Genomic DNA, 144,179 nt, shown 5'->3' with positions numbered 1-144,179 from the left:
TTTATTGTTTTGTGTTAATATAAGTGATCTTTGTTGATAATTAAAATGTTATTATGCATGTGATTAATGTGCAAAAGATATTTGTGTCCCATGGACTATATTGTACTACACTGAACTATTATTGGCTTAATGCACTTAACATACATAAACCTACACCCACAAAGGGTAAAATTTCCCAAACATATATTTTCCTAACAATTTTACAATTTTAAATTCAGGCCCTTTTTTTCTTAGTTTGATTTTGTTCATATGAATATTGTAACAAAACCTTGCAAACGATGAGTTTGAGAGCAATTTCATTTTAGCTGTAGTGCCTCTTGGTGAAATTGGGGTGAAGTTTGATGACATAGGTGCTCTTGAAGATGTGAAAAAGTCACTTAATGAACTCATTATTCTTCCAATGAGAAGGCCAGAGCTTTTCTCTCGTGCAAATTTGTTACGCGTAATGTTTTTTGTTTCTCGTATGCATTCTCACTATATCCAAATAGGTTTTGTTTTTTTTCCTTGTTTGTAACCAATTTGAAGAAACTTTTTCGAGCCCTATAAAGGAATATTAATTTTTGGTCCTCCTGACACTGGGAAAATCCTTCTAGCCAAGGCACTTGCAATTGAAGTCAGTGTAAATTTTATCAGCATAGCTGGTTCTCTTCTTGTATACATTGTTTCAGTCATTTAAAGGTATATTGGTTTTTTCTTTTGCATGTGATATCTTATATATATTTGTTTTTTTTTTCTTGATACAGTGGTTTGAAGATTTTGAAAAACTAACCAAAGCACTTTTCTCATTTGCCAACAAGCTTTCTCCTGTCATTGTATTTGTTGATGAAGTGAGCGTTTGAATGCATAAACTTGTTGACATTAATTTTGCTTTTCAAAACATTCATGGTATACTTAAAAAATAATGTATTTTTATTTCTGGTACATTGGAATTTGCAATCTTTTTTATTATATATTTTGAATTTTTAGTATTGTATGTTAAAATGTTAAGTTGTTAGTGTAACAAAAAATTTCAAAATAGGAAGTTCAATAACTACTTCTAGTGGACCTTTAAGGACTAACCTTGTCTCTTCTCTGTGACAAGTGTGACACCCTCTACCCTCACAAATAACGAATAAAAGGAAATAAAATCATGCAGATTTTTTTTAACACATTGACTTTAAATTAATTTCAAAAGATAAAGGGTTCACATTCACTTAATGAAAACATAGTAGAAATTGTTCGAATAAAAACAAAGTTATCCTGGCTCAAAACAAGGTCGTCCATGCTGAATAAATAAAAAAAACTAAAACAAAAAATATAACACAATTATATCATTTACGGAAATTATAACATGCGAAGTAAAATCCTATGCCCCAATGTCACACTTATCAGAGCATGTCTCTATCACAGACTAAGTCTCTCAGTCTCTATCATGGAACTCACCATATGATGGCTCACCTAAAACAAAATGGCAATCTGTCCAAACACAAACACACACCGAGAGTGAGTTATCACATTCATATATAATAAAATATTAGAGCATGTGAAACATATAATACTTAAAGCTGAATTTATATAAATAACATCACTTCACAAAATCACACACATTATTCACACTCATTCGAGTTCACACACTCCGGACAATAACATCAAACCACAATTGTTAACTCAATGAAAGTCAAACACAAGTGTTATGCGACAAATACACTAGACTAGCCTACATGCAATGTGGTACCATTTTTCAGTGAAAAACCTCGTCGGGCGCCTAGGAGCACATGATAGGACATGCCTCACAATGGATAAGTCAGGTCACCCTCACTAAGTGAAATCATAGGGAGACCAGTCAGCGTCACGCTATTTTGTGAGAATGCTCCAACCATGTGGGATCGGCATAGGCTTAAAGGAACACTCAAACCGGATGACCCCCAAGGCCTATACTCCGAAGAGTCCGTCAGGGTCTCTCCCTCCTAATTTAGTCCAACCCAAAAAACATTTGAACACACAGACTCTACCTATGAATTATGCAATGCACACAACTACTCAATTGTTTTCAAAATCTCAACTATATATATATTTTTTAAAAAATATATTAAAACTCACCGCACCTCAAGTAATTAAACTCATCGGGTTCCCACAGTGGATCCCATCACAACTCATCATGCATTAACTCGTCGCCCTTAAAGGGTCTTACAGTTGTGTGATTACATAATTCGTGACTCACAACTCAAAACATACAACATCTCAACAATCATGTAATTCACAATCCATTACGTACCAAATGATTATCACTTACACACAATCTCAATCATAATTTCATAATAAAATAATTTATTGTATCCCATGCATCCTACACATATCATTCAATAGTAACAATTACTTGACAAAACAAAAAAAATATAAATTAAACCGAAATATATTAATTCAACAAAATAAATTAAAAAAAACTTCTACAACAATTAATTTATGAAGTAACAAAAATAATCACTATGAAACAATAATTTCTATAACCTTATTTTGTTTATTCCTATTATTATTATTATTATTATTATTATTATTATTATTATTATTATTATTATTATTATTATTATTATTATTATTATTATTATTATTATTATTATTACACATCACAGTGAAGATGCATACTTGAAATACACTAAGACAAAATAAACACCGTACCAAATCCCTTTTTTATGTTTCTTAATGCTCCAATATATATGTTAAACTATAAGAAATCTCAAACAGCAAAGCAAAAGAGTGCCGCAAGAAATCACGTACAGGGCACTTTCACCAAAAAGCTTAATATCTACTTTATATATATATATATATATATATATATTAGAAAAATTTATGAAGATTTAAAATTTACACAAAATTAAAATTAGTTTTTATATTAAATAATGATAACCTTAATTATTATTATAATAACAACAAACATACAATTAGTTCTATACTGGATATCACTTAAATTATTGTAATAAAACAATAAACATAATTAATTTTACACAATTTTATACTAATTAATATTAATCATTATTGTAAACCAACAAATAAAATTAATTTTATATAATTTTATACTAAATAACTTTATATATATATATATATATATATATATATATATATATATATATATATATATATATATATATATATATATATATATATATATATGAAAATACCAAAAAAATAAAGGCTCAAGCCCCTGTTGCCCCTGCATCCCTCCCTTATTAGGAAAGACATTCTATTTTAATCTTTTATCAATCATTCAAAGTTCTAACAAAAACCTTTACAAAAGTTGGAGAATTTTGAAGAGTATTATAGTCTCCTAGCTCCTCGGCTTTCTTCCCAAATATGGAATGCATAAAAGCTATTCTCCAAAATGGGATAAATCTAGGTATTGCCTGCCATGTTGCTGACATATAATGTTGCATGCACCATACCAATTATTCCCAAAGCCAAAGGCATGTATGCCCTCAGAGAATTCCAGCTGTATATTATTTAATTTCCCCATTTTCCACAAGAATAAGACAACTTGAGTCCATTACTTTTTGGTCCCATCTTTTTTCCCAGGGTTCTCTTGAATTCTAAATTAATCGCCGGTGCTGCTAGAACATTGCATAAAAAGGGCAGGAATGTTACAACTGGACACTATAAGATATAAGATTTTATCTTAAGTTTATTGATTTTTTTAAAAAACAAAATAGAATGTAAAATTGGAAATAATAAATCTTAATTTCATAAAAAACTTAAAAGTTAGAAGAAAAAAGATTTTCCTATTTTATTTGGTTTTAATTATTTCAATCGGACAAAGAAAATTAAAAGAACACAATTTGTTGGATCTATATTATGACTATCATCCTTACCAGCACTTCTGACGAGTCCACCTACTATGAGCTCAATAATTGAGAGAGATGGAGAGGAAGATTATGATTGAGGTAATGTATACGGTAAACCCATTAAATAAGTGATTTATTGGTAAGTCATAATTTTATCACCATTAGATATAATATAAAATAATGAACAACTTAGATTGTTTACCTATAATTTGAATATCTAGCTTTGGAAAAAGAAACAAAAATAACAAGTTGAAATATTTAATATATTATTAATGATTAATATTAATATTGATTATTCTTCTCAGATATTAAAAAAAATATCATTTTTCTCATATCCTCTACCTCTTTCAAATTGACATCTCACATCCCAATTATTTTTTATATGTTATTTTTCTTTTTTTCACTTTTATTCGATGTAAAACTAAGCTTGTACTCCAATACAATGCACTTCACTTGAAGGTTTAGAAGAGGGTTAAATAATATTGTGGCAGATCCCTTTTCGTTTTTGTTATATTCAGGCTTTCCCTTTGTGGTCGATAATGTGATTGGGAAGCCGAAAATTGGAAAATTGTAGCGTATGTTATTGAGGGATGACAGAAAAATTCCAAATCACACTCTTTTAAAGATACTTACATTTTGTAATTCATCATGCCTAACGGGAGTCTAGAATTAGACCCTGGCAGATAATGGGCATAAACGATGTTTACATTCAAGTTAAATTGTCGAGGGTGTGGCAAGGGAACGAAGAAATGTAATTTGTTTTGGATGTTAGTTGACGAGTTGTTCAATTTTTAAACCAATTTAACATTTTCGAAATTCTTGAACATCTTTTTAAGTGAGATTATGAGAGGTGTTCTTGTCAAAGAAAAGTTCAAAGTAACTGTGTTTATTTGTTCTGTTAAATGAACATGCTAATGATGAAAGGGAGTTGCTACGTTCACCCAATATTATTGTTGGAGCACCTAGCAAACAGTGAAGTGGCGAAACTGCCCTTCAGCAATTCTTCTTTCGGAAGAAGATTTTTTCCAGAAAATTTCCGGAAAGCCTCTTTCCGGAAATTTTCCGGAAGAACCTTCTTCCGGAAGAAGTATTTGTGATTTCCGGAATTACTCAGAAACTACTTCTGGAAGAACGTCATCCGGAATGTTTCCGGAAGAAGCTTCTTCCGGAAGATTTCCATTTTCTTCTGGAAATTTGTTCTTCTTGAAGTAAGTTTTTTTTAAAAAAAATATTTTATTTTGTAATAATTTACTTTTAATGGATAAACTAAATTATAAAATAATTAATATTATTATACATAAATAATTAAATAATTAGTGAACGTAATTATGACTAATATTTATAATTTTTTTTACGCGCATGTAAAATATTAATTTGTGTGACAATTTAGTATAATTTAAACCATAAAAATTAATTAATTCGTAAATTTTATTAAAAATATAAATTATTTATTATGATAACATTTAATTTCTATTACAAAAGTTAATATATAATAAAAAAATGATTATTATTTTATAAAAAAATGAAGAAAAAAGAATTTTCATTTTATAATAATAAGTAAAAATAAAATAATATTTAATGCATATATAATGACGATTTTGCTCTTGTGTAATTTTCTTTAAATTAACGCGTTCACGCTTCTTTTTACTGCGCTTTCTTCTCTGCTTTGTTTCTTCCGTTTTGGTTGCTTGCTGTTGTTTCGGTGGTGGTCCCTTTTGCAGTTTCCATTGGTGGTCCCGTGAAGTACTTGAAGATTTGGTGGTCCCGTGTTCCGTATTTGAAGTTTTGTTAGTGGTTGTTCTTCCTATTTCGTCAGAGGTACGCATTTATGAGTATTTTTTTCGTTTTCCGACTAGTTTTTAGAGAAGAAAAACAGTAGAAACTGTATCCGGAAGAAATTTTAGGCACAGCAGGAGGAAGGTCCGGAATGAGCACTTCCGGAAGACCTTCTTCCGGAAGTTACTAAGGCCTATTCCGGAAGAAGTGCTTCCAGAAGACCTTCTTCCGGAATAGTCCTTAGTAACTTTCGGAAGAACTTTTTCCGGAGGTTACTAAGACCCATTCCGGAAGAAGGTCTTTCGGAAGTGTTTTCCAGAAGCACTTCTTCAAGAATAGGTCTTAGTCACTTCCGGAAGAAGGTCTTTCGGAATGTTAAATTAGCAATTTTTTTTATTTCTGTTTTATAATTATATATATATATATATATATATATATATATATATATATATATATATATATATATGTTGTGGATTATTGGTTTAATTAGGTATAATGGTATAATATTAAATGATTTAGGTAACTTAATTGTATAATGGTACAAAAATGTTTTATTAGTTGTTTATTATAGTGATAAGTTTAGTTTAAGTAAATAATGTAGTTATAAATTTAGAATATATTTGTATTAGTTGTGAGTTAATAAGTAGTCAATATATGGATGTGGTTATATGATAATTTGAATATAGTTGTGTATGATGCATATGTGCTGTTAATATGTTTGTTATTTAAGGTGTAGTAAATTTTTGGATGTGGTTATATGATAATTTGAATGTACATGTGTATGATGCATATGTCCTTAAGATGGACGAAGATCAATGGAGGTATGACTTTGCGATGTCACAAGAAGTTCATATGGATTATGATTATGATAATCAAGAAGAATGTGAGGTGAATGAACCACATGTGGATTGTTCAAATGCTTTTAATACGTCTCAGGTAATCATAGATAATTTGAGTCATTTGGTTGAATTGATGGTTTGTATGAAAATTAATATGTTAGGGTTGCATTGTAGGTATTCGCTACTCGAGATGATGTTTTGCAATGGGCTCGAACAGTTGCCCATGAAAATGGATTTGTTGCAGTGATTATGAGGTCTGACACAGAGACCAATAGCAGAGGAAGAAGTTCATTTGTCTTAATTGGGTGTGAAAGGAGTAGTATGTACAAGTGTAGAAATAAAGAATTTGTTAGAAAAGACACCGGGAGTAGGAAATGTGGTTGTCCCTTCAGGCTTCGTGGGAAACCAGTGCATGGAGGGGAAGGTTGGATGGTGAAGTTGATCTGTGGGATTCACAATCATGAATTGGCGAAGTCCTTAGTTGGACATCCATACGTCGGGCGATTGACTAAGGAAGAAAAGAAAATTATTGCTGATATGACAAAGTCGATGGTGAAACCGAAAAACATCTTGCTAACGTTGAAGGAACACAATGCCGACAGTTGCACCACGATAAACCAAATTTACAATGCAAGAAGTGCATGTCGTTCTTAAATAAGAGGAGCTGATACCGAAATGCAGTATCTGATAAAGCTTCTCGAACGTGATCAATACATTCATTGGCATAGATTGAAGGATGAAGTTGTGGTGCGTGATCTGTTTTGGTGTCACCCAGATGCAGTAAAGTTATGCAATGCATGTCATCTGGTGTTTTTTATAGACAGTACCTACAAAACAAACAGGTACAGACTCTCACTACTTGACTTTGTTGGAGTGACACCAACGGCGATGACATTCTCTGCTGGGTTTGCATATCTGGAGCCTGAGCGTGTTAATAATATTGTATGGGCTTTGGAACGATTTTGAGGCCTATTTTTAAGACACGATCGTCTCCCTCTTGTTATTGTCACTGACAGAGACCTAGCACTGATGAATGCAATGAAAACTGTGTTTCCCGAGTCTACTAATTTGTTGTCCAGGTTTCATATCGATAAGAATGTGAAGACGAAGTGCAAATCTTTAATCGGGGAAAAAAATGCGTGGGACTATGTAATGGATAGCTGGGGTACTTTGGTTGATTGTTCGTCTGAACACGAGTTCCATGAGTCACATCAGAAGTTTCAAGTTGCTTGTTCGCCTTGGCCGATGTTCATTGACTATGTTAACGACACATGGATTATCCCCTACAAGGAAAAATTTATTACAGCATGGACGAATAAGCTCATGCACCTAGGCAACACAACAACAAACAGGTATTAAGAACTGATTTTATTTGTTAGTAACGATTAGTATTAAATGGTATTTAATTGTTGTATATTTTCATGTTTGTTGTGTATTTTAAATGTAGGGTTGAATCAGCTCATTGGGCTCTCAAAAGAGTACTACAAAATAGCGTTGGAGACCTACGTAGTGTTTGGGATGCCATGAACAACATAATCACGCTACAACACGTCGAAATTAAAGCATCCTTTGAAACCAGTACGCATGTGATTGGCCATGTATATAAAAAAACCTTATACAAGAGGTTTCTTGGGATGGTTTCAAGGGATGCTTTAAATCAGATTGCTTCTGCGGTTGACCGTCTACGTTATCTCGGCGACAATCTCTCTTCTTGTGGTTGTGTGATGAGAAGCACGCACGGTCTTTCTTGTGCATGTGAGCTTTCTAGGTATACTGCTGGAATCATCCCATTGGAGTCAGTCCATCTTTTTTGGAGGAGACTTTACTTTTCAGATCGAGGGTTATGTGAGACGAAAGTCACCATCAAGGAAGAGATAGAGATCATATCTAAAAGGTTTGATGAACTTGATGTGGCTGGCAAAGTCACTCTGAAGAGAAAACTTCGAGAAATTGCATACCCTGATCATAACTCTATGTGCCCTCCTCCGTCAAAGGTCAACACTAAAGGTGCACCGAAGAAACCAATGAAAAGAAGTCAAAGATCCACAAAGCGTGATCCGTCTTACTGGGAGTATGTTGATGCTTTTCATTCTGTTCAAAGCAGCAACTCTCCAGTGAAACGAAGTGCATCATGTTCTCAACCGCCTCAGCCAACAAGGATCATCCTGATGTTGGATCAATTTGCGTCATTCTTTCAAGGTTTCATTCGTGACGTTGTGGATGTGAAAGCGGACGGTAACTGTCGATATCGGTCCATTGCCGCTTTATTAGGTATGGGGGAAGATTCGTGGCCGTTAGTGCGTAATGAATTGATTAAAGAACTTGGCAGGTGGTCGCATGAGTACATGAACCTCTTTGGTGGCACAGAGAGATTTGAACAATTAAAGTTGTCTCTACTTGTTGATGGCTTTTCAAAGGTATGTTTTTAGGTTAATTTTTTTTAATAACAATGTTTAAATTACTTACATGTGTATGTTTGGTTCATTCAGGTTAGTGTGGACAAGTGGATGGATATAACGGACATGGGATATGTGATTGCTTCACGGTATAACGTAATCCTTGTATCGTTGTCCCAACAACAAAGCATGACATTTTTCCCTCTTAGAAGTCAACCACCACCTGACTCTTCTGGCCACCGCATCATATGTGTCGGTCACGTGTTTGAAAATCATTTTGTTCAGGTACATTGAATATAGTTAGTATAACAATTATGCAATGACTTCGCTGGTTCGTTTGGCACGGTCAGCGCATGATATAATATTTGTTCATGTACAACAGGTTTATTTGAAAGACCATTGTCCCTTGCCGCCTCCAGCACTGTTGTGGTCAAGCAATTGTTATTCTCAGGCAAAGCAGTGGGCAATTTCATATATTAGTAGAATGCAGCAATACACAAGCTTGATGTCATTCAAAACACACTATGTAGACCTAAATGAAGACTAAACATGCATTGTTTATGTAATTGTATTCATTATGCGATATAATTTGTTGTAACCCGTTACTAACCAATTAATATTATCAAGTACTCGTTTGGTTAAGCAAGGAAATTGTTGGTCCAACAAAAATCATTTACGCGTGCCGCAAACATCATTATGATAATTGACAACACATAATGACATGCATGCGTATTACAGTTTGAGCGCGACAACACATTGGCTGACTTAAGTACACATTGCCGACAACACATTGGCTGACTTGACTACACATTTACGCGTGTCTATTTTTTTGTAAACAAAGTTAAACAATGGCTCGGTCACAACCATCTATATATATGGTATACTAGGCTACTAAATCACACAATATCTTGCTTTCAAATAGTCTCCCAACTGATACACAAACTATGGCATTTTTAGGAGAAACTAGCAGTCAGACGATTGTCAACTCAAGGTTGGCTTTCATTTATCCAAATGGATCGATTATTCACAATGATACTGGGGTTTACTTCCAAACTTCAACTCCGGTGCCCATTCGAGTACCAAATAGGTGTGATTTTGCAAGCCTAATAACCAGAATACACAATACCCTTTAGCTACCCGACAAACAATTTTTGGATGAAATTCACTACCGGAAGCCATTCACCGATACAGGTAACCAAATTCGCTTTGAGTGTATCAAATTGATAAATGATGACGATGTCAACACAATGTTAATGTGTAATGATCAATTTTCTTGTGTTGGTCCGATTGAGTTATTATGCACCATTGGAAGAACACCAGATGGAATAATAAACTTACTTGAACGCACTATGCCTCGTACTCATGACGCGATCCTGTATTACAACGGGAAATGGAACATGCCACCACAGAACAAATTTGTTGGATGCGCGTTCACAGGAAAAAATCCTAAGAAATTTCAAATTCCTTCAACATGTATCATCGATGAACTGAAGAATTTAATCAAGCAAGTTGCACCTAAAGGGATTCCCCCTCTTGGAATTCATGAATCACAAACGGTAAGACGATTGTTTTTCCGCCAACCAGCTCGCTTTGAGTATTCAGATACGGTTATAAAATATGAAATAAATGAGATGATCACCAACGAAGAACTGCTAAAGATGTTAGTACAATCTAACTACTGGAAAAAATATGGACCAATAGAAATTTTAGCTGTCTTTACTAAATATGTTGTGAAAATCGAAGACGAGGTCACTGGGACGTCGCTAAACAAGTGAATGTGATGTTTAATTTTTTGTTTTTTCGTTGATGTAACCTTTATCTGTTTATGGCGTGTTTAATTCCCATAATAAAGTTGAATGTGTTGTTTCAGTGGTCCAAAAAATTAATTGTTAAAAGGGTTGATTTCCTATTTTTTTGGATTTTCAGGCTTTGTTTTGACGTGTTATTTGACGGAACCGGGGAATGGGACTATTTTTTTTGGGTTCTTTGATGTCCAAACATGAGAAATGGCTGCCCTCCATTGTCTCACGGCAATGACACACCCACGCAAAAAAATTCCGAACATGGGTACTTGAACATGAAAAAGGGTCGATTTCCTATTTTTTTGGATTTTCGGGCTTTTTTTTAGGTGTTATTTGACGCAACAGGGAAACGGGACTATTTTTTTTGGGTTTTTTGACGTCCAAACATAAGAAATGGCCGCTCTCCATTGTCTCACGGCAATGGCACACCCACGCAAAAAAATCCCGAACATGGGTACTTGAACATGAAAAAGGGTCGATTTCCTATTTTTTTGAATTTTCGGGCTTTTTTTTAGGTGTTATTTGACGCAACCGGGGAACGGGACTATTTTTTTTGGGTTTTTTGATGTCCAAACATGAGAAATGGCCACCCTCCATTGTCTCACGGCAATGGCACACCCACGCAAAAAAATCCCGAACATGGGTACTTGAACATGAAAAAGGGTCGATTTCCTATTTTTTTGGATTTTCAGGCTTTGTTTTTAGGTGTTATTTGACACAACCGGGGAACGAGACTATTTTTTTTGGGTTCTTTGACGTTCAAGCATAACAAATGGCCACCCTCCATTGTCTCACGGTAATGGCACACCCACGCAAAAAAATACCAAACATGGGTACTTGAACATGAATTTTTTTTAAAGTCATCTTTGTGGTATCTTATATGGCGATTTCATTGTCATGTAATTTTTTTTAATACATAATTATGAATTATGAATAATTTTAAAAACATTTATTTTTTATGTAATTCTTACAAACAAAACTCATGATTTTAGGTTTATTTTTTAAAAAAATAAATTTAAAACACTCGTAAACTTCGCTTAAGGACCACAATCGGAATAATAAACTATATCATAAAATAATAAACTGTGCAAAACACGTCAACTATATTAAACAAAAAACTGTAATAATTACAAATATTCATGTCAACTACAACACAAAAAATAAATACAATGATCAAAAGTCCGTGCGGTGTCTCTGACGAGCCCTGACAGTCACATCAGCACTGGGTCCCCCTCTCGCGATCGTCGGGTAGTCCTGCATAATGTCATATAATTCTGTGCCTGCAGTGACTATCCTAAGGTTGAGCACACGCTCCAACCTCTGTGCAATCGCCTCATATCCCTTGTAATCATCCTGTCAAAGTCATTAAAAGCATTTATTATAAAATTTAAAATAAATAATAACTCATAAAATATTAAACGCGCAAATAATCTTACCACATATGGAGGGGGGTCAAATGCCACTGGAACCTGGGGGCTGGGCGTCTGTATGTAGTCCTCAGGGTCTGCAGCTGGTGCATCCCTCTGCTGGTCAGCTGCTTGGGTCGGTGTCATGAATGGATGAGATATGCGGAAAAACCACTCCATGTAATCCGCAGATACCTGCCCAGGCACTAGACAAAGCTGACCCACAGGTAGTAAGTGATCCGCAAACTGCATCCACCTGTCATCTATCTGATCGTGTGACAATCGTGCACTAACAGGCGGCGGAGGGATGCTCTAGATGTAACCGAACTGGCGTACCACCCTCTCCGGTCAAACTGTGACGACCATAGGACCCCATCTGAGCTGACCCTAGAAATATGAAATCTCCTTAAACGCCCTAACCCCCTCAATGATCCGTGTACGGCAACTAGGACACATCTGTGACAGTCAAACCATCACAACGTGCCCTGTAGGGTGCTCCTGTGATTCCCTTCATGTGCGCCTTCGACGTCAACCACCGAGAAGCACGTGGGGACGTCTCCTGGTATGTATCGTCAGTCACGCACTGGTGCACACTAGGGAAGTGCTCATAGATCCAGCACTACACAATAATTGAGGTTAACATAACATAAAAACATGTTTAAATCATAATCGAACGTAACATATTAAAAAACACAAAATTTACCTGAAGTAGCGTCAAGTACCCCGCAAGCTGTCGGGTGGGGGTCCTACAAGCCTCATCTAACTGGTCATACATATGAACCAGTGCGGCAACTCCCCAAGCATAACCACCACTCTGAGCGAGGTCCCGAAAAGCGTCAAGGTGAACCACATGCACGTATGTTGCACTCTTATTAGCAAAAAGAGTGCAACCGACTAGGTGCAGCAGATAAGCGCGAGCTGCGACAATCCATTGCCGGGCCTGACATCTTGTCTCATAAATGTCTCGAACCCATTTTAGTCGTACATATGCCCCACGTGTGAGTGATGTCTCCGCTCTGGCCTCCTCGGCAGACACCTCCAACAACTCTATCAGCAAAAATCTGGCCTCCTCCATAGAAAGAGCATGGAAACTGTGCAAGGCGCCAGAGATGGGCAAATGAAGAAGTGACGACACATCATCCAATGTGATCGTCAGCTCTCCTACCGGAAGGTGGAAGGTGCTAGTCTCACCGTGCCACCTCTCCACGAATGCGGATATCAGTCCAGGATCGCCAATAGTAACTGAACAATCGATCAGTGGACTTAATCCTGTGGCACCCACCAGGCCTTCAATCTCAAGCACTGGCCTCCCAATCAGTGTCACCTTCCTCCCATGTGACACTAACTTCAAATCAGGACGTTCCTGATTTGAAGTACAAATTATACAATTATTAAAAAAAATTAATGACAAACAAATAAATCAACAATGATAAAAAAATTAACAAATTAAAATACCTGTCCACTCCAAACAGCATGTGCAACGTGGTCCGCAAATGATGTCAGCACTGACGGGTCACGTGGCCCACCAGGGAATCCCTCAGCAGCATCATCAGCATCTGACCCCTCAGCACGATCAGCACACTCTACGTCCGCACGCATCTCAGGTGCCTCCGCAGCCACATCAGGGACATCGTCAGTCATGTCACGTGCATCCGCAATCATCTGATGAACCCGTTGCCTACGGGCTGAGGCAGTAGGCCTACGCCTCTCGGGAACATCAGTTGCATCCTAGTCATCAGGTTTATCTCTGCCTATAAGTCTACCTATGGCACGACCTATACCTCGTGTTCTAGCCATGATCTGCAAATCATGTCGAACACGTATTTTTTTCGGTCAAAATATACACAACTTTCTTTATAAAAATAAAACAAGTTTATTTATAAACAAATAAAACTAATTTAAATCAAATTATTTAAAAACACACACAGCATAATTTAAAAAAAAAATTAAACAACTTCATTTATAAAAATAAACACAACTAATGTAAAAAAAATTAATTAGTAAACATCCACAACTTAATTTAAAAAAAAAATAAGAAACTTCATTTCTAAAAAAAACACAACTAAATTATTTAATAAACATCCACAAGTTAATTTTTAAAAAAAAAATAAAAAACTTCATTTATAAAAAATAAAAAAACACAACTAATATAAAAATAATTCATTACTAAACATCCACAACTTAATTTTAAAAAAAATTAAACAACTTCATTTATAAAAAAAAATACTTCATCTATAATCAAATAAACAACTTTATTTATAATAAAATAAAAAGATTTATTTATAGACAAAAAAAAAACAACTACTTTCAAAATATATAATTAGTAAACATACACAACTAAAATTATATATACAAATAAAACAATAATGGGAAAAAAATATTTCCAAACATACACAATTTTATTTATACAAATAAACTACTTCATTTATAAAATAATACATAAGTAATTTCAAATTAAATAATTAGTAAAATACTCAACTAAAATGATATAAAAAATAAACTTAAACAATTAACAAAAACAATATTTTTGTAAAAAAAAAAAACTTCCGGAAGAAGGGGTCTTCCGGAAAGTGCTTCTGGAACCACTGAAAGGTCATCCAGAAGAGGTGTTCCGAGAGCTTTCCGGAAGACCTGTTCTTCCGGAAGTCGTTTCATTACTTCCGAAAGAACCCTTCTTACGGAAATCTTCCGGAAGATCTTCTTCCGAAACTTCCGGAAGAACCCCTAACGGGTCTTCTGGAAGGCTCACCGTCACCAACCTTCCGCCATTTTTTCCGGTTTCCTCTACCCTAAGGTTCATCTACCCTAAGGTTCAACTAACCTACCCTAAATGCTACACATACAGTGCATAACAAAAGCAAAGCTAAGAAGAAGGCCACCTACCTCGAATGCAAATGGAAGAGAGAAGCCTCGCGGAGAAGATGAAGGCGGAGAAGCCTCGCGGAGAAGAAGACCACCAAGGAAGCTTGCTTTTGCGGAAGAGAGAAGAGGAAGGAAGCTTTTTCGCGGAAGAGAAGACAGAATGCTTCCAAAAGAGGGAAAAAGCTTTTTATGTTTTTAAATGAAGGGCAAAATTGACCTTTCAATAAATTGTTGGGTGCACCAGCAATATTGTTGAGTGCACCTAGCATATCCCATGATGAAATCACGGATCTCGGACTCAAGAAGAAAACAAAGATAGCAATTTTACCATAATTATTTATCATATATTTTCAGAGATTTATTTGCAATTTTATTTTATTTTAAAATAAATAAACTACCTTCGAAATATGCACTTGCCTCCTTTAGCATGTAAAATTATAGGTCCGTCGGTGGACCACTCAGTGCGCTTCTTCATCCTATGATTGAAATAACTATCATTAAATTTACGTGGGCTCAAATTTTATTTTTTTGAGGGGAGGGGGTTGTTAATTATACGTGTGCTTGATTAACAAATAATTTCTAGTCTCTCAATGACACTGTTATAGTAGTTCCTAAACTTAAATAATTGACAAATAAAATTTTCAAGTTTAAATTTTGCTAAGAAAGTTAGGCCCTACAGTTGGCTAGGAAGACCTTAACACATTTTTAGCGAAATAGTGATGTATTGCATTATTTGTTACTTTATTATTCGTGTGTCCTGTGACACGTGGATGCATAATAAATAGTAAATACCGACCAAAATGACAATGAAATGTCCAATATTATAATAATAATAATAATAATAAAAAAAAAAAAAAGGATAATCCAAAAATTATTATCATGTCAGTCTCTAAATCTTACCATTATCATTATAGTTCTCACAATTTGCAACTTACTCTCAAAGTTGCTCGGGGAATTTTTGCTTTATTTTCAAGGAATTGAATGAAGTTGTCTTTTTGTACAACATCCCACTATCCATGTAACAAGCTATGAAGAATATGATCAGTTGATCATCCTTTGTTTCTAATAATTAATAATAGTCTTCTTCATTAACAAGAGATCTGTTGATGGTTTATCCTTCCTTTTTCATAACGTCACAAAGATTGTTTAACCCTTGCATTGTTAGATGCTTAAGCCCCAAAGATTAAGCTTTAATACCAACTTAAATAAACATAAGAAGTAGGGTTGAATTATGTTTATAAATCAAGATAACATTCTTATATTTTGTTTTCTAACTTGGTTTATTCTTAAATCCAATAATGATGTTTAGTCCCTTCACCTAAAGAAGGATTGCTCCATTATATCAATAAAGTTACAAGTATTATTTTCTTATCTTTTGAGACAACAATGTTGATAACTTTTTACACACGGGTTAAATATCAAGTATTTTTGTAACATTAAGTCCCTTTAAGCTTTCTTGCACGAGCAAAAGTTGTTATGATAACTCATTTAGGTGAGAATATGAAAATGAAGTGTACTAACAATTTCTTTACAAAGAATTATATGAAAAGGAGAACTCGCTAAGAAAAATAAGAAAATTGTTTCGTATAGATCATACACACTTGTTCTAATTAATCTTCAACATTCAAGTTTTCTATAAGGATTAAAACATGGATGTGGTTGAAATGTAGGGTGAGACGATTTAATTACTCACTATCAATCAGAGTGGATCAGCTTCCCTGGATTGTGCCTCACAAATTTATCGGGCTAGCCTTAATGCAGGGACATGTTTACTGTATAATCTTTGTATGAACTTTTTGTGCAATGCTGAAGATCAAGGGTACTCATGATTTGAATATTTATATAACTATAATCATGCTTAATAAATAATTAGATTACATGTGGGTATTATAATTGCAATCATAACTAATTTTTAAAATATGAATATAATTGGATATAAATAGTTATTATTTTTGAAATATAAATATATAACTAGTTACGAATAAATTAGTTATATAATCTATTATATAACAAGTTAATATCTAAAAAAAAATTACATAACTAATTATGGACGAATAAAAATAAATTATTTAAAATTAACTATAAATTGGTTATAATAGTTCTATACCTACTTTTATTTAACTAGTTATATAAAATTAGTTTTGCATAAATATTTTTAAAAAATTGAGCATCTCTACTTACCATAATGTGTGTAAGGATATATATATATATATATATATATATATATATATATATATATATATATATATATATATATATATATATATATATATATATATATCTGTGTGTGTGTGTGCCCCACGCATGTCATTCATTGTTATATGTATATGTAAGTTCTCTGTTCCTTTTGAAATAGGACTAGGAAGTGTACGACGAAGCACACGTTGTACGTAAGCAAATACGGATCACGTGGGTTTGTAGTGATCCGCTTTCGAGTTGTCGAGTGAAGATTGCTCCATCTATGAAGAAATGACGTAGGGGGCCTCTCTTATTATGTTATAAAGGGGATACTCTCTTCTCTGATGTGCGCTATATTATTGTGTTCTATTTTTGAAAGAGTTTTTGGGATTAAGCCACGTGGCGATACCCGCGAAAAACGAAAGACTCTTTTTTTTTCGCTTAGAGCTTCCCACGTCTATAAATAGAAGTTGCTTTCTCTATTTGGCAAAGCAAGGGGAGATATGGATCCACCAGTTACCACTTTAACGCTCTTTCAAATTGAGCAAGCAATTATTAATGTAGAGAACGCAAAGCTCCAGCAGGAGCAAACCCTGGCTTACCTATGCTCCTTCTGCTCCTTCAGAGAGCCAAAGAGAAAGCATTGTTGAGCATGCATACTTAATTTTCTATTTGTTTTAATTTAAAATAACATTATGTCACAATTTAAATTATTATCATACTTATAAATATAATTTATGTCTTTTAAATATTTATTTATTATGCACATTAATAATAGTATAATTTTAAATTTTAAAAATATTTAATTATTATGAATTATAATTATAATTATAATTATAACATATAAAAAATATTTATGTTAGTGTAATACAATCTAAAATACCAGTTAAAGCTAAAACTCAGTATATTAATAAAGAACACAAATACATGTATGTTATGCCAATATTTTGCCAATAATAGACTATAGCATATAGGACTACACTTAATAAAAAATGTGATATATCTTTTTTAAATTTGTTAATACTATGTTGTCGCTCAATATAATAAAATATATAATTTTTAATAAAATTATGTGCTCTGCTTTTTTTATGTAATATAAGTTTATGTTTTATAATACTTATATGTAAGAGCCTTATTTTTTTAGTTTGGTTTCAAGTCCATAAAATCTAGGCATACCCATTTCTATGGATAACTAGAATTGAAAATGGGAAATTCCTCTGGACACATGTTGTTTGAAACCGGTTGTTGAACAGGATGGCAATTGAGTTTAAAACTCTTCCTTAAAGAAGGGTCACGCCACGCCTCTTGACTAAATAAAAAGAAGGCCACAAATACTACTTTTGGGCCTGGCTGTAGAACACTGCCAATCACCTTTAGAGGGCAACTACTTCCTGCACCTCCTTTATTGCTTCTTGCACCTGCAATAATAATTAAAGGACAAAACTACCATAGCTTTCTGCACCTCTATCCCTCACCTGCACAACCCTAGCAGTCCAACAAACACAACAGGAATACCAAAAACAAAAGCAATAAGAAAATTTTAAAAACCTTAAAATTTTACAACCCTAACCGTCGTCACACACACACACACAACAGAGATCTTGATTCTAACTCGGTGAGTTGCTTCGTCATTGATCTCTTTGAGAGTTGCTCGCCTCTATTCCTATGACAACATAAACTCCTTCTCCAACGCCGTTTATCAAATGCACGAAAAAAACAAATTAGGCTGCAGAAGTTATGTTTCATATTACAATTTTATCATGTGTTGTTATAACAATAAAAGAAACATGGAGAAGAAGGAAGTACTATCCATTAGCATAGAATAATGAGGATGGAATGAAAAATAAGGTACATGCATATTGCGTATTGCAAAAAGCAAAAGGAAAGGAAAGAATCATCAGAAATCATAGGAATGGGCGGAATTGGGAAGAAATTAAATGCATTGCACCAGCACACATTGCTTCCCAATCAGCCCATTCCCACAAATTCTGATTGCTCCAATCTCCCGTTCCCAGCTCTTCGTATTCACTCTGTGAATTGAATGAGTAGTGATCCACATTAACTCCTTTATATATATGCCTCAGCCACGCTCTTAAAAGTATTGCTTTACTTAAAGTTAAAGGCTCAAAGGCTTCATGTAAGATTCCCCAACACCTAGATAATTAGTGACCTCACACTCACCATCAATATATATTCTGCTTTTTTTTTCATATATATTGTTGTCTAGTGAAATTCTCTTTTATTTTATTTTTTCCATGTGTTGGAGTGATTATTTATTTGCAAATATCAACCCAACTCCTACGTTATACTCTCACATATGACGTAAAAAGTTGAGGAATTTGTTCAAATGCCACGCGAACGAGTGCCAATCAAAGAAAGTGAAGAACCACTTTACCAGGGAACCAATCGGGGATACTTGCGTTGCGTTTTAAAAACGTGGTTCCCAAATTTCTCCACTTTTTACCAATAAAGCGAGAGATGCTTTTGCTCTTTTCTTTTCCGTGAATTTCTTTTTACTTTTCAATTTTCTTTTCCAATTTATTTTGGGCGGTCGAATGTCCCTAATTTGTCCACTTTAGTGCTTTATAAAATTTATTTTGATAGAGTTACTTTTAAACAATTGAATTTGAAAGTGAATTAGCTGTATATTAAAATTAATTTGTGAAGGATATATATATATATATATATATATTCTATAAAAAATATCTGAACTACATATTTTTTATTAGATGTATGTTTTTAAATAAATAAAAACATGACAATTAATTCTGTAAATTTTAAACAAATAAGCTTTAATGTTAACTAGTATTTTAGTATTTGCAGGATAAATATTTATCATATTTTTTCGAGTGTTTAATTTTAATATATGGTTAGTATAATGGTTTCTACATTGCCAAATAATTAGAAATATGAATTTTAAAGTAATTTTTACAAAAATTAATAATTATATCATACATAAGAATATATGATTGGATAATAATTCAATAAAACTTGCATTCAAATTAAATTTATATTTTAAAAAATTAAAGAGGTCATAATTAAAAAAAATCTAATAATAAACAGTGAGGAAAAAGGAACAGAAGCATTAACAATTAACATAACATTAAAGATAATAAATAAACTAAGATTAGAACAACATATATTAAAAATAAATAAATTAATGAATTAAATATTAGCATTAAAATTTGTGATTGGATGTAATTTGTTCTGTCCCCAAAGTCAATTTGTTACCCCCGACTGGTTCGTTACAAATTTGTTCTTTTGTAAATATCAAAATCAATTATCTTGTCATTGTTATCAAATATCAACCATCAAAATTGCCCAAAAATAGTTCATGATCTGCCATGCTGCAAACAAATTAACATATGTAGCTCGAAATTTCTCGAGGCAAAAATAGGGACATGAATGATTGACGTCGATATATAATTCAAACAGGGACATACGAAGCAACGTAATTGAGGTAAAACACAGCTTTATCAAATAAAAAGTGCAGTCAAAGAAACCAAATTTGTAGACTTTTGTTGTTCATCCTCATTTGATATTTTACTGCCAAACTATAAGAACAATTGTAGCAAAAATATCAATTTACAATGGAAGTCGATCAAAATTAGAAACATCTCAAACAACTTCCGTATGAAATGCTTTCTAAGACTTCATGTGTCTTGGATAAATTTTCTCAGAACAATATGAAGTTTAATTTTAAGCGTAGTGGGTGAACTTAACAGAGCAGGGGCAGCTCGCAGCTAACACAAATGTGTATAAAATGGGAGCAAGCCATGTAAAGTTCATAAGCCAATAAACCAAGCTCACACAAAAGCAACATTAATTACTTTGAGGAGAACACTTTTCTATGACTAGTGTTTTGTCTAAATTGTACAGAATCCAATGCATACTTAATTTTAATTAGCTCCAGTTGAGTCTGAAAATTTCAAAGTAGTTTTCAATTTTTATCTAGTTATATAAATATAATCCATGCAATCTCCAAACCTCAAATATAAACCAGTTAAAATCCCCTACGGTCTAATTTCGTTCATGATAATTGCTAAACTGCGTTATGATGGAGTGAATTATGCAAAGGTTATCACTTATAACAAATCTTGAAAATTAAAATTTGATGCAACCTTTCCAAAAGGGTCTTTGGTAGGCACAGAATATATAGAATGTTAAACACAAAGGTGACCAATTATTTTATGGGCTAAAGTTTTCCAAAATTCCGAACTGAAAAAAGGAGGGGGGTGGGGGTATTATTTGATGGGAATTAATAATAGATGTAAACGGTTGCTCCAGATCCACAAGAGAAGACATAGTTTATTAATTTTGACCACACCATGGCTTCATTCATCCACCCCCGGCAACGGCAAATGCATCCCTACGTTCACTGCAATATGACAAAATATAGATCTTAACATTGTCATGGATATGTGAAACAAAGAAAATAAAGGTTATTTTGTAATTTGGTGTATAAGAAACACTAGGTCCATGATATAGTGTTAACAATGTCCCTCTTACATTGGGTTGAAAATTGTAAGGCAATTGATCTGAAGGCATAAAGGGTGGCTGCATCATGTTTGGTTGAGGAATCAGTTGGTTTCCTGCCTCCAAGTCCTTTGAAGTAAATAAAAGGAGAGTTCATTAATTTCAGTAAATTAGTCAACACATTCAGCGTGTAAGAATAACAATTTTCTCAGACTGGTTTAAATTTAATATATGACAAAAAGTTATGCCACATTTGGACAAAATATGAATTAAATTTTCTTTTCTTTTTATGTTGAATTATATTCAATTTACTTCATACTTACATAGCTCATATTCATCATATCTATATGATTTTCCATAAAACCATCAGTGTAAGGCAAGACGACTTGACTTTCTTCTGTAATGTTTCCAACATTCTCTTCCTACAATAATAAGTATTTTATATCTTAGTGGATGTATCGAGTCATCTGACTAGACCGATCCATTTTGTCACCTCTCTGGTTATGCCACATATGTATAAAATTAAATCCAATTTACTTCATACTTACACTAACCATATTCATCGCAGAATTTTTCATAAAACCAGGATAAGGCAGGGCAACTTGGCTTCCAGCATAGTCTTCCTGCAACAAAAAGTAAGCCTTATATTTTAGCAGGTGAGTTCGGGTGGACCCAACTAGAGTACTAGGCTGACCTATTTTGTCACCTCTAGTTATATGGCACATATGTATAAAATTAAATCCAATCTACTTCATTCTCACATTGTCCATTTGCATCATATTCATAAGATTTCCCATAAAACCAGTAGTGTAAGGCATGGAAGCTTGACTTCCTTCTGCAATGTTTCTAACATTCTCTTCCTGTAATAATAAGTAAGCCCTATATTTTAGTGGACATGTTCAAGTTGGCTCGACTAGACTAACTTATTTTGCCACCTCTAGTTATATGTCATATATGTATAAAATTAAATACAATTTACTTCATACTTACACTGCCCATATTCATCATTGGATTTCCCATAAAACCAGCAGTGCAAGGTAAGGCATCTTGGCTTCCATTTGCAAGGTTTCCAGCATTGTCTTCCTGCAACAATAAGCAAACACTATATTTTAGCGGGTAAGTTCAGGCTAGTCCAACTAGACCAACCAATTTTGTCACCTTTGTTTAGCCACATATGTATAAAATTAAATCCAATCTACTTCATTCTTACAGTGCCCATTTGCATCATATTCATAAGATTTCCCACAAAATCAGCATTGTAAGGCAGGGCAACTTGACTTCCTTCTGCAATGTTTATAGCATTCTCTTCCTGCAATGATAAGTAAAACCTATATTTTACTCGGAAGGTTTAAGCCGACTCAACCAGACCAACTTGTTTTGTCACCTCTAGTTGTGCTACATATGTATAAAATTAAGTCCAATTTATTTCATACGTACATTTCCCATATTCATCATTGGATTTCCCATAAAACCAGCAGTGTAAGGCAAGGCAACTTGGCTTCCATTTGCATTGTATTCCTGCAACAATAAGCAAGCTCCTATATTTTAGTAGGCAATTAAGTTCGCGCTGGCCCAACTAGACTAACCTATTTTGCCACCTTTGGTTATGCCACATATGTATAAAATTAAGTCCAATCTACTTCATTCTTACATTGTCCATATTCATCATATTCATAGGATTTCCCATAAAACCAGAGGTGTAAGGTAAGGTAGCTTGGTTTCCTTCCACAATGTTTCCAGCATTCTCTTCCTGCAATAATAAGTAAGTCCTATATTTTAGTGGGCGGGTTTAGGCCGGCCTGACTAGACCAGTCATTTTTTACACCTCTAATTGTGCCAAATATGTGTATAATTAAATCCAATTTACTTCTTACTTACACTGTCCATCTTCATCATAGGATTTCCCATAAAACCAGCAGTGAAAGACAGAGAAACTTCGTTTTCTTCTGCAATGTTTGCAATATTCTCTTCCTGCAATAATAAGTAAGCCTTATATTTTAACCAACAAGTTTCTTGTAACACACCCAAACACATTTCTTTTAACTATTGGTTAAAATTGTTTGAAAACTAAAATATCACGAGTAAGGCTATGAGACCTAAAAAAATTTATCATTTTAATAAATTTTAATTAATAATTAAAAGTATGTTAAAAATATATTACTAGCAATTATCAAACAGAGTGACAACTAGCACAAGGATAGTTTTATTTAGCTTAATATTGATACACTCTCATAGATGGTAAATTAAGGAAGTCATTGAATGAATGTGGAAGGTGTAACTGGAAACGAAAGAAGAAGAAAAGAATGAAGATACCTTGGCATCAAAAACACTGAAATCGCCGAGGTTGTTTGGAATAATCTCAGTGAGGAAATTCATGGTATCAGTTTGCATGATAACTTTGGCAACGTCACAAGGCTGCACAATACTCTTGTTGTTCTTTTCAGCATGCATCCAAGCACGAAAAGTGAGCTCCTGAATGAAAATCTCACATGCTTTTGACATCAGCATGGGGATTTCAGAACTGATCATCTGCTTAGTAAACATTTCATCATCATGAGTTGCCTACAATGTTTTCTCAGTCACATAATAATTACAACAGTGTTGTTTGAAAATAATAACAATTACACATGATTTTTAAGATGCAATATCAATTAATTTGAAGATCGAACTACACAAGTGGCCTCACCTAATTAATGAAATGTTGGTATAAAAATGTGAAATACTCACTTTGGTAGTGAATGAAACAAGTAAATAGTTTTTTAAATGGTCAAATTGTTGATTGTTTATCTACTGTTTTTATTTTAAAAAATTTGTAAAGAAAATTTGGTATCTAATTTCATGGAAAATGTGAATTAATATAAATCAATCAAAATTCCAATGACACTTAATAGAAGAAAAACTAACATAAAATTAGTAGCTATCCATTTGTTTAAGTAATTATCATTTTCAAAAATTTATTTGTTCTTTTTTATAAAACTATTTTTTAAATTTTTAGATGTATTAATCATTTTTTCTCTACATATTCATACTTAATTATTCTCTCTTCAAACATTAACGAAAAATAATTAAGTGGATAAAAAGATAAGAAAATAATAATTTTAAAATACTAATATAAATAATTGATAGATTTAATGTGATTAATTAAATAAATTAATTTTCTTAAAATAAATTAATTGAAATGATGTTGTAATTAAAAATAGAGGGAGTATAAACAAATAAATTAGAAGAGGGGAGGGAAATAAACCTGAACTCCGGGCTCTGATTTCATCATCCTTCTGATTCTAGCTAGCGGCAACTTTTGCTGGCTCTTAAATGCTGCAATTTACGTCATAGAAGAACCCATATATCATTAAAAATAAGAGGTAAAAGAAATGTTAATAAGAGTATGCATATGTGAGTTTATCTAGCAAATTAAATACACTCTTATAGATGGTAAATTAAGGAAGTCTGATTAAAATTTAAATACAAAGAGATAAAAGAAATGTTAATAAGAGTATGCATATGTGAGTTTATCTAGCAAATTAAAAAGCATTCTTTAAAATATATTCTTTGTAACATGATTTATAATATATTATAATTAGTAAATTTTTTAATTAAATAAATCAATTACTTCATAAATAATTTTTTTTATAGAATATGTTGACATTCTAGCTGGATATAGAACTAATATAAAGAAACCTTAAAAATTTTGTTTGGAAGAATATGTTATTGAAAGACAAATCTAATTAAGTTTATCAGGGTCATTTGTTGAAGATAGGAAACCTTCAGCAATTTGAATATTAAGTAACTGCTTCTCCCAGAATGATCGGAGTTTCTCCTCCTGCTATTACATGAAAAAAAATAAAAAATAAAAAAAAGATAAGATTAAGCTTCAACATGTGAAGGAGTAGTACACTCACCAGTGACCCTAATAGGCAACAGCATGAAAAAAAATAAAAAAGAATAAAAATAGCATCTACATATAGCTTCTCGTTGTTAGAAAAACAAAACTTATCCCTTTCAATAATAATAACAATCAGAAAAAAGTATGCACAATTTTGCACAAAAAAATACTATATATGCACATTTAAATTACGTTTAACATTTAAAATTAATACATCAAAATTTATTTTATTCAACTTTAAAGCAAATAAATGTGGATTATTGGAGTTTAAAAAAAACAACTTCACCTCTCTATCTTGATGATTTTGAGGCACCCGATTAGAGACCACCCGCATGGTATTCAGTACTAGATTTGGTGAAAGTGAATTATTATTGAAATAGATTGAAATTAGTTCCTTCTTTAATTTGTCAAGAGTAATTTTTTAAATAAGCGTGAAACTATTTTTCTTATTCCTTTACTAAATTTTTTGTAGGTTTTATATTAATTAATTTGAGAAAACAATGTTAATAACATTTAATGAATTAAGAGATAATTAGTTCAAGTAATACATGATTTATTTTTATTCAACAAAATTTTAGATTTAAATCTTCCATAAATAAAAAAATATAATAACAATTAATCCTTTGACACCTAAAAATACTTAGATGTCTTTGTAAACATATCAATATTAAGATATATATATATATATATATATATATATATATATATATATATATATATATATATATATATATAATAATCATATCACACTTTCCCAATATAGATGAATAGCATTAGACCTAGAACTTTGACTTAACAATGTTCACGGTTAAAATAATAATAATAATAATAATATATAACTATATGAAATACAAAAAAAAAAAGTTATATAAGAAAAGAAATAACTTATTAGATGAACAAAGTAATTTTTATATATAGTTTATCAGGGCACAATTTTTTATAGTAATTTAAATAAATTTAAAAAAATGGATTCTCTTCCACCCCTATACATTTAATACAAATAATATGAATATGTAATTGATTTTTAGGTATTAATGTACCTTAAATTTTTACATATCGGGAAATAAAAGTGAGAAAAATATAGAAAAAAAAATATTAGGATTTCATCCACCTCAACATACCTTAATCTTCTTTACTACTCCGGTTAGTTATTCATAATATTAGTGTGAGTGATTAAAATATGTAATCGGAGTTTAAAGGAAACCACTTTACCCTTTTATTTTCTTGTTGATACTATGTGTCGACAAGAAATTTGGTAAAATTGAATTATTATTGTAATCCAATGGTAGAGTGAGATTGTTTGCTTGCTTAATTTATCAAGAAAATAAAAAATTAGTTTTGAGAAAAAAAATGTCAGATGGTTAAAACATGTAATTGAAATTTAAATGAAATTACTTTACCTCTCCATCCTCTTGAAGATATTGAGGTTCGAAAAAGGGGTACCAACTTGGAAATTGGCACAAATTTTTGTGAAATTGAATTGATGTTGAAATTATTGAAATTGTTTGTCGGCTTAATTTGTCATTAAGATAAATGAAAAAATATTTTGAGAAAATAAGCATGGCGATTAAAACACATAATCCAAGTTTAAATGGAATTACTTCACCTCTCTTTCTTCTTGATGAAATTGGAGCATTGGATGAGAAGGCACCGGCATGGGATTTAGCAATGAATTTGACGAAAATAAATTGCAATTGAAATTGTATTCCTGCTTAATTTGTCATTAAAATAAATGAAAAATTATTTTTTGAGAAAATAAGCATGGGTGACTAAAACATGTAATAAGAGTTTAAATCATTTGACCTGTTTTTCTTCTTGATGATTCTGAGTCGTCGAATAAGAGGGTACCAACATGGAATTCTCCAATGAATTTAGTGAAACTGAATTGCTATTGAAATCCATTGATAGATTGTAATTGTTTCCTCCTTAATATGTTAGGAGGCAATTCTTTAAATAGGTGTGAACCTATTTTTCTTGATTCTTTACGAATTCTTTTTTGCATTTTTTATTAATTATATTTGAAAAAAATATTAACTACATTTAATGAATTAACATATAGTTGATTCAATTGGTATATAATTAATATTTTTGAAAAAAAATTTAGATTTGAGTCTTCACATAAAAAATTAATTTTATCATAAAGTTTATAATAATTTATACATATTACTTAATTAACTAAGTTAAACTATTTTAGTTTCATATATTATGGATGTTTCTAAAATTGTTTTTTATAAAAAAATGTCTGCAATTTTTTTTTAAAAGTTAGGTATCGTGAAGAAAAAAAAACAAAATTGCAATAAAATCTTGACATTTAAAAAAGAACATAGACATTAAATGCATGGTAAGTATCATTATCTTTTGATTTGTTGTTTGTTTATATGTCAAAACATTAATGGTATATTTTTTTTTTCTAAGAGTGGAAAAAATGCAAAAGCACCTTGTAATATTATTGTCAAGGCTACAATGACATGTTAAGGTAACCAACAAAAGGTCCATCCTTAAGAATTATTATAGGATAATTTTGAACCACTTGTATAAGGCTAAATTAAATGGAGTTTTACCAAGTTGCAAATACATAACTAGCTCTTTAAGAAATTATTGTACAATAATTTCCAACCACTTGTATAAATCTAAACTGCATGGAGTTATCCACATACATGATTGGCTAAATTTAATATTTTGAAAATTAAACTGTTCATTAATCTTTCTCCCCATGACTATTATATATTAAAAAAAAAAAGTTGGTCGAAGCCACATGTATCCCGAGGATTATGTACTCACCTTTTTTATTTTATAATAATCAATATTGTTTTCTTTCAAAAACCTAAAATAAACAAGTTTTGTACCATCATTTTTTTTTATTTTAACTAAATTTATAACATGTCTATAATGTGTTATTTTTTAGATTGCCCAGGGACCAGGTTATTTTTTCAGTTGAACTAATGAATCCAATCATTGGTAAAATTCCTAAAAAAAAATAGGATTAATCTAAGTTAAAGTGTTTTTAAAAAAATTAGGGAAAATGTAAATTATCTTATTCTAAGATTAGGACATGTTATAAGCATTATAATTTGCAATTTATACTTATTCCTTGTTATTAGATATATAAATATATTAGACTTCACCCAACAGTTTTAAGATTTTAGAAGTGTTGGTCATTGTATAATTGGTATCAAAGTCTCTTTAATTAAATGGCTAAATAAATTATTACCGTTGTTCTAATTCTTGTATTGAAAAAAAAAATGATTTTTTATATGTTAAAAAAATGAATTTTAACACAAGGCAAAAGAGACACACAAATAATTTAAAATGAAGAGGTGAATGGCTAACTGCAAGGAATCCAAAACTATATAGCATGATTTTCTTTTCTTTAATTTCTTCATAATTATTTCTCATTTTCTTTATCAAGTGGAATAAATCAGAGATAAAAAAACAGAAGGGTAAAAATTTAATCCATTAGTTTCATTTTATGCACTGGTCAAATTAAATAATTAAATTGCATCGGACAATAATTGTTCTGACTTCTGAAATTCATTTCAAACGGGATAGGGAGCACCTGGACACATGGAATCAAGCTCAGGAAAAGCATAAAGAAAATGATATTTATATAATAAAATTTTATAACAATTATTATATATTATTTTTTCTGTCTTATTGCTCACATTATACTATTTTTCTTTTTTCGTCTTATTTTCTATAAAATTGTTACAAAAATCTTTCCTAAAAATAAACGAATTATTTTAAATCAAACATGTGAGTCTAGGAATTAGCTCACTTTCACGAGTGGCTACACATGACCATGCACTCACTATCATGATTCATTTACAAGGGTGGCTGCTCAAGTAATTGCTTTGCCCGTGATATCACCATGGACAGCTTGCCTTTTAGAATATGACTTGAATAATTTTGTATACCACATATATAAAGTGAATATAGAAGCTAGTTTTGGTAATTAAAATTAAATTATTTTTAATCATTTATGTAAAATTAAATGATAAGATTAAATTAACTTTTGTGAAAAAATAATTTTGACAATTCACATAAAATTACTTTTAACTTTGACATTCCCTGAGTTAAAAATTATTGTTGATGCATGGCATATCAAGGTGACAAATAACATCAGAGTAGCTAATTTCAATTATTAAGTTTTACAAGAATAGAGAGAATCAAACAAGAACACTTCTTATTGTAAGATAAAATTAAAAGATCGAAAAAGAAAAAAAAACTTAGTATTATATTACAATATATTTATTATGTAAATTATATCTATAAGATGTTATATTAATTTCAAAATATTTACAATTTAATTAATATACATCAAGATTAACATGATACAAAAGAATAACAAGAAGTTAGATTCCTTGGGAAAAAAAACTAGAAGTTAGATATTTGAAGCAACAAATATAAACTATGACAGCAGAGACAAACAAGTGAAAACATATTTTGAAAGCGTATGCGTTTAACAAGAAATAAATTACAATTTCTGGGTGATTCTTCAACATTTTCTGCGGAATCACACGGGAAATTTCGAAAGGAAAATTCGAGAAATCCAAAAAAAAAAAAAAGAAGTAGAAACAATAATTAATGTACAGGATATAGTTCATGAGACGCAACCAAGGCCTTTGAAATCTCAAAAATGAGCCTGGCCTCAAACGCATCACCGGTATAATACTTAGACACTTGATGAGGATCAGCCTTTGGAATCCTTTTGGTACCAAATATGTTGTCCGTGCTCATGGAATTCAACATGAAGTTTGTGTAAGCATTTTTTAGCTTTGCCATCATCTTCAAGGGTGACCTAACCATCCATGTCAATTTTGGAATTGCCTTGATCCTCCATTGCCTACGTGGGCTTCTTCTTCTTGACCTAATCATCTTTGTTTTCTTTCCACCGGTGGTAGCGGTGGCACCGCCATCGCCGTCGAGGCGTTGGTAGCGCCTCCTTCTCAAGTACCTCTTTATGCCACCATAAGTTGGCTTAGGCAATAGTGACTCCGTTTCCATATTGCTTTTGTAAATTAAGCTTGAAGGAGGACGAGAAGGTGAGTTTATTATCTTCTATTATATAGAAGTGATTTGTGTGTTAGGCATTGCACGTTGTGTGAGGATTTAAAGGGATTTATTGGTTTTGAAAAAACAAAGTCAATAAACTACGGTTTGACCCGAAATGTGGTTGTGACCGTGGGAGTCAACATGAACATTGAACATCATAATTTCCTCCTAATATTCTACTAGTTTTTTTGTGAATAAACGATTCATCCGTCTACTGTAATGAACTGACCTTGACCTTGAGACATAATCAACACTACTACTAATCGTCGATTGGAATATTGTGTTAAAAAGTCATTGGTCACATAATTAGTTATCCATTTTATTGATAAAATAACAGTTGAATATAGTATAACCTAATATTAACCTTATTAATAGTAAAATTATGACAATAATGCGTGCAACACAAGGACACACACCGCACACGGGAACGGGATTGCCGATCGTAAGCACGTGGAAATGGAATCAAACTTGGGAAAAGTACTACACTAAGATTATCATATTAAAAAAAAGGCTGCATCTAGAAGTTTGGACTTTGATATATATATATATATATATATATATATATATATATATATATATATATATTATAGATGTATATCTGATCTGATTACTTATTAATCCACTGCACACGACGTCACCCCCACTTTATTTTTATTTTTATTTTTTTTTTTTTGCAAAGGGGCTTTTCATTAAATCCATACATATTGATGGTGTTTGCTTCTGCAAGTTGACAATTTCTGAAAGTAAGAAAGTTCTTTAGCTTACAAATTGTATACAGTAATAATAGAAATCTGATCGATTCATTGTGACGATTAGAGAAAATAAAACAAAAAATAGAAAGAAAGAAAAAATAAAAGGGGAAAAACTCTTATTTGACTGGGAAGAATATGAGAGAAAAATATAATTATGTACTTATATTTTTCATATTATTTAAAGAATTTTTTTCATAAAAGTAAAAAAGAAAAAGAAATCTCTAATTTATTTTCCTCCTATTTAGGTAAAGTTTTAGACCAAAACGCGACATGAAAATTCCCAATATAATGAAACTTTTTTTTAACCATTGAGTTCTTTGCTTTTTGAGTAGGACTCCAAAGGATCTTCACAAATTTTAGATTCTTGTGGTAGTTATAAGATTAATCCTAAATTTAAAATTTAAAATTTAATCACACTTAAAATTTATTATTGTTTTAAAAATATATTATGTGATAATCAAATCCAAATCTTATCTACAAAATCAACGTATATATTATCAATTAAGTTATTCTCATCAGGTATAAGCTTGGCTTCGTTAATTAATGAAGCTCATTTAAAAACATGATTGTCTCATTCAACGAAGTGGCAAAGGATTAAGGGACTAAGGGGGGTGTTTACTTGTTTTTTTTTTTTATCTGTTTTTATTTCTTATTTTCATTTTTTTTATTTATCTCATGAATCTCTGCATCAAATCAAATTAAATTAATTTTTTTCTTAATTTATTATTCAAAATAGTAATTTCTACTTTCTATTCAAATGTTTAGGTTTCTTCCATGGATATTAATTATCTTTAAATATTAATTTATAAATCAATTGATTTATAGTTACAAATTACACTTATTATATATATATATATATATATATATATATATATATATTAATTTCATTATTAATTTATATATATATATATATATATATATATATATATATATATCATAGTAATACATTGGCATTAATTTAAAATAATTTTATTTTCGTATTCTTTTAATTGTTTTATCCAGAATTTAGAACTTCTATTTGAAATCCAACTAATTCTCCCCCTACAAACCCATTGGATTATCCCATGTTAATATATATGTCATAATTATCACAATTAATTTTAATTAGAATATATACCACCTGTAGTTATCATGTGAGCTTGAAGAAGAAATCAATTTTATTCCATTTTAAATTTTATTTACAAGGAAAATTAACAAACAAATGGTCTATTTCCATTTAAATAAAGGCGCATTGTATACATAGTTCAAACTAATCATAGATTTTAAAATTATTGTACTTTTTTTATAAAATAGAAGTATTTTTTATTAGACAACATCAATTTTGAGTTAGATAGAATTATTATAGATGATAAAATTTTATCGTTAACTATTTAACGCCTAACTATATATCCAATATTCAAATTCGGAATCTTAATTTGGTTAAGAAAGAATAACTCTAGTTAATTCACGCGCTCAGTGATATTTTAAATTATCTGTTTTAATTTTGAAAAATAATTAAAATGGTATTAAATTATTTTGAATTGACAATGTGTAAAAACAAAATAAATAGTATGATAGTAAATGAATAATTTAATACGAAAATAATTTAAATAAACATTCCACATTAAAGTCAAAATTAATGATCCATTTTAAATTCATCTTCTATTAAATTATAGTTCATCAAAATGTCATAAAAAAGTCAGTAAATTATATTTTTAATTGATACCATTTGCATTAATTAAATAAGTAGATTGACAATAAATGAACACTTTTATATAAAACTAATTAAAAAGGATATTCCATATCAAATGGAAATTACATATTGATCAATAATGATCATTTTAATAACATTTTGATTATTTTCATAAATAAATAAACAAACATTCCATATTTTATTCTATATTTAATTACATTATGGGCCTTTTCATTTTAAAATGAATTATTTACAAAAATATTTTGCATACTAAATATTTCCATAAATAATGTTGTCATGTGTCTCTTACTCGTCTCATTATATATGTCATGATTTTTTGCATTAATTAATCATATGCATTCAACTTGATTTTTTTTTCTTAATTTTTTGTTGAAATAAAAGAGATGTCTACTTTTTATTTCATGAAACATATAACACGAGTGTCTTTCAACTTATTAGATCAGAGGTTAATTTTATTTGTGGTGTGTAATTATTGCTAAACCAAGAGTTTGAGAATGAAACACAAACATTCCCTCTAAATATAGATCATTTTTTGTATGAATGTAGTTGAGACTTACATCAACTCTATGGATGATAAATGCCTACTTTCTGATTAAATATCTAAAAACATCTTTAATGTGGATTTTTGAGCTCAAGAACTCATGTCTACCAAATCTACCACTATTCTTGCTCAAGAGATCTTTATGCTAGAGGTTGGATTCTAGGGGGAAAAAACTCCCACCAACTCCTCCTTTTTAAAAAATATCACTTTTAATGTCATTTGAGAGAAAATAGAGACTTTGTTGTTTTTTTATGTGCAAGAGTAAAATCCAGGAACTTAAATTAAATCCTATCACTTGAATAAAAAAGGACAAAAGTTTTTGCATCCTATTTGATATTATGACCCACAAAAAGTGGTCTAAGAATCCAAAATGGATTCTTCCATTAAAGATACGGTAAGTTTCTTCAATTGTTATTAAATATAATTGAATATTTATAAATTAACTAATTTATAATTACGGCCAATTATGTTAATTATTTCAATTTATATTTAAAATAATATATTTATCTTAATTTAAAATAATTTTACTGTTACTTTTTAAATAATATATATTTCATCCGAAATTCACATTTAAGTCACCACTTAAATTTTGGGTAGATTTAAAGGAAAAAGGGGACGGAAAGCCAATTTGTTTTGTTTTGACTTTTGATACCACAAATATTGTTTTGTTGTTGCCCATGTCGATCAATAATCATAATAACCAATGATTTTCAATTTAATTTAAACTTTGTGAAAAGTCTTATATAATATAAAACTAACCATTTTAAAAAAAGATATTAAAAATATAACTTTCATTCCATAAAATTTCTTCTTAATCATATGTTAATTTAAGTAAAAAATAATAATTTATTTAAACATTTAATACGAAATCCGAAAACTATTAATTTGTAACATAAAATATGATACTCCGGAAAAAAAAACTTTTTACTTGTTTTTCAGAGTAACGTAAGCACTGACATCTACCTCTTTTTCTTTTGTGCACCTCACAATCATGAATCACCTATTTTGTCTTCCGTTAATTTACATAAATACGTCGAGTGGTGTTTTAAATAATATTACTTTTTTTACAGGTTTAAATAATCTTACTACCACTCTAGTTTATTGCAAGTATTAGGAATGACAATTTTCATGCTCTCCGAACATATCGTTCGTACATACAAAATTACAAATATATATCTTCGCTTTCAAAGGCTCAAACTATCTCTAACTGTTTGTCTTTCTAAAAGAGTGGCGTAATCACTGATAGCTATTTCCTTTCTTTAGGATAGTTGAAATTCATCTTTGTGATGACGTATTCAGTATACAAATTAGATTTTTGTGAATAATTCTTTAAATGAACATCTACTAGTAGTTTCAGTATGTTAATAGTACCTTGTCTGGTAGTTTGAGTATGTTTTCCTACTTTAATTTATCACTTTTATTATCCAAAAAAAATTATTACCTGCTAATTAAGATCTGTTAATTATTTAGTAATAAGATAAAACATTATTGAACAAAAGGTTTAAATTCAAATCTACATGCACATTGCCAGTTATTTGCTGGAAAGTTATTTATAATCAAATACAAAATATATATTTATATATATTTTGTGTGTCTTGTTTATAGTTAGCTTTACAAATGTCATTGTATGATAGATGAACATTACATTTCAAGAAAAAAAGTCATCCTAATATAGAAACAAATATTTTTTTTAATAATAACTCTATTAAAAATTTATTTGATCCAATATTATTTAAATAATGATTTATTCTTCGGTTATTTTTTTATAATACTCAATATAACAAATTAAACTGTTTTTAATATCTAATAAGACATATGTAACTAACAAGGTTAAATAGTTTTACATCCAAGTGTAAATGAGCTAAAACTTGTTAATTTTTCATACTCCTGCTACATATTCATAAATGAATTGAAACAATAAATAAAAATTAAGTATTTTCCTTCAGTCGCAAGCCAATTGAATCTAATCAAGTGTACTTCACTTGACTCGGATCTCTATTAAAATCAAATTTAATTAACCACCCAATATTTTGAAATAAAACAGAAACTGAAGATGACCAGAATGAAAATGAAAATGCCTTTGCGTTTTTCTCCTTGGTTGAAAGTCTTAATAAATAATATTCCAACATAATATTTGAAGGAAGCTGGGAAGGAAAATACTGTGTTTGTCATGTTTGTTCACTCACATCACACGCACATCTTTGGTCAAAGCAACACTTTTTTGGCTTTTTTTTTATTATTTCTCTAAAGCAGCCGTTTATATAATATTGAAACAAAATCGTACGTGATCAATATTGATATATGGTCTATGATTTTATTATCTTAATTAATTCAACAACCAACATGTGTAGTTAAGTTTTCCACTACCAATGATTTTATTAAATTAAATGTAATATTTTTAGAGCAAGAACTTCTCACTTATAAATTTGCTCAATTGCTAAGCCAAGTTCAAGCACAATCTATTCACTCCCACTTCCAATTTCAAGGCATTCAAAACAAGGAAATGGAGTCACTATCTCCTATGTCAATCTACGATGGCATAAAGAGCTACCTGAGAAGGCGGCGCTACCGGCGTCTCCACGGAGGCACCACCGTCGTTAGAAGGAAGATGGCGATCATCCGGTTGAGAGGCCCACGTAGGAATTGGAGGGTCAGAGCAATTCCAAGGCTTAGATGGGTGATGAGATCACCATTGAAGATGTTGACAAAGCTCAAGAATGCTTATATGAACTTTATGTTGAGACTGTCAAGGAACGTAGGTGCTATCAACAGTGATAACATCTTTGAAGTGAAACGGATTCCAAAGGCTCGTCAAGTGTATAAGGGTTATTCCAGTGATGAATTTGAGGCTAGGCTCATTTTTGAGATTTCTAAGACATTGGTTGCTTCCTATGAACTTCATCCCATGTACTTGTAGTTGTGTTCTATCTTATTCATGTTATCCTACAACTTCTAATTTTATGTTTTCTTTCTTCTAGTTTGAGATTTTCTTTCATTCAATTGTATACATAGAAATAAGATTCAAACCAAAGTAACTGATCATAAGAAAAAAGAGCAAAATAAAAATAAATAAGAAAAAAATATTAACTGATCATAAGAAAAAAGAGCAAATTCAATTTTCGTCTCTGTTATTTCTTCTTTTCATGTAGATTTCCTTTTGTTTCGGAAGTGGTGGGGGTGGGGGATGGGGACCGTGGGGGATGTGTTCTCAATAAAAATAAAGTTTTATTCTCACTCCCATTATTGTTTAAGTTCACCTCCACAAATTTCAATTTTTTTAAAAAAAAAACATATTCAATAAAAACATTTTTTTGTTTTTCTATATTTTTTATCCGCACGAATTAAATATGATATTATTAATCTATAATAACTTTAGCATATTACTTAACTAGCACAATTATATAAATGGTAAATGTGCATAGTATGGAATCACAACGAATTTAATCTCAAACACATTCAAGATGAAAACAAAAAAAAAATATAACTTTTATGTTGAGTTAAACAAATTATTTTATAAAAGATTAATGATACACAAACTATTTTTTATTTTAAACACCTAATCAATTCTTTTTATTTTTTTTTTCTATCTGTTTCTTCCTATTACATCATAAACTCTACCATACATATCTTTCTCTCTTTCTAGATGTTGAATAACATATTAAATGTTTATCAAACATCTTCTTCTTTTTATTTATAAAATGACCTATATAAATATGAATTTTTTAAGGGTGTATAAATACAACTTAAATAGAGTTTTTCATATACAATAATAATAGTGTAGTACTACACAATACATATTTCTTTTCATCTTAAATATAAGAAAAATATTTTTATTAGTTTCAAATATACAAAAATTTCAACTAACTTTATTTTATTTAATAATACTATATTTAAAATATTCATCATTTAATTGAATTGCTAATTTTAATGATTTTTTCTTATTTTTATATCAAGTTTCAATGAAGAGTTAATTGACAAAAAAAAATATTTTTAAATGAGATTGATACAATTAAATATAATTAATTAACTTTTTTACTTAACATTACATTTCTTCTTCTTATATATTTGAGACCAGTATTTATTACTCATAAAAAGTACTACTAATAATTTTTTTTAAAATAAATAAAAATATCAGAAAAAAATTATACACATTATATGTTTTTTTTTATATAATTATCTAATCACGGCTCATTGTGTATGATAATTTTATTGACTCTTAAAATAATTCAAATAGTTATTTATCATAAAACTAAAGCATAAATATTAAACTAAAAAATATATAAAAGAAATTTGTTTAAAATTTAAGCACAGGAGCACCAAATACATTTATGGGCCCGTGCCATAAGAAGAAAAGTTGATACCCAAACCTGCAGAGTTGACAAATCTTATCCATCCATCAGCACTCAGCAGCCGCAGCAAGTGAGCAAAGCAAAAGTGATGGAAAGCAGAACTAATGCTGACTCTTTCTGGACCTGGAATGCCAACAACGACAACAACCAAAAACAATTCTCAGTTACCAAGTTCCTGGGAAACAACAAACCCCCCAAACCTCAAACATCAGTGTTGGGTCCTGGCTTCGGAGCTGGCATCGGATGCGGCGCCGGAATAGGTTTGGGTTTGGTTGGTGGCTTCGGCTACGGAGGCTGGCCCTTCAACCATATGCACCTCGTTTTTGGTCTCGGAATGGGTTGTGGAGTTGGTGTCGGCTTCGGCTTCGGCCAAGGCATTGGATACGATTTTAATTTCCGGACCCGTAAGTCTAGAAAATCCAAGAAAAATTTCTCAGATCCCCAAAACACAATTGTTATTCAGATATGATCAATTCATAATATTGTATTGTTGCATTTTTCATTTTTTTTCTTCTTCTTTTTACTCTATGCTTAGTTTCTTCATTGGTTGTTGAGTCGTGGAGAAAATTGTCACATTTGATTGTCTGACGGCGCACCATATTTATAATATAAGATGCTTTATTTGATTTGATTTAATCCATGAAATAGCAATCACATGAGCAAAGTCAGCATTTTCTTCTTGGAATCAACGTTTGGAAATTGGAATACCAAGCTGATATTTAACAGTCAAAGAGTAGCTTATGTTTACAACTATTTCTGACTGAAACCATAAATCTTGCTTATGAAAAGCACTTAAGCCGCCATTATTCCACACCTATAAATACTCACAATCATCTTCGCCAACTATGTTTGCTCTCCTTCCAAATTCCAAATATTTAATACATTTGCCTGTCTAAAACTCAAGCATTTCTAATCAAAATAGAACAATCTTACATAATTAATCCAAAAATGTGTTTGAATAAATGGCAATCTTCTAGAGATTTCGTATTTTCTTATGTCAACATATTAACAAAATATTGAAATAACAAAGGTTAATTGTCCCAAACCTCACTCTTACAAACAACTACGCTTCAAAGTTTCCAGAGACACTAGTGACTGAATGGAAACAATTATTCAACAAAATGTGTTAGTTTTATGTACTGGTTAAAATCCTAGGATATGAACTAACATCTGATTTACATTTTACAGTGAGCAAGATCATGAAATGTACAGACTTTATCCCCTCCCAGATTCAACGTCATCAAATGTTGCATTATGATCCCGTGATAAAGTTAACCCCATACACCCATGGAGACCTTGTTCCTCTTGGCTCTCAACCTGAGCCTCTGCTAACAGCTCTTGACCAGAATTTTGAACAGTAGGAACTTGGGTCATACCACGTGATTCTTCCAACATCCTAAAATATGCATAAGGACCCCAGCCTGCACAGAAAAATAATATATCTAGAACATCAAAAGGTTCACACCATACTTCATAACTGGGAAAAAAAACTTATGAACTCGGTTAATTTTTGACAGAAAATTATTTAGAATGAGTCATCTAATAGAATCTGCATTGAAGCAAACCTTCAGAATGATAAGGAGGAGGAAAAAACTGCAAATAGCAAAATGTAGCCACTGTAAGCCCTGGAAGACGAAATATTATGTAGTGAGTCAAGTGGCAACAACAGTGTTAAGTAGTTAACTTACAACTAATTGTGATAGTAAGGATACACCAACCTAAAAGACCTCCAGCAAACACATCCTGCCAGTGGTGCCAGTAGTCGTCAACTCGAGAAATGCCAATAAGTGATGCAAAAAGTAGTGGCATAAAAACAATGCAAAGTTTTGCAACATGACCTTTGCGATCAAATGCTTTTATTTTTCCAGATAAGTACAATGATAAAAAACCCAGACCAGCAAAAGACCCTGCACATAAATTGAAATTATTTAAAACAAACAACTAAAAAGAAATTTGAGTACACATGCTTTGAATGAGCTAAACTAATTCCACCATGCATTATGAGCATGACAAAGCCAGTCTTTTTTGTAGACCTCTGTACAAATAACACATGAACTAAATGCTACATACATGAAGTATGGCCGCTTGGGAAACTCTTATATCCTTCCTTTATGACCTTTTTGTCACCATGACAAATGACATCTCCCCATTTATCATAAACCTAACAACAAGCCATTAATCATTAAGTATGCCCACTGTCAAGAATCAACATAATTGATAAATATGAATTGAACACCTAAAATACATACATCCTTTCCATCTGGAAAACATCGCCAGAAGAAGTCCGGACGAGGTCGACCTACTGCATTTTTTATGGCTTCAGTAAATACTGAGGTTATTAAAATGGAGAACAATAGACCTGTGCCAGCAAACAATTTCCTGTTATTGTCTCCAACAGTGTCGTTTCAACAAATAGAATATGCTTGCTACCAATTAAATAAATGAGGGGTATTTAAAATTTAATACATAGCACAGCATGATGAAGATCATAGACATCTCTCCTTTGAATATAGACAACAACAAAGATCACTATAGGCAATAAACCTGCATAAATCTAACCATAACAAAATAGTAAATGACAAGAATCTTGTTAATGTAATTATCCAAGGAATAAAAAGATCACATACTATAACTGAACCAGTAAACTTACAGGAACCGCCCATACAGGAACTGTATTACTCTTCAGGGGATATTTGAGATCAGTCATCATATCCTTCCCAACAAAGCGATGGAAAGGATGGATAACGTACAGGCCAATAACAATCAACACGAGGAGCAAGAGAATGAGCCAATCATGTTTGTGTGTTCTCGCAACTGCATATCCATGAGAACTCACAGTATGTGAACCAAGTTGGACTTCCCTCGTCCTGAATTCCTACAGCACACAAAAACCACAATTTAGATTAGGAGTTGTCAGGAAAGATGTTCAATTCTTCTTTCACAAACACCTGCAGATGTCCAACTTGTCTACATAACAAAACAATCAAATTCAATAAGAGTCATCCTTTTGAAAATTTTCATTCTTGTTACCATGCTGTATATCTCATACTAATAATACGAGGGTCAAGGGTAATGCAATTAACAACAGACAACCTAGTAGATATGTTTCATCAAAATAATGTGAATAATAGCATTTAAAGAAAATACAGAAGTCCATCAGCTCATGAGCAAGAGAAAAGACAGTATAAATGTATGATGGTGTTAAATGGGGGAATTCCATCTCTATTAAAAATCAATATGCATTTTGCTTAATTCCTATCTCTGTGGCAAGGAGCTCAAATGACATTATGAACAGCCTGATTCAACTATAAACTGGTAATTTACAACAGTTAACTGCTGACAGAAAGCTGTGTAGAGAAGAGACTGTTAAATGCCAGTTATACAGACATATGTGATATGAGAACATGTATTCTTATTCTTAAATGATCATTAAATATTACTTCAATCCCTCCACCTCATTTTATTGTTTAAGAAAATACTTGAAACATATCATGTACTCATAATATCTTCAGAGCCAATATCGTAATGGCCAAGCCTGAAGAATCTCCTTCAGTTATTAAGAAAAATCTTATTAAATTGTATACCTCTTCATTCTTTGTGTCTATCAATGGAAAATTAATGGATGAATAGTGAGCACCAGTAACAGAAGAGATCCCCAGCCTCCTGCCTGATAAATTCTAGGTCACTCCAAAGAAAGCAATATCAGGGACAAATACCATGAAAATACCCTGATTTGCTTTGTCTCTTGAAACTTTTGGCCCCCTTTTTTTTTGTTCATAGACACAACAGATATATGTTAAAGTTAAACAAAGCTGCAAAATGTCCAAATCAGAAACCTGGAAAATCTTATATGTCTAACACATAAACATTTTAAATATTACCGAATTTTTAAATATATTTATTCAGCAGGAATGTCAGCATCTCTGGCTACATGTATGCAAGAGCACTTGTTCATCACAAGAATGTAAACATCAATCAAACACAAAGACCAATAATTTTAGGATTCTGGAAAATCACCACAAAACAAAATCTACAATAGTAATAAAAAACAAATTACACAGCCTGCTTTAGTACAAATGAACCAGAAGGCACAATGCAACTATCTAAAGAGAAAAAAAAGGGATTAAGTGAGGGTGAAGCATTGGTTAACATGAAAGAGATAAGTTCAAGAGTTACGAGCCAAAGACAAGAGAGTTCATTTGTCAAATCAGACGCAATAAATTAAATGAACTGATATGATCCAAAAAACAGCAAGCCAGCATTAGCCTAAATCATTCATGGCCTTCCTATGGTCCAATTCCTAGAAGTTGTAACTGTGACCTTTTTTCCCAGTCTACTACTATAGAATATCTGCCTATGTGTCCAAGGCACTAAGCAGGGCATAGAATTTCCAAAAAAAAAAAACATTAATACCAAATACAAATGATGGGTATGGGCATGGCTGTAATCACAAGTAGAACACACAAATAGTTGACTAAATTAGCATATCTAAATCTACATGTTCTGTTTTGGAAGACAAACATTATGCCACCAACTTAACTTAGAAGCAAAGAACAAGAACATTGTGCGCATTTAACTTGATTTCTGATCAAGAGAAGAAAGGATAAAAGCTCTACAAATATGAATAAAATCCATTACCTTTATCTTGGGAATCAATTAAATGGTTTAAAAACTTCAATTATCATACAGATCCATCCATCAATTCAAAACTTTATTACCATTAATACAGCTTCAAAAGTTTAATTTTTGAGCTTCAAAGCAGTATCCAGAGTTAAAGGAGTAGGTAGTAAAAAAGCGCAGACCTGAAATCGGGTCCTAACAGACTGAAAACGAAAGAAGGGTCTTAAATCCCACCAAGAAGCCATAGTGTGAAGCAAGGAAAACCATTCAAATAAATAGAGACAGAAAGATTGGGAATATCAAATGAGAGCTAGAAAAGAAGTGAAAAGGGAAGGGTTTGCAGAGAATAATAGCAATTTGTGTCTACACGACAAAATATGAAGTGACAGAGAAACTGGGTTAGATAAACTTATACGAATCACATTATACAAATTACTATTCTATGGATGATGTGAAAAAATAAGACAAACAAAGCGAAGGTGGTGGAAATTAAAGCGGCTCCTAAATTATTGCATTTTTTGGTGTTTAGATAAACTTATACGAATCACCCAGGTGTTAAGGACTCTATTTTTGGCATATGGAAACATGTATTTGTCTGTTTATTCGTCAAACTTTCTAACTTTCGAGTATTACTTTAACATAGTACATATACATTTTAAGGAGTTTCTTTTCAAGTCTTAACTGCCTAAAGTTACTTTTATTAATGAAAAAGTTACAATAGAGAGGGGAATGGTTTCCATACATTTACACAGTAACACAGCGATCGTTAGGGCTTCTTAGAGGGAAATTTAGGAAATAAGAACTTATTTTTATGAGTTTCTATTATTAGAGTTTATTCAAGTAACTGTTAAGAGTAGAATTGGATTTTATATAAAAACTGAATTATAAATGTTAAATATTATTTTATTTGTTATAATCAACAAAATAATACTATAGGCAAGGTGGCATCTTCTTATGGTGTCATATCTATGAGGAGGCCACCCAAGTGGCCGACTCATTGGCTAAGTACGGGTTCATCCTTCTTGGTAAATGGTAGTAATAACAGGGTTTTTTTTTATTTTACTCCTTCCTTTATTTTGTTGCAAGATTTAGTCTATGAAGCCTTGATATACTAAAATGACAAATTTTAAAGATGTCATATTTGTGTCGGACACCGATACGGTTTTAATACATGGCCGATACGAATATAAGAAGTATCAATTTTATTTTATGTAGTATTTTAAAAAAAAAAAATACAAGACATTACTTGGATCCAACAGCAATATGGTTTAAGGTGAAGGGAAAACTGAAGCTGTTTTGGGATAAGACTCCACTACAGCTTCAATCATTTTTTAATTTTAAACTTTTAAATTAAGAATTTTGAAATCAGAAAAGCTTAAAAGTAGAGAATACGCGGCATCCCTTCTCTCAAGCAAAACACACAAAAATTCGTGATCCAGCAAGCAGCACGACAAGTGATCATGTGTATAAACAGTAAAATCTAAAATGAGATTGAGTATGCTGTATTCCATAATATAAAAGAAAAGAACTAAAATTATTATAAAAAAAAACACAAGTAACTATCATGTTTGTTTATATGGCTTTTGACCAGGAGGATGCATTTAAGTACAGAACAATATCATTGTTTACTCAGTTCTCCTCCTTAATTTTGGTTAAAAAGTGGCTGAAACCAGTTGTTATGGCTGATGTTGAGGTCAGAGATGCTTGTAGTATGCTGATACCCTGCACCAACATGGTAAAACTAAAGCAATCTAAGGTAATACTACTGCAAATTTAAAGCAAACAAAATAAAAAAATAAAGAGTTGAGTAACAGGAATTTTCATACGGTTTAGTAAATATAAAACACAATCCGATGACATAGGCGTCACAACCAAATCATCAGTTGGCATGCGCATTGTTGGTCCTTTTACAAATCCTTTACTTTTTCCTAACTCAAATATGGGATCAACCAACTCCTCAGTTGTCCATGTTTCATCGCCTCTGTTTACTTTCCTAAATGTGCAAGTTAAATACCATGAAGTAAGTTCTATTTTATAATTGCTGTTGATTCTTTGCTTAGTTTCACAAAAATAATTCTGGAATGGGGGCATGGTAAATTGTGAGTGGCTGAATGCTTAATTTGAATTGTGGAGCAACCACAGGATTAACAAGTTTATTCTTTATTTCCTGTGTTGTCCAATAATCTTCGTCTAAATCAACAATACTCTTATACAACCCATCAACATCAGCTCTAACAACTGGTCTCAGACACTTGTTAACCAAAGTTGCAGGGGAGAACTGAGTAATCAATGATATTATTCTGTACTTAGGATACATCATGGACAAAAGCCATATAATCAACATGATAGTTACTTTTGGTTCTTATGCTTAGTTTTTTTTTTTGTTTTAAGGTGATGAGGTTAAGGCTTGACTTAAAACATTTTACATACACATTGCCTTTAGGATTGAACAAATGGAACAACAAAAGATATCTCACTTTTGATGTAAAAGAAAGAAAATCCTATACTTAGCATTCCAAGTTGAACAAATGGAACTGCTCTTTGCTTTCAAAACACATAATAAAACCCCTTTGTAACATTGAGATGATGGCTCATTGGTATTAAGTTCTTACAAATAGCTAGTTGGATATTTTGGATTCTATATTCTATCCTTCCCTTTTCCTCGAAGGACAAAAAAAAATATTTGCATTCTAAATAGCACCACACATGCACCAATAATCAATTATCAGTTATTTTTTACAATTCCAAAATAAAAATATAAAAATTGTTTTAGTAGTAAAATCCTTTATCGTTGTTATGGATGGGACAATGATGAAAAACACTCGAGCCAGGTGGGAATGATAATATTAAAAGGAAGGGAAGAAGGGACATAGTGAGAACATGGGTTCTGTGATGGGAATTACATGACACTCACTAATAGATATGTTGCCTCACACACACTCTTCCCTGCTTCTAAATTTTAGCAGTGATAAATATCAAGAGCCATAATTATCACTTTTTCTATTTAATTTCACTATGTATCCCTAGTGTTTTTCTTCCCCTAAAAAGCTTTGTCAAATTTGGTATTACCTTCTTTCTCTTCTTAATAGTAAAAGGACTGATATGCCGAGCTGCAGGTGAAGCAGTCTTCTGAAACTTTGCTCCCCTTGCAGGAGTTATAGTGCCATTAAGTTTGATGCTCTTTCTAGACATGGCTCTCTGGAAGTTCTTGGATGAACTCTTCTCGCGTTTTCTTGGCCAATTGTCAAACTCCTCACTACTACTAACTACTCTTCTTGAAAGCATCTTCTCTTTCGTGTAAACCTCCTGTTCTTGCTCCAGTTTTGTTTCTTTGAGTTCTCTTTGAGCTATTTTTGTTTCCATCAGTATTTCCTTCTCGCTGGCCTTGAGAGCTTCAATCCATGCCTCAGCCGCTGCTACTTTTTTATCAGCAATTTCTTGTGCTGAGGCTGCATGATTTGTTAGATACTCATACTCAAATTTTGAGATAGTGATCATGGAACTATGCTGTGTTGTTAAAGCTCTTTCTCTCATGGTGGTCTCAGTAAGAGTTTTCAGCTTCTCTAAGGCTAGAGCTTCTGATGCTTTGGCTACTTCCAGCTCTTGCATGATGCCTTGCAATCTTTCCTCTGTCATGTCTATCTCAAACTCAACTTTTTGAATCTCTTCCTTGCTGGCTGCAACCTCTTGGCTTACATCCTCATTTTCCTTTTTTGCATCTGCTGTTTCTGTCTTCAGCTTTTCAAGAGTATGAGACAGGCTCATGACTATAGATCTCACCTTTTCCTCTGCAGCAGACACAGCTTCTAATTTAGATTTTGCTCTCAAAATCTTGGAATTGAGATTTTGAACTGTTGAGTCCACTTTCCCTTCCTTCTTCTTCAACCGATCTGTCTCAGCAGTGACATGCTTCAACTCATTTCTTATGACATCCATAGAGGCCATAAACTGAAAACCTTCTTCTCTAACCAAAGCTAATTCTTTCCTAGCTGCCTCCAATTCTTCCGTTATAGTTTGTAACACTATAGAGTATTCTGATTCCTCCCCTTTCCTGAAAATTCCTTCCAATTGCTTTACACTCCCATCTCCTTGAACCCTTTTATTCATATCCTTAACTGACTTTAACTCGTTCTGCAAGAAATCAACATCTGATATTGTCACAGCCAATTTCATTTCAAGCTCCTTTGACTCATCAATCTCTTCAATGGCCTCCTTCAACTTTCTCCTCGCAATTTCCAAATTGAATGAAAATTGATTTGCTTCCTTTTCTCTCTGGGCCTCAATATCTGCAAGTTCTTTCGAAGCCTCGATCCTAGCTAGTTCAGCAAGTACTTGCTCCTCATTGGCCTCCTCAATCTCCCTTCTAAGCTCTTCTGCAGTTGTTAAACATGATAACATCTTAGAGTTCGATGCTTCAATTTCCTTCTCTGCCCTGGATTTCTGATCCATCACAGAAGCCACATCAAGCTTAAGCTTGAACAATTCCTTTTTGAGATATTCCAACTCTCTCATGACTTGTGCATACTCATAATTCTCATTTCTCTTTGCAACAACAATTGCCCCGTGTTGGCTCTTCCCCCTCTTCTCTAGGCTTTCTACATCTATCATTTGTGTTTTTGCCTTGTAACTTGACTCCTCAATCATAGAAGAAAGATGTTCTGCTGTCTTCTTCGCATTCGAAAGCTCAGGTTCTGCTTGAGCTGTTACAGATTCTGCAGTCCATTTGCTCTCTTTGTACCTTCCAATATCCCTTCTTGCTCTGTGGAGTTCCCTTGTTCTTGAAGAGGGCTTCTGAGGATATTGAGAGAAAAAAAATAAAGATTTACTAAAAGAATGCCTCAATAGTTCACAAATTTTAAATACACAAGAGAGGGTTGCTTCTGTTATCTGAAAGCTAAACATACCTTATCATCATAGAAGTTAACAGCAGCTTTAACTGATCCAACTCTTTTGCTACCAAGCTCTGCACCATCCATCTGATTTTTCTAAGGTATTAACAAATGTTGCCAATACTATCTATAAGCTTAATTCAGATAATCAGAATTGTTCTTTTTTAGTTTATCCTAAGACATCAGTTTCAATTAAACACCAACATGTAACAAATTCTGTTACCTGAACTAAAACATTATGTGACATGACTTCTAAACAGTGATATATATGAAAACATCACAAAGGAAGCAAGTGCATACCTGGGAGTGTGCTTGATGGCTGGTTAGCTGGTAAAATTAAAAAAAAAAAAGTAAGATTAAAATTGTGATTGAGAATTCTATGCTCAAATGGCCTAAACAAGAACTTATGTAACAAGAAGAGGGAGGGAGTATCGATGACTGGCTGGTATTGGAAGTGGACACATCGCTTCTTGTCCCTTTCTTATTTTTTATAATTTTTTTCCTTACATTCTCAGGTCCCAATTTTTTGATTTTTCAAATATTTCTTGGGACCACATACTTTTCATTTTCACTGGTTTGTCTGTTTCATAGTAGTTGTAAACTTCCTTGCTAGTAAAAAATTGAAAATTGTGCTATCATTAAGACTTGTCCTTCAACACTAGAGCAATTAATTCTATTCGAATATCTCTTCACTCCCTAAATTTCTTTTATAGATTATAAGTATTTCTCTTAATATAAAACTTTTATTTTAAGTATTTAATGCATCAATATACTTAGAACCAAAAACCCAGACTACTAGTTAATTTGAAATAATCTTACATTAATTAATCTATATTTCAATACTATTTAAACTTTTTTAATTATGTTCTTCTATTTTAGAAGTTTGTAATTAAGTTTATAAACTTGAAAATTGTTCTTGATTGTGTTGATTAGAACTAGACTCAAACATACTATTTAAGGAAAAATATATGATTGAAAGAAGAACTTCTATTAAAAATAATCACCCTAAAATTCTTTGATGAAGTACATACTTTATATACCTACCACACGATAAAAAAAAAAATCCAGTAAAAAGCTAGTAAGTATAAGTAATAAAGGGAATGTCAGAAAATGAACATCAGATTTAAATGAATGCTGTCAAAACCATTAACCGCATTGAAGATTAATGAAACGACAATAATCTGCAATAGAAGAGTTTCACTTTTTGTCATAGCTTTAGGCTCTCTCTTGTATCAATCTGTCACATGTTCTAAAGTCGTTTCTAGCTATAAAGGTAATAGCTTTGCCACAAGAAATCATTGGCCCAATTATCGGCCACATCTTCAGATGCAAGACCATCAAACTGGGTCTCTTAAGTGGCTAAAATTAATATTTAAAGATGACCTATCCCAACCAACACGATATGTTACTGGAAAATCTCTTCTTTATACTTGGTGTAAATCATATCATTGTTTTAGTTTTTCGATATACATTGATACTTAAATTCACGTATAATTTTGTATTATTTTACATAAAACTACAATATATCATTTTTTTAATAACTTAGACTATATAAATTATATAGACCAAGTTTATAAACAAAAGTCTCCTGCTAGAATGGAATAATAAAATAAAATAAAAATAATAAAGGACTTAACGTAGTTTAGATAATGACCATTTATTGTTAAGATCGACAAGTTTGTCTTTCTTTTAAGTTTTAACTACTCTATATTGACTTGAACAAAATATACACTACGAGAATACATAACTAATATTTAATATTTTTTATTTAACAAATAAGAGAATTAATGAAGAAATGTGATAAGCCATCACGAGATCCATTTTAATGTTAATTACCCCATTGTGGTCCTTTCTTTGTTTTCATATTGAGAAGAGATATTTCGCAATTGCTATGTTGTTTGAGCTATGTCTCTCCGGTACAAAATTGCTTTGATTTAAACTCATATGGGCCTTCAGATATCAGGCAATCATTCTCGTTAACACTATTATAGACCACATTATAGAGGTTTATGGATCAATATTGTTCAAATGTGTTGGGTTATCAACTTTAGGGATAAAGACTAAAGGATGTTATTTTGCACATTCACTTTTGTTTTCTGTTGCATTTCATTGTATTATGAAAAGTTTTAAATAAGGTCTTTTTTTATTATTGAAAGAGTTATCTAAAATACTATAAAATGAAAAAATAAAATAAATATGATTTGCAAGAACTAAAAATAAAATATAAATATAAATTTGTAAGGATAAAAAACAAAAAACACTAAATTGGTATTTAAACATCTCTTAAATTAAAAATATATTTTTACTTTTTTAAGTGATTTTATTAGACTAAAATAGCCTTTCCATTAATTTTTTGCACTAATGAGATGTGGTAAATGTTCATAGTCATATTATGTATCACCAAGTATGCCACGTGTTTATTTTAGTTTAATCGATAATTTCAAATTCAAGTCTTAAATATATAATTACATTAAATATTAAAAAAATTAATAATTTCTCCCTAATACAAAATACATGTGATATATGACAAGATGACCAACCAAATTAGTGTAACATATGGATGAAAAGATTAACTGAATTTAATAAAAACATTTGAAAATATCAAAGTAAAAACTTTTTAAAATTTAGTAAAATCGAAAGGACGATGAAATCTATTTTTACGCGGGTGTACTGCTTTGGACACAGGAGAGCATGGTATTCAGCAATTTAATCTTATAAAGAAAAAAAGTAAACATGTAAGATGGCACCTAACTAGCTAGCACAGTCTTGAAAGTTGAAACCACGATCTGACTGAGAGTGTTCTCTTCTCTTCTCTTCTCTTCTCTTGTCTTGTCTTGAATGAATGGCTTAAGATCAGAGACAGAGAGAGAAAATGGACGTGGAGAGATCTTCGCTGTGCAATTGCGTGGTGAACTTTCTGTTGGAAGAGAACTACCTTCTCACCGCATTCGAGCTTCTTCACGAACTTCTCGACGATGGCCGCGACGACCAGGCCATTCGCCTCAAACAGTTCTTCTCCGATCCCAATCTCTTCCCTCCCGATCTCATCTCTCGCCTCAACTCTCTCCGAGGTACTCTTCTTTCTCTTCACCGTTCCAATTTGTGTTTTCTATTTGGCGCCTCCTTGTACTTCTGCCAACTATATATAATAGGAATGGATATATGAATTGTTCGTATGCCAGTGAATTTTGCCATAACCTTTAGAATTTAAAACGAGGATATGCTTTGTTGATCACAAGATTAAGAAATTCTGAGGGAGATTACAATACGAAATTAAGCCTTTCTCTAGTACTTGGACTCCAATTTAATGCTTAGGGTTGTTTATGAGTTATGACATTTAGGTGTGGATTAATGTTATTTATATCGACTGTATTGGCTTCCTAGATATGGGCATTGTTTTTGTCGGTTATGTAATCTATGGGGACTTTAGCTCCATATAGGGAGTAAGAGTAGCTATATAAGAAATATCAAAGTGCAAGGTGGTTTGATTTAGAAGGCATGTATACTGTATCCTATCCTATGCTTGTGATATATTCTCTTCTTTATTTTCATTCTTGCAATGCAGTGGCTGATCCTCAAACTTTGCTGGAAGAGAAAGAAGCAGCAGAAGAAAAGTTAGCTATTAGTGATTATGAATTGCGTTTGGCTCAAGAAGATATCTCAAAACTCAAGAGTGAATTGCAGAAGAAAGCAGAAAATCATAATGAACTAAAGGGTATTTTTCTTGTTTTTTAAGACAATGTTTTTTTTCTCTTGTCAATTTGGCCTTCTATGTCATACATTTTTTACATTAATATGTATGGTTATGTTGAAGGCCTTTACTTATGGCAATTTTTCGGCTTTTTGCCATCTGCCATTAATTACATAATCCAGCATTGAAAGAGTATTCAACTGAGTTACTTAATGGATTGTTTTCATATAGTGTAAGAAACGGTAGTCTACATTCAAAAGATTGTAACATATGACTTGTGAAACAAATGACAGTGGGCTGGTGCAAGCTTTGGAAGAACAAATGAAATTTTCACAAGGCTTAGTGACTTGCAATTCCCCCAAATATTTTTTTCTGTTGCAAATGATACTGCCATACTTCTGAGTATCTGTTCTAGTTTAATCTTGTTTAATATATTCCCAAAATCTAAATATTGTGCAGAATCAAACCCATTTATAGTTTGTTGACACCCACTACCTTTTGGCTAATAATGCAATTTGGTTTTGTAGAAGGATATTTTACATGCTCTGCTCCTGCACTTCTTTCTTTTTCCTCTTTTGGAAATTCTTCTTCTTTTATACTACTTAAAAGTAGTACAGCACTACAGCTTGGAATACTTAAGATTTTCTCCAGTGGTTACTTCTTTATGCCCAATATTGTAATTCTTATGTGCTTCTATTTTTTGATGCAGCTGAAAAGATAAGTGGAGATGTTTCAGTGAATGATGGGCAGCAAATTCAGCAAAAGAAGAATTCTTCCTTCACCGATTTGGGTCCATTAAAAGAAACAGAACGTCGAGATCTTAATTGTGCTGTAAAGGAATATTTGCTTATAGCTGGCTATCGTCTTACTGCAATGACATTTTATGAAGAGGTTGGTACATCTGTATTGGCTTTCGTTCCCCTTTCCTGCCCCCTCTTTCTGTGACTATGCTTTTCCATCATTTGTTTTCTCTCCTTTTTTTTCATGTTATCTTGTTGGAGGTGGGGGGTAGACTCTTTTACTTTTTAAGAAGCCAATGGCTACATTCTTATTTGAAAACAGACTTTGCTGTCAACTCTTCCAGTTTTCGATTTTTTTGTCCTTTACCTTTTTTGGTTTGTGCTTGGGAAATAAAGTAGTTACACTCAGAAGCTGTAGTAGCTTCATGTATGCATCAAGAACCACTCTAATATGAAGAAGACATACATGGAATATATGAATTATATTATGCTATTTTACTTTTTTTATTTTGGGAATGGGATGATGGGACTTGGATAGTATTATCTAAGGTTGTTAAACTCAAGATTTTACTCCGACTTGGGAAGGGGTAATAGAATTGTAAATCATGGAGTTGTAACACGAAGCACAAGATTCTACAAGTTTCATAAAATTCTTACATATGCATATAAATTCATATATATGCCACATCTTATTGGCCTGGGCATTTCTTGTGCTTAATTTTAGCACTATTTTGATCTGCTACAATTGTTGCTATAGGTTACAGACCAGAACTTGGACAGTTGGCACAACACACCTGCATCTGTACCTGATGCCTTACGTCATTATTATTATCAATATCTTTCATCAACTTCAGAGGCTGCTGAGGTGATTTTTTTTTATTTTGATTGTATCAGCATGTTTCTCATTGCATACTACCTAAACTAGTGCTGAGATTGTACTCAAGAAACAAAGGTGCTGAGAAATTGTTTGACTATATGGTTTTGCTCCACATGACTCTGTAAGCTTACACCGTTTTGTGGATTTTACATATTGCACTATGCATTTGTAGGTTTTTATCTGCTTTTCCTTCTGCTATCATTATGTTAGTTTCTGCTGATGATTGATGTTTGAGTGATAGAATTGATATTAGTTTATGGGCTTATCTGTTTAGGTTATATGGGCTTCGTGTACTTATCTTGATGATCAGTCTGAGTTTGGAAACTATAATCCAACCTTCCAAACTTCTCTTTCACAGACATTTTTCTTTATCACATGGTTTCTATATGTTATTTGTCACAAACCAACTATCCCAAAAGCTGTTAGGTCTTCAATGGCACATCGATATCATGGCCATGGTTCTATATTATGTCTAACAATATTTGATTGACGTACGTAACTGCTCAGCTAACTAGTTCATTGGTTTTCAAGTTGAATTGGTCAGTCTATGTAGGTTTTAGAACTACTGAACAGGTTTGAAAATGTTGTATGGCATTATCTTCAAATCTTTCAGCGACGTGGATAGAAACTGAGTTTACTGTGGATTAATACTAACACAGAAAACCTCAGAGAACATTGCTCTGATTGCAAGGCTAATATGGCATTGGTTGTTTTGAATTGATTTTTAGTTGTTATTTTGAAGTTTTAGGTAAATACTTTTACCAAATTAATCCTATAATTTTCATTTCGTATACTGTTTCTGCTGAATCACACATGATGCTAATGCAGGAAAAATTTTCCCTACTTAGAGAAAATGAAACTTTGCTGAATGCAAATAAGAGGCTGAATCAAGAAAAGGAGAACTTGTTGAAGAACAAAGACATGGCGGATGCTCAAATAGTCACATTAACTAAGTCCTTGGATGCAATGCAGAAAGATCTTAAAGACAAAGAAAACCTGGTACTTCCTTCTTATGTTTAAAAGACGCTAACAAACAATATGCATATTTTCAAATTTATGATGTACTAGTTTAATTTTCAGGTGCAAGTTTTGAAGCAATCCTTGGAGCACCAAAGAAAGGAACTCAATGATTGCAGAGCTGAGATCACTTCCCTGAAAGTGCATATTGAAGGGTCTCACTTGGGAAATAATCTGGTTATCAGTGATGTTAATAATGTTCAATCTGAATCTCTTGAAAAATATAAGGAAGAAATGAAGAAATTGCAGATGGAAAATGAATGGTTGAAGGAAAAGAATATAAGATCTCCTGAACCTGGAAATTTTGTTGGTTCTGAAAAGGAAAATTTGCAGATAAATGATAAAGTGATTGAGATTCATGAAGACCAAGGTGCAATCTCTGACCCTATTGATGTGGCTTTGGGTGCTGTACACAATGAAGATGCTCAATCACCAGTTGTTCAAACTCTTGCTCAGTATGCTGATAAACATGAGGATACATTGCCTGAGTTATTTAATCCTGCAAATACAAATAATGCTTTTAAAAATATAAAAAATGTCTCTGAACAAAATGTTGGGCAACAAGCAGAGGATAGCAGCTTGCTTGTAAAATCAGACAGTGTGAATGATGGAGCAATATCTGAGAGGACGGCAAGTTCTTTGTACTCTTGGCTTGAGGAAATCCTTAAACATTATTACTTGTTGGTTTCATATTGGCGTATTGCTTACCTTTTTGAATCAATGAAACTGAAAAAATGATGCTAGTTTTAGTCCAGACATTCTTGTGTTAAAAACGGTGATCTATAAGTACTGTTGCTGATTTTCATTGCCAGTCATATAGCATGTCTGAAAATTATAAAGATAAAAAATTTCTCCCTTCTTTATCCAAAAGAAATGAGAAGAGTCAGAATGACTAAATTTTAACACAAGAGGTCTTTGTCTACATCGTTATGTAATTTTATTATTTTATTCTTATATACCTGTATATTTTAACAGGGGTTAGGAACCATTCAGATACTTGCAGATGCTTTGCCTAAAATTGTTCCCTATGTCTTGATCAACCATCGAGAGGTTTGCTTCTCAATAAATTTATTTATCCTGTTCACTTTCCTATATTGGCTGCATCAGTTTTGTTTGGTTGCAGGAGCTCCTTCCCTTAATAATGTGTGCAATCGAGCGCCACCCAGATAGCAGCACTCGAGATTCTTTGACCCACACATTGTTTAATTTAATAAAGCGACCTGATGAACAACAAAGACGAATAATAATGGATGTGAGTTATCATATTTTCTTAACTTTTTCTAATGAATGGTTTAGAGTGCAGCTTTGAATTTCCCTGTTGTCGTTTCAGGCATGTGTGAACCTTGCAAAGAATGTTGGAGAGATGAGAACAGAAACAGAATTGCTTCCTCAGTGTTGGGAACAAGTATATTCTAGCCTCAATTTTAAACCTTCTCTTTGCCATTCTAATTTTGGAGCAAGGTTTTCAATTTGTTAAATGTTATGATTTTTAGATCAGTCACATGTACGAGGAGCGTAGACTGCTTGTTGCTCAATCATGTGGAGAGCTTGCAGATTTTGTACGGCTGGAGATTCGCAATTCTCTTATTTTGTCTATTGTGCAGCAACTAATAGAAGATTCTGCCAGTGTTGTTCGAGAGGCTGCTGCCCGTAATCTGGCCATGCTTCTTCCACTTTTCCCGAACATGGATAAATATTTCAAGGTCAGCCTCACTATATTTGCTTCGAGGCGAGAAGGTTTCTGACTTGAGACTTGGCTACAATGTAAGCTCTAGAACAGGTTGACAAGACATGGTCTAGGGAATGGAGCCTTTTACCCTTACTATAATATGGCAGCATTTTTCTTAAAAGAATAATAATAAATATTAAGAGTTGCTCCAAGTCATTGTTTTTTCTGTTGACAGGTGGAGGATATGATGTTCCAATTGGTATGTGACCCATCAGGAGTGGTGGTGGAAACTACTCTCAAGGAATTGGTTCCAGCAGTTATTAAGTGGGGGAACAAATTAGATCATGTTTTGAGAGTTTTGCTTTCTCATATTGTAAACTCTGCCCTGGTATTTGTTGTCTTTGTACTGTCACTGCTCCATTGTGATTGAGAATTTCATTCTGACAAATATTTTTTTTTCTAAGTGGAAATTCTTGCCCCATTCTGCAGCGTTGTCCACCTCTTTCTGGGGTTGAAGGATCCATTGAGTCAAATCTCCGTGTCTTGGGTGAAAGAGAGCGCTGGAATATAGATATTCTGTTGAGAATGCTGGCAGAATTGCTTTCTTGGGTGCACCAGAAAGTAATTGAGACATGCCCCTTTTCATCCACCACAGAAACTACCCAAGCTGTGTTATCTACGGCTTTGCTTGAATTGTATGCTAGGTAAGCTTAGCAAGAATGGTTTATGGCAATGACCTTAGTCTTTATGTCACATGCTTCCCTCTGAAACTTGTTGATTCATGTTGCAATCTATATGCATTCCACTGGACATGCATAGCACATTTACATACACTGCTGAATGATAAACTGTTTGACTGCTCTGTCAAAGCTGTTAATGATCTTTAATGGTTTCCATTTTGATAGGGGGCAAGTTGAATGGGGTGCCTTTGAATGGATGCATGTTGAGTGCTTTCCTAATTTGATACAGCTGGCTTGTTTGTTACCTCAGAAAGAAGATAACTTACGAAGTCGAATTTCAAAGGTCACTTGTCTATCAGTTGAAGTTTTTTATTTAATTATTTTATGACTTCTTATCATAGTTTTTTCCTAGCTTTTGCTGACATAAGTCATTTAAATGCAGTTTTTGTTATCTGTTTCTGAAAGTTTTGGGGATTCCTACGTGACATGCATAATGCTTCCAGTATTTTTAATAGCAGTTGGGGATGATGCCGATCTGACATTTTTTCCTACTTCCATCCATTCAAGAATTAAAGGTAATCAATTCTTCAATATTTCTGTGATTTTTTCACATAATTACTTTGTATTTGACTTTTCACTTATAGGTTTGAGACCAAGGTCTGCTGTTGCTGATAGGCTCTCTACAATGTGTGTCCTTCCGCTTCTATTGGCTGGGGTTTTGAGTGCTCCTGGAAAACATGAACAATTAGCAGAATATTTGAGGAAGCTGCTACTAGAAGAAAATTCGATGCAGAATCAATCAACCAAGCACACTCCTGAGATTATTAATGCTATCCGCTTCATTTGGTATGATTAGCATTTAGCATCATAAACATTCTTAAAATATATTGTATTTTTCTCCAATATTCATAATGAGAATTCTTTGTAATGCAGCATATATGAAGAAAACCATGGTATGATATTTAATATACTATGGGAAATGGTTGTCAGCTCTAATGCGAGCATGAAAATAAATGCTGCTAAGTTGCTGAAAGTTATTGTAAGCTTATTGTTTCCTTTTTTTCCGTGTTGCATCTCTTAGATATGCCAAAACTAACACGGGTGTTCATTAATAGGTGCCACACATTGATGCAAAGGTTGCTTCAACTCATGTTTTGCCTGCCCTTGTTACTCTTGGATCTGACCAAAACCTGACTGTAAAGTATGGTAGCATAGATGCATTTGGTGCTGTGGCTCAACACTTCAAAAATGAGATGGTATCTATCTCTAATATTTCTCCCTGTTTTCTGATTAAATTTTGATGCTAATGCAGCTCCACATTTCAAATTGCTGATCAAATAAAATATCTTCCAGATTGTTGACAAGATACGTGTTCAAATGGATGCTTTTCTTGAAGATGGTTCCCATGAAGCTACTATTGCTGTTATTCGTGCATTGGTGGTTGCGGTACCACATACGACAGAAAGACTTAGAGAATATATCCTTAACCTTGTTTCTGAATAAAATATGTTTATAAAAGTTCTTAATGTCTTGACCATTTTGTCTGATTTACTTAGTTATTCGTATTTTCTTGGCTTTCAAGATCTCTAAAATTTTGCTGTTTGTTTCTTTAACTTGACATACATCTTTTGTCCAAGATTTCCCAACTTACAGCTATGCCAAATTCATCAAGTGATTTGATGCGTCGACGAGAACGAGCCAATGCATTTTGTGAGGCAATCCGTGCTCTGGATGCTACAGGTTTACTCATTTAAAACTTATATTAATCTTGTGTCCACAAATCCTATTGTGCTCTTTTTTTTGTTGTTGAAATTATAGTGTTTTAGGTATAGAGATAATAATCTTAAGAGATCATCTCTAAGATAGTCTAAATTATTTCAAGACTATGAGATACTTTTCATATACTACCTCGGTTATTTTGTTTGATGATTTAGCACTTTTTTTGCCTCCATTTTGATTTTCATTTTACAATATCAATGAAGCATGATTTTTTTCTTTCTATTATATCCTTTCCCATTTATTGTGGAATGAGAAAATAAAAAAGAAGTATAGATAGGAGAGAATATAATTAAATATGAAAGACAAGGGATACATTACAAAATTGCATAATAATTTTTACGAAATCTAAAATGCTAACTGTATTTCTTAATTCTTGTGCCAAAACCTTTAAATATGGCTTGTTTAAATGAGTCAAACTTAAGCAGCCTTGTTTTTCTACAAGCCAAGCCTAAACTTATAAGTTCAACTCAACTCATTTACACCCTTAAGCTAGAGTCTAAAATTGCAACATGAGATATAAAAGTCAGTATACGAGTTTTAATTTCCCATGGAGAATTTGTTTTGCTGATTTTTAACATTTCATTTCCGTTCTCTTGTAGATCTTCCTGCAAATAGCGTTCGGGACTTGTTCCTGCCTGCTATACAGAATCTCTTGAAAGACTTGGATGCATTGGATCCAGCACACAAAGAAGCCCTTGAAATTATTATGAAGGAAAGATCAGGAGGAACTTTTGAGTCTTTTAGTAAGGTGATGGGTGCTCATATTGGCCTTCCATCATCAGTGACCAGCTTCTTTGGTGAGAGTGGATTGCTTGGAAAGAAAGAAACCACAGAGCCACCATCAGAAGCAACAGTGTCTCCCAAAGCTGCTGCACCATCACCAGCAGAAGACACAAGATTCAAGCGCATCATGCTGGGAAATTTTAGCGAGATGCTTCGTGGCAAGGCAAAAGCCCCAGAGGAAGGTCAGAACCAATAAGATGCATTTCTGCATGGTAAGATTTTGCTCGTTCAGATACATCTGGTGAAGGTCATTGTTGTGTCGCATATTTACAACAACGAAGACTTGTCCAATAGGTGAGATTGGCCACTGTTGTTTCCCAAATATTATAGACATTTTTTTTTTAAATCATTAGTGATTTTTCATAGATAGAAGAGGAAAGTATAGATAAATATTTCATTGTAGTTTTGTCGTATTTTTGGCGTGTATGATCTATTATCAGGCCTTGTGTCGGGGACAGGAGAGATTTGAATGAGGAGCACGGTAGAATCTGTTAATTGTAAAATGATTTATCGTATGCCCTGCATTTGGTGCTGTATTGACTTTTATGGATCGGGATATTTTAGGACTTAAGAACACAATTGGGGAATCGAGCGATTTAGTGCAGACAAGTCTGTCACTACTTTCTTAAAAGATAATAAACCAACTGATTGAATCAAAAATATTTGGTAAAATTAGTGATTGAAGTGTTTGGTTAGGGGGAAAAGAAAAAAAAATTATAATACCGTAATGAGGATAAAAATAATAAAAAAGGTTTATAAGTTAAAATGGTAAATGTCACATGATTAGCCTTAGAGAAAATGTTAGAAACTGATTGAGGTGACCTGCCTTGAGGTGTCCATATGATCATCCTTTCTACCTCCATGTCCGTATTGATGTTCAGAATTGATAGTTGTTAGAAACTGAACCTTAGCTAAATCTGTCTATAGTCCATGTGCATATTATGGCAGAGCCATTAATTTTGTCTGAGCCAAATAACCCACAACATAACGAAAATATACATAACTGCGGTTGGATAGTTAGAGAGTTTTTACTTTCTCAGAAATTTTATATTGAAAAATTATGATTTTCATATTTGTTATGTAATAAATTAAAAAGATTATCAGAAAATTATAATTATAATTCTTTGGAAATTAATTTTAATTAATTTTCTCGAAAAACATTTTTAAGGGGATTCAAATTTTTTGAATGGAAAAAAGTTTTAATTACATAAAATGATTACATTATCCTTTTCACAATTACAAACAAGATTGTTCTTTATCCAAAAGCTTCTGGCTCTACTATTGTTGCATTGTATTTATGATACATTTTAATTTTTATATTTCTACACTTTCATGTGTTTCTCATTGTCTAAAGTTTTTTATATTTGATATTGTCATTGTTAAGCATTATGTGATATAGATCACTTGTCTTTATTTTTTTATTGGCATACCAATTTTGACAATAGCAGTCAATCATTGACTTCCATAATGTGATTCTATGAATACAAAGCCAAAAAAATAAAATGTCAAAGTTGTTGAGAAGATGATTCAATCATTAAGATGTATTTTCTTTTAATGAAGGGTATATTTATAAAAAAAATATTATATGCCCAAGAAAGTTATAATGTAACCAAATGTGAAAATCTTTATTTCCGAGAAAATATATTAAGACTACTCAAACATATTTTGCACATTTCTTTGAATTCATGATTTCCAATCATCATGTTTCTCACAAATCATGATTCCCATGTATATAAAAATTTTCGAACTACCAAATGCCCCCTAAAGGACACATCAATATGGAAGAACATATTCCCAATGAACTTAATAGTGAAAGTTGGAGAATAACCTCTCATATTCTCCTTTCCCAAAAAATAAAAAAACTTCTAATATTCTTATGGGAATATCACTTTCCATCTCTATTTATGAAAATAAAAATATAGAAAAATATGATAAAAAAGAGAGTTATAATATTTTCAAAAATAAATAATACTCTAAGTGATTTAATTTTTTAAAAAAATAGTATTTGTTTAGGATGGTTGTATTTTTGGGTTTCAAATGCAATTTTAAAAACAAATTTGTGACAAAAATGGAGGTGGAATCGTTTCTAAATCATTTTTGAAACACTTTTACACCCATTCTCAAAACTAAGAAAAAATATTTTGAAATTGGTTTAGTTAAAAAAAAAGCACACATTTCTCACATTTGACCATGACACTTTTTGTTATCATCACGGTTACCACAATTACTATCACCATCATTGTCATTATCGACACTACCATTGTCGTCACTACCAATATAACCTCCATCATTGTCATCACCTCAACCACTACCATCGTCGTTACCGATATTATCATCATCACCATCACCACCACTATTCGTGTCACTGTCACTATCATTATCATTATCACTACCACCACTATAAGTGCTACCAAATCCACCACCAATGTTGTTGCAACTACCACTTGGTGCCACTATCAACACCACTATCAACTACCATCATCACCGCCACCGGCATCATCATCACTATCGGCATTACTATCACCACCATCAATGTTACCACCATCGTCATTGTACCACCACAATCACTACCAACAATACCACTTTTGTCATCGCCACCACATTCACCACCACATCCTCACCACTTTTTGCCACCATTACCACCGACATTGCTACAACCACCACCACTAATACCACATTTGTCATTGCCACCACTAATACCACCGTCACCACCACCACCAACGTTGCCACCATCAACACCACCACCACATTGTCACTATCACCATCATTTACATTGTCACCACCATCAATGCCACCTCTACCACCATTGTCGCTATCACCGCCACCTCTACCACCATTGTCGCTATCACCGCAATTATCACTGATAAGTTGTCATTACTGCTAACATCACCATCATCGTTATTACCACACAAAAATATTCTTAAACTAATTGCGGGTCTAAAAATTTTTGAAACTAAAACTAAAAAGAGTTGCTAATTTTAAAAAAAAAAAAATCAATACTCAAAACTAAAAACCACCCCAACCAGCCCTTAAACGATGAAAGATGCAATTAAAGAAGTTTAACTCAGTGACGGACCTACAACCAGTCGAGGGTGTGTACTTGCATCCTTCATTTTTTAAAATTCATCAAATTTGTAAATAAAATCTTATATTTTTATATTTTATTTCATTTATATTTATATAATTGAACTCATTGATTTTATTTTTTGTAATTTGCACCTACTAATTTAAGGTCTTGGATCACTGGTTTAACTACTTAGTTGATTTTTAAATTATTTGAATTTTTAAAATAAATCCTTAAACTTAAAAAAGTTTTTAATTAAGTACTTGACGAAACTTATGAGTCTTGTATCAAAATGGTGTATTTTTTTTATAAATTATCAAAATGGGTAGATTTTTTAAAAATTACGAAAAAATGAGTAAATCGTGCTTCCAAAGAATAATATCAACGTTAAGAAATCATTCTTCCAAAGACGATTCACTTTTTAAATTTTTGTTATTTTTCTTTTAAAAATTTGTGGTGGTTAAAAACTAACACAAATTGTTTGTTCTGCTGCCCCACAAAATGTGCCGTATCTTTTTATTTAAATATGTAACAAAAACTAGAAAAGCGAAATCATCTCTGGAACCACGGTACGGTTTATTCGTTTCTGTATTTTTTTTAAATTTACCCATTTTGATAAGTTATGAAAAAATTGTATCATTTCGATACAAAAGCTAGACACTGACAACAGATCGATGATGAAACAAAAGTCATTCACTCAATTAAAAAATTTATATGATCAAGGACTTTTTTTTTTCTTTCAAAATTTGGAAGTTATTTGAATTAAACAATTTAGAAATCAATTAAATAATTTAATCTAAAAAACAATAAATATATAAGAAGAATAAAATACTTGAAATAGTAAATTTAAATCTATAAAAATAGAGAAAACAAAATACAAAACTCAAAATTTTTGTTTATAGTTTTATGATTAAATTATTTTTTCATTCTCTAATTTGATCTGGGCATCAAATTTTGTAGATTTAATTTGATTATCTAATTTTAAAAACATTGAAAAATATGTATTTTTGACAATTTAAAATTAGTTAGTAACGATTTTAAGTTATTATAAATTAAATGTCATTTTTTATTATCGTTAATCTAATTTAGATGGTATGATCAAATTAAATCATTTTAAAAAAATTAGAAAACCAAATTAAAATTTAAAAAATATTAAAAATCAAATTAAATTTAAAAATAAATTAGAGAATAAAAAACTAATTTAAATCAAAATTATCAGAAAATACATTTGCACACGAATGAAGTTCCACCACAGCACAGGCAGGGCCGTGTCTACCAATTCTAGGTTCTTGGGCAAATTTTATGTTGAGTCTATTATAATATAATTTATGAATCTATTTTTGTTTTATTTTGCCAAAATCTTAATTTTCTTTTCCTATTTTTTAAAAATTTACAATTTTAATTTTTATATTTTTTAATTGAGACATTGTTTTCATTTTTTAAAAAAATCATCATTTTAGTTCCTATATCTAAATTATTAGTCATGTGACATAATTTTTTTAAAATTATTTAATCACTAATAAGTTTAATTTATTAAAAAAAATAATTAAAAAATATATAGTCAAAGTTTGAAATTATTCACGGAAATTAAAATTATGATTTTTTTTTAAGTTGGGGGACAAAATTTCTCAAATAAAAATTAAAATTATGAATTTTTTAAAATTAAAAGACAAAAAAATTCAATTAAAAAATAAGAAATTAAAATTACTTATTTAAAAAAACAGGAATATGAAAATTATATTTATTATTTTTAATTAAGATTTAATAATGAAATAATTTTAATATCTCATTCTATGATGATTCATTCCATCATTGTCTTAATATTGTTGATATCAAATTGAAAATAAAAATAATTTTAAAAATTTTCTCTTGACAATTATAACAATATTTATGTATATAAATATTTTTAAATTATGTAACTTCACTAATAATGTAAGTACTTATAATATAGTAAAATTTATTATCAAATAAAGTAAAAAATAATAAACCTACACGCAAAAACTAAAACATCAACCACATAAATTTGTGGCTGCCTCATTGGCCTTGCGGCAACACCGCTGGTTAACACAAGTATCGGTATCACTCATGTAGATATATATATATATATATATATTCATGCATTTATTGTTATGACTTGTTATATACTTGAATTAGTTGAATACATGCATTTGTACCAACTATGCTGGTTTCCGATAAACCAATGGTTGAATAGTCATGACAAAAACATCTAACAGCTTCGGTGTCTACGCATAGTTCTCCCCTGACAGCGATCACATTAGGCACTACAATTTTTTATATTATTTTTATAATTTTCATAATAAATACTTATTTTTTTAATTAATATTTTTAAAATATTAGTTAACAAAACAGATTACAAACCATATGTTTTTGTTAATTAAAGAGATAAAAAATATATGTTAAATAATGTATTGTTAACCATACTTAGGTGAAGATTTACTTGTTACACTCAATTATATCATCGTATAGTCACACTCTATCTATATGTCTTTCTTTTTTTGTTTTACATTCGTGACACCTAAGTATATTTATTATTTTATGTGACACTAATGTTATAAATAGAGATCTTATATGTGTATTTTGCAATATTCATCATGTGGAAAATTAAACTGAAACAGATTTCATTCTTCATATTCTGTATCTTCTTCGTCAATTAATTTTTTCTTACCTTTAGGCTTTTATTTATGGTTTCTTATAATAATGAGCTTGTTTTTTACTTTTCTTTTTCTTGAAGTAGTATCTCTAATCACATTTAAGAAACAAAGAACCTCATTAATGAAGAAAATTCAAGACTTAGAAGTTATATTAATTATGTTAAACGTTCCACGAATGCTTTTATTTATATTTTTTTCTTTCTTCATATCACGTTATAAAAACAATTTTATTTTATGCATATTTTTTTTTCTCTCACTAATATTATGGATGTCTATGATACGTTTTTGGTTACTAGTACTACCACGTGGGTAGCTGGTAGGTAACACGACCCTGATTAAACATTTTGGGTGGTCCATTAATTAAGTCCAGATGATAGTAGCCACTAGAGTTAATGCCACAACTTCGCGGTGTTGTTAATTCAAAATAATAATTGCAGCCCAACGCTCGTTCGATAGTGGGGACATTGGCCATTTACTTCCCACCCATAGAAAGCATTATTATTAATTGAAACCAAACCACTAACCAGACCCACTTATTATATATATAAACGTGCCACAATTGCACATTTTCATCACTTATTAATTGTGTTAAGAAATTTAAGTGAGGAGCTAGAGAATGATGATGAAGTCTGCTATGTGTGCAGTGGTGGTTGTAGCACTTCTTCTTCTGGCGGAGGTGGGGCCCATGGCTGAGGCTGTGACATGCACCCCAACAGAGTTGAGTCCGTGTCTTCCAGCAATCACTTCCGGTGCTAAACCTTCCAATGCTTGTTGCACGAAGCTGAAGCAGCAAAAACCATGCTTATGTGGCTACCTCAAAAACGCTAGCTTGAAGCAGTATGTTAACTCTCCTAATGCCCGAAAAACCGTTGCTTCTTGTGGGATTCCCTTTCCAACTTGTTAATTAATTAAGCCTTCTTATAATTAAAGTGTGGGATATATATATATATATAGATAAACAGTTTAATTTATACACACTTTGATCCTACAAAGCATCTTGACACAAGCATTCAATAGGATTTCACCACTTTATCGCAACATTTTAACATGATGCGGTAATAAAGTAAATTCTTGTTGAATATTTGGATAACGATGTTATATACTCATAGTTTGTGTGTATAAATTAAACTTATATTTATTATTTACTCTATATATGTCACTCTACGTTTGTGTGATATATTATACAGTTAAGTATTTAGCTATCTTTGAATATGTTAAGGATGATCATATCAGATAAAGCTCTCTAGAGTTGAATATGACCAGTATACATGTTGTATCCAGGGAATTATATGTGTTAAGAGCTATAAATAAATAAATAAATAAATAAATAATGATGTTCTAGAGTGGCGTATATGTCCTCTCATGTGTCGGCGTTGTTAACAAATTTATAGTTCGTTTGACATGAGTACTCGTTTCACGATTTTACGAGGGTGAACGTACCTTAAAAATATGTTGGAGGAAGGATCATCTTTGTAACTTTTAAGTTAAAAGTAATTTTGAGAGGTTAAAACGGTAATCCAAACACAGGTTTAGTTATAAAAAAATTAATTACATGTTTAACTTTCTTAAAAAAATTAAAAAATTAAAAATTAAATTTATAACATGTCTAGATGAAGGTAATCATCTAGATGCACGTTATAACATACTGTATGTTGTACCAAACAGAGAATTAATATTAGACAGGATTATCAATTTGTTATATAGGAAATAGTAAAACAATAAAGAATATGGAGATAATTACCTTTTTTTACGGTAATGTTTTAACATGTACTAAAAAAATTGTCAAATACGGAGTAACTTTTGTAGCTACATTAAATGACTGTAAAATATTTTCAAAAGACAGCATATAAGCGGTTTAATCCATCAAGAGGGGAAAAAAATCAATTTCATCTAAATAAATAATATTATTTTTTTATATAATTAATCGCTTGGTTGAATAACAATATTGTTAAACTATTAATGTTAAGAAAGTATGAACAAAATATAAATTAAATTAATATGGTCAAAGAATTACCAAACTTATGGATCAAGGTGTAAAATTATTCTAAAAAGTCTTGAGTTCATCACGCCTTCAATTAATAAAAGATATTCATTATTTATATATGATCAAACACGTGGTAATTAATCATCTGATAATATTTAAAGCAAATAAAGTACATCTTAAAACACATGGGTGACAAATCATTTATTTCCAGCTTCACATTGCCTTTGTCATTCATCAAAGGTGTCACTTTGACCCTTTTAATTAAGCGGATGTGAGCTTTGATGATGCAATCTTACCTCACAAAGGCATTGGATAGAAGACTCCAAGTAGATTGGGTCAGAGACCCATGGGAAAACCCTAGGATTCTCATAAGTCTTAGGGTAGATTTCGAGCCCATTGGCTAAGTATGAACTCGTTTATCTTTGTAAATATTAGAATAGGTTTTTCCTTCATTTAGACCTTGTATTTTGACCATTCTAGTAGTATAGGGTTTTAGCCTTGTATTTCGAGGCATTTTGAGTAGTCTTTGTAGTATGAATTTTTTTTGTATTTTCATGTATTTTGTCATGGGGGTGAGCTTAACTATTATAGGGGGTGTGTAGCTAATTAAGCTCTATCTTCTCATCTCAAGGAGGTGAACTTAGCTATTACAGAGGTATGTATAGCTAAGCTCTAGCTTCTTTAGGAATCTTCTTAAGGAAGCTTCTCAAGGAGGTGAGCTTAGTTATGAGAGGGTGTGTATAGCTAAGCTCTAGCTTCTCAAGGAAGTTTTCTCAAAGAAGTTTTCTCAAGAAAGCTTCTCAAGGAAGCTACCTAGTCTATAAATAGAAGCATGTGTAACACTTGTTGTAACTTTGATGAATGAGAGTCTTGTGAGACATAACTCAAAGTTCAACTTCTCTCCCTTTTTCTTCCTTCAATTTCGTGCTCCCCCCTCTCTCTTTCTCTCCCTCTTTCTTTTCCTCCATTGAAGCATCCTCTCCAAGCTTCTTATCCAAGGCTCATCTTGGTGGTGAAGCTCTTTCTTTCATGGCTTATTCCCTAGTGGATGACACCTCCTCTCACATCTTCTCCTTTGTCTTCCACTGCATTTCCATGGTGGAAAATCACCATTAAAGGACCTCATTGAAACTCAAAGATCCAGCCTCCGTAGAAGCCCCACAAGCAAGCTTCCATCAAGTGGTATCAGAGCACAAGAGCTTCAAGTAGGTGCTCCTTAAACCTCTATTAATTTTTTTGCTTTACCTTCTCTTCCATTGTTGTTTCTTCATTTTTCTCCATGTATCTCCTCACATGTCTTGTGCTAAATGTTGTTAATATAATTCTTTAGAGTTTCCACCAATTAAACTTCCTATAGAAGCTAGATTTGATTTTCTATGGTTCAAATTTCTTGTTCTTGTTCTTGAACCATGAATTGTGTTGAGTTTAGGTTCCTTTGAGTTTTGTCTTGTTATTTTTTGTGGCTGAAACATAAACCATAAAATTCTTACAAAAATATTAAAGTAGAAGAAAACCTCAAAAATCTAGAGTGACTTGTTCACCTATTATAATTTTATCATAGAAGTCATGTCTAGTCATGAAACTTGTCATATAAGATTTCTTATGTTGTGCTGAATTTTATTTTCTTGTTTCTTTGTCTAACTCATTTGTTCATGAGTGTATGAAATTCTTTTAGCCTATTATTTGATTTGAGTCAAATCTTTCATGTTAATTAGTCCTTAACATGTTCATGCAAAATTCTTAGAGAGTCTTTGATTGTGAAACTTTTCTTGAACTTTTAGGTTTCCTTATGATTGTGTCTATTGTGAATTCGAGTTTTGGTGATTGAATTGTTGGCTGAAATGTTGATCCTAAGTGAATATTGAACTCCTAAAACTGTGGTAAACAATACTAGTGAGTTCAACACACATAGGAAGGTTGAAAGTAAGTCCAAGGCAATCAATATACCATGCTAAAAAAAATCGCTGGTGCTGGAAGCTTGGACATACAAACTTGTAAAAATTATTGAGAATTGGTTACTTTGAATTTTGAGATGAAATGTTTACTGAATTTTCTAGACATATGGGAAAAATTTATAAAAAAAGAACCAAGTGATTTGGATAAAAGGAAAAAATACTAAAAATCACACAAGTTGGCAGAAAAATCAGTATCCAGGAAAAAAAAGTGAAAGAGAAGTGTGCTTGTTGTTTTGCCTCAAAATTTATTCTATAATTGGTGCCTATGTTATACCAATCTTAGTTCCAAAATTTCAATTGAAAATTACTGTGAAAGCAAGTGCCAAAGCTAGAGGTTTGTTGAGTCTTTTTTTTTAATAGTTTTACTCTACTTTAGAACCATTCTAAGTTTCTCTTTGAGTCCTAGCTTGCTTCTATGTCCTTTTCATTGCTTTAACTGTTGAGTAATCCTTGAAAAATTGTCTTGTTAAAACTCCATCGGCTTAGCTTTCATTTCATTTTTTTTGGTCTTTGGTTATTGCTTGTCTCTTTGTTTCCTTGTTTGTGGGTTGCCATATAGGGAATTGGAAGGAGGATTGGTGCCATCCCTTGAAGAATTTGAGTCAAGAAGAAATGGGTCAACCACTTTAAGAGCTATTAGACTAAGAAACACTCCAAATTGAGTGAATTACCAAAGAGAGAACAAACACCAAAATTGAGGACCGTTTTGTAATTTTGTAATTTGCAATTTACTTACCTTCATTGCTTTCAAGTTTTGTAACAAAAAGGTCTTTCATTGGAAGTGTGTTGGGAGCCTCCAATAGGTTACCAAACTTTCATTTTTGTGTAATAATTTTAGGCAATTTTTCCTTAGGATAGTGAGTGTTTTTGTTGGAAACCTTGAATGTGGTCATCCAAACACTCTTAGGATTCGCCTAGTTTACAATTCTTGCTTGCTTTCATAGCTTATTTTCTTTACCTTCCATTGTCAAACCGCCTAGATAGTTTTCCTTTTACCAATTAGTTTTTTACCTTATCTTTCACACTTCTTTCAGTTTCAACCATAGTTTCTTTTACCTTTTGTTTTCAAACCTCCAACAAGAAATAACTACAACTTAGGAACCAACATGAGTCATCATTCATCTAGTGTTAATGGAGAGGGTACTAGTCATAAAGACCCTTTATTTAGAATCTTAGATGAGTTGAGTTCCCTCAAGTTATGGAAAGAAAAACAAGAGAGAAAAGAAAAAGGAAAAAAAGAGTGGAAGAAATAAGTCAAGATGAAAGAAAGAAAATAAGAGAGGAAGAAAGAAGAAAAATAATGAAAGAAATGAAAAGAGAAAAACATGCCTCCTATAGTAGTCATAACTCTTGCAAGAGCCTAAGTGAAGAACTTCATGACTATTACGAAGGAAGGCATAGGTCACATCTTAGACCTCACTCCCATAGAAGAGAAAAGGAAAGAAAGCCTAAAGAGGCTAACATTAACCTCTCATACTTCCATGGGAAGGACAATGTAGAGGCTAACTTAATTTGGAAAATAAAGGTAGAGCAACAACTTAAAAAGAAGTCTACATCAAAATCTTATGACTCTCACTCTTATCTAAAGAAAGATCAAGGTCAAGGCATCTTAGGGGTGACACCTTCTAAGCCCAAAGATGATAAGGGGAAGACAATAGAAAAGCAAGCCCCTAAGGCTAGTACGCAAGAGAAAACTAGCTCTATAAAGTGCTTTAAATGTCTTGGAAGAGGACACATTACTTCTCAATGCCCCACTACAAAAACCATGATTATGAGGGGCCAAGACATTTATAGTAGCCAAGATAAGGCTACTACTTCACCTTCCTCTAGTGAAAGTGAAAAAGTAAAAGGAGAAGAATCTAGTGAAGAAATCTACCCCCAAGAAGAAGGACAACCATTAGTGGTTAAAGAGAAGTGTAAGGAGGTAAGTGTCTCCTCCAAGAGGTTAGCTAAGAAGGAAACTCATTTTACAATAAAGACAAACATTAAAGAAACTTTTCCTCTTAGACAACCTCCACATTTTCTTTTTTGTAAAAAGGCACTTGCTAGCATTGTCACACCTCTTGGGCTTGAGTTTATTCCTCAAGTAAAGAAGTTGTTGGATGAATGTTTGGTTTGCAAGAGCTTAAATCCTTGTGCTTTGTTGGTGCCCAAAATAGGTATTATTAGGCACCAAGTCCCTAAAATAGGTGGTATGATGAATGTTTTGAGTGGTGCAACCCTCTTTTGTAAAATCACTCGTGCAACTAACATCTTCATGGTGTGTGTATATAGGGACCCATTAGGTAGGTTTGTTCTTATTTTTAGTTTCAATACAAACTTAGGTACTCATATGGGACACCTTAGATTTGTCATACTTTTTGGTAGGAATAATCAATATGAAAATACAGAAAAAGGTATGTTTTATTGCGTTACTTTTCTTAATTTTTCAAATAGTGATCAAGGGGTTCCCATGAACCCTAAGAGAATAAAGGTCATTCCTGAGTGGCCCACTCCACCAAGTATAAGAAAAATTTGGGGCTTCCATGACTTAACAAACTTTTACAAAAGGTTTGTCCCATATTTTTCTATACTTGTAGCATCACTCATTGAGTTGGTGAGAAACCATGTTCCTTCATAGGAAGATGCCCAGGAAATGGGTTTTCAGACCTTACCTTACTTCAACATACCAAACACCACTAATACATATGTTTTTGTTCTTTTTACAGGTGTTGAAGGAAGGAGCCCAGAGTATAAAGAACCTCAAGATTTGAGGTCAAATCCTCTCCAAGGTGGAGGGAATGATGCAATCTTACCCTGCAAAGGCATTGGATAGAAGACTCCAAGTAGATTGGACCAGAGATCCAAGGGAAGGCCCTAGGGTTCTCATGAGCCTTAAGGTAGATTTCGAGTCCATGGGCTAAGTATGAACCCGCTTATATTTGTAAATATTAGAATAGGTTTTTCCTTTGTTTGAGCCTTGTATTTTGACCATTCTAGTAGTATAGGGTTTTAGCCTTGTATTTCGAGGCATTTTGAGTAGTCTTTGTAGTAGAGATTTTTTTTTTGTATTTTCATGTATTTTGTCATGGGGGTGAGCTTAGCTATTATAGGGGGTGTGTAGCTAAACTCTAGCTTTTCATCTCATGGAGGTGAACTTAACTATTAGAGAGGTATGTATAGCTAAGCTCTAACTTCTTTAGGAATCTTCTTAAGGAAGCTTCTCAAGGAGGTGAGCTTAGTTATGAGAGGGGTGTGTGTAGCTAAGCTCTAGCTTCTCAAGGAAGTTTTCTCAAGAAAGCTTCTCAAGGAAGCTACCTAGTCTATAAATAGAAGCATGTGTAACACTTGTTGTAACTTTGATGAATGAGAGTCTTGTGAGACACAACTCAAAGTTCAACTTCTCTCCCTCTTTCTTCCTTCAATCTCGTGCTCCCCCCTCTCTCTTTCTCTCCCTCTTTCTTTTCCTCCATTGAAGCATCCTCTCCAAGCTTCTTATCCAAGGCTCATCTTGGTGGTGAAGCTCTTTCTTTCATGGCTTATTTCCTAGTGGATGACACCTCCTCTCACCTCTTCTCCTTTGTCTTCCACTGCATTTCCATGGTGGAAAATCACCATTAAAGGACCTCATTGAAGCTCAAAGATCCAGTCTCTGTAGAAGCCCCACAAGCAAGCTTCCATCATTTGAGGTGGCAAAACAGGTCACCATGTATTACTAATAATCCACAAAAATATTTTTTTATATAAAGTTATAATTAATATAAAATTATAATTACGTAAAATATATTGTTTATAAAAAAATTATATCAAAATTATATAATGGATTTCTAGTTATAAACTTTAAATTATAATTTGAGTAGAGACTTCTGACTTATAATTTTGGCTTAAATCATAATTTAAAAATTTCTATCTAAAATTCAAACTGAGTATAAGTAGTTATGTAGTTATGATAGGCAAGAACGAGATATCCAATCCAAGTATACCCTTCAATTGTTTTTTTGTATTGAATAGTAGATTAAAAAAATTACTATAACTAGAATATGATGTGATTGTAAATATTTTTTACATTAGTAGTCAGTTGATTATAAATTTTTGCACAATTAAAAATTATTATTCTTAAGAATTTATAATTTCTAGCTACTTCCAATAAGCAGCTTGAATTGATCCAAAAATATATCCAAAGTTTGTAACATTTTGTTAATATATTTGTAGCTACTTCTCTTGTATCATTTCCAATCTATCGTACAATAAAATATGAATAGTCTATTTTCAAAATATACAATTTTAGGATGATAGCAGTAAGAGAAAATTTTGAATTATTCCTCAGAAGTTATCTCAAAGGCTTTTAGACACCATAGTTGTTCGAGTTCACAATAGACTAGACTATTAGACAATACATCATATCTAGCTATTTATTTAATTAGTAGCAGATTAGCATATTCTAACCAAACACAATTACATGCCTGAAAATCCAATAACTAAAGTCTCACAATACAATCAACAATTTTCCCAATTGTGAAGCAGGAGGGGTCTCATGGAAGAGAAAATTTCAGGACCACAATATACGAAAATATGATTTGTATATTAATTGTTTTACGGCAACTGCATACAAGACTCCATCTGTCTGGGTGGTGTAGTTGGTTATCACGCTAGTCTCACACACTAGAGGTCCCCGGTTCGAACCCGGGCTCAGACATTTCTTTTAAAATGTATTTTGTATGACCTTGTTCCCATCATCTAATATCAAGATGAGGAGTATAATAATAAACCTTTTATTATTAGTTATTAGACATTATAAAATTTTATATTTTTTTATAAATTTCAATTAATAATAAAGATTTTGTTAAAAAAATATGCATTAGATAAGTATATTGCTAACATTTCTTTTTGAAGATTGATTGTTTGTCTTTGAAGTTTGGGTAAAAGAAGGTGAAGAATCTCAAGTTTGTATTGTAGCTTTTTTTTTAATACTTTTGAATTATTATTGGTTAAAGTATTTAAAATATCAAATAAAATTGAGTAAATTTAAAATAAATAGAAAAAATAATTTAACCTTTTATTTATTTTTTATCTCTTTCTTAAATACTATTTATTTTCTCTTTAACCCAAAAAAGAGGAGTTTATTAAGTGTTGAAGGATCCTTCATAAAACACAGTTTCTATTTGTTATAAGGTTCAATCATAGGAAGAAACTTCATCGTGCCCAACTCCGATCACCTTCATATTTATGTTAGTGCTAGACTTACTAATTTTCTTCTGGTGCAGCTTAACTGATTTTCTTTTATTTGAGAAAATATTTACAAAAAGACTTTAAAAATAAAATTCAATTTTTTATCTCTTATCTTATTCGATCTTGTCTTTATACTAACAAAAAAAAAATTATACTGATAGACAATTTTGTTTATATAGTATTGCTGTTATATATCAAATGTGTAAGTATGTGTATAATACATTATATTGCTGCCGTTTTTTTTTTTTTTAAAAAAACATCACATTGTTGTTATAAACTCAAAATACCTATACGCTTATGTTTAATTTCTACTAAGCAGAAATTGTGCTAATACAAAGAATCTTAATGTTTATATAATACCCTTTTGTCTATTAATTTTTTTTTAAAATGCATTATTAAAAATACTATTAATTTCATTCAATAATTTTTCATAAAGTATTAGAAATACGTGGCTCGCTAATAAGTGTTTCAAGAACACTAGTTAAGTAGTCATTGATATAATTTTTTTTTATCGAGTTTAATAATTATGCAATGAGTTAAAAATTTTGTACATTGTCAAATAATAAAAAAAATTCATTGATATAACTATTAAAATAATTATTAAAATCAGCAAATTTATCATACATAATAATTTATAATTTAATGATAGTATAAAATTATTTTATATTGGTGTATTTTATTTTATTATTAATTATTTATTGGAAATCCCATTTTGAATATATTAAAATTACTGTGGAGTACATAAATAAGATTTTTAAACAAAATTTCCACTTTTAATTTCTTAAGTAGTTTCAAAACATTTGCTTTTAAAAAATACTATTACTATAATGACACCGCACTCTCTAATCTTCTTGAATTATGTAAACAGTATTATTATTTTCATTATCATTATTATATCATCACTTACAAATCAGTCTTTAATTAATTAGAAACTTTTATATGAAATTAATTGCTAATTGGATGAAGTTATTGCGTAGGCAGTGACAAATCAAAAGGTATCCTATTCCGATTAATTTGCACTTGCCAACGTATCCTCGGTGTTTTCCCACTCTTAATTGCATATATATATATAGTGTTCAATGCTCAAATTGCAATAAATAAAGCAAATACTAAAAAAGGGAAATTTTATTTGAATCTAACAAAACTGGATAAGTTCAAACAAAACTTCATTTGTCTCCATAATAGTATTAAGGGATTTTCTTCTAATCCCGGAAGAAAATCTTCACCAACACGTTTTGAAATATTTCAGAATTATTTATCTACGTAAGAATTCTCAATCCGTATTAATCATATAAATTATAAATTTGTATAATCTAATTTTTTTTAAAATAAAAATATTTTAAATATTTTTAAATAAATTTAGTTATAATTTTTATAATATTTATATAAATATTATTATATTAAGTAGATTGTCAAATAATAAAAAAATTTCATTGATATAACTATTAAAATAATTATTAAAATCAGCAAATTTATCATACATAATAATTTATAATTTAATGATTGTATAAAATTATTTTATATTGGTGTATTTTATTATTAATTATTTATTGGAAATCCCATTTTGAATATATTAAAATTACTGTGGAGTACATAAATAAGATTTTTAAACAAAATCTTATTGATCTATTTTTGATCTTATTATATTAATTTTGATTTAATAATATTATATATATATATATATATAAATTTTAAATAAAAATTATAAGTTTAATAAAAATTTATATATATATAAAAAATTAATTATTAAATCAAAATTAATTATCACAATGTAAATTTATATATATTTAAAATTTTAGTATTATATATAATAATATTAATTATTTTATAATTTAATTAACTTATTAACGTTAGAATGTTAACACCAAAGTCACATGTTTCTAACCTACATGAAATATTATTAATTGCGCATATATGCCCATCCAACGTTTGCAATATTGTATGCCCCCCTCTCCCCTTTACTCTACTCAGTACTCATTCATTATTGTCACAGGATGATAAAAATCAAATTATTTTGTTTTTAAGGTTTATATTCAACTATTCTTCTTTTTATTTATTGATATCCAAGTTTTTTTCTTTAACCTTGACTGTTAGCATACAATATTTATTTTGTATCTTTCTATTGACATTTACAATGCCATCCATTATTAGGTTTGGAATAGACTAAACTCCTTTACCATTAAATTGTTCTTCATTATTTTTTTTAAAAATAATTTTTTAAATTATCAACTCACACAACATATGACCATGGACTATTAATAATATTTTATATAATATATGGGATGAATTATTAATCATGCAGAATAGTATGATATGTTTTTTACGATATAAATATATACACGCGCGAGGCCAATATTGTTTTGATTAGTATACATATATTAATACCGATAACAAATGTCATTAACAAATCAAATCCAATTAATTAATAGCCGGCACCACCCTGTGAAACAGGTTAATTATGAATTTAGATTCTCTAATTAATAAATAAAAAATATATACAAAAAATGAACGAAATCAATAGAATAGATGATATCTGGGAAAGGGCCGGAGTATCTTTTTTTCTCTTTTTTTTTTTTATAGAAATCTTTTTTTCTCTTTTACAAGGTGATAAAATGATTAAATTAATATGTTTGGATCATGATCTGTAAACTAATTAGGAGTGATTTGATATGTTTGCTCTTGTCTTAGTTTGAGTACTCCTTGTGCTGAAACTAAGTCTTTTAATATATTTTAATCTTTTTCCCTTTAAAAAATATTAGGAGTGATTTGAATTATTTTTAATTTTTTATTTTATAGAAAACATTTTTTATTAAAAATTATTTATTATGCATTCATATTTTCCATGTAATAAATTTTTTTCCTTAATGAATATTTTCTTTTAAATACTGAAAATCAATTTTTAAGAATGAGTTGACAAAGTCATGAAAATTAATTTCGTATGTAATTAATACCATACATATTTATGCTTATCTCTTATATTTTTATCAGTATCTGTTTATATATATATATGCACAGCTTAATTAAGAATACATCCCAAACAAAATAATTAAGAGTTAAATATATATATATGATTAATGTAAGTAAATAATTATTATAAAAATTAACAACCTAATCTTAAACTTATAAAAAAACTTATCATAAACAATTTTCTTGAAAATTAAACCGAGGATCCATTTTCGCATCATCAAATGCACAGCATCCGAAGTTAAATATTTTTGTGTATAACCTTTTCAAAAGCAATAAAACGAAAACGAAAACGAAACTGTAAGCTATGAAAACGTGGATCATACGCGGAGCCACGAAAATGTTTGCTAGTTTTTCTGTGTCTCTGCGACTCCAACGTTGTTTGGCTCAATATATATCCCTTTGCAGCTCTCGCTAGGTTGCTGTAATTCACAAAACCCAGGACGGGCTTCCATCATTGCTCACCAATCAATCCCGTATTAATTAATCCTTATCCATCATAATTTATAAATAGTGCCCAAAAAGCCTCATCTCATTCTCAACCTACACAAATACAATACACGCATAGTTTTTCTTCAAATCTCCCCACATACAACAATGTCCACCGATCTCTCTGTCATTCTCCCTCGTGTTCTCATTGTCTCTAGACGAAGCGTTCGCAAAAACAAGTTCGTTGATTTCGTTGGTATGTTATGTTTCCTCCTTTTCTTTCATCTCTTCATTCAAATTTACTTCTAGCGCAATAGTGCAAATATGCTATTGGAAGTGGTAAAAAAACTTTAGTCTTTTAACCGAGTCAAATGATGTCATATAAATAACATTGCCAAAACTTTAGTCTCTAACAAAATCGAATCATGTTATGTGATCTATTTATTCAATCTCACATGAGGGAATAAAACTTTGTTATTGTTGTTGTAGTGCAAATATGTAATTCCTTAATTATTTTCCAATCATGTGCGTGAAATTAACATGGCCCTTTTGATAGAACGTGTTATTATGTGATTTTTTTTTTCAGGTGAATATCACCTAGATCTTATAGTAGGGTATGGCGCGGTGCCCGTGATTGTTCCTCGTGTTTCCGGGGTGCACATGTTGTTGGATAGCTTTGAGCCAATCCACGGCGTGCTTCTGTGTGAAGGTGAAGACATTGATCCTTCTTGGTACGAACAAGATATCGCGGGTCTTTCACAAGAGGAATTGGAAGAGATTAAAAGGCTTCATGCAAGTGACACGGCCATTGACAAAGAGAAAGACTCAATTGAGTTGAGTCTCGCCAAGCTATGTCTCGAGAGGAACATTCCCTACTTGGGAATTTGCAGGGGCTCACAGATTCTTAATGTTGCATGTGGGGGTACCCTTTACCAGGACATAGGGAAAGAGCTTTCAATTAAGTGTCTCGATAGCCAAAGGGTTATGCACATAAACTATGACGATTATGATGGGCATAGGCACGATGTGGAAGTGGTTGAAAACACCCCTTTGCATCATTGGTTTAAGGATTCTTTGGAAGAAGGAAAAATGAATATTTGTGTTAATAGCTATCACCATCAAGGGGTCAAGAGATTGGCACAACGTTTTGTGCCAATGGTCTTTGCACCTGATGGCTTGATTGAAGGGTTTTATGACCCAGATGCTTATAATCCAGAGGAGGGTAAGTTCATTATGGGATTGCAGTTTCACCCTGAGCGTATGAGGAAGCCTGATTCGGATGAGTTTGATTACCCAGGATGCCCCTTTGCTTATAAGGTTAGAAAATATATATGGTTTCTTTAGAGATCTATTTTAATGTTATTTATACATTGGCAATTTGAGTTGACATTTGTAATTTTGTGGAAACTCTGCAGGAATTTGTAAAAGCAGTTGTTGCTCATCAGAAGAAGCTGAACAGCTTAACATCCGTACAAAAGCCTATTAAGCTTAATAAGGAAATGGAAATCAAAAGGAAGATTATTGTGCGTAGTTTCTCACTTGCCAAAAACCTATACATTGCTGGCCGTGGAACTAATTCCCCCAAAGAGACTGAACTCGAAGCTGGAGCAGAATTTCTTGAGGTACTAACTTGCACAACTAGGAAACTTAAACTAATTTGACAATTTTTCATATTTGTTTAGAATAGGGACAAAACTTAGATATAAAGCTAATTCTAATTGAAGAATATTATTAAAAGTACTTCAGTTTTGTTCTTTATTTAAGTTTTGTCATTAGAGTAATATTTTTTGACACTTCAACTAATAGGAGATAAGGATAAGCAAAAACATAACATCATGTTGTATTCTGTGCTATCAAATTTGAATAAGGCATACAGTTGTAACAGCTCAAATTATCCCTTAACTTTATCTTGTTTATTAGCATCCTTAATATAAACACTTTATTGGCAGCTTCTTTTTCTCTCTTAGCATGTGGTGTACATGCATCATTTTCCTTTGTTTAAGGAACACAACACGACGTTATCAATTTTTTTTTCTTTCTCTGTATTGATTTATGTATAAATTTGCAGTCCAACACAGCCTTGAGTGTGCAACAAGAGAATAGGTTAAAGCAAATGGGTGCAACGGTTAGGAATGCAGGCTCCTACATAGAGAGACTGAAGCTAAACGAGGAAAGAGAAAAAATGGCAAGAAATGTGATGGCGAAAATGACCGTGGAACAGTTGTCTGATCTCTTGTCTTTCTATCACACTATGGGACAAATTTGTTCAGAAGTATTGGATATTAAGATACATGGCCTTGTCAATGACTTAGGTTCATGATTTTGTTCCTTAATTTCTTGGCCTTTGGTTGACTATGCAACGTTTGTTTGTTGGTAGTTAGATGCATGTGCTCCTTTGTGGGACTCAGTGATTGTTAGGGGAAAGGGCTCTCTGTTTGTTCCTTTTGTTTGAGTCTGTTACTAAATTCCTTACGACTTGGGTATATCAATCACCTGTGTAAAGAACAGATAACCACTGGCTTTTGGAAAAAGTTTCAAAAGGCAAATGTTAATCCGTGCAGTGATTAAGGAAATAAAATTGATTTTTTTATAATGCTATTACTGTATATTATTGTAATTTTTAATATAATTTTAGTGTAATTTCTATAATTTTTTAATTAATTTTTTAACTAATATCCTAAAAATATTGGTTAGTAGAATTCTTAATGCTTCATTTATTGTATGATTTTTAATATTATTCAAATTATTTTGATTAATATATAACATTTTTTATTCAATTTAGTCTTACGCATCTAGAAATCTTATAAAAAGGTTGAAAATTTTCTTCTTCCTTTATAATTATTTAAATATCTAACTTTTTAATAAACAGTATTTTTAAAAATAATTATTATTTTTACAGATAAAATTAAAACTAATTTTTATATTAAATGATCATAATCTTAATTGTTATTATAATAATAAAAAACATATATTTAGTTTTATACAATTTTATACTGATTATCACTTTAGTCATTATAATAAAGTAACATTAACATTAATATATATATATATATATATATATATATATATATATATATATATATATATATATATATATATGAAAAGTTCTAAAAGAGAGGGGAAGAGGGTGTCTAGATCATGTTGTTATATTCAATTTGTTGGTATGAAGTATTTTTTTTAATTTTAATTAATTTTTATCGGAAAATTTTGTTAGCTAATCACCTTTGGTAGATCTTTTCTCTCAAGTCTCAATTCTCACCTATATTTTTTTCATTCAAATAACTCAAACTTAAAATATTACTTAAAGAAAAATCAAATTAAGTATCATTTAAATTAATAGAAACAAATACTTTAAGTTTATTATCTTAATTTTTTTATTTGTAAGAATCAGAGATGATATCAAAAATATATTCTATCCAATCAATTTAGTTATCCATATTTAGTATATCATCATAGAAAGTTACATATTAATATATTATAGTAAATTAAAAATCCGTTCAATGTGAACTTATAAATGTAACGTATAACTAAAAACTAACAATTAAAACAGTATTATTTTTTAATCACATATTACATGTTATTTTAAATAAAAAAGTATGAAATAAAATAACAATTTCAATGTTTATAAAAATAATATAGAAAAAATTTATTTCATAATTATATATATTTTAGAAAACTTTTGGAACCTTTGTACGTAATCATAGACCATGTGCCTAATTTAACCATACTTAATAAATAATTAGATTACAAGTAGAAATTATAATTATAACTGGTTATTATTTTTAAAATATGAGTATATAATTAGTTATATAATCAATTATATAATGAGTTATATCTAAAATTAATTACATAACTAATTATGGACGAACAAAAATAAGTTGTTTGGAATATTTATTTTTATAAAACAGTTATAATTTTATAACCAAAATGAATTTAGCACAGTATTGAATATGTATTTCTTACATGTACTTACACGAATTTGATTTACTTTGGCACCCTTTTCCTTTCAAAAATAAATTATATCTTTATAACTATTATTGTTTTTTAAATATAGAAATAAATTATTTGAAATACTCCTAACTATAAAATTAGTTATAATTTTTTTACCTACTTTTATATAATTAGTTATAATTATTTTTTTAAAACTATTTTTTAGTATTATACATGTAACGTGACACCTTTAGACAAGTCACAAGCATTCCTAAGCATGTACGTTAGCTAGGGTTTCCTACAAACACGTTGATGTTTCATGCATTGAGGGTGGACGGAGGCTAGGGTGCGAAAGTAAAACTTATTAGGCACCATAAACAAGTTTATTTTTACACTTTTCATCATTTATTTTCCATTATACCCTTTCTCTTCCTTCCTTTCTCTTGTTTCTCCCCCTTCCTCTTATCATCTCTGCAAAATCTTAAGGTTAAGAACAAAATCACGACGCTTAATTCAACAACTATGATCTCAATACTACAATTATACAAGGTTTCAATACAGCAAATGCTCATTTCCCATTCCATTGCAGCCACTCCCAAAACACTACAACAGCAACACAACTACCGTCTCCATGAATAGCAATAACAAACCCTCAACCACAAACCAAAATAGCAAACCATGCAAACAACAATGTGAATAGAAACATAATCTCATTGGGGACCTGCAACCGTGAGTAGAGTTTGTGTGTGTCGTAATCGAAGGTGACCCATTGCCGTCACACACAACGGTGCCCCTCTTCTAAACATGCATATTCTCATTTTTCTCCTTTTGGTCTGATCTCACCCCTCACTTGTGCACAAATTTATTTACTCATAGTTGTGCGGTCAAATTAAGAAACTCCTCTTCCCAGCGGCGGCAAGCATCAACCTCCTCAATGAATTGTTGTTGTGTATACAACCGACTCCTTTTACTTTTGAGTGTGTTGGTGGTAAAAATATTTATTAAGGTTTAGGCTTATAAGTCTTTTTTTGATTTATATGGTGTTCAACTTCTTTTCTTTTACTCGATGTGAGACTTCACCTCACATTGTAGTTGCATCACCGCTCCACCCACGGGATATGCTGCCAGATATCAATTGTTGGGTAATTGAGGGGAGAAAACACCGAAAAGATTTACACCAATGAGTCATGTGCAACCATATGAGGGAACCTGACACTACACTTTAGTTCAAAGCTTAAAACTTGTTTTCTCCTCACTTATATGGTGCTCAATTTTTTCATTTCTTCTCGATGTGAGATTTTACCTCACACATATACTCCAACATCTACTGCACTCCCTTAACTTCAACTTGTTTGTACGAGGCGCCTTGCAAGATTGTGGTGATTCCCTTTTGTCAAAACTACAAAACTTCACTTGAATCTCAAAATGGAATCAGCCAAGCGTTACAAGGCGGTTTTGAGATTGAATGGATGGGGAATTATGAGGAGTGCGAGAAATGTTCTGGTTCCGGTGGAGAGTGTGGAGTCGCTGATGGTAAATTCCAATGTTTCTGCAAGGATGGATGCAAAGGTATGCTTCCTAGCTAGCTTGTTCATTGCTCGGACTCTCTTGTGTCTATTAATTCAATTTCTAGTTTAGTTAGTAAACTTGGTTTCTTTTTTAGTATTCAAGAAGCCGTGTTATATTATAACAACAAAAGAAAGCGTTTTTCTAATTAACAATGACATGAGAAAAAGGTCGAATATTTTATATCTCTAAACCGCCTTTATGGATCACTTTAACCTTTGCAAGGGAAGGACGGATAGTGTGGCTTCAGTGGAGAATAATTCCCCAAAGCTAGATGGAGCTATGAGAGAATCCTTAAGAAAATAAAGTTGCACACATCAACTATAGTTTTTTATATAATAATAAATGTTTGATCCAATAAATGATATCAAAGTAAGATCACGAGTTCAATCTTCTTCTCGGTGACACTATATACTAACAAATATTGTACATCCTGACCATCAATTACAGTTTTTAGTTTAGTGGTAAAGCGTATCATCTAACATGGAACAAAATTGGTGTGTTAGATATTTTAGTGCAGATTATTTTGCTTGTCAATAGCGTGGTTTAACTGTTACATTGATTCTTCCCCAAAACACCTTAGTTAGCACTTGAAGAAGACCGGGTCAGCAATTGCTTGCTTGCAACAAAAAAAAAAAAAAAACAAAAGCTATGATAATATTTTGACTTATGGAATACGTACAACATATCAAACTCCTGACAAGTTCTCCTGTTGACCATTTTAAAAGTAGTTTTTCTCCAAACCATCAGGTTTATTCTCATGCTAAAGTCACGCTCACACCTCATACTATCATCCTCATGTTTTCACACATATGCAGCAGGTCCAAATTAAACATCATTAATTCTTTGATTTAGATTATGTGGCCTGAGTTTTGGAACCATTAGTAACATAGAAACTTCTTTTGCTTAAAATCCTAGGAACTGAGTCTCGTATATATATATTTTTTTACTTTCATTATTGGTTAAAACGTGCCACACCTTTTTTTGACTTTAATGTGTTCATGTTTCACGACTAAGATTCAGTTGTTTAGAGTAGTTAGACATTAGTAGCCTGAGCTGTTAGACACAGGGCACCAACCCATAAATTTTCTTTAAGAATAGATTAATAGGTGACCTAAATTTACATTTGCATCAAATCAATAGTACTGATGCACTTCAAAACTCATGTTAACCTCAATTGTAATCTCCCTCTTCCATTTATCTATTCCAGTGTCAAATCCTCTGTCTCTCTTCTCTACCAAGCTATTATTCTGAGGATGCAACTTCTTCTACAAGGCATCCTTTTCTCATTCTTGGTCATAACCATCATCCTAAACCAGATTCCAACATCTTGTGCTGATGATGATGTGCAATATCTGAAATGCGGTTCTCCTTTTCATTGTGCAAATCTCAAAAACCTGAGTTATCCTTTCTGGGGATTCAGTAGACCCCTATACTGTGGCCACCCTGCGTTTAAGCTACAATGCACAGATGAAGTAGCAACGGTTACCATTATGTCAGAGAGTTAGAGAGTTCTTGAAGTCAATGACTCTTATCATGGACCCAAACTTGTAAGAACTGACTACTGGAACAATACTTGTCCCACTAGCCTCAGGAACATCGCCATAGGTTGCACTTTCTTCGATTATGGTTCAGATTCTCAGAACCTGACTCTCTACTATGATTGTTCTTCCTCTCCATTTCCTCAACCAGATAGCTTTTCCTCTCAGTTTAATTGCAGTGTAAACGAAACTCAAATGATTAACTATTTTGTGACGGAGAGCATGCTTGAAAATGCTGGGTCAAGTGAAATACTGGGAACATACAAATCTAGAGTAGTTAGTTATGAAAGTTTGAATTTGGTCACAGCTTCCGTAATCAATTTCAAGAGTCTTGATATATTATGGTTCGCAATCAGATATTCAAGTCAAAAGTTCTGGAAGTTTGTTCAAATTTTGGAGTCAGAAGCTGAAGTTCTAGAAACAAATTCAACCGTGGAAAATCTTAAGGCCGCTCTTGAAAATGGTTTTGGCGTGGAGTGGGAAGCAAACAATAGTTTGTGTGGTGAATGCCAAAACTCTGGTGGGCATTGTGGTTATGACCCAATCTCAAGTGAATTCGCTTGCCATTGTAGCGATAGATCTTTTCCATCTACATGTAAATCAGGTGAGTAACAGTAACCTTATGTAAACATCTTGAGTTTTCTTGTCATTCAGAGAAGTGTATCTGATATAGAGTCACGGAAGCCTTTTAAAAACTTACCCTTCAGCTGTCCAGAATCACAAGAACTATATCTCCTTACGCAGTTACGTCCCTATCTGTATTTTCAGCTATTAAACATGATGGGGGGAAGGTGAGAAATAACTCCCTTGTTGCGAATAGGATCGGCAATAACAATACAACTAGAACAACAAGGTCTACACGGAAATCTCCCTTGATGATTTCCTTCAAAGTTTCTTTTGGTCTCCCTCTTCTCCTTTTCACCAAACTAAAAATCATGCAATTCTTTTTTATAATTGGCACTTCTTGTGACCTTCTTTGTACAAGCTCAAACCATCTTTCTGTCATCTAGGATTGGAAATAAGAATAATAATGACAAAGTTTTGTTAGGAACATGTAGATGTGAATGCTTCTTCTAGCTGTAAATTAAAATATCATTCTTTTGATTTTCCCCTTTTTTTGTTTACCTAGTCAATGACTTCCTAGCAGCATTACTGCGTCACCTTTCTTGGAAAATATCGCAGATGGATCGGTAGATATTAGGTAGGAATAAGTAGCATTCAGAAGTGTTCACACATTCATCTTTCTTAAAAATATTTGTTGCCTTCTTTGACTGCAATTAGACTTGACTTCTTTATGGGGTCCAGTTACTCTTATATCTTGTCTGTTCAATAATGCATATTCGTCTAGAAAACTGATCAATAGACAATAGACTGCTTAAAATTCTTGAGTTGCCATTTTAAGTTCAAATCTAGGGATGATTCTCCAGATTTGGAATTTTAGTTAGTTAGATTTAGACCCTATATAACCCTGGATTGAACAGAAACCAATTTCCAAGATTTTGGCAGTTCTTTATCAAATATCTATAAATAATTATTGCTTCCGGACTTTGGATCTCTATTTCTGTTTGCTAATGCAAAATATCTACAAATTCCCATTTGTGGGTTCAAACCCCAAATTACAAAATGTGACAAGATGTCACCTCCTAGTGTTGTAGAACTAGAAAACCTGGGTTTGTCTGATAGTTTTGGAGGATTTCAAAGCAGAACATTTTTTCACACAGCCAACAAAAAGGAGTTCGACATATCAAAACAATTTCAGGCAAAAACATGAGATTTGGGTATGGCGTTAAATATTGCCTTATCTTGTTACAAGTCTTATCTATCTACCATGAAATTATATAAGTCAATAAGTTTTAGTTACGAGTCTTATCTATACAAAATTTTGGGTATAGCATTAAATGTTGTTTCACGTGTTTGATTTAACTTATTTAATTTTTAAGAAATAATTACTTAAATTGACTAATCTTTTAAGAAACTTAAAAAAAAAGTCATTATTTCCCTTAAAATAAGTTGCGTCAGACATGTTTGGCTTCTATAAGAAAACTCATGCAAATTAGGGTAGTAAAGAAGGTTGAATTCGCTTACCAAAGCCTCTTGTTCATAGAAATTAATATTACTTAGCTACTTGCTCAGCAAGGCAAGACTCTTCATTATTTTTCCGAAACGTGTAATGGGTTAAGAAATAGGTGATTCATGGTTGGGAACTACAAGTAAAAGACATGCTTAAACAAATAAGACAGATGGAAATATCTTGACTGGTGACAAATCCGGAGAAGATCATCACCGTTGAAATGGTCTTGGCTGGGAAACTCAACCATTAATCATATTATGAAATAATTGCATGAAGCTCCCTCCTAAATCATTAAAGTAACTACACTCTTTCATCCATTTCCAGCGAATAAAAACATTAAGATCGATAATATATATATATATATATATATATATATATATATATATATATATATATTAAAAACTAACATGTTCACATTCTGCAACTACACTCACCTGCCATGGCATTTAAATATATGTTTTGAGACATCATGTTATTAGATTATGCCACCGCATTTGACTCTTTTAACTAATATATTCCAATGTATGAACCATACAAGCAGTTCATCCATCTGAACCAACCAGCCAAAACGTCCAAATTAAACCTTATGTATGTACCATTGATTAAGACCTTTCAGTCATAGTTCTAGATTTTGAACAGCCACCATTCAGCCAAACTATACGAGAGTATTTATATTTTGACCATAAAACAACATCCCTTCAATTTTATATACGCATCACTCACGATCATCCTCATTTCCCAACAAAATAATTTCCATTCCGCAACTATTTAATTGTATTTTAAAGGTACAAAAACAAGAAAAAGAAAATACGCATCAATTACTCGGCTGCTATTGCCAGAACTCTCAGGCTATAATTTTCTTTTTCACTCCTCGTCAAAGTCCAAGTCAAATAAACTCAACTTCATGTTCTATTTTCACACCTCGTCAAAGTCCAAGTCAAATAAACTCAACTTCATGCTCTATTTTCCTCTTCTTTTATTTTCTTTTTCTCCGTTCGTTCAAGCCATGCATAGAGCCATAGTTCACACTATAACCAACAACATTTTTATGGCCTAAACCTCAGGCAAACGAACAACCAAACTATGTTGTCCCTCTCCTCCACTACCACCATCATCACAGCCACCATCCTCGTCTTCTATCTCCACCATACGACGTCATTACCACCCCATGCACAACTCTCTACCTGCCACGTGACCTCCTTCAACTGCGGCACCATCACCAACCTTTCCTACCCTTTCACCGGCGGTGACCGCCCCTCCTTCTGTGGGCCACCACAGTTCCATTTGAACTGCCAAAACGGTATCGTTCCCGAGTTGATCATCTCATCAGTGAGTTACCGAGTCATTCATGTAAACTCGGAGGCTCACACTCTCAACTTAGCAAGACTAGACCTTTGGAACGAGACATGCACCAATGTGTACGTTAACTCAACTTTTGATGGCCCCACATTCAGCTACGGTTCGGGGAACCAGAACCTCACTTTGTTTTACGAGTGCGAAGCCTCTTCACGGATCACCGAAACGCCAGAAAATTTGTTTCACTGTTGGAGTAACGGGGATAAGAATAACTCTTATTCTTTGGTTGGTCCGTTTCCTTTGGACCCTATTCTTGAGGTTGTTGAATGCGATGAACATGTTAAAGTGCCAATTCTTATAGAGCTGGCAGATAGGCTCGTGAAAAACCGGTCTTTGCTTGGGGAGGTTTTGATGAAGGGGTTTAATGTGAACTATATGAATCCTTATGAGACTGAGTGTTTTGAGTGCCTTGCTTCTGGTGGCGTGTGTGGGTTTGACTCTGATAACGATGAACCCATTTGTATTTGTGGGGATCAGTTGTGTGCAACTCCAGGTATTGCAGCTTTTTCTTTTGGTTAATTATTATCTATTTAAGTCCTATGTTTTTTTTTAGAGTCTTCTTTCTCAGTTAGTATACACTTTTTACACTTTTCTCTATCTCTCTTGATACCCTTTTCACCAAACATGTCATTTGGGCTTTGATAGAGAACTAGTTAATTTACACTAGTATGAATCAGGTGACCTCAAAAGAGTGTGAAACACTCATTTCTCATTAGAAAATCCAATTATTAATTATCACTTAATTTGTAGTTATAATTGCAAGTTCAGTACTCATCGATCCAATCGGTTAAGGGAGAAAATAGCTTGATATTAGCTTCCTATTAATATCTGGAACTGAGACTTATTGACTACGTACCTTTTTCTTTTCATCCCTCTTGTGTCCTTATCTGATTCCTTGTTTTGACATCTTTTTTGTTTGGAACATTATTGCAGGTAGCAGCAAAGTAGCTGTTGCAATAGGTAACTTTCTTTTCGTTAATTTTTTGATACATACTTGAATACTTTCATTTCGTTAATAAATTTTACTAATGTCTATCATTGATATTGTTGTCAGGCGCTAGTGTAGGAGCAGTTGGAGCCCTTGTTGTCATTCTTGGATGTGTGTACTTTGTGTTGCAAAGAAGGAGAAAAATTGCTTATAATAAACAAAGAAGCAGCATGGACCTCTTCATGCCTCCTTCAAGCGGAGACACTTTTGCATCTACAACTAACACGTCTCAAAGTCTATCTTCTTACCAATCCTCCAACACTGACCCAATGCCGCCGAGGAGTAACTACTTTGGAGTCCAGGTCTTTACCTATGAGGAACTAGAGGAAGCTACCAAAAACTTTGACTCTTCTAAAGAACTTGGTGAGGGAGGTTTTGGCACTGTCTACAAAGGTAACAAGATATATAACTTCCTGTGTACTAAATTCTCACAATTTCCCTTTGGTTAATTTGATCTGTTTTTATTGATCAATCTTGTGTTTGTTAATCAGGTGAACTCAAAGATGGACGTGTAGTTGCAGTGAAACGCCACTATGAAAGCAACTCTAGACGTATTGAGCAGTTCATGAATGAAGTCCAGATTCTAGCCCGGTTAAGGCACAAGAGCCTGGTGACACTCTTTGGATGCACCCATAGACATAGCAGAGAGCTTCTCCTTGTTTATGAATTCATACCCAACGGAACAGTGGCTGATCATCTTCAAGGAAGAAGCACAAAATCAACTAATTTACTCCCTTGGCCTATAAGATTGAACATTGCAGTTGAAACAGCTGAGGCTCTAGCCTATCTACATGCAAAGGGTGTCATACACCGCGATGTTAAAACCAACAACATTCTCCTGGATGATAACTTCCGCGTCAAGGTTGCTGATTTTGGTCTCTCAAGGGATTTCCCAAACCATGTCACTCATGTGTCAACAGCTCCACAGGGAACACCTGGTTATGTTGACCCTGAGTATTATCAGAGCTACCAGCTCACTGATAAGAGTGATGTTTATAGCTTTGGAGTGGTCTTAGTTGAGCTGATATCATCATTGCAAGCTGTGGACATCAATAGGAATCGCAGTGATGTGAACTTGGCAAACATGGCTATCAATAAAATTCAGAACCAGGAACTGCTTGAGTTTGTTGATCCTTATCTTGGGTTTGAGAGGGATTATGCTATTAGGAGGATGACAACAGGAGTGGCAGAATTGGCCTTTAGGTGTTTGCAGCAGGAAAGAGAGATCAGACCCTCCATGAATGAGGTGGTGGAGATCTTGAGAGGAATCAATAGTAGTGATGGGCTTGGCGCACGGGAAGAGACAAAAGTATTGGAAGTTAGGACAGATGAAGCTATACTTCTGAAGGTTTCCCCGGTTTCACCAGATTCCGTTGTTGATAAATGGGTTAGCGGTTCCTCTGTATCTAATTCCTCATAGCTTCTAAGATTTCCTTTTCTTTTGGTGAAGAACAAGATTAGATAGTGAAACTACTGTACTAGTGTTAATGAGCTAGTTTAGAAGTCATAGCCTTCACATCTATTTCCACTAAAACCTTATGTTTAAACTTTTATTTGCGGCTTGTATGTTATGATGTGAAATATAGTACTATTTATCAGAAGGTGAATTCACTGTTGATTCAAAAATGCAATACCCACAGGGGAGAGAAAAATAATACATATATTTGTGGTGTAAATACTCTTCTATGTTAGTTGCTTTGATGATGTGCTTTTGAGAAGAGGTTTGTTATTCATCTCATACAATATTTTATACAACAATATTTTTCTGTATTTATCTTTCTCTATTGTATCATTTATTGTAAGAATTGTTATACATATAACATTTTTCTTTTGAAAATATACATATATATATATACATACATATATATATATATATATGTATGTATATATATATATGTATATATATATATGTATATTATGCGACTGCTTAATTAAACTTTCTGTTATAATTAAAGGGATTGAAGTTACTGATAGGAATAAAAATAGTTAAGTGAGTAGGTACATGATAACTGCTGAATTTCCCTTATCTTACTACAGCCAAGGGAGATGCTAAGAAGAGCAGTTTAACCTATGCACTGCCAGAGAGTTCTTAATCAAGATTGAGAAGAATCAGAACAACATTGACTGGTAGGTTCGGTTTCTGTATAATGCATATCCACATACATGTGTAGTGGAGAACGTGTAGGCCATTTTATTCAGTTGGTCTTGTTCTAATTACCAAACAAAGCAGGGGCTCTTGTTAAATATTTATTAGATTATTCGGTTAGAGTAGTCCATACATATGTGAGTATGGTCTGTTGGATTTGGATTACTCGCGTTATTCTTTCATGTTGTCTCATGTTGCCATAGACAAAGACACAATAATTAGTTCAATAGACTCTACACAAATAATAATAGCATGCATATGCATCTGTTACTGTAATTAGTTTTTGTATCTTTCTTATATCGAGAGAAAACATGAGGGACCTTTATGTTTCCTCCCACAACTCATGAGAAAAATATTAATAAGAACGGATATTAATAAACAAATAATAGTAAGTTCTATTGTAATTATTTGAGAAATATTTGTTATATATTCTTTTTAATATTTTTTTTTGTTATTTAGTAAAATTTCTGTTATTACATGTCCTTCGCTTAATAAGAATAAAAAATGTTAAAGTTTGCCAAAAAGTGTGTAGTTAATATTTCTTTTCTTTTTCTAGCTGTATATTTTTTCTCATAAAATGTCATAAACAGAATTAATAAAATAATACAATAAGACTGAATATTGTTATTTTAATGTAAATGAACTTTTCATTAGTTGTATCTATAATAAGCAATATGTTTATATACACCAGATGAATAATCTAATCATCTTTCCTCTTCACCATATATAATGTCTTGTTAATCTAATCTAGGTAACCAAATGTCTAAAGTCTTTTTTTCCAAAATACCTATCCATGATGGCATCATTAACACTTCTCTTAGCCATATATATAGTTAAATATTTGTAAAGAAAGAAAGGTCCAGGTAGTATACATCTTAATAAAAGAGTATTTAAATTCGGACATCAACCTGATAACTATGATGAAATATTATAAGTTTTTGCAGTGCTCAATGAATCATTGGACTGGACTGGACCACTCACTGAATAAATTTCACTTGGGTCCACCGGTCCACAGTCCAGTGCTTTTGAAGGCTTACTTTACCGTGTTTTTCCGGGCAATACCTTTGCTTCAGACTTCTGAGGCTAAATTAACCAGAAACAACATAAGATAACTGCACTTGACCTGCAGAATGTTTAATGTCATTGTGATAATATAAATTCCAGTGTAATACGTTAGTATCATAACAAAATGCACAAAACAGACAACTTCTTTTTTATATATTTGGTTTAGCCAATTTAAATAAATAATTGGAGCAATACTTTTACCAATCTCAACCTAGCTCATAACTTAATGTTCCTTATTCTAAAGTTTGATATAATAAATTTTGAACTGTGGACGTAACTAAGATATATGTTTAAAATAATTATAATCATGGATTTACATTAGACTATATGCTTTTGATTAGAAAGTGAGGAAATGAATTTTCTGACACCAAAGAAATACGAACTTATACTATCAACATGCACGCAGCCATCGTTTAATTATCTTAACTTTAGAAGAAATATTGCCTAAAAAATATGATGTAAAGATACTGTATGACAAGTTCTTCTGATTGTTTTAAACTGTGTTAAGAAAATCGAATCAAGCCAGCCGGTCGAACAAAAAAAATCGATAAACTAATTAGGTGATTGGTTCAAGTAAAATACAAAATTGACCTGAAGAAAAGTCTATCAAAAAAAGACAAAAAACGGGTTTATATCATGTCAATGAAAATGCTTAGTACAATAACATTATGTTAACTTTTTAAATTATTTTAAATATATATATTTGTTATTATTAACAAATACAGTATTAATGTTCATATAATTAAAACTTTGACTTAAGTATTATAACATGTTTAATTTGTGTGAATAATATATCAATGCGTATTATAATGCATACAAAGAAAGGTATAATTGCACCCTAAGTAGCCAATCTTCCATAGCTTGTTATATTGGAAATTGGTAACCCGACGTCAAACTTGTACTTTAATCTATTAGACTTTTGCTATTTGGAATGCATTAATTGATTCATGCGTATATTTCTTCGGAGGCTGCCTGCCAACGAAATTGAATCTTCTGGACCATGCTCGTTAGTTGTATTTAATATAGGTTTAGATCATCTAATTTTTTTAGTATTGTATTATTTTCATAAGATTTTTGAGTCATTTATTATTATAAATCTTAACTCATTTCTCATTTGATCACAGTTTTTCCATTTATTACAAAACTAGGATTAGGGCATGCATCTTCTTTTATCACTGGCCATCTATACAAATACTAACATTATTATCACTATTATCATCAAAGTTATTATCATTATGTTGTCATCTCAACAACCACTTTTCTTATCATTATTATCATCATCCTTATAAAAATTACAATTATCATTATTATCATCACTAATACAATTGTATCACCATAATTATCTTTATTATCACCATTGTGTTGTAACAACCATAAACATCATCTTTTTCTTCTTCTTTCTTTCTTCCAAAATGATGCACTTCATTTGAAATGTATCTCAAAATCTTTTATCTACAAATATAATTTTTAAATAAAAAGTAATTGTATTCATTTGATTTTAAAATGAATTTAATTTTTTTACATTTCAAATATAATAAATATGTTATTAATTAATTAATTAAAAATCATTATTGTTATAAATTTAAAAATAATCATCATAAAATTCAATAAATTTAACTTATACATCAATTTGCTTAAAAAACATATTTTTTTATATATTTTTAATACATACTACTTACTCTTTTTTAGTCATTGTGTGAAATATTTTTAATGCATATGTTATACTGTCAGAATAAATTTAAACGATTTTGAATTAAAACTTAAGAAAAAGCTATTAAATAAAAGTTGAAAAAAAGAGAAGGATAAAAAAAGGAGGCAATAGGGAAATAGCATAGTAGTGTTGTCAAGTAGTAGTAGAATTTAGGGGCGAAGAAAAAAGGCAGCTTTTATATTCCCCCGATAAAGTCCTCTTGCCTTCCTAATTCCTAAATCCAATCAATCATATTCTCTCTCTCTTCTCTCAGATCTCACTCTCTCTCCTCAATGCCCACTCTCCACAAATTCAAGTTCCTCGCCACCCAATGCGCCGTCGCCGGCAGCCCCACCCGCAGCCCTACCACCAGCCCCATCATCCACCTCCGCCGCCGCAAGACCCTACGCATGTTCCTCGCCCGCCGCCGCTTCCGTCCCCCGCCGCAAGATCCGCCTCCCCTCCCCGACTCCGAGGCCCGCGTCCGCCACAAGCTCAAGGACCTCTTCGTCTCATCGCCACCGCCTCCTCCCCTCAAGGACGAAAAAACAATCTTCCACCATCAGCAGCAGCAACAACAACAACAACAAGATCAGCACGAAGAATTCCTCCCTAACTCCGCCGTCAGCGTCCGGTTCCGCGCCGGATCTCCCTTCCGGCGCGGCGCCTCCGCTCTCCGGCCGGTATCGTCGGTCTTCCGCTACCGGTTACTGAGAAGAGCGTGGCGACCCGTGCTTGTCACCATCCCTGAGTAGTAGATTTTTCTCTCTACTGTTATAACTGTACGGATGACTTCAATTCCCAATTTTTATTTTTTATTTATTTCATTTTTCTCGGACATATAATAATGGTAATAATAGCTGCTAACTTGCGCGGTGTGCGTTTCCGGTAAAGCTGTGAAAGTAATCAATGCAACTAACGATTGCCGCGTTCTGCAACGAAACGGTTATGATGCGACGTCGTATTATCAAATTTCGTACTTTTCGTCTTCGGTGGATATTATTCTTTCGGAATCATGGAAATTATTAACGAATTATAATTAGTGTGTTTGAACACGATATATTTAACGTGGATTTTTCACGTTTATTTGTAATTTTTTTATAGCGAAAACACTTGCTTATGTAAAACAGTATGAAAATACGGAATGATATTATATTAAAATTTTCAGTCTGGAGTTAGAAATTACTATAACTTTCGCATCGCTCACCAATTCGACGTGATTTTCTTACGTTTTATTGTATTTTCAAACGCTCGAATAATAAGGAAATATTATGGTACTTGTGTGTTTGTTTATTATGATGGATCAAGAGGAAGAGGGATGAGAGATAAGTGGTTGTGAGAAAAAGATTATGATGCTTTCCTACAAGTCTGTCTCTATTTGCAGTTTCGCTTGTGTTACGTTGCTGCTCAGTGATGGATTCTTATTAATTATCGACCTTCTATTTTTGTCCTGTCCCAACCGGATCCAAAGACGTTTTGTTGTCACATTTAAGCAATGCTTTATTGGGGGTGTTGTTACTTACAGAATGTCAAAAAATAATACTAATATTTTCCTAATGTAGCAAAATGATAATGTTGGTTTTGGTTTTAGTTTAATGAAATATAAACCTGTTCAATATGTTCTTTATAGTCTACTTAAAAAGGTAATAATAATACATGCATTATATTAGTATCAAGTCATCACTGAACTAAATTTTGCAAGGATAATGAACATTCCTTTGTACTTGCGTATGGTTTATACTCTTGATAAGGTAGGCCCGTGTACGTGTTGAGTTGATTCAATGCGTAGCGTGTGTTCTGTAACAGGTGTACTTTTTAGAACTTTAGTTAATTAATTAATCGGGTTCTTAAATAATGATGTTGAGCACAATGCGGGCAAGTAATGATGCTAGTTAGATATTTGAGATCCAAGAAGTGTTAAGGGCTTAATTGGATGCGAATAAGTTAGTAAATAGATCTGCGTCTGCCTATTATCGTCGTTTTTATATACTTTAATTGGTAGTTTATCATTTGTCTTTGTTTCAAAGGGACTTGAGACCCATGGAAAATGACAATCTTATACACCCTTCAGAGTTTAGTATTTGTTCAAGCCTTGGAGGAATCTAGGTGTCTCTCTAAGACCAAATGTTCAGCAATTTTGTTTGCATTATATCTTGTTGAAGTCACCTCATTGCATACTAGTATCTCATTAAGTATCTAATCAGGCCCACCATGCGCATTATTGAGGGCATTCTATAGGCTTTTTTTAATACACTTTAAGGGGATGTCAAATAATTTTAAACATCACGACGAAGATCAAATACAAGAAGGGAACAAGATGCTTAATTAATTAGGGTATACTCATTTTTCGTCTTGTATTACAGAATAGAGACATAAAAATCTTTCGGCTTATTGTTGCCAACCCTATATGAATAGAGTATTAATGAGTTCGCTTCAAGTTGTTATTTGTTACTAATAATCTTTTCAAGCTGAAAATGAATATATAACTCACTAAAAAAATTCCTCATACGAATTTGACTTAATAAAACTAACTAAAGGTGGATAGAAATTAGAAAGTGACTAATTATTTCTAGATAACTATAATTTAATGTCTTGTTGGTTGTTGTTTTTCCTATTTGCAGAAAGTGATATGTGTAAATTGGTTTATTGCTTTGCCTTCAAGCCTACTGGTGGTGTGAAATTCTTTTTGACACGTTAGGAGGAATCTCTCTCCCTTCTCGACTAGCTAATGGCAACAAAATCTAATGCCAAAAAAAAAAAAAAACTTCTGGTGCTAAATACGTTTGACTCAAATGTTTCTTTCGCAACAAAATTGAGTTTTAAGATTTTTATAGTTTGTAATAAAAACACGTTGCAAAAGAAAGAACAACATATATTGTCATTACTAATCACCAACGTACGTCACATTCGAATTTGAATGAAAAAATTACATCGGACTATGGTATTTAGACGTAAATTTAATAGGTATTTAGAAAAATTATTCATTGAGTATTAGCATATTGAGTGACAATGTAATAGTTGAGTGTTCAAATTCTCAACCAACCACAACCATTTATAATTTTACTAAATAAGGTTAGGATTGCCTAATTATTATTTTCTTTCATTTATTTATTAAAAAAATGTCTTTATAAAATAACTTAAAAGGCAATACTTATTTTAAGAAAAAATATTTTAACCTATCGGTATTTGCCCTAATAGCATGTGTTATATTGTGCTTTGGGGTGTAGTCATGTAATGATGTACTTTATACCTTCAGTCAAATATATATAGCCGAAAGCAGCTGTTAACGGAAAGCAAATGGTCATCGCATGGAATGCTAATATGTATAGTGTATGGAGGAGGCTATTTTTAGATTTTTTTTTTTTGCTGAAGTGGGGCAATTTTTAGATGACACGAGGAGAAATATTTAATGAAATTCAAAGGAATTTTCAAATTAATTATCGTGTGGAAAAAAAATAAAACAGTGCATAATCAATGTAATTCAGTCTAACCGAAATTATTGCTCACAGCTAAACTAAAAAATGGCATACCATAATTGATTGATATCGAAAAGCTATGTTTCACTCTTCGTATTCCACTTGAGTTGATCAATTAATCTCTTACTTTCTTTCTAGTTGTTACAACTCATAATTACTTTTTACCTAATTCTTTGACGAAACTCATCACAGTGGAATACCAGGGTCTGTCTTATTAATTGATTGCTCACTCGTTACTAGTTTCCCCGCCACCTATGGTTGTTACGTACCATAAGGCAGCATTCGATTTACTATTCATCTCTTTTTTGCATTGCCTATATTATATAGGCAACGACAATAACATGTGGAGGGAAGAGCTGTTTCCATAAGAAAATCTGCATGCAAAAAATAGATAACGATATTGATGATAGGAAATTAATGAATTATTATTATTATTGCTAAATTAGTATTTTAGTTCTATAATTTCATTTAACTGCGTTTTGCTTTGATACTTTAATATCATCTTTATACTTTCCAACAACTTTATCCTTCTTATCATCTGTTAACTGAAAAGATAAAAAAAAAGATAGAAAGGAATAATTTTAAAATTAAATAAGATATAAATAATGATAATTAAGGAAAATTATGAAAGCTTAATTTGAACTGGTTTAATTATTTAAAAATAATTATACACATTTATATCTGGATAGAATCAGTAAAAAAATATCTGGATAGAATAACATCAATATGTATAAATAGAAAACAAATTTAGAGGTAATAACGATGTAAAATTAATATATAACATATGTCTCAATGATTGTTAATAAATTTTACCTTTGTCTTTAAAAAAAATATAGCATATGTCTCGGTGTCAATTCTTATATAACAGTATTTGATTATTTGGTCCTCTAGAAAAAATAGTATTTGGTAAAATTATCAAAGCGATGAAAAAGTTTGTTTCAAAGGTGTGACTCTCAAATAGATGACTCTCAATTAGTCAACAAATGTTTTTTATATTTGTGGGACTAAAATCAAATATCAGTTGTGAGTTTTTTTTTTTTTTTAAGTCAACAACGTTGTGTTTTCGATTTCAATGTACGAGACAAGTCAAAATTTCGGTCCTGTTGTGATCACTAATCAAGATTTTAATTAGTGTGTAAATTATTCAATTCAAATTGTGAAACCTAAATCGGAATATGAAGGTAGCTTTATAATTATAAAGACTTGCAAATAAATCATTGAAAACGATAATTGAATGCAAAATCCAACACTTCTAACCAGAGTCTGAATAAATGCATTGTGAAAGTTTTTTTATGAATAGCTTTTATCTTTAATAATTTTTTTAAAAATATTAAAAAGAAAATATATATCTATTATATTAAAATACATTTAACATATTTTAAGCAATTAAAATTATTATTTTTCATGAAATTAAAATTATTTAATAAAGTAGCTAAATGCCTAAATGCTAGTTAAAATACTTAATTATTAGTAGCCCATGAGTCATGACCTTAGGGGATATAAATCCTACATCTCTCAAGTTGTACCCTGTACTTCCAAACACGTTTAAAAAGACTATAATACCCTAACACCTATCTTAGATTAATCGCAATCCTAAAACTCGTCATAACACCTCCCTCACAAGCATACTCACGTCACGACGACACCTCCTTCACTTGCGACGATTGTGACCTCATCCTCCACATCGCACCACCTCCTTCACCCTCCCGCAACAACAATGACCATGTCCTCCATTGTGCAAACCAACGCACCCTTCTCACGACGCCACTCCACCACCTTCCCCCTCCTTCCTTTGTGCATCACCATCTATGGTTTTGCATGAGTTTCAAGTGTAGGGAGGGACATCTATTGTGGAACAGTAAATCCGAAATGACCATTTTGGAATTGAATTTTTGGCTTATGGAAAGACTATTTTGGAATAGTTTTCGATCACTTTATTTTAGAATGATTATTCCGGAAGGTCATTTTTATCTTCCAGAAAAATTTTGAAATAATTTTGGAATACTTATTTTTTTTATTCCTTAATAACTATTCTAGAAAGTAATTTTTATTTTCTGGAATAGTTTTGTATCATATTCCAAAATGGTCATTTTGAAAGATCTTTTTACTTTTCAGAATGACCATTTCACAATAGAAATAAATGCTCTAAAACTATTCTAAAAGGTAATTTACCTTTTAGAATGATCATTCCAAAAAAAGAGTTCCTTGTGAAAGGGCTATTTTTGTCCACACACATAAAAGGGGAGGTGCAAGATACAAGTTGAAAGGTGCAGAATTAAAATGTCCGACCTTAGATTGTGGCTCCATCTAGCAAGCCCAAGTACATAAGATGGAGTTAACCAAGAGTGCTACTAGGTGCACCCAGCATTATTGTTGGTGCACTCAGCACTAACCATGAAAAGACAGAAATACCCCTTACGGATCAAGTTTATTCGTAAGTTAATTTTTAAGACTTACAGATCAACTTGATCCGTAAGTTTTTTACAGATCAACTTGATCCGTAAGTCTTAAAAATCAACTTACGGATCAACTTGATCCGTAAAGGGAGAAATTAGCAGGAACAGTTTTGTCATTTTCAAAGAATGCTGGATGCACCAGCAATAATGCTAGGTGCACCTAGCAACACTCGTTAACCAAGCTTCTGCAAGGGCATTGTACATTTGTACTTTTTTTACTAGTCTAACTTGTCATGTTGAATAAGAGATTGCTAACAAGAATATAATTTTGATATACTATCATTATAACGATTTTTACACTTTCGTTAATTAGAAATTATTCTCAATTTCACTTTTAAAATTAGAAAAATATGAACAACATACTTTTTAATATACTACTCTTTTAAGCATACGGTTTATTATTAACTGAAATTTATTAAAATTTACAAAAAAAATTTAGTCTCACACTTTATTTAACGTTATAATTTTGAATAAATTTTAACTAATTATCAAAACTGTAAGAACAGGAGTGTCCTAAGATTTTATGTATAAAAAAATTGAAGCAACAATATCTTTAAAATTAACCCATGATCCAACACGCTAGAGCACTGCTACTAACAGAACCATTAAATATTAAATTTGCAACAGTGATGTTGCATGTCTTGGTTCACACGATTTGCCGTTTACAGACTTTGCATCACAACTCATACCAATCGATACAACTAATTCCGAAGCAGAAAACCATGGGTGTTAGTGGCCAGTTTCCCAAACATGAACATATCTAAAGGCTTCCATCGTTTCCTTTTGCATAATTTGTCCTCATTTCTTCAATCAAATCTTCAAAAGCTAGCTTTGATAGATGGTGATTTGTGAGTATTTAGAAAAGTACTAAGCTCATCAACAATAATCTCTCCCTTCATAACTAAAATCCTGCATATAACCAAGATATGGTAAGTAAGCATTTTTTTTTGTTATTATTGCAAGACATGTCAATCTTGTGAGTTGGTAATTGATCGTGATTCGTGATTCATGATTATGGACAGCCACAACAGTAGATAGTGATTTAACACTTCCATTCTTTGAACATTTCACACCGAATTCATACGTTCAAAAAATACATACTAATGAGATTAAAGAAACAATGTTTATTGTGCTACTTTAATGTTCATGAAACATTTTCCTTTAGGGAAAAAAAAGTCCAAGTTGATGAAAAGTAATAAACTATTAAGTGCTCCGAATGAGACAAGACAAGACCCATAACTCATCAAAATTCAAGGGTTTACTTTTCTGACAAACAAAGAAGTAGTGGCATTGACCATTTAGCCACAATATGAGCCTAAACTGTCATCTTATTTTATGGACCATGGTACTTTGCCCACATATTACATCTGCTTTTATTTAATAATAATGTAAAGTTTCAATCATGTTACATAATTCATGTACCCGTTGAGTTTGCAAGCAACATCTGACTCCACAAATTGCTGTGTACTTCGTAGACCTAAACACTTGCAAAGCCTGCACTGCTTCTGGAGAGAGAACTTCTGATGCTGATTCTCTGCCATGTAAAATTCAGATAGATACTAATGGTGTGATTTTTGTCACAATTCTCTTATTGCATTGGTACATATACCAAAGTAAGTAATGATGGTGTGGTTCATTTTACAATATAGTGAGAACTCAAGTATGAACACGTGCACATTTTCCGTGTTGCCGTCTTGAATAAAATATGCAATGTGAAAAGTTTTCATTCATACAGCAGAATGCATTTGTTTCTGATACAAATATGGCTTACAAAACAGAGGAAAAGTTACTTGTACCTAATAGCTTCGTCTGCCCAACTTAATTACAAAGCTTAACTCATTGTACTTTAGTCTGAAAACACATTAACTACCGCATAAATAATAATATAAAAATGAATACATCAGAAATTTCAATGGCTTTAACAAGTTATATACAATACATGTTCGTAATATTAGTAATGTGTCCTTCATCTTATGCAGCTTCTTAAGTGTATGCTAGAGGTAGTCAAGTTTCTCTGTTATAAATGTTATAGAACATTTCACGGAAGGAACAACCTTGTAGAAGTATTTTTGAACTTCTACATGCAAGTTATGCCTCTTCAAAGGATTCAGCTTCAACTTACAGAAAGATGATAGTGGCTGAACATGAGTGAAAAGCGCTTCACTCTCATGAAGCATAAACACTTGATTTCTGCAAAAGGAAAAAAATAAATTTGCACAATATACTCTGCTCAAACTTCCAGATTATTGCAATTTCCTACATGCAGAACTATTGTTTCAAAGTTTTCCAGATCCATACAACAGGTGCTGCTTTGATTCTCTGGAAAGGAAGTTCACATATAACCAATTAATTAAATAAGGGACAGTTTGGACTTTGGACAACTGACTCAAACAATTTTTTTCACAAAACTACAGTGGAAAGCTTACTTGCAAAACATGTTGTGCTTACTATAATGCTTGTCAAATTTCTCATGTCTTGTCTTTTGTCAACAAGCAGAAAACTAGAGAGAAGTTGTAGCATGATAAATGTCTTAGACATGTATGCATTAATTTTCAAATTCTCTCAGCGCAATTTCCTTTTCCTGCTGCAGGTCTTCCTAAAATTGCAAAAAGAATCTCAGTTATACAGTACAACAAATAAAGTGATCACATTGAAGTCTAAGTTTTCTAGTCAAATGAAAAAGACACCTTGACATATTTGTTATTTGTCAATATTGTTATACATGAATGCCAGTTTCAAGCACAGAATGTAGGGATTTACCTGTTTTACCTCTAACTTGGAGATTGCCTGCTCTCTCTGACGAGCAAAAAACTTCAGCGACTGAAACAATATTAAGCAAATCAGTCTTGAATGGAAAATGAAACTTGATCAGTGAAAAATAGAAATAAAGGAATTGGATATGAATTTCCCAAAAGAACTAGGAGAACAATGGATGCAAAAGAAAGCAGTCACTTACTCCAATTCTCTGCATTTCAAGAGATCTACGCAAAGCTTCTCTCTTGGTTAGAAGATTTTTTGCTAACTTTCTTGAAGGCCGTTTATAGTTTTTTCCACGGTAGACAATAACAGCATGGCCCTCTTTCAGTTTATCAACTGAAACTAAAATTCCACCACTTTCTGTCTCCAATAATTTTGCAGTGTTGATTACTTGACTGAATAGTTTCTGCATTGTAATGACTGTAACATTCTAATCTTTCGTAAATAAATTTAAAAAGTTTTTTAGTAAATAAATAAATAAATAAATAAATATAGAGCAAATAATAGGCTTAGTACCCTAGGTATAAATAGCTATGTTAAGTCTGGTGCCTCCTCTTCCCCTCATTTTCGTTTTTCTCTTTTCTCCACTCAAAACTCTTTCTTTTTCTCGCAGTCCACCAAACCTATCTTAGAAAAACAACGATCTCGGACTCATTTACCGTTGGATCATCGTGAAATTCTAGCAGCGCGTTCGCAATCCAATTCCAAACATTCTCACCGTTGGGAATTTTAGAATCATGTCTGAGCTTAGAGGAAAACCCTTCGCATTGTAGCCTTTTATTTTCCCGCAAAAACCCAAAACTGTCTTGGTAAAACTATGATCCCGGTTTCGTTAACCGTTGGATTTTCATGAAATTTGGGTATGTTGTTCGAAATTCAAATTTTCACACTTTTATCGTTGGGATTTAAGAAATAATATTCGTGGGGGGAGAAAAAGAAATCGCTTGAATACAATACAAGTGGAGGCTTCAATCTCTTCTCTGTCTCTCTGACGTTATAGAATTCTATCGGAGCAGTCGGAAGAAAAACTGGAGGAATCTTAGGGAACCGCTAGAGATGTCGCTATCGTTGTCAGAAGACACATGAGTCCGCTTAGAGGTAAGGGATGAGTTATTCACAATTGGGGGTTAGTGAGAACATGTGTAGGGATCCTTAGAGAACTAAATTTGGGTTTATTTTGGGATGTTTATTGAATTATAATTTTCTCTTTATGATTATAAATACAATATTATTGTGTTCTATGTACCAATTGATGTCCTGATGAGAATTGATTGATAAATTTTAGTGCTCTTGATGTCTTTGTGTTTGACCCATGATTTTGATACAATTGTGCGAAACTATTTCAGAGGTTTTACATTTCATGTTGTGATAAAATCTTTTGTATAAATTGTCATGTTAAGGTTATGAACTGATGATTCAAACTGTGAGTATGTGATAAATTGAACATGTGACGGATGATGAAATACATGTGTATTGAGATGAGATGTGTGTATTAAGTTGTGAACTATGAACTGTGCAATCACACAATTGTAAGACTCTTTAAGGGCGATGAGTATTGCGATGGGATCCACTGTGGGAATCTGACGAGTTAAAATGATTTTGAAAACAATTGAGTAAATGTGTGTATTGCATAGTTCATAGGTAAAGTGTATATGATTCATGAGGTGTGATAAAATGTTATATTGAGATTATACCATTGTGATTGGGATTAAGTGTATGTGATAAATTGAGTATGTATATGATTGAGATATATATGTGCATTGAGTTGTGAAATATGAATTGTACAATCACGCGATCATAAGTCCCTTCAAGGGCGACGAGTTGATGCTAAGTCCCTTTTTGGGCGACAAGTTAATGTTAAGTCTCTTTAAGGGCGACGAGTTAATGATAAGACCCTTAAAGGGCGACAAGTTAAAATTATTTTGAAAACAATTGAGGAGTCGTGTGTTTTGTACAGTTCATAGATAGAGTCTGTGTGCTAAAATATTTTCTGGGTTGGACCTGAATCTGGAGGGAGAGGCCCTGACGGACTCTTCGGAGTGTAGGCTCTGGGGTCACACGGTTTGAGTGCTCCTTTAAGCCTATGTTGATCCCATATGGTTGGAGCATTCTCGCAAAACACTGTGACCCTGACTGGTCTCCCTATGATATTACCTAGTGAGAGTGACTTGACTTGCTAGTGTGTGGTTTGTCTTGTCATGTACTCCTAGGCGCCTGACGAGGTTTTTCACTGACATGGTACCACATTGTATATAGGCTTGAGTCTTAGCATAACTGTTTCATGCGCTTGCTAATTGTTTATTATGAAATTGATGTGTTATTATGTCTTGATCAGAACGTGTGATTCTTGTGTAATGTGATTGATGATTGAAAAGTGTGATTGATGGATGAAAAGTGAACTTTGAATGACAAAGTGGTGGAATTACGTGAATTACATGTAAGTAAGTTTTATTTGGTTTATATGATATGTATATCTAGCTGTCTTGTTTCTCTATTAGTTAGGAATGTGATAACTCACTCTCTGTGTGTTGTTTGTGTTTGGATCCTGTGATGATCTTGAACTTTGTGTTCGGGGGAGCAGATGACTAGGTGAATTGCTTTAAGGAACATTATGCTGAAGGACATCGAGACACAATGCTCTGATAGAATGTGACAGTGGGACATAAGTTTTTATATTAATTGCATGATGTTAGTCTATTTTATTTTATTTCACTGATCTAATAAAATATCTATGTAAATTTTGACGGCCTTATTTTGAGCCGAATATGTTTTAATAAGTTTTAATGGATAATAGTGAAGTGAATGTGAACCTTTTACCCGTGTGAATTTGGTTACCGATATTTTTATATATTTCGTTTATTTATATATATATATGTCGGGGTAGAGGGTGTCACAATGACCTTCACTACTTCTCTGTGTTTCCAATGCTGATGTAGGCCTTCCAATACACCGGCAAAGATTCCACGCCTGCCTGCATTCATTTGTCAATGTAAATTCTTAGGATCAAGAAAAAGACAATGCAGCTTTTCCAACTAAAAGAGATATCAGTGAGTATTTGAAAACTGAAACTCACTTATACTGCAACCAACCATTGTTGGGTATTTGAAATATAATTTATTATCCAAGTGATTTATAAAATTATTGTTGATTTTGACTCAGTGGAGGATGGGGGGTTAATGACGAAGATAATATTTTACAGAGGAATTCTGAATGACAAGGCTTTCCTCTTCAGTTGAATGTTATGCGAAGCATCCTTATATATAGACTCTTAATAGACTATGTGGGGACTATTTCCTATGCTATGGGTGCAAATTCCTAGATCCATGAGTGGAACACTCACGTACATGAATATGCAATTCCCTAAGTTCATAAATCTACTATTTTCTAAGTACATAAAAGACAGTTATTTCCAACAATTATCATATACAAAGAAACTACCTAACAGAATTTCATCAATGTATAAGTTTTGTAACTGAACGCAACTCTCCTATAAGTTATAACCATGACATTGGTAATGGACTAGGCATAAGTCAACCTCGAAACCTAGCTTAAGAGGAGAGGATTGGCTCACCCAAGACTAAACATTTGCCATAGCCTCTAATACCATATTAGAAATGCACAAAGCCTAATTCAACCCAAAAACCTAGCATAGGGGGAGAGGGGAGGGGGGTTACCTAAGCCTTATTATAAGGAGTACTTTGACCACATTCCCCCTAATTGAGGTGGAACATCTTAACAATTGGATTACTCAGCAATAAATGATAGCTAAAACAACAACAAAAAAAGTCATACAGATTTTGATGGAGAGAGTATGTAAACCCAATTAAAACTGGAGAAGTGGAATTTCTTTACCAAGCAGTAAGGAACTTTTCATCTTCAATCCTATCTTTCGAAAACATTCTCTCTCTTCATCTGTCATTATTTCCAAGTCAATATCCTGCTCACTAGGTGTCCATGCAGCATTTAACTTTGATAATTCCCTCTCTGATCTCTCTATTTTCTTGTTAAGCTGCAAAATCCATACAATTAAAAGAGAGTATCAATATAAGATAATTGACAAATGCAAAAGGAAAACTTCAATTAGCCAAAGCTTACAATGAATGCTCTGCGCTGTTCCTCCTTCAATTCCCTCTCCACTCTACATATTTCTGCTTCCAGTTGAATGTTCAAATCTTTGTTTACATTTTTTGTCTCCTCAAGCTTTGTTTGGATTTTCCTAAATTTTGTTAAAGTTCCACTTGTACTAGTGTCTTGTGTCACTTCACCAATGGGAGAAAAGGCTTGAATTGCTTTCATCCGTGCAACTTCTTCGTGATGTTGGCAACTTTTAAGCTCCAATTCTCTCTTTTCCACCAAAGATGCAACTCTTCTTGGAAGGAAATCATTTCCCCTATAGAGTAATATGTAAAACTTGTTGCGCAACAACAAAACTCCTCCAGTGAGACACTGCATTAAATACACTAAAGTTATTTACACCTGTTTTTGGATACATAAACCAAAGCTGGTACAAGAACTAATATACAAGCTACAAAAGAGCAGCCCAAGTGGCCAAGTCCAGCAGTCTCCCATGACTATTAAACATAGAGCATATTTGCAAGATAATCTGGAAAAACATTGTTGGTGCAACATGTGATTTTTGCTTCCAATAGCCATTTTGAAATCTTTCCCAGTCATTCTAAATTTAATTATTATAGTAGGCCTTGCCGTTGTAGTAATTTACATGTCATTCCCGGAGTAGGCTACATTTCAAGTGAGGACAAACAAAGTGACAAGTTCTTCCCCAAAAAGTGACTCTGTACAATCATTTAACAGTCTCCAAGTCAACGCAGCATGAAAAAGTCAAGTTCAGATACATAATATTGTTGATGAAACCTACACCTAAGGTCTAGGATGTCTTGCATCTCACATATGTGGAACAATTAAATTTATATCAAACTTGCCTTCAGTTCAGTGGCCATCATTTCATTGTCAATATTTGGAATTCCATACTTGATAGCAATTTTTGCTATAAGACTCTTCTCCCACAACTTTAAGATAGCAGCAGCTAATCCCTTGAGTCCTTTGTTCCTTCCTTCATAATACAGAGATAAAAAATGATTTAATTAACTTCAAGCATAAAACTTGTACAAAAGTATTTTTGCTCAACATTTGTTAATTGTAGCTAATGTTAAATTACAACTAATTAATTAAGAATTTCTTTATTGAAGTTAATGATCAGATTCATCATTCTTGAAGCAATTACTTTTTGGTATGGATACTGCTTGACTATGTATATGTATTGGACAAATATTGCATAAAAGAATCAACTGCTTCAGGTATGCTATTTGGCTTTCTAAATCGATACTGATGAGATCATAAGCTTAAGACGTAAGAACTATCACAAATTGAGGCAACTGACTATTATTGAGTAGTGAGCACTGAATTGTATATGAAGTTATTTCGATTAAACCTGACCAACAAACTCTTTGTACGTAGTCTCTACTCTCCAGATATAAAATATTAGTCATAAAAACTAAACATGGTTGTTCATGCTTGTAAAGACATGTTTATGTCAATAAATTGTTGACTATAACCCACCTATAAGCTAGTATGTAGTACAAAACCATGCTTATCGATATTATATTACAATTCATTATAATTGAGGAAAGAAGGATAACAAAATCCAAAACCTGATGTAATAAATAGTCTTGCTCAATTATGGATAGGAAAAATTCACAACATAAATTAATAAAAGAGATCTAATGAAATAAATCTAGAAGATGATGGTGATGATGATGATAGTAAAAAACAAAGATAAATATATATTTTGTTAAGCTGGTTTAAAATGGTAATTCTTTTGTATAAATTGCAGCTATTTAGGAAAAACAACAAAATAAATATGTAGTCTCAGCCTAAAAATGATATTGAAGGATTGCAGGAAGCAGGAGAGTACCAAGGACAAAATGAGTTGGTAAAGGTTGAGCAAGCTTCCTGAAGTATGTTAGTTCATAAGCAGTTTGTTTAGCACTAGAATGAGGTGGACAAAGCCTAAATGGAGGCTGAAATCTAGGAACCTCTACAGGAAGTAAGTCGGCATCTACTGGAAGTGGCTTGTGCATCCACCAATCAATGAAACGAGGGCGTAAGCCATCCAACAATCTATTAGTTTCCCTCTCTTACAGTGACCCATTGACCAGTTGACAATTCACATCTTGGATGCCAGTTGATATAGAATCCTTATGATCAGCATTCCAACTCAGCATCTTACTGGAACTGTTGTTGGATACAACCCAGCAAATATCACCTTTGGTAGCTAATTCCACCCTATTCATTTCAAAACGATTTGTTCTTAGACTAGGAGAACCTTTAGTGGTCAACTGATGATTGCATCCTCGGTAAACCACAAGAAAATCCTTCTTACTCAAAACAACCAAGCCTCCTGTCTTTGTCTATTCATACGGGAAATGAACACTAATGTAGTCACCAGATAACATGGAAGGATAACATGAAACAAATATAGAACATAACAAAAATAATCATCTACAAATCAAAAAAGTTTGATTAACATTAGAACATTCACACAACTAATTCATATATAGCAGCATATATGCATTATATAGCAGTAACAGAACACTCAATATTAGATATCAATAATTACTCAGTTACACCAGCTCATATCAACTTTCAATATTGAACATCTATAAACATACATGCAAATTTGAATCCTTAGCTAAAATTTGGAAATTTTATCAAACGAAGACATATGTTTCACAAGCCAAAACACATTACAGAAAAAGTGTTTTCAACATCAACAAATAGAACTAGATGGTCAGCGGGTATGAAATATGCATATTTTAGACACACAACATGGCCTTCTATAACCCATCTTTCGATCATCTACAACACACTTACAATCTAACATAATGATTCACACATCCATTAATATAACAATTGCAATGCAAGCAGTTTAACAAAATTCTACTTGAAGAAGAAAAGGGACAAACCAAAACCTCAACAATTTCTCGAGCTCTATCCATGTTCCGGCACAAAGGGATATCAAATTTAGTCATGGCAAGCTCATTTCTCCTCCAAGTCCTTTTAATTTGATCCACAACATCTTGTGTAACTCTAGCTTTCTTAACCTTGATCCACGTTCTCATTCTTTCAGCTTCATTCCTCAACTTTCGAAGCAGCACCTTATCAAGAGTCAACTCCGCAGCAGTGACAACCTTTTCCCTTTTCACTTTCACAAAACCAAACTTCTCATCCTTCTCCCATGGCATTCTCCCCCTTAGTTCTAACCTCATCATTTTCCTTCAAATTTTTCAAATATCCTCCAAAGTTTTCAACATTGAGGGAACCAACTCGAGTCTCATATGAATTCTGAGTCTTGTGAAGCTTTTCAACCCTCTCCACAATCTTCTTCATTGCCCTCTTCCCTCTTACCTCCTTTCCCATCAAAGCTTTATCAGAAAGTTCATGTTTTTCCGGCTTGAACTTCTTGGATTTGGGGTTGGAGAGGTGAAAGAGCTCGTGGGGTTGGAGAAGAAGAGGACCCTTCTTCATCCATGGAGGAATGGGGGCTTTGATGGGAACATCAGAAGGTGAAGTTGAAGTGTGTTGATGATTATGGCCATTGTTGGAGTTTGGGGGCAGAGAAGAGGAAATGTGAAAGCGAGAATATGAATATGAATTTGTAGATAGAGAAGGATGAAAGGAAAGAAAGAGCATGATTGTTGCTGCTACCTAGAAACACCATACGAATACGATGATGATTCATGAAGCTTAGCAACCCAACGTTGAGATATTCACCAATATTCTAGTTATTTTGTTTTTTTCCTCCTTTTTATTTATTTTAAAATAATTAAACTTTATATTTGAATTTTAGCTACAATAATTTAGACACATATAATTCTCGTTACTTAAGCAAGTGAATGTTATAAATTTCGTCATATAATTCTTAAAGAAAACTTAAATAGACACATATTATATTCATTATAATAAAGTATGTTTTTTAAATTATATTATTATAACTTTTTATAAACATTTATCTCTATAATTTATATAAATATATTTATGTAAAATTTTATCTCTTGTGATATGTTAAAAGTAATACATATTAAGTAAGTTCTAAAAAAATTATGGATAAAATGTAATATGTGTCTATTTACTGAAAAAAATAGGAAATTTAATAAAATAATAAATTACACCAACACTCTTTCAAAAAAAAATTATTGATTGTACATAGTATTTCTCTTTTTTTATTCTTGTATTAAACCCTTAATTAATGTTACGTAAGAATTGACATGTAAGCTCAGATCGCATCTTCTCCAATGTTTTAGTCTTACTGTTCTTTTCATGTCCTCGTTCCTTCTTAAGATTTTTCCACCAAATGGACATGTGATTTGCAAGCTTCACAATAACAATTTTTACTTTTTACTCCTCAAACGCTCCTTTGTACTCAAACACTTGTTTCAACAGTTTATAGTCAATTTAAAAATTCATTGAGTTGGAGTTTACCTTTTAGATTTTGGAATCTCCATTTTGATGTCACTACTTTGATTTACTTTGGGGGTGAAACAATTACTAGCGAAAGAATAATCATTACTAGAATCATTATTCTCTAGACATCTTTTTTGTTCTTCTATTTGGGCTTATTGGATTTTAATAGTGGTTTGTAATTGTTGGATTCACTACTACAAAATATACATTTAAGATCGTTATTTTAATATCGATTTTTTATAAAATCGATATTAACAAAAATGCAGTGACAAAACTGTAAATAATGTGACTTCGTTAACATCGGTTTTTCGAAAAATCGATGTTAACATGACTGAGTTAACATCGGTTTTTAGTAAAAAAATGACGTTAAAACTTACATTTAAAAGTATTTGAAGTGCCTCTACGAGTCATATTTTCTCTCGCGCGCACTCTTCCTCGCATTCTTGTTTGTTCGTCTCCTCTCGATTCGCCTCCTCGCCTGTTCTCCTCCTCTCACCTCTTCGCCTCTCTACTGTGTTTGCTCTGTTAGTAGGTAAGTTCGTTAACGCATCCTCTTCCTCGCATTCCAATGTTCTGTCATCACCACCTTAGTCGTGTTTCGTCTTCTCCACACCTCGCGACAAATAAGCCCTATTTGGTTTCGAGAAGACAAAACGCGAGTGAGGTGGTGACGGCATCGCAACGCGTTTGCTTTATGTATGAAAATATGCTTTCTGAAATTGATAATGGTGTAAATGTTAGTGTTGTTGTTATTGTGATTCTCTAATGAAGCTTGTGTTCGTAACCTATGGTAGTGTGTTGTTTGTTTTTTTTTTTTTTTGCTTGGTTTGCGGTTATTACCATGGAAGTTAAATTATACATGTGTTTTTAAGCTATGGTAGTGCATCCTGTTGTATATACCTGTGGCCTTCTAGGTCATGTATATGGTAGTAACTTCATGTACACACTACTAGAAAATAGGTTTTGGTTGCACAATTTTGTTTTTGGTTTGCATGGTTCTGTGTGTATGTGCTTGTTAATGGGACTTTGTGCTGGTGTGAGAATTCTGCCACAGCCTTAGGCCCCCAAAATAGGAATATCATATTGGTATGTCAAATGTATCATGCATATTAATGTCATGTTTATATTGTAAATGGAGTTTGGAAACCATGGATGAACATCAAGAAAAATGGAAGGAAATGACTAACATAATGATGAAGATTAACAAAGAATCAGATGAAATATTCAACACTATTCATGTTATTGATCAGGTTATAAATTATTTCAAGACTATTCTACAATAAATATGACTTGATATATAACAGTACTTTTGCTTATATTAATTTATTTGTTAAATGTAGTCTTACGATGAAATGAGTAGGTCATTTGCTATAAGATGGAAAGATAAACCAGAGCCTACGTGGCATCTGCTACATTCTAGTGGCAACATGCACTCTGTCACATATAACCAAGATTTGGTGAGCCCAGTTCTACTTGCTGGATGGATGAAACTTAGAGAGTTCTATGGGCTCACTGGAAATCATTAGGTCACCTTGACCTACTATGGATAGAGTGTTTTCCTCCTCACCATCTTCTAAAGTAGCTATAAACCAAAAGCTTTCTCTAAATGACACTCCTTGTACCACAAAGTTCCTAACTCAGTCACTTTTAAAGTCTTACTCACTGAGTACAAAGTGACTTGCAGCAGTTTGGTAAGTAATTAAGCACTCCTTTCTGTATGTCAAATTTTGATATCATATAGTTATCTAATATGAATTTTCTTTGCATTTCAAGATGTGTCGAGTACCATGTACTCATTTATGAAAGTTGCAAAATTCACTCATCTAAACTTGGAAGGGAAAGAATGTAGAATAGTTTATAATTATCATATGAAGCCCGCAAAAATTGGAAATGGATAGAGGACTTTTGCACAGATGCAACTTATATTTGAGTTCTCAGATGCAACTTTTAACTTTGTTTTATTCTGGCTTTGTTTGTAATTAAAGTATATTACTACTCTAATATATTATCAATTTGTAAATTTTTGTTTGTAATATGTTATTTTGTTTATGAATGTTTATAACTACCCTTGGTGCATGATATATTGATATACTTTGTTTATAACTTTTGGTGCATGGCTGATTTATGCATTTTTATACAACTTTGAACGATAAGTTGTGATCTAAATTAATTACTACAGGTTTCTAATTAAAAAAACAAATATGATATTTAAAATTAAATCATAAAACAACATCAGTTTTTAGGAAAACCGATGTTGTTTTCTTCTTACCACCATCGGTTATTCAAAAAACCGATGTTGTTTTTTGCTATAATAACATCGGTTTTAAACAACCGATGTTAATGTTTATAAATTAACATCAGTAGATTCAACATCGGTTAATAACCGATGTTAAAAGTCCTTAATAATCGATGTTAATAGCATATTTTCAAGTAGTGATTTGATGTTTTTTCTTCCATCACAACAAATCCATGGATGCCTATGTCTTGGAGGCATTTAAAAAAAAATTAAAGGTGGAAAATAAGGATTAAAAGTCGTTAAGGGTGTTTCCATACATAAAGAAATAATATGTTAATGTGGAAATTAGTATTGAAGTGTCCAATTAGTGACTTGTTATTCATTCCTTGTTAAAGATGCCAATGTGGCATTCCTGATGGCCCAAAAAAAGAATTTGACATCCATTTTTTTATTACTTGATGTAAATGACAAAGAGAGGAGTCATATTTATGCTAATTTTACAAGGTTATTTTCATTGAACAAATTAAACAAAGAAATACATGAAAAAACGAATATAAGAGTTACAAAACAATCTCTTTATTGATATTTAATATAATTTTTGTGCTTACATGCAATTAATGGTGACATTCATGATTTTTCACCACTAACACATTGAATATTCTCTAATTTATTACCACCATTTGATGAGCAGGAGAGAAACATTGAGATTATGCTATAGATGCCATGATCTTAAAGTTTTAAGCAATAAAAATAAAATATGTTGTTAGACAATGGATGTCATCAATGCTAGTCTACAACTCATCACATTATCTTATCAATATATTCCTTGTTGGGGTCACAAAGAGTCCCAAAAATCCAATCCATCCATATGGTGTAGTGGCATAATTATGGCGATATGTGGTGTGATGAATGGTGTGATAGCCAACACCCATAATAGGCCACACATTGCCATGAATACAATCATGAATGTTTGTAGTCCAAATGGCCTCAATGAATATGATTAGTAAGTGAGAAGTGAAATGGATTGGGACAATAAATAGAGCAAAGGTATGTAGTAATGCATGAAGTATTCCATCAAGAGGGTGAAACACCAAACCTATAATACACAAAAAAATTAGTCATCCCTTCATCATGGTAAGTGAAAATGATAACCTCAGACAAAAATGTCAACATATAAGAATTTGAAAAATAAAATAAGACTTAAATATGTTTTTTCTACCTAACATATACTCATTTTTTAGATTGCTATTTATCTTAAAAAATTATTTTTCTACTTGATGTTTTCAATTTTTTTGGCTTTGATACCTGTCGTTTGTATTTGTCTGTTAAGTGATAATGTGACAGACAAAATGTCACGTCATCACGGGCACATCATTGATATATCAACCAATGACATGTTTTTTTTTTGTTTTTTTTTAATTGTTGTTGTTAGTGTCGGCTAAGCTGACTCTAACTTTAGATCTGTAGTTGGCACATCAAAGTTGGAAACTGAAATCTCGCATGTCTTTGAGTGCATAACATTCATGATAAAAAAAAAAGAAAGAAAATTGATTCATGAGTGCATAAATACTAATATAAATACTATGTGGTGTGATTCCTTATGTGATGTTGTCAAACATAAGAAAATTTTGTTACCTTAGTTAATAATCTCATATATGAGGTTAACGTCTGCCAAGGCAACACCAACAATAAAAAAAGTTTGTTATTAGTTGACGTGACAACAATATGGCAATCATGATGTGACATTTTGTCTATCTCGTCATCACTTAACGAAAAGACATTAACAATAGATACCAAAACAAAAAAACTTAAAACGTCAAGTAGCAAAATAAAAAAAATTGGATAAGTAACAATCTAAAAATGAGTATATCTCAAGTAGGAAGAACATAGTTAAATCATAAAACAACACATGACATAATGATATAGAATAACATGTAACACATATTTTATCTTAAATAATAATATTTTGATGCCAAAATAAGAAAAATGTGATGAACTCATCCCTATATTGGCAAAAACAAGTCAAATGTATTATGTACTCATCAGCAAATAGGGATATATTGTTCTATTTGTTGTAGATGTGATGAGTAGAAAGAAGATGTTTGTAAAGTGATTTTATGTCATCGAGCCCTTTATGCACCCAATGCCAAACTCCACAATAATAAGGTAAATTGTTACATATACAAGGTAATCAACAATATGATATTAGTCTTCGGAAACATTTTGTCCAACCCGTTTTTTTAATATAGTCTGAAATAGATGGAAGTAAAGTGTGCTAAGGCAAAGCTTTCATTGAAAAAAAAAACTTAAATATATTTTTAGTTTCTATAATTTAGTATTTTTTTTTTTACTTTTCGTCCTTACAAAATTATTTTTTTATTTAGTCATTAGAAATTATGTTTGTTTTGTTTTTAGTCCTTCGGATACTTTAGACAATGTTATTTTTCATGGTTCAAAGTGTTATGTAAAGTACCTTAAGGACTAAAAACAAAACAAACATCATTTGTAAGGACTAAAAAACAAAATAATTTTGTAAGGATGAAAAATAAAAAGTACTAAATTGTATTTAAACTTTGCAAAAAAAAAAATGTTTCAAAAGAGGGAATGACATCTGCAATGGATCAAAGATTTCAATATATCAACAAAGTATGGTCACAAAACATTTATATTTACATAAATACATAAACCACAAGAGACACATAAAAAATAAAAGTGTATGTAGATATATTATATGAAATTTTATATTTTTTATTTTAAATATTGTATGGAAAATGGTAAAAAAAAATCATTATGATTAATATGAAAATAATATGTCATTTTCAGAATTATTAGTAAAAACAAAAATAAAATCATTAAGCTTTTCCTAAAATTAAATTAATACACCCTTGAGCATACTTGGAAAAAAAAATTGATTTGCTTTGTAAATTAAAATTGTCAATGAAAACTCAAAGAAGAGGTTCATGTCGCTCCCTAAGATATACATATATATCAAGAGGTAACTTCGGTCAAGACACACAAATATCAAATTAATTAGGTTAAGTTATTTTTTTCTTTAATTTATTTAGTAGGTTTAATTTGGTCTTATTTTCCTTCCATTTGCTTTGAACACTTTAAAAAATGATACCAAATTTAATTTAAAATGGAATCAAATTAGATCGATTCTAAAAAATAAAGAACCTAATTGAAAGTTTTAAAAATTAAAAAATTAAATTAAATGAATAAATAGATTAAGAGATAAAAAAATAATTTAACCAATAGTATTCAAGCTAATAGTATACTAATAGTATCCAAGCTACTTATATGTAGCTAATGAAAGGAAATCCATTAGGAACAAACATACATATATGCAAAAAATATGTAAAATAGGTGCACAATTTAGAGTAAAAAGTAATAATAGGTGATTAGAAAATGGTACAATCAAAGCATACATATTCACCTTGAGGGATATAGATTGGTTCCTCTTCCAATAGTAAACATAGAAGCACCATAAGTACCCAGATGTCTAGTAGAGAAAGAGTCCTCAAATGTAATTGCATAGCCATGTTTGGCAAAAGTGGGGGAGTGGGACCCACAACTTGTCTGGCAGGAGGCTCCCAAGCATAATGTGATTGTACAAGTTAGAGTCACCCATCAAGAGTTGTAGATAAGTCCATGGAAATGGCCAAGCCACCCATAATTCTCAAACAATTGCACAAAGATGAAGATCTTGTAGATATATGCAAAGAAAGAAAGAATAATGGAAAATCTCTGATCATTTTTTTATGAATTATATATATATGTGTGTGTGTGCGCGCGCGCATCCAAAGCTATATGTTTCCCCTATTGGAATTGTGAAAAAAATTGTAACAGGATTGAAAAAAATAAAAGCAACACTACATAAATGAGATTGCGCAACTTGAACACAATTTACAAGCAAAGTGACAGTGAAGAGTTAAGATATTGAAAACTATTGAACATGCACTGGATCATAATTTTGAATTCACTACATCTTTAATTTTTAAGACATTTTTTTTACGTTATTATAATGTGCCTATAAATAATCTTCCGACCACCCAAAGTCGTGTGAAAAGAATCAACTGAATGTCTTATTTTACATATATCACGTGTTTGAGACCTAAACTCTTTACAAACTGCCAAACATTTACTACATCTTTAAATTTTAAGATATTTGTTTATTTTATTTTAAACATATTACAATAACACTATATCTACTAATTACATGTATACTTTTTTTTTTTATTCTAGAGAAAATCTCATAACTTTTACCTTCTTATTCCAGATGAAACCCTTGCACCACAAATGGTGTTAAATCAGTCAATTTTAGGGGTCATGCCATGCACATGATTGTTGAATATTCTTTTTTCTCGAAAACACCCTTATAGAGTTCGAATAAGTTGGTTGTTTTGCGAAGGAAATGAGATTCGGTGCTGATACCAGTGGCATAAAAAACCATGAAACACAATTAACTCACACGGTGAAAACAAATGAGAAATGAGGAAGGGGGGGTTAAAGACGAGGCATCCAAGCGGTGGGGTTAATTAATGCTTTAATTTAAAGATTCACTTATTTGGTACCCCTATTTGTTACAGAAGATGACTTGGAAAGGTTGATTTGTCTACAGTGTTGCTCGAAGAAGCGAATGAGAATCACCATTTTTGGGCTCTTGCTTCAAAAGTTCCATTAGATGATCTGGAGAAATAAAAGGAAGGGGTTGCAAAACAAGAGGAAAGGTGGCGTTGCCACCGGAGGAGGATTAAAAGATTTAATAGTAAAAGGGAATAACTAGGGGCAAATTTGGAAATGTAGATAAAAAAGAAAAAATAAAATAAAATAACAACATTTTTTGCTGTCTGACATAGTGTCAAAAAAATGTCTAAAAAATGAGAAAATATATATGTAATTAGAATAAAATTAAGAGATTGTCATTATAATTTACTTTTTTTAGATAATTTATTTTATTTTTCTATTGCATAATGGATATGTCTATAAATAAGCTTATTGGACTACCTAAAGTAATGTTAAAAAATAAAGTAAAGAATAAATATGTGTTTTTGTTTTTGAATGTGAAGAAAATGTTTCATTGTACTAAAATATTAGTAAGCTTACAATGAACTAATTTTTCCAATGACCTCAAGTTTCATTTTATTTTAAAGTGAAATATAATTTAATTTTCATCTTTCCTTTTTTTTCTTATCGTTACAAGCATAATATTACAATAAACACTTAAAAAATTAGGGAAACAAACATAATTTAGAAAAAACATAATAATAAACATAAGTTAGAACAAATATATTAATAAATATAATATTAATTAATAAGCATAATCTATCTGTTGCTCTGTAATTTTTATTATGATAATATTAGGTAATGACAAAATCAAATTGAGTCTAATTTTTTTTGTAAGGATTAACTTAATGATTGTACATTTTTTTTTGAGTCTCATTAGAATAATGTATTATCACATTAAAAGTTTTAGAACAACAGACACATTATGCTTATTAATCAATATTATGTTTATTATTATGTTTGTTGTAACTTATGCTTACTTCCCTATTTTTTTGAGTATTTATTGTAATGTTATGCTTACAACAATAAAAAAGGGTAAAGATGAAAATTAAATTATATTTTACCCTTAAATGAAATGAAATTTGGGATTTGACAAATTAATCCAATGGAAACTTAGTGACATTTTAGTTAAATGAAAACTTATTGACATTTTGGTCCAGTTTATTCAACAGTCATGTTGACAATCATTTTTGTGACATTTTCGTTTCTCTATGTCATGTAGGTTCTTTCATTAACAGTAACGGATAAAAGTTAATAGATAGATGAATTTATTGTATTTTTTTCATTTTCAAGAACTAAAATTTAAATTTTTATATTTTGGAAATGAATTTGTTAGCGCTCTACATATTTAGGGACGAAAATGACTATTTACCCTAAATTAAATGTCTTATTTTATACATATCGTGTGTGGGACCTAGATTTTTTTCGAAATTGTCAAGCATTCAGTACATCATTAATTTTTAAGACATTTTATTTTATTGGCCAATAAATGTATATATTAGTAGGCATGTTGGACTACGAACAATCATGTTAAATTAATCAATTGAATGTCCTATTTTACATATATCGCGTATGTAGGACCTATATTATTCTTTATAGTGATATTTTCTATCTAACAAGAATTTTAGTCATCAATCACATTCTCTACCTTCCTTAATAACTATTGCAGAGTGTTAAAATATTTTTCTTTTTTCTCCTTTATTTTATACAAATAAATATGTGACAATGGTTTTGTATGTTTGGTTTGTGATGATATATAGAAAACTTTTGGTGGTCTTAACTTTTACTAACTCCTCTTATATTGTAAGTAAAGTAATTAACTAGGGATTACCATAGTTATGATTTAATTTATCATACCTCAAGGAAGAATATGCATTACATTGTTCATAAGAGGATTTTAACTCAATTTAATGCTTAAAAATGATATGAAAAATACAATTTTGTTAATAAAATTAAAAAGAATACTTAGAGACTATACTACTCGTCTCTAATACATTAAAATTTTGAAATTCATAATTCAAAACGATTTCAAAGATAGATTCGGCTACCATATATTTGACGTGGAACATTTTCATCTAAAATTTCCATCTCTAATACTATTTAACCAACAAAGACAAAATCAGACACAAAATAATATAGAAATGGATATATCAGTCTCTAAGCAATGTCTCTATAACAAAATTTTCATTTCACCTCTGCATGACATTAATATCTATTTTCGTCTCTATTGTTCTTCGTCTCTAAATTTTATCAGTATATCAATTATTCTAGTAATAGGATCTTACATTATTGTGAGGATCCTCTTGATTATTCAACATGTAGCTTTTATTTAAATAAAACTTACAAATCCTTATTTTTACTCAAAATTAGGAGTTTAAGATATATTTAGTATAGATGATTAGTTGAAAGGTTTAGATACCAAATTTGAGTAGAAATTTGAAGATTTTGTAAGAAATGAGGTTAGAAGCTTAAATTTTAGATTTTTAAATTTTGGATGGAATATGATAATATTTATGTAAATGAAATATGAGAGTTTGATTGATGATATTTGAATCAAAGAAAATTTAAAATAATTTAACTAATTCAATTCCTAAAGATTTCAAATTAAAAAAAATGAAGATTTTGGAATTTAGTAAGAAAGAAACTTACGAAAAAACTTAATTATAGTAATTAAAAGTGTTTCGAAGATTAAATTTGAACAACAAATTGTTGAAAGACTAATATTGTCCATAGTTATGTATATACATATAGTCTATAGATGATTAACAATGCGATTAAGTCATCATAATATTTCTTCATTTTTTTGGGTACCAAATGTTGGGTTTTTTGAGCTCCCTTCCTATGAGGAGTAAATGCTCAAATGAGAATGCCCATTTTGTTTCACTTATTTAAGTGGAAAGGGGCTAGATTAAAAAGAGAGAGATACTCATTTGAGAGAAAAAAAAATAGTTACAAAACATTGAGAGAGAAAGGAGAGGGATAATCATTGTGATTTTCGTATACCCATTAGAGAGCATTTTTTAGATTGCAACTGTGAATTCATTCACCGTTGGATTGAGATGATTTTTGGATAGTGGATTGCACACACGTGATAATTGAAATTGTTCGATTGGATCGTAAAAAAGATATCTAGATAGAGATATAAATGTTTCGTATTCTTTACTTTATATTTTAGGATTTCATCTTCTTGTCTCTATTGTACCAATTGAGGGTCTGTTTTGATTTGACTATTTTGTAGCATATTTCAGTGCACTTGTTGGAGACTCTCTTGTATCTCTATTGATTATTATGGAGTTATTTCTTTGGTTTGGACGGCCCGTGGTTTTTACCTTTGCATTGAGGGATTTTTCACGTTAAACAAATTGTGTCTCTTGTGTGTGGTTTTTCTTAATTTCTATTTTGTGATCTATATTTTATTGGTACTCTTCACAGGTTCTTGCAAGTTTGGGGAAATTTATTTCCACTGCCTATTACTCTGTTATTAAGTTTGTTATTGTGTTGGCCTGTTTTCCCCATCAGAGTGGTATCAAAGCTCTTTGGTTAAAGGACTCTTTTTCTACTTGCTTGAATGATGGAGGCACATATGAATATGGTATCCTTAAAGGGATTTTTTTCTACTTGCTTCTAAATCAGGGAGCAACAAATTGTATCTATTGAAGAACTTTTTTGAATTGAAGTACAAGGATGAAACTCAATTTACTGAGCACTTAAGTGAATTTCAAGGACCTTGTGATTAGTTGTCAGCCATAGGTATCAACTTTGATGATGATGTGTTGGGATTGTTCTTATTAATAACTCTACCTGACTCGTGGGAGACATTTCAGGTTTCCATGATTAGTGCTGCCCCCAATGGTGTTGTTCCTTTGCAAATGGCAAAGACTAGTGCTATTAATGAAGAGATGAGAAGAAAGACGCAAGGTACTTCTTCTTAGTCAGAGGTGCTTGTTACTGAAAATAAGGGAAGAAGCCAGAAGAAGATGATGAAGGGTGATAGAGACGAGAGTAGGAGCAAGTCTAGGTCTCGATACAAGAATGTTGAGTGTCATTATTGTCACAAAACGAGCATATCCAGAGGAGTTGTTTCCTATGGAAGAAGGAAAGTAAAGACAAGAAGGGTAAGCAAAAAGAGAAGAATCATGATGATAACCGTGTGACTACTGCTACTAGTGATGATCTTGTTATTTTTCATGGCCCAAATTTGATTAATCTTGTATCTGATGAGAGCATGTGGATAATTGATAATGGTGCTACACTGCATGTTACAGTCAGGAAGGAGTTCTTCACATCTTACATTCCAGGTGATTTTGGAGTCTTGAAGATGGGTAATAATGGCGTGTCAAAGGTGATTGGTGTTGGTGATGTTTGTTTGCAAACCAACATGGGAATGCATTAGCTACTTAGAGGAATGAAACATGTTCCAGATGTCCGCTTTAATTTGATCTCTGTGCAGGTACTTGACGATGCTGGTTATGATAGCCACTTTGGTTCTGAAAAGTGGAAACTTACCAAGGGTAACTTGGATGTGGCCGAGGGGAAGAAAATTTCAAATTTGTATTGGACAAAAGCTTTGGTTGCTAGAGATAGTGTGAATGCTATGGATATGGAGACATCTTTGTGGCATCGAAGGCTTAGTCATATCAGCGAAAAAGGGCTAAATTGTTTAGCCAAGAAGGATATGCTTCCAGGATTGAAGAATACAGACTTAGAGAAATGTTCTCATTGCATGGTTGGTAAGCAAACCAACTTTAATTTGATCTCTGTGCAGATACTTGATGATGCTGGTTATGATAACCACTTTGGTTCTGGAAAGTGGAAACTCACCAAGGGTAACCTGGTTGTGGCCAAAGGGGAGAAAATTTCAAAGTTGTATTGGACGAAAGCTTTGGTTGCTAAAGATAGTGTGAATGCTATGGATATGGAGGCATCTTTGTGACACCAAAGGCTTAGTCATATCAAAGAAAAAGGGCTGAATTGTTTAGCCAAGAAGGATATGCTTCCAGGATTGAAGAATGCAGACTTAGAGAAATGTTCTCATTGCATGGTTGGTAAGAAAACCAGAGTATCATTCAAGAATCATCCCCCCTCAAAAAAATTTTTAAGTTGCTTGAATTGGTGCATTCAAATATTTGTGGCCCTTTGAAGGTGAAACCCTTTAGTGGTGCACTTTATTTTGTTACCTTCATTGGTGAATGTTCTAGGAAACTTTGGGTCTATGCTTTGAAGACAAAAGACCAAGTTCTTGAAAAATTCAAGGAGTTTCATGTCCTAGTTGAGAGGCAGTCAGACAAGAAGTCAAAACGCATTCGTACTGACAATGATGGTGAGTATTGTGGACCATTTGATGTCTATTGCAAGCTGCATGGTATTGCTCATGATAAAACTCCTCCTAAAACTCCTAAATTGAATGGTTTGGCGGAGAGGATGAACATGACATTGATTGAGAGAGTGAGATGTATGCTCTCTAAAGCAAAGTTACCCAAGCATTTCTAGGGTAAGGCACTGTACACGGTGGTGCATGTTATCAATCTTAGTCCAGCTGTTGCTTTGAATAGTGAAAGGCCGAACAAAATTTGGTTTGGCAAGAATGTGAAGTATGATCACTTAAGAGTTTTTGGCTGCAAGGCTTTTGTGCATGTTCCAAAGGATGAGAGATCCAAGTTGGATGCAAAGTCAAGGTAGTGTATCTTCATTGGTTATGGTGAGAATGAATTTGGTTACAGGTTCTATGATCCTATTGAGAAGAAGCTTGTTAGAAGTCATGATGTGAAATTCATGAACGACCAAACCATTGAAAACATTGATAAGGTGGAGAAGTCTACATCCAAGGAAGACAATGGTGTCGCTGATTTTGAACCAATTCAATCGCCTATTCATAATCTGAATATTGATGTTCCAAATGATGTTGGTGTCCAACAACCTGGAGATGAGCTAGATGTTCCTGCTACTGATGATGAAGAGGAGCATGACATGTCACAAGATGAAAATCTTGGTGATGCTACTGAATCACCTCAAGTTCAACTTAGGAGGTCCAACAGGGAGAAACAACCTTCTAGAAGGTATTCTCCTAATGAGTATGTGATCCTAATAGATGATGCAGAACCTGGGTGCTTTAGAGAGATCATGGAAAGTGAAAAAAAGAGAAAGTGGCTGGATGCAATGAAGTTTGAAGCTTGTTGTGATATCGTCGATTTGATGGTTACCTCCACATAGTTGTGAGGGGGGAGATTTGTTGGGTTTTTTGAGCTCCCTTCTTATGCGGAGTAAATGCCCAAATGAGAATGTCCATTTTGTCTCACTTATTTAAGTGAAGAGGGTCAGATTAGAGAGAGAGACTCATTTGAGAGGGAAAAACATTATAATTTTCGCATACCCACGAGAGAGTGTTTTTCATATTGCAACTGGGGATTCGTTCACTGATGGATCAGGCTGATTTTTGGACAACATGTTCTACATATGTGATACTTTAAATTTTTTGGTTGGATCGTCAAAAAGATATCTCGGGAGAAAGATAAGTGTTTCACATTCTCTACTCTCTACTTTGGGGTTTCATCTTCTTGTCTCTATTGTATCAATTGAGGGTCTGTTTTGATTTGGCTGTTTGTAGCAAGTTTCAGTGCACTTGTTGGAGACTTTTTTATATCATTATTGATTATAGTAAAGTTATTTCTTTGGTCTGGACGACCTGTGGTTTTTACCCTTGCATTGAGGGGTTTTTCACGTTAAACAAATTGTGTCTCTTGTGTGTGATTTTTCTTAATTTCTATTTTGCGCTCTATATTTTATTGGTGTTCCTAACAAGTTCTTGCAAGTTTGGGAAAATTTATTTCCATTGCCTATTACTCAGTTATTGAATTTGTTATTGTGTTGACTTCTTTTTCCATCACCAAAGGGATGCGAGGCTACAATATTGCCACTGCCACACAAATGACAGAAATTGGCAGCAAATACGATCATTTCACATGGATATGATTCAAAGTAAAAGCCCAAGCTAGCTATGACACCTTTAGTAAAACTTTACGTGAACACTATATGAAGATTATTGTACTTACTAAGTCACTAAGTTGTTTAAATTGGAAAATTCGCTAATAAGAAGGTATGGTCTAAAAAACCAAAAAATCAAGTTGTTTTTGCTGTACGTAATTAAAGCCTGTAAACGTTACAAATTAGAAATATATGAAGAGATGAGACGAGTTAAATGATTAACAGGAGAAAGATAGTGGATTTGATTTTCTTTCCTAACAAAACTAACATTCTAACAATCTAAAATTTACTGATAATGAACATAAAGATTAGACATATCTGAGTATAGTTATGCAAATTAATTGTGGAGCATTGAACACATCAGAGTAGAGAATTATCTTCACCCTATAAATTAGTTTTTAAAGTTGAGTTAGATTTAGATTCAAATTCTAAGACTACACATGTAAGTTTTTTTTATTATAAAATTAAGGTGACTATCACTAACATCCCAACTATATTGATACTCTACTTATCATCACTGTAGCCATCCCAAATATCATTACAAATAGAAAAGAACGAAGTCTACAAAATGGGGCCGGGACTAAGCCTAAACTCATCAGAGCAACTATAAAAACCTGTAGTACGTTGGGAAGAACGTTTTAGTTAAGGAGGATTGCGTCCTTGACAAAAAACCAAACAGAGTTCTACCAGGTAAAACTATCTCGGGAGAATACTCCAAAATTCGCTAACGAATGCGCAGAAACATTTCCTTCCCTATATACATGTTCACTTTTTGTAAAGATAATCATATAATCTTACACATGTGAGTAGATTAAAAGCAATTGGAGAAAGCGAAGAAACCACAAACCATAAAATATGGTAGCTAAATCTATAAAAGTTTATGAAAAAAATAAATATAACTAATACTATTATTATAACGAAAGCTCGTTAGAGTGAATTTATTGTGTAAATTAAATTAACATTTTATCATTGAAATTTAAAAATTAAGAAAAAAGACATAAAATCCCGATCCGAAGTACTAAAAGCCTATGAATTTAAAGAGCACTTATAAAAGACTTACATCTTCATAAAATGAGTGAAAAAATGCTATCTAAAATGTTATAAGAACAAAAAATAAAATAAATATAATTTATAATAACTAAAAGAAAAACATAATTTTGCAACAAAAAACAAAAAGGTACTAAATTGACTAAAAAAAGCATTTAAATCTTAATTTTAAAATAAATAATTTAAATTGAGATATAATTAAGTTTACTAATTTTAACTGTTAATAATTCCTTTCAAAACAATTGTTGAACTTATTTAAGAAATATAAATAAAAGATGATAGATCGAAAGAGACAAATTATTAAGAAGATCATCAATTATACAAATAAAGATAAAAAGAAATAGTTTATAATAATTGAGACACATTATTTTAACTAATTGTAAGAGTTTTATGAAATGCATATCCAAAAGAAAGAAAATAGAAATATTAAGAATGTAAAATTAAAAATTATAAATAAAATAAAAGTCTCATTTTTCTTTTTATGGTGTGCATTATAATTAATTAAAAAAGATAAAGAAGAGAAATGATGACTTTTAAACTAATTTATTTTATTTTTATTTTTTCTTTCATTCTTTTCTCTTCTGTGGTTTCTTTTCTCTATCTCACACACAGTTTAACTAAATAATGAATAGAAAACCCTATCAAAATTGTGTGAGTTTACAAAAGAAAAGCACAATATATTCCACAAGAGCCCCACTTCTACAGTCATGCTCTTATATATGCTGATAATGTATTTGATCTTCCATATTTCTCTCATTATATTCGTATATATGTCAACTAAAATCAATATATCTTTTTTTTTTTGTATGGATTAGGAAACTGAAGAAAGCAAGTATGAAAAGCCTATAATTAGTTTATTACAGAGGAAGATACGTATGAGAATTGTACGTAGTGTCTTGTAAACACCGAAGAAAAAGAAGGCAATCATGATTCATGAACGAACAATGTTGTGTGTATAAGTGTGCATGCTAAAGTGGCCAAGGACAGATGGCTGAATATTGTGCTAAAAACAACCAAGGCAGTTTGGAACGCCGTAAAGCTGCGACCACCCCATTAACGCAAGTATATGTTAACTACCAACGGGTGTGCTTGTTTTAATATATCTTATACGTAATACGTGCCTTTATTCAGTGAATGGATTCTGACAATTTGTTTCATGTGTGACATGTTTGGCAGCAGCACGAGTGATGCTCAGGAGTATGCTTCGTCACGTCAAGGTATATCATGTGGTCTATGCTCAATGCTTTTCATTTCTTGATCGATGTTGATAATGATCATCGGTATCCTTCCACGTTTACCACCACAAAAGCCGATAGCATATATAATAAGGAAAAGGATAAAAAGCAATATTAACTGGATGAAATTGTTGTTGCCCTTACCTTAGCCATTCCTTTGGTGCCACGTGCATGGATTGGCCAGTTGCTTCCATGTGTTGTTCAATTATAAAATAGAATAAAATTAGGATCATCAAATCGTTTAGTTTAGTTAATTGAATAATCTTCATGAATTATTATAAATTTTTTAATATTCAAGTTCTTATTACGTATTAATAAAAATTAAAATAAAATTTGTTTATAAAAATATATTAAATTGATCTTTAAATTAAACTTCAAGTATTTTTTATCTTTATATTTTTTCCTAATAGTTTTATGTGTTAATTAACTACATTAACCGATGATATAAAAATTTATGAAATTTATTACATTATTAAGAAGTTTGATGAAATAATCATATCTAATTTTTTTAGTAAATTGTGTTTTTAGGCCTCATATATTTAAAATATTTTATGACGTTAAACTACTTGAAGAGAAATAAAAAAACATAATTTATATTAAAAAAATACACTCTTGTTAGACTCCTTAATGGTGTGTAATAAGTTAGCCAATTGATATCATTGTTACTTCCTTAGTTAACCTTATTATTGGACAAAAAAGACTAAAACTGTTAACAAGAGAAAAAATATATTAAAAAAATGCTAAAAAAATTATTTAGAGACTAAAAGTGAAATTAAAAAAAATAGGAACTAAAAACATAATAAATCCTTTAAAATACTAGTCTAAATTCCTATGAAAACATTTTTTTTAATTTTTATATTTACTCAAAATACATAATTTTTGGTGGAAGATTAAACTAATATTGCTTTTTTATGAATTAAAAATAATATTTGAAATATTTTAAGGGTTCACCAATATAAAGAGTACGTTATCAATATTTTTCATATTGCCAATTTCCTTTGACATTGATCCATATTTATCATAAAAAAATCATCATCCACATATCACATATGTATGTAGGTTTCACACAACTTAATTTTAAGGATTACTACCAGCCAAAACAGAATAAACAAAATTCAAAAGAGAAGTACGGATTTTTGTTTAGTCGATGATAACTTTTTATTGATAAACAAAATTAAAGACAAAGTATAGATAAAAAATATTTGAAAATAATATTAAAAAAAATAAGCGAAAAGCAAAATATCTTGACACACCATATGATGAATGGAAGTGCATCCTGAAATGATCAAATAATTGTTTGGTAGGATTAGAAATAGCCAAACATTTGGGAACGCCCTAAGAACGAAGTCGATCTATAATAGCCGTGGTAGGAATGTTAGTGGTGTCGCTTTTACTTTGGTTTTGGGAGTAATTTTATTGATGTTTTGACAAAACGAATGGCCTTGGTGGGAACGTCAGGTCATGTCCCCTGCTTGGGATGCCACCTTAGGCCTTAGCCTTGCTACATATTAGTAGTCAACAAAATTAAGCGATCTTTAAAGCACCATCCATATATATATATGTATCGAAAGTTCTTGTAATGAACAACAATGTTTATAATATATTCTACAGAATAATACATATGCACAAAGTTTTTACGTTTTACATTTCAACATTTACGATTTGGTCTACAGAATACTACATATGCACAGAGCAGAAGGAATAAACTTTCAAAATAGTAATCTAAATAAGCAAGAGTCTAAAAGTTCACTATATCCTTACGATTTAGTTGCTTGGGTCCCTTGCGTTTTGTCTTTCAATTTGTTATTAGAATAATCATTTTAAAATATAACTTTTGGATTAGTAATCTAAATAATCAGTGTAATTTACTCGAAAACATATATAGCACATTACACCATGAATGAACTTGCCCCCAACTCACTAATTACTTGGAATAAAGTATAAGCACTATTTGGGCTTTTTTGTCATCATATATGGACCACTACATTAAAACCACAAATTCATTTGTCCCTTTTCAGAGGTAAAACATTTAGTCCATATTGTCTTGTTATTGCATGAAATTGTGCCACAAAATGGATAAAGATATAAAGGCAACTTTATTATGTCTTAATCCTTAACTATTATCAATCATGTAGCAGTTGTGAATACTCTATGTATAAACAAAAAAGAGTAATATTTTCAAGTTGCACACAAATTAGTTAATACCTAAGCTTTCATTTCTGGTTATTAACCACTAAAACTTCAATTATGTGGCTGATAATTCATCATTGCTCTTAAAAGGAGGAGTTTTGCGGGTATGACGAGAAAAATATAAGACACCTGAGATGAGGATGTTAGAAGTTACCAACCTGATATTTGGTTGGTTTTTTTATTAATAAATTGTTAGTGCTCTTAAAAGTGGGAATTCTAAGGGGGTGTACACGTGTCGGACAATGTAGAAGTTATCCATCATATATATATGGAAGCTGGCAAGCTTGGTTGAAGTACACATTGTTCTACTCATACCTCAAAAAAGGCAAAGCTTATTCCCCCAAGACTTAGCTAGCACTAGCAAACACCTCTATATCTAAAATGGTTTCAATTTCTGATCATGAACTGGTTTTGATCTTTGGTCTCCTAGGTATTGATTAGACTTATAAGTTATTGTACAACTCTCATTCCAACCGTTTGACAGCATCATTTTAAACTTTGATGTCATCATGAAAATAATTCATATTTATTTTGTCTGTTTCATTCCAACTGACCTAGCAAAAATGATAGGTATCCATCTTTGATTTGTAACTTTTCCATACAGTCTCATTAAGGTTTTTTATCACACAATTGAGTGTAATGCATGGAACAACAGTAACTTCCAATTTTACCTGCTGCTTCTATTTTTTCAAATTTATTCTTTTTTTGTCTTGATCCCTCACTGATGCTCTCTGTTCTCTTCCTTTCTATAGGTAACATTGTGTCATTCATGGTGTTCTTAGCACCCTTGTAAGTCCTGTCTCAAACCATAATACTATCATATATAATTTGGCATGAATGCCACTCATTTACACCTTGAAATGCTTAAAAGCTTGTATCCATTTCTTTCTCTCGCAGGCCAACCTTCTATACAATTTACAAGAAGAAATCATCAGAAGGATTTCAATCAATTCCATATGCGGTTGCACTTCTTAGCGCACTGTTGCTTCTATATTATGGCTTCATAAAGACCAATGCTACTTTGATTATCACCATCAACTGTATTGGATGTGTTATAGAAGTTTCATACCTAACAATGTACATTATATATGCTCCCAGGAAACAGAAGGTGGAACCAACATGACAATCTTTCCTTCTCAACTCTTTTCCATTTTGCTCTAGATAACGATATTTAAAGTAACTGCACAAATTTGTTCATTTTGAAACTAGCTTTATTACTGTTAAGAGAGTTGTAAACTGTAACTTGGTAAGCTTATTACCTTATAAATGTTTGATGGATATTTCAGATATCCACTTTGGTAATGATACTCATTGCCGACATTGGAGGTTTTGGCTTAACCATGTTAATCACCACCTTTGCTGTGAAGGGCATTAACCGTGTCCATGCTGTGGGATGGATTTGTGCCATTTTTAACATTGCAGTGTTTGCTGCTCCCTTAAGCATAATGGTACATTCTATATTCAATTATTCACATAATATAGATCTTGCATAGTTTGATATGCAATCTGAAATATGTAAAATCTGTACATTAATTGCAGAGGAGGGTCATAAAAACCAAAAGTGTAGAGTTCATGCCATTTTCATTGTCCTTATTTCTTACGCTCTGCGCCACCATGTGGTTTTTCTATGGTTTCTTCGACAAGGATGACTTCATTATGGTGAGGAATAACACTTCTATATCTATTACTCATTCTACTCATTTTCTCTTGAAAGCAAACTGATTAGTGTTTTGTTTTGTGGTATTATCAGTTTCCAAATGTGTTAGGATTTATTTTTGGCATCTCTCAAATGATTTTATACATGATATACAAGAATTCTAAGAAGAATGGAGAAACCAATTGTACAGAGCAGCAAGAAAGTGAGGGCACAGTGAACTCCAAACAGCACAGCTGCGATGGAAATAAACTCGATTTTCCTTCACTGGTGGAAATGAAAGAGAATCAACTCAATCAAGTTTGATGTTATGTTGATAAGTGTCTAAGTTCTAGCGTTTGATGGAGGACTATATATAGGCTTAGGATGAATGTTGAATAACTAATGTCTCGTATCTAATTATACATACTGTTGTAATAACAACTGTTGCCACTTGGCATGCATTGACTATATAATAGACTAATGATCATAGTTCTGGTTAAAGTATATGGTTTGGTTCCGAGTGAAATGCAAAAAGTTCTACTTCTACATGTTTAAAGCAGCACTAAATGCTCAATTAATAATGACAAATAGTATTTTGAAAAAATAGTATAGAGCATGGAAAAACTTGGTAATGCATGCTTGAAAGATTTTATTGTGGCAATCTTTTGGGTTTGTTTTACACTTTAGAAAGTAGAACGTGTAAACAGCAATTCTGGTTGTGGTTTGTGTAAATCTATTAATTTCATTAGCTCTCACTCAGTACATACAACGTAACTTTAGGCTTCTTTCACACTCTCCTTAACCTCATAATTGAGTGAAAAAAATAAGTGGTAGGATTTAAGTTCAGGATTTTTTCATTCAGTATTACAAAATCTTCATGTGAGAAACCAAGATTGCAGTTAGACTGAAACTAAAGTTGGCATGTTATTATTTCTTGAAAAAGAAATAATCATCCCAAGTGCTAAAGTCAGCATAATGCCACATGATAAAAAATGGCACATCATCAATATCATGTCAACAATAGTGGCATAACAATAATTATGTTAGAGGACTGAAAATGAAAAAAAAAATTCAAGGAGTAAAAAAAATTCAGAACTTACATGAACTACAAATAAAAAAAAAAGAAAAATTACGTGAACTAAAAATAAATTAATAAAAAATATTTTTGTCTACAAATATATCACATAAAGTTGTGCATATTTCTGTTTTCATATATTTGTGTTGCCAAAAAAAGAATGATGGCATAAAGAGAAAAGTCTCATCTCCTTTCCAAAATACTTAAACGTATATCCTAATTAGTCAAAGTATCCACCACATGATTAGAATCACTTAGCATACATGCATGTGACAAAGTCTAATTGTTTTTTACTAACACTATTATTTCTAGAATCTTAGATGGATGTATTTGTGCATGGAATAAGCATAATTCTACCATGAATAGGTGGATCATATATAAGGTAGATTTGATCAAGGGATCAATGCTGAGTTTAAAAAATTATGTTGTATCTCCACCTAAATGCCCATCAAGTCAACGTGAAGGGTTGTAAATGGTTAGGTGAATAGTTGAGATATTAGTCATGGGGGACATCAAGGTCAAGATTAAGGTATTTGACATAGGTTGGTAAGGGAACATATAGTCCATCAAGATTTCAAGTTTCATTTGGATAAAGGTCAACCCCCTTGAGGTGAAAATCACTAACATGCAACATCATATATATGTAAATAAGGGGACAATAACAAGCTAATATGAAAATTAGACTAAACATTGGTCATTTTCTATATGATGCATGAAGCCATTATGGAGAACATGCATAACTTTAAGGATACTCTGATAGACATAAATCTTTTAATTAGTTCATTCTTACTTATTTTATTTTATATTAATTTTAAATTAAATTTACACATGATATTTAAGACTTAAATATTTGTTTGTGTCTACAAATATGTTACTTTTTCATTTTTAGTCCTTGTAAGTTATGTTTTTCTTTTCCTTTTTAGTTCATGTAATATCTATTTTTTTTTTCATTTTTAGTTCCTCTAATGTTATTGTTGACGTGACAATGATTGGTTAGAGTGACAATGCCACGTCACTTTTCGTTTGTCATGTCAACGATAATTATCAAAAATACTTAAGTGAGACTTGTGGATTTAGGCAATTACCTCATCTTTTCTCTTACTTAGGACTTTGTTTATGTCTTTTTGATGTAAATTGTAAATATGTAGTTTGTTTTCTTTAGCTTGTTATTTTGTTAGATTGCATATGTTTATTGATGGAATATTTTGTAAGATATTGAATTGGATTGAATTTCATTTTTTGGAGCAAGGTTTAACGAAAGCTTGAAGTGAAAATTTTAGCTCAAATGAGCTTAAATTGGATTTTGAGGACCCAAATTGAAGTTCCTTTTTGGAGAAGATGAAAAAGAAAGTTGCAAAGGAAAATTAGCTTTAATAAAACAACTTTTAGCTTAAGTTGAATTTAAACAAAGGTGCAGAACTGCATAATTGTAGTATCTGTTTAAGCTCGAAGTTTTTGGCTTGAGCAAACACTCACTTAAGTGTAGATTTTTTGGGTCTATATAAATAGTTTCTCTCGTTCATTTTGAGAAGGACGCTTTCTCATTTTGTAAAAACATCTCCTTCACTAAAGTTCTTCTCCAGCTCTCTTCTTTCATTGTTCTTCTATCTTTCTTGCTTTTGGATGTTATTCATGGAGATGAGTAGCTAAACCCTTTGTTGTTGGAGTTAGATTGTATCTAAACAATATGCTCTCATGTATTTCTTTTGAAATAGTCTTATATATTCATCTTATTCTTCAATGTTAGTTTTTTAATCTTATGCTTCATGCTTGTTATGGATTGACCACTCATAGCTTGATTTCTTGGATGAGATTGCTATTGGAAAATACTTTCTTTATCTTGAACTGTGGCAAAATGTTCATTAAACCTCAGAGATAGAAATAGGATGAGGGGTAATGGTGATCATTGGGTCATTGAGCTTAAGCAAGTGTCTTTGTTAAATGTACAAATGATTGACATTTAATTGAGGAACTTAAGTCTTTTCACCTAAAGAATTAAGGATTAGAATACCGTTTTTGAATTGTTACTGATATTAGCATTGAATTACAAGTTGAATATCATGTTTTAGCGTAAAAAGAGTTTGGTTCGGTGATATCTAACCCCGACAACCTTTGTCATCTGAAATTCATATTGTTTTATTGTGTGTTTATAAAAAATTCCAAAAATATCATAACTTATAGTGTTTGCTTTATTTTTATTGTTGAATGTTATGCTCAAATCATCATTATTTATTTGTTAGTTTAGTTAGTAAAGACTTGTGATATTAGTTACATATTGTACGAGTCTTTGTGGGAACGATAATTCTTATTTATCAAATACTATTTAACGACTAGGTACATTTGACAACCTCTCAACAGTCAACTATTTTTTAAGAGGAGTTGGCACGGCATAAACATAAACTTAAATTGAAAATGCATCAATATGCCAAGACACTGACAAAACTAAAATCGAAAAATAAATTTACTGGGAACAAAAATGAAATAACCCTAACTTCAATGTACTAATTTGATATTTAAGCCTATCTTAAATTAAAATGTACAAGTATATCTGGACATACCATGATGAGTGGAAGTGAATCCTAAAGTGACCAAATAATTGTGCGGTAAGACTAAAATCAGCCAAACAATTGGGAAACCCCCGAGAACAAAGCCTTGATGTACGTACCACCTTGGCCTTGCAACATTAACATATTATTAGTCAACTAGTCGAATCACAACGAAGGATGAAAACCACTAACCCACACCGGGACGGGACCCATGAGGACATGATTTTCAATCACAACCCCAAAAGCCCGGAATGCCAGTTCTGAGCAAATAATCTAACATAGAGATCTCAGGACTCCTACGGTATTAATTAGTCAACTAGTAGAAACATAAAGAAGGCTGAAAACCACTAACACCCTTGTGAGAATCACAATTGAAGGACATGCAAAAGTCTGACCATTGACCAAATAATATAGCATACACTTTGAGAATCATAATTTAAGGACAAAGTTACTACGTAGATGGACTGTACGAATTCAACAAGTAGAGACTCAACATTCGTATTGGCTGAAAACCACTAACCCTTGTAAGAATCACAATTTTAAGAACGTGCAAAACTCTGACCGAATAATCTAGCATACACTTAACATAGAGGAATCCTATTTATTTAAAGCACCACCCATGCTTTCTAATAAATGACAATATATATGATTGATTTAACCTTCTTCGTATTGAAAGTTCTTGTAATGAATTTTTGGTGTGGAAGTTCTTGTGATGAATAACAATGCTCTTAATATATATTTCACAAAATAATACATATATATGTAAAAAGTTCTTATGTTTTACATTTCAACATTTACCAAACGGGACTTCCAGGGAAAGGAAATCTACATTTCATCGTAGAAACAAAAAAGGGAGGAATGAACTTTCAAAATATACTAGTCTAAATAAGCAAGGATATAAAAGATACGATTTGTACTAGATGCTTGGGTCCTTTGCCTTTTGAGTCTTTCAATTTTTATTAGAATAATCATTTTAAAATACTATTATAACTTTTGGAGCAGTTCATTTTGTTTATGTTTCTCGGCCTCGGGAGCTAAAACTTTAAACAGGAAGAATTAAAAACATATATACCAATTACCACATCCCACCTTGCATGAACTTGCCCCAAATCAACTAATTACTAGGCATAGAGTAGAAGCACTATTGGGGCTATTTTGTCATTATATATGGAACACAATAATATTATATTTATAATCATAAAGAGAAAATTATAATTCAATAAACATCACAAAATAAACTCAAATTTAATTCTCTAAGAATCCTTACACATGTTCATTCTAATCCCCAATAGCGATAAACTCATCCCTTACCTCTAAGCGGACTCACGTGTCTTCAGCCAGCGATAGTAACATCTATAGCGGTTCCCTGAGATTCATTCAGTTATTCTTCCGACTGCTCCGATAGAATTCCCAAATATCAGAGAGACGGAGAAGAGATTGAAACCTCCACTTGTACGGTCTTCATGAGATTTTTTTTTTCTCCCTGCACAAATATTATCTCGAAAATCCCAACGGTGGAAGTGTGAGCAATTGAATTTTGAACAACATATCCAAATTTCATGAAAATCCAACGGTTAAAGAAATCGGGATCGTAGTTTTACCGAGACAGTTTTGGGTTTCTACGGGAAATTGAAATGCTACACTGCGAAGTGTTTTCCTCTAAGCTCAGATATGATTTTGAAATTCCCAACGGTGAGAATGTTCAAAATTGGGTTGCTAACATGATACTCAAATGTTACAACGATCCAACGGTGAACGAGTCCGAGATTGTCGTTTTTCTGAGACTGGGCTGTGGGAAAAAGAAAGGGTTTTGAGAGGAGAAGGGGAAAAACGAAAATGAGGCCAAAAAGAGGCACATGACTTAACATAACTATTTATACCTAGGGTATTCATCCTATTATTTGCTCTATATTTATTTATTTATTTATTTTATAAAAACAAAATCTATTTTATTTTCTATCAAACAAATAAATGAAATATCCTTTTTATTTTCTCTCAAATCATTATTTTAATTAATAATTATATCTCCTTATTTATTTATTTATAAAATCTCATCATTTTTCTAAAACTCTATTTATTTATAAATAAAAATTCTTTTTAATCTAGATTACAAAAATTGGGATGTTACAGGTGTTAATTAAGATTTGCGTTAAATTAGTTATTATGGGTGACATAAGCAACATATTAGCCTTTTTATTAATCATAATCAAAACAGACTAGTGTCACAGAATCCATCTCTGCCATGAATGGAAAGAGAATTGGAAGAGGAAGCTAAAGAGAAAAGAAAATAGAGGAAAATCAAATTAGCATAGAATGAGAATTAGCTTACAAAAGTGTTGACTATTACAGTTCATATAGTTTGTTACAAGAGTAACTAACTTGTAAGTAACGTGTAAGTAACTAAACTAACTAAGCTAACTCTAATTACAATGTGATCAACCTGAATGAGCCATGATCAAAATGATATCTATGCTAATATAGTGAAGAGAAATATAAATTTGATAATAATGGCAAAAAAGATTTGTCTAAACTACAGGAGCTCACTTAAAAAGGGTTTTTTTGATCAATATGTATACTCTCTCTCCAATAAATTCCTACAATACACTACTTTAATTTTTTTCCAATCTACACTTGTTTTGTATACAGGTTGGAAGTTAGGTTTGACTACCCCGACTTCCGTGTTTGAGTTTTTTTTTTAATTTAAATTATTAAAAAATATAAATAATATATTATATAAAAAAATTTAATTGGTTTTAAAATTATTTTTTAAGAGTTGATTAAATTAATTTTTTTAATAAGAAAATGATATTATTAAATATAATTATTTTTTTATATTATTTAATTTATTTAAGACATTTTTTAGGTGAATATTTTTTTTGAATCTGAATTTTGTCTAGTAATATATTTATTTTAGTAAAAAATTAAATTTTTTAATATAATTATTTTATTAAATATAATTTGTTTGTTTATGTCATTAGATTTAATTAAAAATGATAATATTTTTTGTGTAACAATTTATTTATAGAAGAACATTATACTACATTATCAATAAAATATTTGAACAATCACATTTGGCTAAGGAAAAACGTAAGATGAAGATATGTTAGGACAATTGTTTCTGTTATGGTCATGTTGTCAACAAATTTCACATTTTTTTCTACTTTCCTGTTCATTTCCGTCTTCGTCTATCTCAATAGGAATCCAAGTTGAAACGGGACAACCCTTTGCAGTTCTCTTTCTCCTTGGATCAAGACCCCACTGATCTCTTTCATATTCTTGCCACATTGATTCGTGTGGCAGTAAACCAAAGGAGTTTTCGTAGACGTAGCTTTCTCTTTTCCCGCAGAAACCCATAACAGTCTTAGTAAAACTACGATCCTAGTTTCTTTAACCATTGGATTTTCATAAAATTTGGATATGTTGTTCGAAATTCAATTGCGCACACTTTCATCGTTGGGATTTGCGAGATAATATTCTTGGATGGAGAAAAAGGAATCGCATGAAGATAGTATAAGTGGAGGCTTCAATATCTTCTCCGTCTCTCTGACGTTTGAGAATTCTATCGGGACAGTCAGAGGAATAACTGGAGGAATCTCAGGGAACCGCTAGAGATGCTGCTATTGCTGGCTAAAGACACGTGAGCCCGCTCAGAGGTAAGGGATGAGTTATTCACAATTGGAGATTATTGAGAACATGTGTAGGGATCCTTAGAGATATCAATTGGAATGAGTTTTGGGGTGTTTTTGTAATTTTCATTTTATCCTTATAATTATTACAGTGAATTATATATGTTTGACAGACCAATTGTTGGGAAATTGATATGCTATTGTGTTGAGCGTGAACCCTATAAATCGAGCATTTTACTAATTAATATGAATTGATGAAATAAAGTAAAGAAAAATTTAGAGAGAGATATTGATTTTGTATTTTTTCTTTTTCTTGCTTTTTAGGTTTTTATATATAATTTTAAAAAAATTAATATCATAATTGAAATTGACCAAAGTGTTCATATAATTATTTTAGAATTTGTGCATTGAAAGCTTACTTTGAAATTTGTGATTCAATATGATGTATGCTAGTTTATATATATAAAGGTAGTTATTTATATTAATAATTTATGTAAATAATATTGTAGAGTGTTATAGTATGATTCCAAAAATTATTAAGTGTTGGAGTTTGAGAATATTATGGTTAAATTTGATGAACATGTGTATGCTGTACCTTATGAATATCATTAGGAATGTTATGAGATGGTTGATGTGATATTATGATATATTAAAGTGTGGACATGATATTCGATTGTGAATAAGTGGATGTGTTTAACACTTGATGTTACATTAATTATATTGTGAGCTATGAATTATACAATAACCCGACCAGTGTTTATGCGCAATGTTAAAGAGAAAGTGTAGGTTTCTTTTAAATTGTAGCGCAATTGTGTTAAACATGTTTGAAACATGAGTGTGAGGTCGTGGTATTGTATAATTCATGAGCAGTGCTTATAAATGAAATATGTGATGAATTGTGGAATAATATGTTGCCTTGAGATTATAATATTGTTATTGAGATGGAATAAAAGTGTAAAATAGAACAGGTGTTAAATTGTGAGATGCGTGAAAACAAGTGATGGTGGATTGTGACATTATGAGATGTAAAATTGTGAATGAGTTTTGGTCGTGAATAAGTGTGTGATTAACTCTTGATATGACATTATTGGTGTTGTAAACTGTGAATTGTACAATAACCCGACCAATGTTATCTTGAGAAAAGTGTAAATGCGCAGTGTTAAAGAGAAAGTGTAGGTTTCCTATTTAGGAACCAGTGTTAAATTGTAATGCAATATGTTGTACGTGTTTAACACACGAGTGTGAGGTCGTGGATATTGTATAATTCACGAGCTGTGTCTATGTGCTAAAATGATTTTAGGGGTTGGACCTGAATCAGGAGAGAAAGGCCCTGACGGACTCTTCGGAGTGTAGGCGTTGGGGGTCACCGGGTTTGAGTGTTCCTTTAAGCCTATGCTGATCCCATATGATTGGAGCATTCTCGCAAAACATCATGACCCTGACTGGTCTCCCTATGATCTTACTTAGTGAGAGTGACCTGACAAACCCATTGTGTGGTGTGTCTTGTTATGTACTCCTAAGCGCCCCAGGGTGGTTTTTCACTGACATGGTACCACATTGCATATAGGCTTGAGTCTTAGCATAACTATCTCATGCGCTTGCTAATTGTTTATTATGAAATTGATGTGTTATTATGTCTTGATCAGAGCGTGTGATTCTTGTGTAATGTGATTGATGATTGAAAAGTGTGATTGATGGAAAGTGAACTGTGAATGACAAGGTGGTGGAATTACGTGAATTACGTGTAAGTTTTATTTGGTTTATATGATATGTATATCTAGTTGTCTTGTTTCTCTATTAGTTAGGAATGTGATAACTCACTCCCCGTGTGTTGTTTGTGTTTGGATCCTGTGATGATCTTGAACTTTGTGTTCAGGGGAGCAGATGACTAGGTGAATTGCTTTAAGGAACATTGTGCTGAAGGACGTCGAGACACAACACTCTGATAGGATGTGATAGTGGGACATAAGTTTTTATATTAATTGCATGATGTTAGTCTATTTTATTTTATTTCATTTCACTGATTTAACAAAATATCTATGTAAATTTTGATGGCCTTATTTTGAGCCGAATATATTTTAATAAGTTTTAATTGATAAAAGTGAAGTGAATGTGAACCTTTTACCCGTGTGAATTTGGTTACCGATATTTTTATATATTTTGTTTATTTATATATATGTCGGGGTAGAGGATGTCACATTAGATGGAGAGATGAAGCTTTCGTATTTGTTCTTCTAAGAACATCATAGATAGGGCTAGTGAAAGAAAGAATATAATCAACCTTATCCCACCATTTATCATCCAACAAAGTATCTTTCACAAATTTAGCCTTTGCAACATCATCTTCCTTATAAGAAGATCATCGGTCATTAATGACCATCTCTTGGAGTCCTTTCTTCAATTGCTTGAATCTCTTGAGCATTACAATAATGGAGGAAAATCTTGTTGGAGCAATGGATAGCAATTTCAATGAATTGAAAATTGATAGTCTCATAGAGTGACTCATGACAAAGTTTTTCACAAACATTGCATCATCCTCAATTTGGGTGATCCAAGAACATTCTTCATAAACAACATTGTTTTTTGTGTATCCTTGGCTACACATATGTTCTTCAAAGCAAGATTTAATGTATGGACAACACATGGAGTCCAATAGATGAAAGGAAACTTAGCCTCAATTATTAAACCTGCTGCTTTACAAACGACTGCATTATCTATCACTATTTGCACAACATTTGAGTGCCCAACCTCCATAATTACCTCCCTCATATGTTTGGTAATGAAATCCTTGTCTTTGATCTCATTTGAACAATCGATGGCCTTTAAAAACATAGGTCCACTCTTTGTGACAACCATGAAATTAATAAGAGATCTTCTTTGCAGGTCACTCCATCCATCACTAACAATGCTCACACCCTTTTGGCTCCATACATTTTTAATTGGTTGCAACAAATTCTCCACATGTCTTCTCTTATTTTTGAAGTAATGTTGTCCTTAATTTATTATAACCTGAAGGTTGGTAACCACTGATATGATTGTTGGCAGCATAGGCAAATGCCTTCCTGTAATGAGGATTTCTTGCTAAATGAAAAGGCAACCCCGAAGAGTAAAACATCCTAGCAATTTCATGATCAAGTGTCTCTTTAGCTTGCAAATTAAAGGCATTTTCTACAGTTGATGTCTTTCTCTTTTTTGGATCAACACCAAGAGTGTTTGTATCCATTTGGTGTTGAATAGAAACCGGAGGCAATGACACAAATTTTGTTTTTGACCTCTCCACCCTCAATGTAGCCTCATTGTCTATCTTCTTCAAATCTATAAGTTTGGCAATTGTTATCTTTTGACAACTCTAACTCCCTTTCCAGTCATCTTCAACAAGTGTGCCCTCACTCTAGTGTAGGACCCATTAAAGGTAAAATCACAAATATTGCATTTTATCTCATAATTTCCACCAACACCTACACTTTTTATCTTTGTAACATAGGTCCATAAAGGTTTGGTATCATCATCTTGTTCTTTAGCTTGACTATGACTAGAAGCACTCATCTCTACAGCAATTTAAAAATAATTAAAAATGAATGTAAACAATTTCTAAGTAAAAAAACAAACAACAAAAAGCAATTTCTAATCAATGTTGTTCTTATCTTACTGGCCATGTTGTAGCTTAATTTTATTCAAAACAGGACTATTCAAAATAATTTTAGTTTTTGTAAATTATTTGTTTTATTTTTTATTTTTTAAACAATTTAGATACTTTTTTAGCTAATAATTTTTTTAAGAATAAATAGGAAAATAAAGAAACATTCAAATTCATAGACATGTGTGAAATGCTTATGAACTGAAACATTCAAAATTTGAATTTACAAAAAAAAGTTAATGTAAAGGTGATCTATTACAATTTTTCCCTCTGCAATATATATGTTGTTATTTCTTTAATTACTTAGCAAATAATCTTTTTAAGAATAAATAGAAAAATAAAGAAAATTACAAGAAAGGTAATTTTTTAATGGCATCTGCAGAAGAATGTTACCACAAGATTTACAAAAAAATATAAAAAAATTCTTTTTATATTTTTGTAACAACACAAAGAAAGAGAAAGAGTCAGTGGATAAAATAGAGAAACAGTCAGCGGATAACAAAGAAAGAAAGAGAAATTTTATTTTTACAATAAAATAAAGAATAAATGGTGTTGGGGTACATGCAGCCAGCGGATAACAATTAACAACACAAAGAAAGAGCCAATGGATAACAACACAAAAAGAGAAAGAGAGAGAATGTGTAAAAAGTTTAAATGCATTTGAACAAATGTGGAACCACACTAAACACGGACAAATTAGAGGCAAGGGACCCAAGGCACATCAACCCTTCAAAGGCAGCGAGAAAAATTAGAGAAGAAATAGGGAGCAAGGGCCTACCTGCACGGGGAAGGAAATGGAGGCGACGCGTGTAGCAATGGAGGCACTTGCGGGAACAGCAAGGAGAAGACGTAGAAGAGTTGTTCTTTTGGTAAGCATTTTTTAAATAAATAATAAAAATACCTAAGGCTTGTTGGGTCGCGTCGCGCGTGTCCTACTGTTCAATCATGTCTGGTGACAATGGAAGCAACGGACAACGCGTCGCACCGGAGTCGTACCCGCATGCGTGTCTGGTGCGAGTCCGACGCGGGACATGCCGGTGAAGTGTCACATCCGTGCTTCTTAGCTATAGGGTAGTATCGGTGTCAGATACAATGTGAATGGCAAGCTCACGATGCACCACAAATCATTGAGACCCTTTTCTCCAATCGGTTATGTCAATTATAGGCCCCATTTTTTTGCAGTATCTTCCTCTGGCATTGTATCCTGGGTCATCATTAAAGTCTAAGAAGCTTATGGTTGAGTTCATGAGATAGTCATATATGGTTCTGAAGCCAAATAACGGAATCCAAGATTCTGAAAGCAGAACAAAACGTTGATTGGATAAGTCCATCAGTGCATTTGCTAGAAGACCTTTTCCAGCATCCATCAATGATGGTGCGCCCCAGACCACTAGTTTTCGTTGACAGGAAACATTGATTCACTCATAATCATTTAATTTCATCCATTGACAATGTTTATGCACAAGCACAACCTATCAAAGCTCATGATGCATTAAAGTAATAATAAAGTTTTTTTGGGCTAAAGTTATTTTAATATTACCTCAAGGTTTTAATCAATAGTTAGTTCCAACCTAAAAAAGTTTAACCTATCATCCCACAATTAAAAATCATAATTTTTAAAAATTTGCATTTAAAAGTCAACTAACTTAGTGAAACTCTCCACCATCTTTTGTTAGTCATCGGCTCGTTAGGTATAGACAAAGACTTCCCTTTTTAGCTTTTCGCCTTGGGTATGGTCTGGTCCTTCCAAGTGTTTTGCATTCCTTTTTTCTCAAATCTATATAATTGTAGATGGATCTGTTTGTAGTTGTAGACATGGTTTTCAAACTCTCGAGTTAACTCGCTAACTCTTACTAGTTTACTTACCTTCTGTGAATTGACTCTTGAATAAAATTTGTTTTTAGTAGACTCTGACTAAACTCTATAAATTCTAAGTAAATTCGTTAGACTCTCGAGTTTACTATCAAGTCAACGAGTCAGTAAATAAAAAAATTAGACCAAAATATAAATCATTTTGGGTTGTTTTGTGTTTGTTTTGTGTGTTCAACATACCTTCATTTATTGTATTATTCTCCAATTCCGAGCATTCTCACTGTTGGGAATTTCGATATTATGTCCGAGCTAAGAGAAATACCCCTCACATTGTAGCATTTTCCTTTCCCGCAGAAACCCAGAGTTGTCTCAGAAAAACTGCGATCCCAATTTCGTTAACCGTTGGATTTTCATGAAATTTGGATATGTTGTTCGAAATTCAGTTTAGCACGCTTTCACCGATGGGATTTGCGAGATAATATTATTAGAGGGAGAAAAATAAATCGCATGATGACAGTACAAGTGGAGACTTCAATCCCTTCTTTGTCTCTTTGACGTTTAGGAATTCTATCGGAACAGTTAGAGGAAAAAAATTGGAGGAATCTTAGGGAACCGCTAGAGATGCTGCTATCGCTGGCTGAAGACACGTGAGCCCGCTTAGAGGTAAGGGATGAATTATTCACAATAGGGAATTAGTGAGGACATGTGTAGGGATCCTTAGAGATATCAATTGGAATGAGTTTTGGGGTGTTTTTGCAATTTTCATTTTATCCTTATAATTATTACAATGAATTATATATGTTTGACAGACCAATTTTTGTGAAATTGATATGCTATTGTGTTGAGTGTGAACCCTATAAATCGAGTACTTTTTTCTAATTAATATGAATTGATGAAATAAAGTAAGGAGAAATTTAGAGAGAGATATTGATTTTGTATTTTCTGTTTTTCTTGTTATTTAGGTTTTTATATATAATTTTAAAAAATTAATATCATAATTGAAACTGACCAAAGTGTTCATATAATTATTTAGAATTTGTGCATTGAAAGCTTACTTTGAAATTTGTGATTCAATATGATGTATGCTAGTTTATAGATATAGAGGTAGTTATTTATATTAATAATTTATGTAAATAATATTGTAGAGTGTTATAGTATGATTTCAAAAATTATTAAGTGTTGGAGTTTGAGAATATTATGGTTAAATTTGATGAACATGTGTATGTTGTAC

General features: G+C 32.0%; 11 protein-coding genes, 1 long non-coding RNA gene, 2 other non-coding genes and 2 pseudogenes across 22 annotated transcripts; 9 read left to right on the top strand and 7 right to left on the bottom strand.

The window, feature by feature from the left end:
• Positions 1 to 11,709: 11,709 nt before the first annotated feature.
• LOC102662644 (protein MAIN-LIKE 1) lies at positions 11,710 to 13,934 on the bottom strand. Its single transcript, XM_006574781.4, has 4 exons — positions 13,487 to 13,934; positions 12,735 to 13,394; positions 12,062 to 12,650; positions 11,710 to 11,978 (listed from the first exon to the last, which is right to left on the bottom strand). Exons 1-3 carry the CDS (start codon positions 13,691 to 13,693, stop codon positions 12,477 to 12,479), a joined length of 1,041 nt encoding a protein of 346 aa, XP_006574844.2. The 5' UTR covers positions 13,694 to 13,934; the 3' UTR covers positions 11,710 to 11,978; positions 12,062 to 12,476.
• A 5,034-nt stretch (positions 13,935 to 18,968) lies between these two features.
• MIR482A (microRNA MIR482a) lies at positions 18,969 to 19,063 on the bottom strand. The gene has a single exon (NR_048614.1). It is a non-coding gene; the product is annotated as a microRNA MIR482a (primary transcript).
• Positions 19,064 to 21,152: 2,089 nt separating this feature from the next.
• On the bottom strand, positions 21,153 to 21,972 carry LOC106797812 (uncharacterized). The gene is made up of 3 exons (XR_001387056.2): positions 21,871 to 21,972; positions 21,581 to 21,676; positions 21,153 to 21,449 (listed from the first exon to the last, which is right to left on the bottom strand). It is a non-coding gene; the product is annotated as an uncharacterized lncRNA (long non-coding RNA).
• A 7,824-nt stretch (positions 21,973 to 29,796) lies between these two features.
• LOC100527161 (uncharacterized) lies at positions 29,797 to 30,493 on the bottom strand. The gene has a single exon (NM_001248847.3). It carries the CDS (start codon positions 30,432 to 30,434, stop codon positions 30,012 to 30,014), a length of 423 nt encoding a protein of 140 aa, NP_001235776.1. The 5' UTR covers positions 30,435 to 30,493; the 3' UTR covers positions 29,797 to 30,011.
• A 5,327-nt stretch (positions 30,494 to 35,820) lies between these two features.
• LOC100819948 (uncharacterized) lies at positions 35,821 to 36,445 on the top strand. The gene has a single exon (XM_041011702.1). The coding sequence runs from the start codon at positions 35,972 to 35,974 to the stop codon at positions 36,383 to 36,385; it is 414 nt and encodes a 137-aa protein (XP_040867636.1). The 5' UTR covers positions 35,821 to 35,971; the 3' UTR covers positions 36,386 to 36,445.
• A 1,460-nt stretch (positions 36,446 to 37,905) lies between these two features.
• Positions 37,906 to 38,286, top strand: LOC102668890 (keratin-associated protein 21-1). Its single transcript, XM_006575750.1, has one exon. It carries the CDS (start codon positions 37,906 to 37,908, stop codon positions 38,284 to 38,286), a length of 381 nt encoding a protein of 126 aa, XP_006575813.1.
• Positions 38,287 to 38,770: 484 nt separating this feature from the next.
• On the bottom strand, positions 38,771 to 47,789 carry LOC100819064 (lipid phosphate phosphatase 2). Of its 6 annotated transcripts, none has more exons than XM_014765965.3 (10): positions 47,627 to 47,789; positions 47,342 to 47,400; positions 45,507 to 47,228; positions 40,468 to 40,692; positions 40,284 to 40,371; positions 40,067 to 40,176; positions 39,888 to 39,978; positions 39,536 to 39,724; positions 39,383 to 39,442; positions 38,771 to 39,238 (listed from the first exon to the last, which is right to left on the bottom strand). In XM_014765965.3, the coding sequence occupies exons 3-10, from the start codon at positions 47,079 to 47,081 to the stop codon at positions 39,033 to 39,035; spliced, it is 2,544 nt and encodes an 847-aa protein (XP_014621451.1). In that variant the 5' UTR covers positions 47,082 to 47,228; positions 47,342 to 47,400; positions 47,627 to 47,789; the 3' UTR covers positions 38,771 to 39,032. The 6 variants fall into 6 exon arrangements, with proteins under 6 accessions (XP_014621451.1, XP_014621445.1, XP_014621446.1 ...); XM_014765959.2 differs by having other exon boundaries at positions 47,342 to 47,413; positions 47,627 to 47,783; XM_014765960.3 differs by having other exon boundaries at positions 47,342 to 47,422; positions 47,627 to 47,770.
• A 2,255-nt stretch (positions 47,790 to 50,044) lies between these two features.
• LOC100818528 (RAB11-binding protein RELCH) lies at positions 50,045 to 59,077 on the top strand. 3 transcript variants are annotated; one of them, XM_014765956.2, is made up of 20 exons: positions 50,046 to 50,397; positions 50,892 to 51,041; positions 51,727 to 51,908; positions 52,515 to 52,622; positions 53,463 to 53,633; positions 53,715 to 54,281; positions 54,627 to 54,701; positions 54,775 to 54,903; positions 54,982 to 55,056; positions 55,145 to 55,354; positions 55,556 to 55,723; positions 55,810 to 56,024; positions 56,226 to 56,343; positions 56,443 to 56,575; positions 56,645 to 56,846; positions 56,934 to 57,039; positions 57,116 to 57,256; positions 57,354 to 57,477; positions 57,624 to 57,740; positions 58,379 to 59,077. In XM_014765956.2, the coding sequence occupies exons 1-20, from the start codon at positions 50,199 to 50,201 to the stop codon at positions 58,756 to 58,758; spliced, it is 3,570 nt and encodes a 1,189-aa protein (XP_014621442.1). In that variant the 5' UTR covers positions 50,046 to 50,198; the 3' UTR covers positions 58,759 to 59,077. The 3 variants fall into 3 exon arrangements, with proteins under 3 accessions (XP_006574839.1, XP_014621442.1, XP_003518631.1); XM_003518583.5 differs by having other exon boundaries at positions 50,047 to 50,397; positions 55,556 to 55,708; XM_006574776.4 differs by having other exon boundaries at positions 50,045 to 50,397; positions 55,556 to 55,708; positions 56,443 to 56,846.
• A 5,775-nt stretch (positions 59,078 to 64,852) lies between these two features.
• On the top strand, positions 64,853 to 65,661 carry LOC100306409 (alpha-amylase inhibitor/lipid transfer/seed storage family protein). Its single transcript, NM_001251472.2, has one exon. It carries the CDS (start codon positions 64,915 to 64,917, stop codon positions 65,200 to 65,202), a length of 288 nt encoding a protein of 95 aa, NP_001238401.1. The 5' UTR covers positions 64,853 to 64,914; the 3' UTR covers positions 65,203 to 65,661.
• Positions 65,662 to 72,838: 7,177 nt separating this feature from the next.
• Positions 72,839 to 72,912, top strand: TRNAV-CAC (transfer RNA valine (anticodon CAC)). The gene has a single exon. It is a non-coding gene; the product is annotated as a tRNA-Val (tRNA).
• Positions 72,913 to 76,689: 3,777 nt separating this feature from the next.
• On the top strand, positions 76,690 to 79,436 carry LOC100817990 (putative glutamine amidotransferase GAT1_2.1). The gene is made up of 4 exons (XM_003518582.5): positions 76,690 to 77,094; positions 77,425 to 78,155; positions 78,254 to 78,460; positions 78,907 to 79,436. Exons 1-4 carry the CDS (start codon positions 77,007 to 77,009, stop codon positions 79,156 to 79,158), a joined length of 1,278 nt encoding a protein of 425 aa, XP_003518630.1. The 5' UTR covers positions 76,690 to 77,006; the 3' UTR covers positions 79,159 to 79,436.
• Positions 79,437 to 83,531: 4,095 nt separating this feature from the next.
• Positions 83,532 to 89,966, top strand: LOC100780940 (LEAF RUST 10 DISEASE-RESISTANCE LOCUS RECEPTOR-LIKE PROTEIN KINASE-like 1.4). 2 transcript variants are annotated; one of them, XM_014765951.3, is made up of 4 exons: positions 83,532 to 84,479; positions 88,236 to 88,262; positions 88,357 to 88,683; positions 88,782 to 89,966. In XM_014765951.3, exons 1-4 carry the CDS (start codon positions 84,071 to 84,073, stop codon positions 89,708 to 89,710), a joined length of 1,692 nt encoding a protein of 563 aa, XP_014621437.1. In that variant the 5' UTR covers positions 83,532 to 84,070; the 3' UTR covers positions 89,711 to 89,966. The 2 variants fall into 2 exon arrangements, with proteins under 2 accessions (XP_014621437.1, XP_006574838.1); XM_006574775.4 differs by lacking the exon at positions 83,532 to 84,479 and adding an exon at positions 86,555 to 87,795.
• A 3,381-nt stretch (positions 89,967 to 93,347) lies between these two features.
• On the top strand, positions 93,348 to 94,364 carry LOC102661205 (uncharacterized). Its single transcript, XM_041011680.1, has 2 exons — positions 93,348 to 93,973; positions 94,086 to 94,364. Exon 1 carries the CDS (start codon positions 93,485 to 93,487, stop codon positions 93,944 to 93,946), a length of 462 nt encoding a protein of 153 aa, XP_040867614.1. The 5' UTR covers positions 93,348 to 93,484; the 3' UTR covers positions 93,947 to 93,973; positions 94,086 to 94,364.
• A 7,304-nt stretch (positions 94,365 to 101,668) lies between these two features.
• Positions 101,669 to 109,590, bottom strand: LOC100780401 (chloroplastic group IIA intron splicing facilitator CRS1, chloroplastic-like; annotated as a pseudogene).
• A 3,808-nt stretch (positions 109,591 to 113,398) lies between these two features.
• Positions 113,399 to 116,231, bottom strand: LOC100779333 (delta(7)-sterol-C5(6)-desaturase 1-like; annotated as a pseudogene).
• Positions 116,232 to 128,911: 12,680 nt separating this feature from the next.
• Positions 128,912 to 130,749, top strand: SWEET1 (sugar efflux transporter SWEET1). The gene is made up of 6 exons (NM_001357908.1): positions 128,912 to 129,046; positions 129,369 to 129,405; positions 129,514 to 129,724; positions 129,903 to 130,064; positions 130,156 to 130,275; positions 130,367 to 130,749. The coding sequence occupies exons 1-6, from the start codon at positions 128,998 to 129,000 to the stop codon at positions 130,574 to 130,576; spliced, it is 789 nt and encodes a 262-aa protein (NP_001344837.1). The 5' UTR covers positions 128,912 to 128,997; the 3' UTR covers positions 130,577 to 130,749.
• Positions 130,750 to 144,179: the final 13,430 nt, after the last annotated feature.

The sequence above is a fragment of the Glycine max genome, chromosome 2 (genome assembly GCF_000004515.6).
Source record: "Glycine max cultivar Williams 82 chromosome 2, Glycine_max_v4.0, whole genome shotgun sequence".
Lineage (NCBI taxonomy): Eukaryota > Viridiplantae > Streptophyta > Magnoliopsida > Fabales > Fabaceae > Glycine > Glycine max.
Note: the sequence above shows the minus strand (reverse complement) of the source record. Positions and strands in the feature narration are given on the sequence as shown.

Bases quoted from the DNA above. Each gene is read 5' to 3' on its own strand.
- SWEET1 (NM_001357908.1), top strand. From the start codon at position 128,998: ATGGTTTCAATTTCTGATCATGAACTGGTTTTGATCTTTGGTCTCCTA. The intron at 129,047-129,368 runs GTATTGATTAGA...TCCTTTCTATAG, and splicing joins TTTGATCTTTGGTCTCCTAG to GTAACATTGTGTCATTCATG. The intron at 130,276-130,366 runs GTGAGGAATAAC...TGGTATTATCAG, and splicing joins ACAAGGATGACTTCATTATG to TTTCCAAATGTGTTAGGATT.
- LOC100819948 (XM_041011702.1), top strand. From the start codon at position 35,972: ATGGAGTCACTATCTCCTATGTCAATCTACGATGGCATAAAGAGCTAC.
- LOC102661205 (XM_041011680.1), top strand. From the start codon at position 93,485: ATGCCCACTCTCCACAAATTCAAGTTCCTCGCCACCCAATGCGCCGTC.
- LOC100306409 (NM_001251472.2), top strand. From the start codon at position 64,915: ATGATGATGAAGTCTGCTATGTGTGCAGTGGTGGTTGTAGCACTTCTT.
- LOC100819064 (XM_014765959.2), bottom strand. From the start codon at position 47,413: ATGGATGGTGCAGAGCTTGGTAGCAAAAGAGTTGGATCAGTTAAAGCT. The intron at 40,693-45,506 runs GTAATACCAAAT...TGTGTGCTGTAG, and splicing joins CTATTAAGAAGAGAAAGAAG to GAATTCAGGACGAGGGAAGT. The intron at 39,979-40,066 runs GTATGTATTTTA...GCTTGTTGTTAG, and splicing joins GTTTTCCAGATGGAAAGGAT to GTTTATGATAAATGGGGAGA.
- LOC102662644 (XM_006574781.4), bottom strand. From the start codon at position 13,693: ATGATTGCGGATGCACGTGACATGACTGACGATGTCCCTGATGTGGCT. The intron at 13,395-13,486 runs GTATTTTAATTT...ACTTCAAATCAG, and splicing joins ATGCTGTTTGGAGTGGACAG to GAACGTCCTGATTTGAAGTT. The intron at 12,651-12,734 runs GTAAATTTTGTG...ATTATTGTGTAG, and splicing joins GGTACTTGACGCTACTTCAG to TGCTGGATCTATGAGCACTT.
- LOC100818528 (XM_006574776.4), top strand. From the start codon at position 50,199: ATGGACGTGGAGAGATCTTCGCTGTGCAATTGCGTGGTGAACTTTCTG. The intron at 52,623-53,462 runs GTGATTTTTTTT...ATGCTAATGCAG, and splicing joins CAACTTCAGAGGCTGCTGAG to GAAAAATTTTCCCTACTTAG. The intron at 54,904-54,981 runs GTGAGTTATCAT...TTGTCGTTTCAG, and splicing joins AAAGACGAATAATAATGGAT to GCATGTGTGAACCTTGCAAA.
- LOC102668890 (XM_006575750.1), top strand. From the start codon at position 37,906: ATGGAAAGCAGAACTAATGCTGACTCTTTCTGGACCTGGAATGCCAAC.
- LOC100817990 (XM_003518582.5), top strand. From the start codon at position 77,007: ATGTCCACCGATCTCTCTGTCATTCTCCCTCGTGTTCTCATTGTCTCT. The intron at 78,156-78,253 runs GTTAGAAAATAT...GAAACTCTGCAG, and splicing joins GATGCCCCTTTGCTTATAAG to GAATTTGTAAAAGCAGTTGT. The intron at 78,461-78,906 runs GTACTAACTTGC...ATAAATTTGCAG, and splicing joins CTGGAGCAGAATTTCTTGAG to TCCAACACAGCCTTGAGTGT.
- LOC100527161 (NM_001248847.3), bottom strand. From the start codon at position 30,434: ATGGAAACGGAGTCACTATTGCCTAAGCCAACTTATGGTGGCATAAAG.
- LOC100780940 (XM_006574775.4), top strand. From the start codon at position 87,030: ATGTTGTCCCTCTCCTCCACTACCACCATCATCACAGCCACCATCCTC. The intron at 87,796-88,235 runs GTATTGCAGCTT...ACATTATTGCAG, and splicing joins TCAGTTGTGTGCAACTCCAG to GTAGCAGCAAAGTAGCTGTT. The intron at 88,684-88,781 runs GTAACAAGATAT...TTTGTTAATCAG, and splicing joins TTTTGGCACTGTCTACAAAG to GTGAACTCAAAGATGGACGT.